The sequence below is a fragment of the Cupressus sempervirens genome, chromosome 4 (assembly GCF_028749045.1).
Source record: "Cupressus sempervirens isolate cs-2001-9-10 chromosome 4, ASM2874904v1, whole genome shotgun sequence".
NCBI classification, from domain to species: domain Eukaryota; kingdom Viridiplantae; phylum Streptophyta; class Pinopsida; order Cupressales; family Cupressaceae; genus Cupressus; species Cupressus sempervirens.
In genome coordinates, this window is record NC_143121.1 from 885,037,693 (window position 1) to 885,181,871 (window position 144,179).

A 144,179-nucleotide genomic window follows, 5' to 3' on the forward strand; every position below is an offset into this window, starting at 1 on the left:
GTTCTATGCATGTTTTCTCCCATTTTCCCTTCCAAGAAGTACTTAGGTGCATCCTAATAGTAAAAGAAAGAGACTCAACCTCATAGTTCAAGTTCCACAGCTTGGAGGTTGTTTCCATATTTCACAAAGTTGTCTTTAGGTAAAAAACTTTTGATAAGGGTATTGTGTGCATAAAAGTGTCACACTTTTATAAACCATTATTCTTGAGAGAACTCATGGAAGAGGGAGTCTCAAGAGCTGGCTTATAGCTCTCTATCTATGATGTGCAAACGCTATGAGATGGTGGCTCTCAAATGAACCAAACTATGTAACCCTTGCAAGGTGCACCATAAAACGAGAGATTCAAAGAGTAGAGGCAAGAGTGCCAATATCCAACAATCTAGAATAAAATGCAATGCAAATGCAAGCTAACAAAGAGAACTAAGCTAAAGCATAAATGAAACTAAGATAAAAAGTATGCCATAATGTAAGTAGAATGAGAGCTAAGCTAAAATGCAAGAATGCTCCCAAGTCTCCAAAGTCACCAAAAAAACCTGCAACATAACAATAACATGAGAGACTAGGATTTTTTGAATGAGGAGAGAGTATGCCCTTTTAAAGAAAAATGGACGGTAGAGATTAAGAGGCAAAAGAGAAATAAGCAAGGGAGGAGAATACATCTTGAGTGATCCATGTACACAACCATCTCAACAAATCACAATTAATGATTGACTCTCGAGAGAGTTTGAAATGTGTGGAGGAGAATTAAAATTATTTTTAAAATAGAAGATTCCTCTCACATAGAAAATTGTGCATTCATGTGTAGACAAAAATGTATTTTCTTTTATTTCTAAAATATAAATAATGCTTTATGTGTGCACACTTAGGATAAGAGATGAGTGGGAAATTTTATTTAATTAAAAGGAGAACATGTTTTTTTAATTAAATATGGAATTGGGATAAAGTAGTCATACCATAGGTTATAATCAAATAAATAGATTTTTGAGGATTTAATCAAAAATAACCATTAGATAAATTATGAAAAAATGCTAAGAAGGGGGCTCAGTCTAGATGACCATTTTTATTTGATTATAGATGCAGGCTTTTTTTACAACAGTAATATCTTCAGTTGGTCCTATAGTATTATTGAAAATTGGTGAAGTCTTAAGGCCGGCTCAATAATTTGTTTTAGGACTTCCTATAAAGGAAATGTTGATTTCTTGGTTGTAGTCATTAGTAAGATAACTTTGTTATGCGAACTTGAAAGTGAGATCTAGTGTGGATATTGTTTATTGTATTGTGTGAGCTTGAATGTGAATATATTTTGAATCAGAGCAGAGATTGGTCCAGTTGAGGCAGGGTGAGCTTACAAGGAGTTGTATTTGGCAAGAGAAGTTGTTGTTGAACAATTGTTGATGTACACTTGTATTATTTAGTGAGGATATTGTTGAAGTTGTTTGGATAATGGTTCCTTATGTCTTTCTTTCAACTCCTAACAGGGTTGGAATCTCCCAACAGAGATTCATATGTATTGAATGTATTTCATTGACTTCTAACATGGTCCATCCTTTTGCAAGGAATATTATATTAATACATCATCTTGTGGGCATCATTCCCACCGAGGTTTTCCCTCTAATCAAGGGTTTCCTAGTTAACAAATTTGGTGTTAATGTGTATGGTTATCTTTCTATTGTTGTTGCATCTACTTTTTACATGTTTCAGAATTAATAAAGGTATTGAGAGTTGTTTTAGTTGCATAACTAATTCACTCTCCCCCTCTTAGTTGTCTAGGTGGACTTTACTTTCTAACACTATATAGTGTTACATGGAGACAATAAGTTTGAGTATTGTTTGATTAAGTGTCTATTACCTCAATGTTATCACAATAATCTAATGGCTTTCAGTAATGAGTTGTGCATTTGATTTACTGATTTTTGTGATTGTTTTTGCTTTGTCTAATACATCTCTATCAATTTTGTAAAATAATTTAGGCTATAGTTTCATATCTCTTTTCAAAATAAGTGTCTTCTTATTTGTTATCATTTGCAATGCCAAACCATTGGATGCTATTTATCAAGTACAAAACATAATTATTATTTTTCGAATTGTTGTTGACCCCCCAACTAATAACAAAGAATTAACATATTGTGCTAAACAACTCAAACCAATTAGTGTGCTACCTTACACCTCATTTCTTAAACTAATTTCAATTAATATACAATTTCTTATATTTCAGCAACTTGTGTTTATTGTAAGCGAGTGAAATATAAGAAATAGGAAAACAAGAATAAATCAATATAAATTATTTTTAAAATAAAAACCCTATCAATCCTTAGAATCTGATTTTTTAAAATTGGACAAATTAATTGGAGTCTACTAAAAATATTAGTGTGTGCATAAAAGTGTCACACTTCTATAAACCATTATTCTTGAGAGAACCCATGGAAGGAGTCTCAAGAGCCGGCTTATAGCTCTCTATCTATGACGTGCAAAGGCTATGAGATAGTGGCTCTCAAATGAACCAAACTATGCAACCCTTGTAAGTTGCACCATAGAACGAGAGATTCAAATAGTAGAGACAAGAGTGTCAATATCCAAGAATTTAGAATAAAATGCAATGCAAATGCAAGCTATTCTAAATGAAATGCAAGCTAACAAAGAGAATTAAGCTAAAGCATAAATGAAACTAAGATAAAAGATATGTCATAATGTAAGTATAATGAGAGCTAAGCTAAAATGCAAAATTGCAAGAATGCTCCAAGTCTCCAAAATCACCAAGAGACCCTGCAGCATAACAATAGCATGAGACTAAGATTTTTTAAATGAGGAAAGAGCCCTCGCTTTTAAAGAAAAATAGACGGTAGAGATTAAGAGGCAAGATGAATGTAATCAAGGGTGGAGTTTGCAAGTGGAAGTGATCCATGTGCACAAGCATTTCAACCAATCACAATTAATGATTGACTTTTGAGAGAGTTTGAAATGTGTTAAGGAGAATTAAAGTTATTTTAAAAATAGAAGATTCCTCTGACATAGGAAATTGTGCATTCATGTATAGATAAAAATATCTTTTTTTTTTTAATTTCTAAAATAGGAATAATGTTTTATGTGTGCACACTTAAGATAAGAGATGAGTGGAGAATTTTATTTAATTAAAAAGGGGACACATTCTTTTAATTAAATATGAACTTGGGATGAAATGGCCATACCATAAGTTATAATCAAATAAATAGATTTTTGAGGATTTGATAAAAAATAACCATTATAAACATTAGATAAATTATGGGAAAAATGGAAGGCTCATACTCTAGATGACCATTTTTAGTTGACTACAATTAATTTCCTCATAGACTAATAAATCATTAATCTCATAAACCCAATAACATTTCACTCTAAACTTTCCAGTTTTTGACTCGTACGAAATGTTCACACAAATTCTCTTTCCGCACGGAATCATTCCATGCAGACTATCCAATTCGTCTTCCACAAGATGGCCCACTAACATGCAAAGATTCAGCTTTTCACGCGAACCTGAACAACATATTATATGAAATTGCACCCAGAATGCTAATAGTCTGAACACCATGTGCAATTTTGACTAAAAACTACGAAACAAATGTCATATAACTGTAACCAGCTGTGCTGACAGCATAAAATCCACCGGCTGCCTCAGATTTTTGTATTGGCGGACAACCACCCCATTATAGTAACAAATGTACGATTGGACATAGAATGTTTTTGTTACGATCTTCAAATAACTGTTGTATTCTGATGCCCTTAATAAGTCCCCGTTTTAAGCCGCTTAGATGTAGTATTTCATGAGGGTACATTGTTACTTGAGGGTCTATTTTTATGGCGTTTATAATTTCATAAAAGTTAAAGAAGTTTGATAGATTTTAAGGTGCAAATTTGAGCTCTTAAAAAAGATGTGCCGGCTAGAAATTTCCAATTCTTATCAATAAAAGATTTCAAAAAAATTTAAAAACATCAGACCAATGGCTTTCATAAATCATAAAGCTCAAATTTATAAGAATCATCAAAATTCTCATAAATAACTTTAAATGGTCTCGCAACAGCTGGCAGGTAACTTTGAGCACTCAAATTCTTTAAAAAGCATCAGAATAAACAATGGCGTTGACTGAACAAACCTTTAAAGAAAGCATCAGAAAGAAGGAAGCGCCAGGTGGCCGGCATGAACGACGTCTAGAAATGAAGCATGATCTGCCGTTTTATATGTGTAATTATCAATTAAATATAAACAGAATTAAATACGAACTTTTAATTGCATTTGCCATACTTAGATAATGATATGATTTAGATTGATTGTGATAAAATTCGAAATTCCTTGCTCTGATACAGAGTTAGGCCTGGGAATTAAAAAAGGGAGCAGAATAGAATTGCTTTATTTTATATATATATATATATGTTCGAAGGCAGTGAACAGCAGTTTGCCTCGTGAAGGAATATAGCCTCAAAATTGAATAGGTTGACCTAATTAATCCATAAAAAACAACATTGATAATGAAATCGGTCATTCATAAAATTATATTGGAACAGAGTCGACGAAAGGTTAGCCCTAGAAATTTAAAGATTTTTGAGAAAATACCAAGTCAAAATCTGTTTTTCCTTAGAGAAGTTTAAAAGCTTTTTGAGAAAATACTATGTCAAGCAACAAAGACTCTTATTCCTAGCACATTTGAAGATTTTTAAGAAAATGCTCTCGACTGACAAAATTGTTATTCCTAGCACATTTAAAAATTTATGAGAAAATGCTATGATGGGTGACAAAATCTTTACTTATCAAATTTAAATTTTATTGAGAGAATACTGTCAGCTATCACAAACTAAGCTATTCCTGGCAGATTTGAATATCTTAAAGAAAATGCTCTTTTGAATGGGGGAAAAACTCGTATTCCTTGCACATTTAAAGACTTCTGAGAAAACGCCATGTCAAAATACATTTTTTGACTTGTCGTGAACAGTAACAATTGAGAAGATAATATTCAGCCTAGATATCTTAAAGAAGCATGACCTTTTTGCATCATGCAATGATTAATTAACTCATCTAAGACAACATTTGTGTGACTTGTGCTTGACATTGCAATGTTGACAATCATGCACCAGAGTCCTCATTACAAATGCATGCAACAGTAAAGCCCATTATGAGGGCATCTACATTGTCAACATTGACTGGGCAATAAAGACCCCAATCCTGGCAGAAGAAGATCATAACCAACCATGGATGAAAAATTATCTCAATGGTTACTTTATCCTCTCTCTGCTTCCTCATTTTCATTTCTTCAATTAATAGCATTATTTTGATAGGTAAGGGGGCATTTATGAAATATAGACTATATGCTTTTAGGAAGTGTGCTGAATTATAGTATACATATGACTATGCATTGTGCTGTACAAAAAATAGTACATAATAACGTGGAATATCTCAAAGCAATCTATAACTCTCCATTCTACAACTCTTCTATCTTCATATCCAATAAGTTGTATTCTAGGGCAGATAAATAATATGGGATACAGGCAACCGTACTTAGATTACCACTCATAGCGGCCGTAAAAGTGGGTAATCTTGCAATAACTCATTTTCCATTAGTGTATCATATTCATTTTGGGGAGTCCATAGTACTTCCACTGCCTGTATTAAGCAACATAAAAGACGATTAAAAACATCAGTGTTGAAAAATAAAGATTTCAACAATAACTGAAACATGTTTGTAAGATTTGAAATGTAAAACATTTTCTTTAATGTAATTACCAATGTTTGGCGTGATGGTATGGAACCCAATTTCTTCAAGGCCTCCTTAAGATCTGCACTACTCTTGATTATTGGTAACTTGTGCTCCCCCTCAGCAGCAACAAGAATAGTGACCTGTGATGTGAAGTCCAGACATAATTTCTCATAGAGTTAACTGATAAATGGTAGAAACCAAAAAACTAAGAACTTATTGTTAGCATACTGGACTTGCCAATTATTGTGCAGGTTCATTATGTGGAAATCTTGAGATACTAATTCAAATTAATGATGCAGATAAGAAACCAGAGAAGGAATATTTGAAATAAGAAAAACAACCAATGGTGCTTCGCTACTCTCTTATGAAATGATAATGTTCTTGAAAGCTCAGACTGCATAAGGACTAAAACTACAAAAAAAGACACCTACAATTTCCTTAAATACTCTCCTCTTCTGTTTGGAAGCAATTGAAGAAAAGCTGCAAGTGTATGTATAGAGCCAGAAAAGGTTACTAGAAATGGATTTGACTCCATTATTATTCTAATTTTCGACCACCATCTTTTATGAGCTTTTAATTTTTCAATAATTATTCTTAACTAATAATAATAATAAATTAATAATATTATTTTTTTCAGAAGTTAAAACAATAATAATATCTAGATATTATTATTTAAAATTTTATTATTAATTATAATTTAAAAATTAATATGTGAAATATAAGTTGCCCATTTTGGTACAGGCTGGGTCACCTAACAGCGTGGCAATTTTTTCCATTCTTGGATACAATACATTCAGTTACGGCTGTATTGTATATATGGTGATCTTATGGATGGAACCATACAAAAAGGATATATAGGATTTCATATAAAGCTTTGTGATCATTCTATGTAAGCGTGAACATCAAAAAAGGGAAAAAATTAAATTCTTTATATAATAAAATTCATTATATATGAAATTATAACAACTTTTGAAGCAAAACATAATGCTAGACTTGAGGATGGGAGGAGATTTAATACAAAGGCTTCCTACATGTTTAAACATCTGTCAAACAGTACTTATCTAACATCACATATTGATATATATATCGATAAAGCAATTAGCTTCTCTATATATCTCCTCAAATTATCAAATGATATAGAATTGGGCTTTCATAACCCCATCACACAAGCCAAAATAAAGAAACCTATTTTCTTAGTGCAAATTGACAAGAGTCAAAGATTGGACAATATTAAATAATATGCCTCCACATCTGAGCAATATAAACCTATTTCATTGTGAGATCATTTACATCATCATTGCTAAAATGATTGTTCATTGACTGTAGCCTATCCTTATTAAACTATCCAAGTTGTCCAAGCAATATTCTTTTTTGTCTCCCTCCATTTTGTTTTCTTAAACAAATAGGGGGAGGGGGGAGGGGGGTGGGGTTTCCTACCCACAAGCTCCATTTCAGAGACATTCCTGATTGAAACCTGGTTAAAGGTGTCTCGATTGCTAATTTGGTCTGTTAAAGAATAAGATTGTCAAGTCAAGTCAGCAGGAAGTCTAGTCAAAACAAAAGATTGCGCCAGATATATTGTCAACACAACATATTTCTTGTCAAATGATAGTCCTTACTCAAAATATTAATAAATAGGATCAAGTGAACACTCGAGCTAATTCAGGAGTGCTTGGAGGCGCCCTATGAGAACATTGGGAGCATCCCAACCATATTGTGTTTTATATGCATATGGCCATTTGCCACTCCCACTCCCAAAGTATTTTGGAGTGGGAACATGACCAGTTTATGAAGAAGCTGATCATATAGGTTGAGATTAGAATTGATAGATAAATTGTGAGCGTTTGGCAATTAACTTTACAAGTTGTGGCTAAGGCCACAATAGGTTACAGAGGTTGAGATTAGAATTGATAGATAAGTTGTGAGCATCTGGCAATTAAATTTACAAGTTGTAGTTAAGGCCAAAATAGGTTATAGACTATAGACCCAATGAGGTTATCAATGTAATTCCCACAAACATTGCTCTATTACCAGTCAGGCATCTATAGGCCCAATAGAGATCCAAATCTCATTATTTTGGCCATTTCTTTTAATCATCAGCTTCCATCTAATAAACATTGAATTTTTTAAACACTCCAACTGCTAAGAATATCTGGATTGCCTCTATCCGGGCAATAGGAGCATAAGTTTCGCCAAAGTCAATACCTTCAATTTGAGTAAACTCTTGCAAACTAGTCTTGCATCGTTCCTTATTACTTTTCTATTTTCATCCAGCTTGCTTCTGAATCCCTCTTTGTACCAATCACGTTAATGTTAGTCAGTCAGGAAGCAAAAGCAAGTTCCCAAGTCTCATTCTTCTCTATCTGATCAAGTTATTCTTCCAATGCTCTTACACGGTACTAATAATTACATGCTTCTTCCACAATTTTCAGTTCAACCTATTGTGAGCTTTTCACATCATCAGTCCACTGCAAATGGGGACCCCTTCTTTTTCTTTAGTAGCAGGAGTAGTAGTCCTAGGTGGTTTTAGTTGGCAACAATTTTCAAAATTCCTAGTTTGGGAAGTGAGTTTGTGTTATTTCGGCCTGCCAGGAAGTAATGTCTATCTGGGGTGTCAGAAAAAGTTTAGTCTATTAGGAATTTAGAGTTGAAACCAAGGGATTCGTGATGAAGTGAGTCAAAACATTTTGAAAATCCTTGCTCCAGCTTCAATTCAATTTAGAAAGTCAAGATAGGTTGAGAGAGGTAACATTATTGAAGGCATGCTCCTGAAGTTTCGGTCAAGAATTTTTTGAAAACCCCCAAAATCTAGAATCACTCTTATGAAACTGAAGCCTATCTCAAACATCCTAATAAGATAAATCTTCCCAACTCCTGAGCTGAAAATGGCTAATAACTCGTGTATACATCCTCCCACATCCTAACCTATCTCAAAGTTTGAGCTTTATCTTTATGCCTTTGATCAGTTGTAGGCGATGTATGTGAAAGCATTAAGTTTGTTTAACAATACGAAAGCAATGTATGTGAAGGCAAGTCAAATAGAGCAGGGAATCTTAAAGGAGTTGGGAGCCATCAAAGAACAGAAAATCTTTTGGAAAGAGATTGTTGGTAACCTTAAGGAAATAAAACAGATGGACAACAATACAGTGAAGTCTCTCAACTTATTCCCAGGTGAAGAAGATGATCAAACCAATATGTGGCTGGAAAACATTGAATGGAAATGCACAAGTATGGATCAGTTGACAAGTGAGCAAGAAAAACTCTTGGAAACTTACAAGCAACTAAAAATCAAAGCCTTGAGAAATCTACCAACGATCATTGAAGACATTCCAATTAACGGGCAAATACAAGATCCAGATGTGTCTGCCATACTAGCAAGTGTGGCAACTAAGATCAATTTAGAATTTAGTGATAAGCAGTTCTCAAGTGTTGATGTTAAGATGGGTCTAAGTGTCACCTCAGTTGCATTAGATTCATGTATTTATTACCTTCCTGGTTATGGCAAGGATCTGGATGGAGCTCAGCGGGATCATGACAAATGTAAATTGAAAATGAAGAGTGTAATCATTAGCAACAATAAGTCCTTGGCTCAAGTTATCAAGTCATTCAGAGCATATAAGGCAAATTCTTCCAGTCAGAAAGCTGCAACAAGAGATATCATTGCAAGCACCTGAAAATTAGCTGTAAAAGATGTTTCTATGCAAGCTGGTCAAAGATGCTATTTTGAGTTATTATGTGTATATGCTGTAAAGGTGTCAACTATGGGCCAAATTTCGGTTTTAGTTAATACGTTGACTTTCTTTAGTAAAGTTAGGATTTGAAGTTGAAGTTTGCACAAGTTAGTTGCAAAAATGTGTTCATAACTTCCAAACTCTAACTTTGTAGTTACTAACCTAGAGTTAGTTGTGATGGAAAAGCCTATAAGTATAAATACAATGGAGTCATGTAAAAGGGAGTTTTGGGCCCTTAATGAATTTGAGATCAGCAATATTATAGCTTCACAAACTAATGCAAAACAATTTTTGAAAGTAAATAAAACTGTCTTGTATTGATGTGATTTCATTGTATTCTTGGTACTAGAATATAATCATCTTCACAAATTTCGCTCTTATTCATTAAGGCAAATTCTCAATATCCTAGCTTATGTTATGGAAAACTTTCTAATGGTATTTTATAGATGTTCACATAATATAAAATCAGATTCACATTAATGGTTGCTTATGAACGTAGCCTTCAGTTTACATAGGTGATATTAAACAAGTTAATCTTCAAAGCTACTGAGAGGTGTTTGTATATTCATTATCAGGAGCTTTCCAATGGATCCTTATGTGAATATGAGTTTTAATCTGTAAAATTCAAATTAAATCGTACAACAGAGCCGTCCCTCTACATGCAGATGAAAGTCATATTCTGCGTGACCTACCAACTGTTGGAAACCAGTTCGTCATAGTTAATTCATTGCGCCAAAATACAAGATTTTGAAAGTGACAAATCTATTTACCAACAGTGCGCAAAGAGGACCACTATACTGATAAAAAATAATGGATCAATGCAAGGCTACAAGATCCTGTCGCAAGCAGAAGAAAGTGCCAAGAATGGCATCGTACTTAGATACAAACCACGAGTTGCATAAAAACATCACTTGAGACATACCATGGGTTGCAGAAATACAGGGCCACAGAGATTAGACACAGAAAAACAGCGAATGGAGAAGAACAACTCCCATTTGAAGCCACAAAAATGAAAACACTCTCGTCATTTTTGTAGAAAATGCCAAGGAAATGGATCAGATCTAAACACATCAAGACTGGAATTTGGATTGCTGAAGCTTGCCAATGGCAACTACAGTGCCACAAAGAAAGAAAAAGGAGTCAAAAATCTGCAAAACAATGGTTGGAAATTATGTGTGTGGGTAGAGACCACACCCATGGAAAAAGGCCACGAAAATCTTCCAGAAAAACCTTAGGTGCTAAGACGGAAGTTTGAAATTTTTTTAAAACTAATAATTTCACAGAGAAATTATAAATTGTTCAAAAAAGATAGTTGACTTAGCTTTGATAACATATTAGACAGACAACAGGTAAAATATTGGATGTTCTATTAACAAAGAAAAAAACGTTCTTATAGAGATTACAGGAGAGATGTTTCTAAAAAGGAGCATACAAATAATAGAAAGAATCTATTATACAAGATATTGATAATATCTAGAAGTGACCATTAAATATAGAAATAATCTAACTTAGGAGATACCATTTTAATCTCCTATAGTTAATCAATATAATAGAGTGATCATATTCATTTGTTCCTTCTAACATAGTGATCGATGTTTAGATCAATATGATCTTTATAATATCAAATCAATACTTGTTTACATCTGCAATTATTGAATAGATCTCTATTCATATTCAGATCAGTATAAGCCATACTATCTCATTATATTCAGATCAATCTTTGTTTCATCAACATTTATCTTGCATAAGCATTTTTAGATATAAGTCAGTCTTTATTGATCAAAGGCAATAAGGCAATCTCCACCATATTGCAATTATACCATCATCAAGAATCCTATAAGAACTAGTATTTGGTAATATAACTCTTGCATAACATCAATAGTGACGGATGTGCAAATCGTAATAAATACATTGTGATATTGCTATCAGGATTTAACTATGTAATTTTGAGTCAAACTCATTGACCCATGTTTCATGAGCAATGATTCAACATGAATCCATCTCTCATGAGAATAAATGGAACACTTAGCACTCATTGGATCTAGGTGATGCTCACAGGGGTGAAGCACCGGGACTTCCTGGGAGGTCACCCATCCCAGTACTACTCCAGCCTGAGCACGCCTAACTATGGAGTTTCCTCCATGGTTAAACCCAAAGCTTGCAACCCCATTTGCAAAACCTTCACCAAGTGTTGTGCCTTATGAACCATTCATTAGAAAGCCCCTTAAGCTCATCAATTGATAAGTAGGAGATAATTTCCACAGCAAGTCAAATTGTGATATTGCTATCAGGATTTAACTGTGTAATTTTGAGTCAAACTCATTGACCCATGTTTCATGAGTAGTGATTCAACATGAATCCATCTCTCATGAGAATAAATGGAACACTTAGCACTCATTGGATCTAGGTGATGCTCACAGGGGTGAAGCACTAGGACTTCCCGGGAGGTCACCCATCCCAGTAATAAATACATGCAATTATAGAAAATAAAAGAATTTTGTGCAAGTCATAAATAGAAAGAAGTCTCTTGCAATTTAAGAAATTAGACAAAACCCTAAGAAATCATATATGGGGGCATTAGAATGTTCAACAATCTCCCCCTTTATCATTGATAGCGAACAATAAAATGTTGCCAACTTGCCACCACAACCCAAACTAGTCTAAAACTCCCCTATGAAATTGTTTCTGTATGAATCTTTTGAGCATTTGACTTCTTTAATCCTCTTGAGATCTACAAAATTTTGGGTCTCTTTGTCCCCCTTTGACATCAATGGCAAAGGAAAAGAATCCAAAAACATCAACTCACTTGTAATTTCTCTAAAACAAACTTTGCAAGACCACCAAGTTTTCTTGCAAAAGGGATTCAAAATTCCCCATCAACCTATGCTTCCCAACTTCTGTCAAAGATTCTCAAAAGTATCCTTTGGAAGGGGTTCTACAAAAATGACCACAATTTGCTCCTTTGTATCAACATATTCTAGCTTCACTTCATTGTTTGCAACCTTCTCTCTTAGGAAATGATGCTTGATGGAGGTATGTTTTGTCCTTAATGCATTACCTAGTCATTGGACATGTTGATGGCACTTGTATTGTCATAAAGAATAGAAATAGGCTTATCAAATATAGCTTCATTTGCTTAAAATTCATTTTTTTGTTGTGCCTAAAGTATCCCTGCGACCCATCCCAGTGCCCGACCCGCCTTATCTTGCTTCAAATTCTATTACATCCATAAGACTTCGGTACAACATGAATCTCTTGCAATTTACTCTTCTTATGTTGTGGATAGGGATATTCCGTCATATTTTTTGCTCAAGCAAGATATGAGATTGTCACAGAGCAAGAAAGCTCCACCACTTGTGCTCTTTTAATCTCTACATTTCTAGTCCAAACTACGTCTGTGTATGCTATCAATGGGAATCTATCATGATTAGGATACCACAAGCCCAAATCCAATATAGCCTTCAAATATCTAAATATTATTTTCACTACCTTGACATGGGTTTCCTAAGGCGCAGCATGAAACCTAGCTACTTCTAGTGAGGTTTTCACCCCATTGTGAATGAGGAACCCCTCTTTTGGCTTGTAGTTGTTAGGTTAGTTTGGTTTTGACTATAAATTTGGTAGTTCAAAGATTTTAAAGACTGGGAAATGGTAGAGAAATCAAGTCATCAAGTCATGTCTTTAAAGTGGGAACGTTGAAATTAAAGCCCTTCTAGATCAAGTTGTAGTGGGTTGAGTCAATAATCCTAAGTGTATTTAAATTTTGGCTAGTCAAATAGTCCAAAATACATTATAGAGGCATATTTTGTGCATAAGGGCCTTCAAATCTTTATAAAAATTGATTTTTCGTACTTTAAATTCCAAAAATCCTAAGAAAAATCATTTTTTCTTTATAAAAGTACACAAAATTTGTACTTACTACAAATTTCCCCACTTTATTTATTCAAAATCGTACTTAGCATGGTTTTTCCCACTTATTTTGATCGAAATCCGGACTTTAAATTTGCCCGCTTAAATTGATCAAAATCTGGACTTACTATAAACTTCCCCACTTTAATTGATCAAATTTCCAAACTCACTATGAATTTCCCCACTTACATTGATCAAAATCCGGAGATAGCATGAAATTCCCCACTTTAAATTACCTTTTCTCTAGAAAATTGGAAGTGTCAAGAGTTTATCCACACATGGGTCAATTTTCCCACCTGGAATCCAAGGATATAAGGTGAGTGAAGAGTCCAAATTTTAGACAATTTTCCCCTTGGGGTTTACATTTAGTCAGATTTTAGGATACAAAGTGTGGATTGTCCCTATGAATGTCTGAATTTATCAAGAGACAAGTTGATTTCTCCCCTTTGGGATGACTAGGAAAGATGAATTTTTTTGTAGGTATGGGAACTAGCTTATCCCTACATGGGTCAAAATTCCCCACTTGTGAAAAAGGAAAGACATAAACTACAATGAATGAAACGTAAGAATTTATCCTTGCATATATTGATTGCACTACTTGAACACCGAGAAAGGGGATGTGGATAAGTACTATGGAAGTGTGGATTCTTCCTTTGGATTGGTGAAAAAGGGACTTAGTTAATTTTCGCATGTCCCTATATAAATCAATTTTTGCTTGGTGGTGTTTTTTGTTATAAATTAACTTAAAAAAAGAAAAACAATATAATAAAGTTTTACAAGCTTCTGGAAGACAAAAGTTTAATCCCGCCTTGCTAGTGTGGGTGAAAGGCCAACCAAGAATCACTTTAAAAGGAAGCTACAGCCACTAGAGAAAATAAAAGAAACAAGCAAGTGGCTCAAGGTGATACAAGAAAGTCTAAGGAGCTGGAAATTAAGCAAAAGGGAGCATCAACAATCATTGGCTAATCTGATCTCAGGTGAAATCAGACTTCAAAGGGAAGAAAATAAGGTGAGTTTGCTGCCATTATCATGTCCTCAAAATCTAAGTCTGAGAATTACAAATGTGAGATGATTTTGGCCAAGGCCCAAAACAATATTGGAATTTTTCCTCGTGCCCAAACTGTTACGGATCACTGTAGGGCAGATTTATGAGGTTTGTAGGATGAAATTGAGGCCAAAGAGGGGCTGATAACAGGGTGTCTCCAGACTAAGTCTGAGATTTGTTTTTCATGAAGGGCAATTTCATTTGAAAAATCATGTGAGAATTCCAGCCTCTCAATTCTATCCAAACATGATTGCAGACAAATGACAAGGCTGAAAGTGGATTTCTGAGACTGACTGGTGGCATCTAGGCACTAATAGATAAGGGTTTTCAACCAAAATCTGAGGATTTCCTCATAAGGGATAATTTTTTTCAAAAATTCATATAAAATACGTAAAGCTACAAACTGCTCCGGATTTGATTGTGGACTAATGGCAAGGTTAAAGCTCATCTTCCTTGATTGCCTGCAAGCGTAAAAGGGGCTGAATATGAGAGTTTTCGGGCTAAGTTTAAAACCCCCACTCCCCCAACTTCCAATAAATTTTTTCTTTCTAAGAAACTTTCTTGAGTTTATCAAGATTCTCAAAGCTAATCTATCTTCATTGTAGACCATTTGAGACTGATTTTACACCCATTTGAGGCCAAATAAGGTCTGATACAACATGGATCTGAAAACACTAAAAATAGGGGCAATTTGGAAAAAAAATCTCATACTTTACCAACTTACCCAATCTTCGAGGCGGCTGTTGCTGAGTCTTTGGGAGGTATTTTGGGGAAGGATCAACAATAGTGCGGACTAAATTCATCCAGAGAGGGTGATTTTCAGACTAGACCTCAGAAAGTCTAAGTTTGTCTTTATGGAGAAAGATGGATTTTGACCATGGTTGGTTGGTGTTTTGATTCATAATTTGCATATAAATCCATGGATCGTGATTTTTAATGAACTTATTGGGAGATTAGGACTGATTTTATGTTGTCCTCAGACTTGCTATGCGCTGTCCTCAGGAAAAATAAGAAGTCTTTGTCTTTAGGATCTGATTTTGGCTATATTTGATCATTTAATGTCCTAAGATTCTCCTCCAGATGCTTATTCAATTCACAAACTTATTGGATACAATTTTGTATTGATTGCATTGAATTCAAGGACTTAAAAGTTTGAAAAATTAATATTAAGTTCTTTTAATAGCTTACTGACTTCAAGTTTTGTACCAGGAAACATGTCCAGATCAAAGGCAAGGATAATTGCATGGAAGTGAATAAAGGAAGGTGGAAGACAAGTTCAAGCTCAAGGCCAAGGAGGGCAATGAAAGAGGACTGACCTGAAGCAGTCAAGATCAAACGATGACAACACTTCAAGATAATGCACTTCAAAGCAAAGATAAAGGAAAGAAAACCAAAGGATCATGCTGAAGGAATTATTCCAAAACCAAACCTTCATCAAGCAGGAGCATGGGACAAGTCTGGATTTAAAGAAATTCATGGACAAAGTTCAAGGATTCAATTCAAGGGCATTCTTGTGTCCCTATGCAACTCAGCTTTCACTTAAATAAATGCTTGAAGAAAAAGGACTATCTTACAGGGAGATCAACGTGCTCCTATTCGAATCAATTTTCCATATGGATCAAACAATTACACCAAGGAATGGTCAAGGATGATCTTAACACCAAATTTAGCCTAGGAGCGTGGACAAGGAGACAAGGACAAGTTTAAGGCCGAGAGCAAGAAAGAATTCAAGACAAGATTCCCATAAAGGGCACGATTGATTCATACAAGTAAATGGATTGAGGAAGATTTAATATGCCAAGGAAGATGTTAATGTGTTGAAGGGATTGCCTAAATGATCAAGTCCAAAGATAAAATTTTGGACAATGAAGGTGGAAATACAAAGGGTTCAAGTATTACAAAGTCGAGACATCCAAGAGAAAGAAGTCCAAGAACAATGAAGAAATCCCAAGGATAAGGAATTGGAATTAAGATAAAGATAGCAAGAGAAAAGAGGCATACATGTTCATAATGATGAGTTATATGATGTTTAGGCAGCTTCCTTGCTTCCTATTAGTCCCCCCAAGCCATTGAGTTTTCTCATTGGCTCATTTTATGGTGCTTCATTTCTATTAATCTGAGCCATTGATTTCAAATCAATCTTGGCTATTCATTGTAACTGGGGCTCCTATATAGACTCCACCCCTCTCATTTGTAAAACAGGACTTGGTGGAGAACTACTGCTAAGATAATGCCAAATTTTCTCTATTTTTCAATGTCGTGTCTTGCATGGCAGATTGTTTTGATCAAGTTTGAATTATTACATGATCCACAATCTTCACTTAGCGTAGGATTCAATTTCATGTTGATTAGAAGTAGTTTAGTTGGATAAAGAATTGTGGATGTTTGCTTGCTTGACTCAGATATAAACTAAGCCACTAGCCACTTGCTTGTGGTAGGAGTGCCTTGCGTGGTGAGCTAGTGAAAGTGCTTAACTTCATTTGATATCCAATTTTTAGTTTCCATCCATTAATAGGATTGAGAAAGGTAGATATTGATTTGAAAACCATGAGTATATCCTTAGAAGCTTGCACTAGCTGTGTGGAGTCATTGATAAAGCTATATATAGTAGAGTCCAAGTTAATTCATACTTCCAGTTCTTTCCATCATGAGTCAAAAGTAGTAGTAGCTGTAGAGGTTAAATTTAAGTTGAAGTCAGGTTGAAAATCAAAGCATATTTTGATTACACATTATGAAGCTAAATGTTTAGAAGTGAAAGCAGTTGACAAGTCTTGAATGAAGTATTGTTAGTCACCTAAGTGATCCAGAAAATCACGTTATTTCCTTGAGCGAGTATCCACAATAGAGGGAACCTTGAAGTCATTTCATAATTTTACCTTGCAACATAGCATAAGAAGTGACCTTATATAAAGAGAGAATTGAATATTTGGTGTTTCACTCGGAAACATTGAGTGTTTGATTTTGTATTTTGTAGTGGAACAAAACTCACATCAACACTACCATGCCTAAAGCTTGCACTATATCTGATCTAGAAGTAGTTACATACAACAAACTACCAATCAGAACCTATACAAGGTCTTATTTGTCAAAGAAAACTCATCATCTTTGCTCAATTTAAACCCAGTAAGCATTGGTGTACTTACCAGATTGCATTCCTCCATCTTGAATTTGTTCAATGTTTATTTTATCTATATATGGTTTGGGATATGAATATTCCCATTTGTAAACCAAAAAAGAAAGACAGCTCAACAAGCATTGACATCTCAAATTCCTTTTGCATTGCATTCTAGAACTCTTGGCACACTGCATCACTACTGTCTTCAAAGATAATTTCACCCACAAAAACATCATGGAACTCTTTGCATTGTCTTTAGGGTGTGGTATCTGGTTTTAGATTCTAAATTCTGTATATTTTGACATAATTTTAAATGAAATTTAAATCTTAGCCAGAAAATAGCACCACCAACTATAGGATGCAACTAATCAAACCACAGAAATTTAGTGATTTCTAATTCAACCTTGAATAATATGTCAGCGTGTAATTGAGACACTTAAGATTACATTAAAATATTTCAGAATTGAAATTACCACAATATACTCATTGGCAAATACATCTGACCCCATCCTAACTCTGCTTGGCTGACGCTTTAACATGCTGTTGACATTGACCATTGTCTCCTCATCGAATTTCCCTCGCTCCTCTATTGAAAGCTGATTGAAGCGCTCCTCACCAGCATCCATATTCCGCTTAATATCTGACTGTAAAAGCAAGAAAATGAATTCAGTATGCAGCTCACCCCACATCAACAAAACTTAATTCTCAAAAAAACAAGAAATAAAATTATGTAAATTCTAAATGCAACCCACAATGATATTTTCTTTCATATTCCTAACATTAATACATTCGTCATTTACTCCAAAATGATGATTGTCAGCATACAGTTCCTTTGTAAGTCATCATTTCTGTATATAAGCTAAAATATTATGCAGGATATTATGTCAAGCTCATATGGTTCCAAGTTCTTCAATAATTTGGAATAAAATAATTGGTCATAAAAGCATTGTCATTTATTTGCAAATATGTGTTGAATAGAAGTTTGGCAAGCTAAATCAGCAAATCTCTTTTATGTTTCAAGTATTGTTATTTTAAATTCCATAAATATCATTCTGGCATTAACACAACTGAAAGAGTCTTTAAATTGCATTACTAATTTAAATCCAATGTTTGTCAGTGTTAGTTCTCCTAGGGATTCTTACAAATTAGGAAGTTGTAAATTCTTCTTGTTTCATTAATATTTTTCAAAGAACATGGGCCTAATGATGCAGCCAACCTTCCAAATACAAGCAAGCACTCTGGCGTCTAATCGAACATGTCATGTCCCCAATTTTTAATAAAAATATTTTAATTAGAATAATTAATTAAGTTGTCCTAAAAATTAAATAATATCACGAGGACTTATTTTATTTATTTATTTAATTAATAAAGGGGCCCAGCTTTTATTAATTATCTGTTGGTATTTGCCATGTCAACATTCTTTGTAAACCCTTGGAAGTTTTCTCCGAAGGGGTATTTATGTGCGATATTTAGGAAGTTGTTAGTATGCGATTTGGATTATTATTATTTTCTACTACAAATTCTTGTTGGAGTTTTCTATTGTTCGCCATTTCCGAAGTGAAAGATCTTCCCTACTTGGCTTTCCGGTTTTGGTGGGATTCAACCCTCACCCTATTCCATTGCCTATAATACTTTGCTCAGATCTGGCAAATCAAAGCACCATCTTTGTCTGTGAGTATTAATTGGAGAATATCGGCATTCAATATCTATTCATGCTTGGCATTTATTTCATGAAGTTGTGTTTTAATATTATTTGTATATAAGTTTGTATTCTCTTTCCAACTTATGTACAACACCCTCTGTAATTCTCCCTCCATCCCTCTGTACTCCTCCCTCCATCCACCTCTCTCCGTACTCCTCCATCCATCCCTTTGTACTCCTCCCTCTATACTTTCCCCTCCATCCCTCTTTACTCCTCCCTCCATCCACCTCCCTCTATACTCCTCCCTCCATCCCTCTATACTTCTCCCTCCATCACCGTACTACCTTCACCTCCATCGTACTCCTCCATACATTACCATATTCCTCCTTCCACATTCGCCATACATCGTCAAACACCGTACACCATCCATAAGGCTATCCCGCACAGACCCCAAGGCATTACCGCATGGACACATCATATCGTACAGCCTCCTTCCGTACGAACATCAAGCAGCCACTGCCTTCTCTATCAAATGTAATTAAGTATAGAATCCAAGTCTCTTCGTACCTCAGGAATATTATAGTTGTATCAAAGCTAGCGATTTCGCTAACCTATTGGGAGAATTGAGAGTTTAGTTTTGGATCACACTATGCAGCCAATGATGCCATAAAGTATCCAGTTGACTGGAAGGCACAATTGTTGGTCGAATACTCCAAAAACACTTTTGCATGCAAATTGATGGATGGCTACATTTTGGATGACAAATACAAGGTAGTCGTTGCCATCATCTACTACAAAGATACAATCTATTTCGTACCTAAGTCCAAGATAAAGGAAAGGCTTCTCGAAGAAGACACTTCACAAATATCATTGAACCAACACTCGATGATCAACTTGATGAAAATATGAGTTCTACAACTGATCCTTCAAACAAGAAGACTCTACAAGTAGTTATTTAACTTCCTAGTGATGCGGACTTGATCAAGGATTATTTGCAAGAGCAATCTTTGCAATTAGTTGAATACAGAGTTTACCCTTTTGCGAGGCATGAGGCATACATATTCTTATGGAAACTTGAGTTATGAGATTCCTAAAGAAATTTATGAGCATAATGATATGAAGGCTATGGATTTGACCATTGAGGCATCTCAATGGTATCCTAATGACTCTGGGCATGAGCATGTTTATATCAAAGTGGCACAGCAAAAGCTTGATGGACATTTACTTTTCTCACCTACATCCAAGTGCGTGTACATGATGCGACATGAAGGCTTCAATAGATACAATTATTTGTACTTGGTTTGGGACCCTAGAGCTGCAGTACGAAAATCATTTGATGATGTATTGCTTGAGGGCAAGCAATCTTTGAGCGGGAAGGATTTGTCATGTCCCCAATTTTTAATATAATATTTTAATTAGGTTAATTAATTAAGTGGTCCTAACAATTAATTTACACCATCCCTCCGTAACTCTTCCTCCATCCCTCTGTACTCCTCCCTCCATCACTGTACTACCTACCCTCCTACATTACCATATTCCATCTTCCACATTCACCATACATCGTCAAACGTCGTACGCCATCCGTAAGGCTATCCCGTACAGACCCCAAGGCATTACCATACAAACACATCATACCATAGGGCCTACTTTCGTATGTTCATCAAGCAGCCACTGCCTCCCTATCAAACGTAATTAAGTATAGAATCTAGGTCTCTCCGTACCTTGGGAACATTATAGAGCATGGATATATCTCTCGAATTGCACTCCATGTGGATTTGTGATGTGTGTCAAGTTGGGGTTATGAGGTCTTAGAAGGCAGTACAGAGCACAAGGGGAGCATGTAGCATTAACGTGCAACTGTAAATTGAAAGCATGGACTAGATGTGGTCAGGCTGCAAAGAAGAGGCACATAAGACCTGCATTTCAATCTAACATTGTATCAAAGCGGCATAGGGCCAGTGCATTCATCCAATCTTACAATGTTGAAGGTGGAAGAAAGAGGGAAGTTATGTTTCGTGTATGAGGAGCATGTAGCACCCACAGAAGTATATTTTTAAAAAAGTAATTTTTTAAAGATTAAACTTAAAATTTCAAGTTCACAAATTTAACTTTAAAAATTGGACTAAAAAAATTTGTTTACATTGGATATGGGCCAAAGTAATTTCATTATTTTGCGTTTAGAAGACAGGCTTTCCTAACAATTGGCAACATTTTGCATACCATTCATATAAAGTAACTTGAATAAGCAGTTTTTTTGATTTAATTGCTTTCATAAACCCACGGTCCAGCGGTGTGTCCTAAAATGGCAACAATCTAGTCTACTCCCAAAGCTTACTGAAAAGAACTACAACATATGAAGTCATAAATAGTATACCATTTCAAATGTCATGATCTTGATCATTGTGTCAACGGAGGAGTAAATACTAGATCATGATTTGCAGAACTATGACAAGGCATGTAGTGCCTCTCCCGTTTGCCTCCTGCATGATATCCCTATGGATGTAGTTTTGGCATTATGTCTATGGTGGTGCCTCTATGAATTTGGATGAGAACTTTGTTATAATGACTTGGTTTGGCCCTAGATGCCTCATTGTGGCTTTATGTGATTGGTGATGCTTACCTTATGCTTGGATGGATGTATCTTTATATTTTATAATCATGTTTGGCCAGTGTGGCATTGGTGCATTTGTGGCGATTTGGATTATGTTGTTTCTTTAACAAGTTGCTTATTTCCTTGTACCTGTTTGTGAGACTAAGAACCATTGTGCAGTTGTTTGTTGTACACTTGATTAGGGATGCTAGACCTTTTGAGATTATTATTATGAGTTTTGTGGACTTACTATGTCCCTGGGTATTTGGATTCGAGCTAGACTCTTTTATGTGATTTTGTGGTTATTTGTGTATTAGGACCTTGTATTGGCATAATGAGATGCACCTGCTTACAATACATTTTATTGTTCTTACTCATATCACTACTGATGTAGATAATAGGCTATGCTTTCAAAGATGATCAGATTTGCATGATGATTCATTCACTAATGTATGTGTTAGTGGTAATGGAGATAATGTTCATTACCATGCTCGGCTATTATGTGGTTCAAAGACTTATTGATATCTACACTTAAATTTAGTGAAATGCTATTTAGATGCTTTGATTAAATGAAGTAATTATTGATGATGTTTATTAAGGATTAAATATGAAAGGAATGGTTTTGTAACATTCAAATACGTAAGAACAATTATGCCACTAAAGTATCCTTTCATTAGTTTAATTTTGGATTTTTATAGATGTGCTTTGGATATTTACCATGTGAGCAGATACAGGATGTGCAAATCTTACAGTGATGAAAAGTACTAGACATTGACTCCACTTGGCTCCAAAAGTTTGACCAACTCTTATAACCAACAATAGCATTAGAGCTAGTTACATTGGTTGTCTATGACATTTAGCCACTATTGTTTCAGTGTGGACAATATATGTGTAGTTGCAACATTGTAACTTTGGTTACCATGTAGGCAAAATCCAGATTGACTTTGCATGTTTTTATTAGACTAGTGATTATTTGTGCATAGAAATAGAAACTTTGATTATTTGTGTTCGATATTGATGATGTTTATTAAGGATTAAATATGAAAGAAATGGTTTCGTAACATTCAAATACGTAAGAACAATTATGCTGGTAAAGTATCCTTTCATTAGTTTAATTTTGGATTATTATATATGTGCTTTGGCTATTTACCATGTGAGTAGATTGTTGATGTGAGTTTTCACACCATTGCCCCAAAAAATTTGGGGACCCCCTTTTTTCCAATCGACTTAGCAAAATTTTTGAAGTTGTCCAAAATTTCCAATTTTAGAAAATTTTACGTCTTGGACACCTTCGGGCCAAGAGAGAATCTCACACTCAAAGTGCAACAACACATACTCAAGGGAGGCCTCCTCCTAACTCGGTACATGTGATCCAAGACATTCCAGGAGGGAATATGACAAACTCATCTCAAGACATCTCATACGGAGAGATAGGAAGCTCTACACAAGAGATTGCATATGGTGATATCAGTGAATTCAACAAACAACCAAGGCCTCAACCAGTTTATGTGGCTCAAAGATCAACGCCGAGAGAACAACAAACTCAAAGGAGTCAAGACCCGGTAAACAATAAGGAAAAGGTGAAGAAAGCAGAGGCTACTCAACCAACAGATTTCAAAGTGAAGTCAAAGCAAGTACATAAGACACCCATGGTGTATTATCAAGGAAAAGATGAGCCAGCCCCATTCTTGCTATCCGTAAGGATATTCAAGAAGTTGCTTCACAATTGCCTGATAGATTCAAGAGCATCAAGTAACGTCATGCCTTTGAACATTTGCAGAAGTTTGGGAATCACACCTTTGGGATCAAACAGAAAGGTTACCAAATTGGATAAAACAGAAGTGTCGGTAGTGGGTGCACTACACAACATACACATGCAATTGGCATCTGATCCGAGGATGGAACACATGGTAGATATTTTAGTAGTAGATGTGGTTGATACCTATCGATTAATCCTAGGTAGAGACTGGGCCAGAAGGTTGAATGGATACATGGCAACTGACTTCTCTCACATGTGGCTCACGTGGAAAGGACTGGCCAACCAAATCAGAATCAATAGCACCCCGAGGTTGAGATTGACAGTTACAGAATATGGAGAACCAAATGAAATATTGTTTGTGGAAACAAATATGAGCACCTATAGACCAAAGAAGGCAAAAGTGTTGACAATGAATATCATAAGTGAAGGAAGGGATTCCACTAAGATCCTAATTGAGTCAGATCCAGACGCTTCATCCGACAAGGGTGAAGACATGTTCGAGAACTTAACAACTTTGTGACTAGAACTGTGCAACAAGGAATAGAGTTGGGTAACCAGACATCAGTGAGGGACTTATTATTACCCAATTGGTGCAAAATTCACAATGCATTCCACTCGGAGTTATCTTGCTCCTTGTGTACAGTGGCCTTAGAACAAGTGGAAAAGAGAATCCCAAGGGCTCTAAAACGAGAAGATCAACATGGCAAGCAAAGGGTTGAGACTCTACAAGTTGATGAAACAGAAAGTAGCATGATGTAATGGACACCCTTGGATGTCCCAAAAAAACTAAACCAAATTGCTGAAAGGAATTATGTCAAACAGTTTGCATTCAACTTCTTATTTCTCCATTTAATGTTTTAAAACCCCTTATAACTCCGGAAATCAAACGTTTATTTGTTTGTTGTGTTTCGTGCATGGAATTGGTATCATACAACATAAACAAGAAAGAAACTACAATGATATGCAAAGTGGAAATGAACTGCTACTAATAAAATGTTATTTTCAAAATTCATAAAACCAAATACACGGCAAATTTATCAACTCACTGATTACTTCAGCAGTATTGACATAATACTCCAGCCCATGCTTTCAAACTTGCTGCTACAATACTTTGTCCTTCAATCAGTCCACTACCTTCATAATACCATTCCCTCAAAGCGGCATAAGCGTCGGACAAATAGTGAAGAAGATATGAGCAAAATACCAAATCTGCCTGTAGCCGGAAATGCAACTAAACTGCCTGATAATGAAGCCAATAACAAAGAATTCCAAAGGCCAAACCCCAAGGGAATGACGTCTAGAATGTTACAAGAGAGGATAGACGTCCTCAAATGCCAAGAATGGAGCTGCAACTCACACACCAATTTCTTCTCATATTCAACCTGTCTAATGAAGCCACAAATGCTTCCTTTTATTCTATTTCCAAGGGTCCGCTCAACTCATATGGGCAATGTGGGATAAAAGATGTGTAATATATAAAACATATATTAAAAGACCCCTTATGTCTCCCTTGGGTACACATCACCATAAAATAAATATTAAAGTAACACTTTAATATTTTACAATTAAATTAGACGTTACTTTAATAAAACTTCAGGCATTAAAATGTATTAGCAATCGGACTCCGAATAATGCAAGTGATAGCTCATCGGAAAGCTCTCACCGAGGAGTATCGAATCGAATCACCAAAATTGACCTACACTGTGTCCTACCGACCTACTAAAAATAGTAAGTATGCCTGAAACTGAGTAAATCAACTTCGTTTTGGCCCAAATTGGAAATGACTAGGCCAAAACACTCCAAGATCCCATTAAACCCTTCGTTAGCCCTCGGGACCATGTAGAACAAGGCTAATGCACACACACTTGGTCAACTGCTAAAATGGGGACATTACAGTCCGCCCCCCTTGAAATTGCTTGTCCTCAAGCAATCTCAGTCTAGCCTGCTGAATAACCTGCTCACTCTCCCATGTAGAATCTTCCTCCGCCAGGTCTTTCCATCTAACCAAATACTCCTTCACTATCCTGTTTCTAAGCTTCCTCTCTCTAGTGTCCAGAATAGCCTCGGGTACTAACACAAGCTTCCCCTCCTCATCCAAAGGGGGTAAATCTGCAGAAGGCACTACACTCTGACCAATGGCTTTCTTAAGCCTAGACACATGAAACACATTGTGCACTCGATTGCCCTCTGGAAGCTCAAGCTCATAGGCGACTTTGCCCATTTTGCGAATCACCCTGTAGGGACCATAAAATCTAGGTTTCAACTTTTCAGCTCCGCTCTTCTTGAGCGATGACTGTCTATATGGTTGTAGCCTCAAGTAAACCATATCCCCTACCTCGAAGCTACGCTCTATTCGATGCTGATCAGCATACAATTTCTGTTGATTCTGGGCCTGTTGTATATTCTCTTTGAGCACTTTCAAGATGTCCTGACTATCCTGCAATAAGTTTTTGGCTTTGGGCACTCTACTGTCCCCCAAAACTAAATCCATGAAGCTAGGTGCTTCATAACCATAGAGTGCCATGAAAGGAGTCATCTTGATGGACATATGATAAGTGGTGTTATAACAATACTCTCCCATATGCAACCATCTGATCCAAGCCTTTTGTTGTGTAGTTACATAGTTCCTCAAATATCCTTCCGCCCATTTATTCACAATCTCTGTTTGCCCATCTGTTTGCGGATGATAACTAGTGTTAGGTGTAAGATCTGTACCACACAACCTAAACAACTCTTGCCAAAAAACACTCATAAACTTACTATCTCGGTCGCTGACAATGAATTTGGGCAGCCCATGTAACCTGAATATCTCTCTAAAGAACAGATCTGCCACCTGTGTTGCTGTGTAAGTGGACGGAATAGCAAAGAAGTGAGCAAACTTCGTCAAGCGGTCCACCACCACATAGATGCAATCCCTTCCCTGCACTCGTGGTAAACCAGTGATGAAGTCCATCGAAATACTTTCCAATTTCCTATCAGGAATGGGCAAGGGCTGTAATAAACCTGCAGGAAATGTGTGCTCTCCCTTATTCTGTTGACAAACCACACACTCCCTGATATACCTTTGAACATCATCTTGAGCCCTTTCCATGAAAATCGCTCTCGGATCTGCCTGTAGGTCTTGAAGACCCCCGGATGTCCAGTTGTGGGTGCATCATGAAATGCCTTCAGTATTGCCTCTCTCAAATGTGATGATGGAATCAAATAAACCCTCTCCTGAACTCTGATCAATCCATCTATCACCTCATAGCGATCATCCTGTATGGTACCTGAAATCAATCCAGAAGCCCAAGCATCTCCGACATACTCTGCTATAATCCGATCTCTCCAATCCCCTAAAATCTCTGCCAGAGCACATAAGTGAGCTCTCCGAGATAAGGCATCAGCCACCACATTTTTCTTACCTTTGACAAACTCTATGTCAAAGTCATAAGCCTGCAATTTAGTCACCCATTTTTGTTGCCGGTCATTAAGATCACGCTGGCTCATGAAGTATTTAATACTGTTGTGATCAGTCTTGATCACAAAACGTCCACCTACCAAATATGATCGAAATTTGGCCAATGCATGCATTATGGCCAACATCTCCCGATCATAGACAGAATAACTTTTCTCAACTCCCCGGAGCTTCCTACTCTCGAATGCAATGGGATGCTTCTCCTGCATCAATATTGCTCCAATCCCATCACCTGATGCATCACAATGAAGCTCAAAAGGCTTCGTGAAATCCGGTAGAGCTAGAACTGGACATGAAGACATTACCTGCTTGAAATGCTCAAAACACCTCTGTGCTGCCCCCGTCCACACGAAGGCTCCTTTCCTGGTAAGATCTGTCAAGGGTGTAGCAATCTGTGAGAATCCCTTAACAAACCTCCTATAAAAACCACATAAACCAAAGAATCCCTTAAGCTGTGTAAGGTTTGTGGGAGCAGGCCACTCTACAATAGCTCTAATCTTTTCGGGATCAACCCGAACGCCATCTGCACTAATGATATGCCCAAGGTAAAGGAGCTCAATCATGTCGAACTCACATTTAGATTCCTTGGCATACAATGACTCTCTCTACAGAATAGATAACACCTCCTCCAGATGATGTAAGTGCTCCTCCCAGGTCTTACTGAAGACCAAGATGTCATCAAAGAAGATCAAGACAAATCTCCTCAGCTGCTTCCTGAATACCTGGTTCATACAACTCTGAAATGTAGCGGGTGCATTGGTTAGACCAAATGGCATAACCATGAACTCAAAGTGGCCATAGTGACATCGGAAGGCTGCTTTCTCAATGTCCTTTGCTCTCATCCTGATCTGATGGTATCCGGATCGCAAATCAATTTTGGTGAAGAAGCATGCCCCATGCAACTCATCAATCAGCTCATCAATCCTAGGAATGGGATACCTGTTTTTAATTGTTTTCTTATTCAGTGCCCTGTAATCGATGCACATGCGCATCGTCCCATCCTTCTTCTTTACCAATACTACTGCTGAAGCAAAGGGGCTCTTACTGGGCCTGATATGCCCCATCTCAAACAAATCCTTAATCGCCTTCTCTATCTCATCCTTGTGTTTCTTAGGATGACGATAGGGAGTAATCATAACTGGTTTGGCTCCCTCCTCGAGCTCAATAACATGTTCCATCCCTCTGTCAGGAGGAACCCCATGAGGAATATCGCTAAATACTTTAGCGTGTCTATCAAGTATCTTCTGGACATCTGGTGGATGACTCTTTTCTTGTGGCTCTGGTGAAGTTGGCATAATGTAGCACTCTGTCGCCCACTCTATGTCATCATGACGAAAAAGTCTCTGCATTCTCCTCAAGGACACTACTCTGCAACCTCCATCTGAAAGTCCTCTAAGTACCACAGTTCTGCCCTCATGCTGGAATCTCATCTCCAATTTCGCTAGGTTGAGTGTGAACTCAACTAGTGAAGCCATCCATGTCATGCCGAGGATGACATCATAATCTCCCATGTCCACAACATAGAACTCATCCTCCAACTCATAGCCATCTCCAAACCTGATGAGAAGATTAGATATCTTCCGAGTGCATAATAATTTATCACCGTTAGCCACCATGACTCTAAACCCATCATGCTCCTGTGTCTGTAACCCTCTCCTGGCTACCAACTGTGCATCTATGAAGTTATGTGTAGCACCAGTGTCAATAAGAGATATCACTTTCTGCCCCTGGATAGGACCCCTGACCTTAAATGTGATTGCCTTTTGGGCCCCTGTCAAGTGTGCCAACGATCTATCATCCTTAGGAATGCTGCTCTCCTCTATAGTGTTACCCTCATCTGAATCGGAGTGCTGATCCTCCTTCTCTGACTCTGACTCTTCTGCTGAAAAATACTCCATTTGATTTGCCTTAGCCTTGAGAGAACATTTATGAGATAAGTCCAAAGGCTCTCTACAATGGAAGCACAACTTCTTCTTTCGAAGTTCATTCAAGGTTTCATCGTCTAGTCCTTTTGATCCTTCTTTGGATTTGCTATACTCTTTCTGAAGTGGTTTTTTGTCTTTGTCCTTGCGGTAGGAAGAATCTGTTGACTGGTTTTTTCCTTTGTATACCGAAGGGGCTAAATCTTGTGCCTTTTTAGATGCTTCAGCTAAGGTGAGTGGATCATGTCCCTTCACCCAACCTCGTAATGGATCAGCAAGACCATCACAAAATAACACCACCAATCTCCTAGGAGAGATATCAGTAACAAGTACAGACAAGCGTTGAAACTCAGCAATGTAAGCATCCACAAAACCTGACAGTTTTAACTGTGCTAGCTCCTTGAAATGTAACTCGAGATCCCTAGTGTCAAATCTTTCAATCAATGTTTCGGTGAATTCCTCATAGGATATAATCTGATTATGCCCCAAAGTCACCATGCCATGATGCCACCATTCATGTGCAACGCCATCCAAGTGCATAGCCGCATACTTGATAGCCTCCTCCTCAGGCATAGGATTGAGCTGCAAGTATGTATCTACCTTCTGCACCCAAGCTCGTGCAGTCATCTTCCCTGAAGCATCATAATAAGGTAAAGAAAGTTTTCCAACTTTCTTTCTCAGCTCAAAGTTTTGATTCCTCCCTCCTGCTCTAGGCATGTGTCTCATCCTCAAGTCCATATAATCTCAGAGGGAAATATCCGCCTGAAACTCTGGTCCACTAGCCTCCCAATCCCTCCTGAACTGATCCTGTAACTCGGTAATCTGCGGGTCATTTACTGGTTGAACCGGATCTCTGGATGGGAAAGTGGGTAGAAGAGGTCTCGAGCTCACAGTCCGCGTTGGGCGTGCAACATGTCTAAAGTTATCAGCCTCATTCCCATTGTTGTCGTGTCCATTATTACCATTAATGTTATTCTCAGGACCATTGTTGTTGCCTTGGCCTCCATGGTTATTGTTTCCCCCATTGTTATTGTTTCCCTCATTGTTATTGTTTCTGTTGTTGGCATCACCTGGATTAATATTGACACCCATCTGTCTAGCCATGAGCTGCAACATCATGTCCATTCGCCTATTCTGCTCCTACTGCATACGCTACCCCTGCTCTAATGTATCCAGTAACTGTCTGAACATTACCTCCCCCTGATCTGGACCGGCATTCCTGCCTCCGCCTAATCCTGTATTCCTGTCATCTCGATCACACATATTGTTGTCCTGATCAAAGAATATCTCCTCTGTGTCTGTATGGTTGGATTCAATGTTCACCTGCAGGGATGTACTAGACTGTTTGCTTTGCAAGTCTGAAATCCTATTTTCTCTTGCTTTGGTATCGCTGAAATTATAAGGCCCCTGTCGCATGCTCAAACATAAATGCTTAGCCTGTGTTTTTTTTATTTATTTCTGATTTGAGTGTTTTGACATTTCGTCAAACACTTTTCCCTCTATCCGGCTGTTCCAAATTCCCTATAAGACCTCCACAGGATGGCAAGACTTATAGCTCTGATACCACTGTAATGAGCACTCCTGAATGTCCAAAAAAACTAAACCAAATTGCTGAAAGGAATTATGTCAAACAGTTTGCATTCAACCTCTTATTTCTCCGTTTAATGTTTTAAACCCCTTATAACTCCAGAAATCAACGTTTATTTGTTTGTTGTGTTTTGTGCATGGAATTGGTATCATACAACATAAACAAGAAAGAAACTACAATAATATGCAAAGTGGAAATGAACTGCTGCCAATAAAATGTTATTTTCAAAATTCATAAAACCAAATACATCACAGATTTATCAACTCACTGATTACTTCAGCATTATTGACATAATACTCCAGCCCATGCTTTCAAACTTGCTGCTACAATGCTTTGTCCTTCAATCAATCCACTACCTTCGTAATATCATTCCCTCAAAGTGGCATAAGTGTCGGACAAGTAGTGAAGAAGATATGGGCAAAATACCAAATCTACTTGTAGCCGGAAATGCAACTAAACTGCCTGATAATGAAGCCGATAACAAAGAATTCCAAAGGCCAAACCCCAAGGGAATGACATCTAGAATGTTACAAGAGAGGATAAACGTCCTCAAATGCCAAGAACGGAGCTGCAACTCACATACCAATTTCTTCTCATATTCAACCTGTCTCATGAAGCCACAAATGCTTCTTTTTTATTCTATTTCCAAGGGTCCGCTCAACTCATATGGGCAATGTGGGATAAAAGATGTGTAATATATAAAACATATATTAAAATACCCCTTATGTCTCCCTTGGGTACACATCCCCATAAAATAAATATTAAAGTAACACTTTAATATTTTACAATTAAATTAGACGTTACTTTAATAAAACTTCAGGTATTAAAATGTATTAGCAATCAGACTCCGAATAATGCGAGTGATAGCTCATCGGAAAGCTCTCACCGAGGAGTATCAAATCCAATCACCAAAATTGACCTGCACTGTGTCCTGCCGACTTACTAAAAATAGTATGCCTGAAACTAAGTAAATCAACTTTGTTTTGGCCCAAATTGGAAATGACTTGGCCAAAACACTCCAGGATCCCATTAAACCCTTCATTAGCCCTCAGGACCATGTAGAACAAGGCTAACGCGCACACACTTGGTCAACTGCTAAAATGGGGACATTATAGAACCAAATCCAGAGTTCGGGAGATGCACCGCACCGTTATGGTTAAGGCAAATTCTTATGCCAAGAGGCAAAGTAGTAACTGCTCGAACAGTTGAAGACATCCAAGGACTAATAGAAAAGGGTGATAGCGAGAACCAGAAACAAATGGAAAAGACGGTGGCAAAGGTAATCAGGAGCGACAATGATGGTCACCAAAAGGTTCAAATTGCTATACCAACAGTCAACAAGGCAATGGATGAGATTGCAGCCCAAGAATATGAGATAGTGGAACATAACTTGGGAAGGAATACAGATGACACAGAATGTGAAGAGATCCAGGAAGGCATAGCTTCAATCAGGGAAAGATTGAGGAAGGCAAATGAAAGGATTACGAAGTTGGAGGCCGAGAACAAATATTGGAGAGATTGCCAACCTATCCAACAGTTGCCCTAGGTAGCCCTTCCTCAAGACAATGGGAGCAATATGGAAGAGATATTAGCTCAGCCACATGATGTCAAGGATTGGATCATCGATACAATCCAAGACAGGCGAAATTTCTTGCCTTCTTTTATCTCAACATTCTGGTCATTAGTAAGTGTTAGAGACAGATTCAAAATATTTGAAGAGGAGTGGAAGGATTTTCTTCTAGTCAAGGATTTAGCTATTCCCAGGCTACAGGTGTTCATTGGGCTACCAGAGGCATATTTGGCAAGGGCCAAGTTGGTTGATGAAAGAGGATTGAGTACAGTTGAATCTTGGTTTGTTGCCTTGACTACCAAATCAAGAACACTTGAAGAGATACAGAAGGCAATTGCACATCACAGCCCAAACATCAACACTTCCATTTCAACCATGATGAGCAACGTTGGGGCAGCACTGGATTTTGAAGACCTTGGAGAAGAGGACATCAATGAGACAAGACTTGGATCAAAATTGGATGAGTTAGGAAAGGTTGCTATCAAGAAGAAACATTTGGGCACCCTTTCCTCCCTCAATGCCTTTATCAGATATACAAAAGAGTATGAGAAGGACCATGAAAAGACACTACAGGCAACAAGCGGCATGATAAAATCTGCTAAGCTCAAGATAAAGCATACACCTTGCCCTCCCACGGAGGAAGTCAACAAAAGGCTAGCTAGGTTCATTGCCTTAGCTAAAAGAATGAAAGAAAAAGGGAGATTTATATTAGAAGATCATTTGATGTAAGCCCATGTGGCAATTTCTCTTTCTTCTAGGGTAGGACAAGTGTCTAATTCTGTTTGACCGCCATTTTGGTGCTTTCTTATTGGTTACTACTTTTTCACTTTTTTCATTGGTCAATTGACGAGGTGGCGTCCTCTCATTGGCCGATGGGGTGGCAACCCTAATTAGGGTTTCCAAGATTCAATCTGGATTGTCGGTTTTGCCTTTTTATCTCTACCGTTGGTTGTACATTTTGGCCTCTATATAAGGCCATTTGCTCTCATTTGTAATGGTCAGAGAAAATTGGTGCAAAGATAATGCCAAAATTTGCTATTTCTTTCTCATTGTTGTGATTTGCATGGTGATTAAGAGCCAGTGTTATTATTGCATGGTTTCTACTTCCAAATAGTTAGAGTAAAATTTCCTTTCAAATTGTTAAAGTTGATTGCATTTCAAGTTGCTAAGTACGAGTAAAGTAGATGGATAGTTGCATGGTAGCATTAGTAGATGTTTGATAGGGATCAATACTAGGCCACTAGCATCCTAGCAGCTTGTTGGGAAGCCTTGTGTGGTAAACTAGTTTATTTTTCCTTTGAATCATTGCATCTATGGAGGTGGAGCTGTTGGTTAACTTTCATTAGATTCAATCCCAGTCCATTTGCTAGTCTTCCATCCATAGGAGTAGTAGGATAGCAAGTAGTTTAGGATTTAGAATTTTGAAGAAGGGAGTTAGAAAGACACCAGTCATAAGAACCATTCATCCTCCACCACCACCACTTTCCCCACGAACATCATCTAGCATTCGCACCGAACCACCATCTCCATCATCCCACCAATGTCCAAGATATCCTCAACAATTAGCGTAAGGCTGCCTACGTGATTACCAGCAAATCACATCGATAAACTAAGCGAGTATCCACAGGTGTAAGGAACATTGGAGTTATTCTCATGTCCCATGAGCATTAACTTTTCAAGAGAGGAATTGAGGACTTGATATTCCATATCAAGTGTTTGATTGCTAATATGTTATGTAGTGGTACAAAAACTCACATCAACATAGATACAAGATGTGCAAATCTTACAATGATGAAAAGTAATAAACATTGACTCCACTTGGCTCCAAAAGTTTGACAGACTCCTATAACCAACAATAGCATTAGAGCTAGTTACACTGGTTGTCTGTGACATTTAGCCAATTAGTTTCGATGTGGACAATATATGTGTAGCTGCCACATTATAACTTTGGTTACCATGTAGGCAAAATCCAAATTGACTTTGCATGTTTTTATTAGACTAGTGATTATCTGTGCATAGAAACAGAAACTTTAATTATTTGTGTTAGATATTGATGATGTTTATTAAGGATTAAATATGAAAGGAATGGTTTCGTAACACTCAAATACGTAAGAACAATTATGCTGGTAAAGTATCCTTTCATTAGTTTAATTTTGGATTATTATAGATGTGCTTTGGCTATTTACCATGTGAGCAGATACAGGATGCACAAATCTTACAATGATGAAAAGTACTAGACATTGACTCCACTTGGCTCCAAAAGTTTGACCGACTCTTATAACCGACAATAGCATTAGAGCTAGTTACATTGGTTGTCTATGACATTTAGCCAATTTTGTTCCGGTGTGGACAATATATGTGTAGTTGCAACATTATAACTTTGGTTACCATGTAGGCAAAATCCATATTGACTTTGCATGTTTTTATTAGACTAGTGATTATTTGTGCATAGAAACAGAAACTTTGATTATTTGTGTTAGTTATTTTGTGAACAAAAACACACCTAGAGTACTTCAATGACTATAATTACTCATTACCTTCAAAATGGTCCCACTTTATTATGAAGTCAATTTATAACTTCATAATATAATTTCAATAATTAAACATCATAAAAGGCCATTAAAATACTAATATCTCATTAAATATTCATTATTTTCACTAGTCATCTGATCTAGGGAGTCAACCACTACATCCACTCTACATCCATCTACCTTACTAAAACTAGTAAGGGTCGATCTCTAGCATCCACAGACTTACTATAAATAGTAAGGCACTCAAAAAGGAACCAAAACCTGTAAATGTAAATGTCTCCAAAAGAAGGATTTGATGACATAAACCCTTACAACGACCACCTTAAGAGCTCCAAAACTCCCAAACTAGACCCTCTAATCCACTATATGTAATGTCCCTTTGTGAAGGCTTTATAAAATCAGGATAGACTTTGACATCTCTTCTGCCCTTTATCTATGTTGAATGTTGAATTGTTGATTGCTCCTTACAAGTGGGGTTTGTGACTTGTATCCAATATGTTTATTAGCAATCATTCTAAGCCTTTCATGCCAATGCCTTTAGTGAGTTTCTTATTTAGTTTAAGGTTTCCCTTATAGCAATATATTCTTGATGAGTATGTGTACGCTCTTATACTATATTCAAAACAATATCACAATTTTTTGGAATTCAGATATTCTAGCATTCCTTGACACGTGCTCTTAGAATGATGTCGTGTTTGTGTAAGAGAGAAATTATTTTAGTTTAACTCCTCAAATCTCTATCCTATTGTACATTCATATTTGATAACCTTATGCAGTCCAGATGTATATGATTTAGCACTAGTATATCTCAATCCTCATTGTAACAGAATGATCATGATGCTTAAGTCTATATTCTTTCTATATTGACTGGTGTTTTATTACTGATTGGACTATGGCCAAAATGCTGATTGACTAGTAATCATTGATTCCTTAACTGAATCACTTGTTCGATGCCTTTGCTCCTAATGATAAGTAGATGCATTTGTGGAAGGACGCACAAGAAATCAATCCATCCATATTTACATGAACAATATAACTATGGACCGCCTTTAATTTGTATTAGTTCTGCTTCAATAGATGTTGTGTCACCCCTTTTTCCCTTCGCTGGTGGTTTCTATCTCTATTTGTGATTACTCTGCATGACAAGTGCTCAATCTTTACCAATGTATGCAAGCGATTTTCACCATCTTGTCTCTATCGCTACTTTTGATTAGACACTTTATTTATAGCCACTATGCTATGGTGTTGACGGACTGTTGGGTCAATTATATACGTGGATGGCAACTCTTCATTGATTGTTAATTCCTAACAGTGACTAGGTATTTCAATGATATTGCTATGATATTTCCATTAATACCAAGTTCATCATATGCTCCCGGCCATGACTCAGACCTGGTTATTCTTGCCACTGTTCGGTGCCATGCTTCTTGTCTTATTCACTAGTGAGCCACCATGCTCTATCCTGACTATATTCTTTTCCTTTCCATTCTATGCTCAGTCAATGTTGTTGAGTCGTCTCCTCGAACTGGTGTCTGCTCTTCCAATGCCGAGCTGGAAAACTCCTTTTCCCTTGCGGTTGCTATATTCTCTTCTTCTTTTCTTATTATTATTTCCTTCTGTACTCTGTCAGGGATCTGATCGTTGTATTCATGTCTTCTTTTCTAATTGATATCTGGCTTTTGCTCTATTCATAGTTCATGTATATCCTTCTTCCCATCCCCATCTTGTCTATTCTCTTTTGTTATATATATGTCTAATTGATGAGATACAACTCTTGAATATTAATTCATTATTAAATTTAGTTATATTTAACATATGAATTATATTGTTAGATTATATTATTATTATATTAATTATAATTAATTTATTATGATTATTAACATATTTATTTTTAAATCATGTCTATTTATAATATATTTTAGTAATATAATATAATATTCAAGACTTATATTATAGTATTGTTTTCCTTATTTAATATTATTTTATATATTATTAATTTATTATTATTAAGTCATTTATAAGCTTTATTATATTGTTTATTAAATTTCATTGTATGAAAGCAGGGGACATGACACTATACTAGCCTATGAGAGTCAATTAATAGGATAATCCCTCAAACTCTGATGCTCAGAAAAATGGGGACATCACACATAATGTTCAAGTGCAGATTAATAAATGATATTCCCCAATTTTATTCAAAAAATCAGTAAAATAAAAAACCCAAATCCCAAGGTCATCACTTAAAAACCAGCTCAATAAATTTTTATGAGTAGAAAACCCTAGTGCTACATGTAACATGGAGAAGGGCTTGTTTTCTAGAAAAATAGCCTAAAATTCGTTCACAACACTAAAGAGTTTTTGGGGAACCCAAAAAGGCAAAAACTGGGACTTACAAAAACCAATTACCAACGAAAACCCTAGTAACCTAAAATCAAAGGAGAATCCTTGCACCAGGTGCACATACGGAACAATGAGCAATTACAGCAAAAAATGCAATGCACTCGCAATTTTCCTTTGCCCAAAAGTGTGATTTGCAATAACTTGTTTCAAAAAAACAAATTGCGGAAAAAATAGGTGCCCACAACCTTGGTGCAGGCTTCAAAGGTGTAGAATATGACATTGCATGGGCCGAAAAATTCAATGTCAAGGTTGGTCACTTTAAAACAGTGTAACACGGGGACTCACACCCACCTCCCAAACCTTGAAGTACCCGTCCCCGAGACATCCCCATACTGGGTACTTGTGCATCCAAGTACCCCCACCTCCGCCATTCCGCAACCATGCTTCTGCTAGAATGGGTACTTGGATTTCTATTTAAATTTTGTTTTTTGAATGTTACTATTGGGTATGTAATATGTTACTATGTTGAATCTTCAATTGTTCAAGTTCATGTTGCAATTTTGATATGTTCAAGTATTTTAATTTTTTATGTTATATTGAAACATCATTTCATAAGAAGCATTTCAAGTTCTACATGTATACTATACAACACCCCTCCTTACCTTGTCATCCCTTGGCCACCATCCCCCACCGTCCCGAAAATGAGGCCCATTTTCTCGCCGTCCCAGCGTCCCCCCATCCTCACGTACTCCAGTACTGGGGTTACATTGCTTTAAAACAAGCCAGAAAAGAGCTAATGTGGGCCAAAACTGCAAACAAAGACCTGCAAAATAAAAAGCGTGCGATGAAGATGCAACCAAACCTAGGCATCATGATTGCTATAGACAATGCAATTTTTTCAACAACGAAAAAATGGCAGCATAAATACTGCTAATACTCCTTGAGCATGCAATTTGTAATTGAAAAATCCTTTGAGTGGTCACTTGAAAAAAAGTTGAACCCACATTTTTTATTAGAAAAATGATTCAAAAAACCTGTACAAAATTTTATATTGCAATTTCTCCCGAATTTGTTGAAAATTTGTTCTTGAAAAAATTATGGCTCTAATAGCATAACATGGTAATCAAATGAATTAGCAAAGGAGATGAAGACTCGTTATAAAGAGATTACAAGATGATGTTTCTGAAACAGAAACAACTGTCAACAGAAACAAAACAAGTTATGAAACTAACCAAACTCTCTAAACAACTAAGATGACCATTAAATATAACTCTAATACTTCTTTTGCACTTAAAAAATCATTAAAAAATCATTTACTTTTCCATCTACATTACTGCAATTTCCCCCATGTGTCATAGTTAAGTCATGATCATATCTACAGAGCTTATTTAAATGAGAGACATAAAAACAATGGAAGAAAGGAAATGCCAGAATAAATTATTGAACAAAGGAGAATAAGCAAATAACATGAATAGGTATTGATCTTTATGGAAACTGTTCATTATTTAATACGTGACATAACACTGATTACTAGTCCATTTAAGTATGATCCAATAAAATCATTAGATTTCTTAAATATTATATTCTAGAAAAATTATCTCCCTTAATACCAAGCTGGGTGAAATCTTAAAGGATACGCTTTCCAATATCACCAAACTATTATTCAGTAATATGAACTATCTTAACATTAACAATTTTGCCTTATATTTGGGTATTTCCTTATAGTCATCACTATTTCCTTTAGTCAAATTCAGAGAAGCTTGAAAGTGTATCCAATTCCGTCATTGAGAGGGTTACTACATGACATAAATTTAGGCAGCACAGGTACTAAATATAGTTGTTTTCTGTTAAATTTTGCTTAATAATAGCAACTTGTTATGCCTAAATCAGTTCTTGGCTGGTATTTTGTGGTATAGTTTTTTGTTCATATTCAGAGAATGCTATTTTATATATAGCAGCATTTTCTCATGTACCATAATGGCCTGTGCTTTCAATCTAATAGAGGTAGGATATAACACAAATAAATATTGCAAAACAAATGCACATCTAGAACATAAATCTTTGCTATTCATGATAGAGAGATTTTATAGATAAAAACTGTTATCACTAGTGTGACTGGCTAAAAATAAGTATAAACATAAAAGGGAGACTAATGTAATCGCTCTGGGTGAAAAAATTGATTTTAGTGTTTATAAAATTTTCATTTTTTATATTTTCAAACACAAAGCGTATGATCATTCAAATTTTCAACAAGGAACAAGCAGTTAATCGTAATTTGCATAAAATACGTACATGAATATAGCATCCAACAAAGTTCAAAAGGTGGGCTCAACCCAATCCTGACTCAATGCAGAGGTAACCAATTGCATTTAAACCTCTTTATGGAAGGGCATACCAATAAATTATTAAGTTTAAAGTCCTTGTATCAAGCATACCAATGAATAACCTGAAATGCAAAAGTCTGGGTGTCGAAGCAAAGCCAGAGAAGTCTCTGCAACCAGATGAAGAATAGCATAAAGGAGGCATTAAAAACTTTGAAATTAAAAAGTACAAAAGAAACACTAGTTAATGAATAGGAAATAACAATAAAATTAAATGAATTAAGCACAACAAATATTGAAAATCACCACATACAATTTCAAAGAATGTAGATTTTGATATATTCTAGAGATGAATTTATAAGTTCAAATTTGTTTTAACTTAATTATTATATTTCACCCTATTAGCTAAAATTTGCTTGAAGTTAATAATTAAAATTTTTCTCTATAAATCAAATTTTGAGTTTGATTAAACTTAAGGCCTATCTGATATTCAAATTCCACTCTATAAGCTAAAATTTGTTTTAACTTAATAACTGAAATTTCACTCTATAAGTTAAATTTCAGATACAATATCTATATATAGATAGATATTGATGCAAAGGTGTGTCTATTTCTATTAATTATATATAATTACACATATTCACAAAATGAAGTAGGACACAAGATAGCTCCTTAGAGTCACTCGTGCCATGCTTGGAAAGCATAGAACCCCATGAGTGGAACCTAGAATGCAAGTACTAGTTATATGGGTATAGCCTGGAAAGCTAATAAACAAAACATCAGCAAGAACAACATCCAATGGAAGCTACTGGAGTTCCCTATCATCTAGATTACTTCATGCATCAACAAGGTCTAGGGTGACATCAAGGAGAGACCACCCAACCTCAACATTAACCTCCTTATCTTAATCATTGCAAGCAGGAAAAATTGCTAAAGCCAATTTGGGAAACCACTTGGAAGAACTAGGCTAACCATTGCCACTTCTAGAGGACGATCCTAACCCCCAAATGTTGAATGGGAGACAAAACCTTAGTGCAGAGGAGAAGCAGAGCACCGCATAGAAGAATCACTCGTAGCACCAAATGGGTGGCAAGGAATCTAGGACCATGGGATCTAAGAGCACCGATCATAAGTACTTGGGCCACACTAGCAACCATGAGGTGAGGAATAGTCGTGGGAGGAAAAGTTGTCCAAAACATTATGGAAACGTTACAAAGGGCATTTTCCCAATGGTCTAAATGCTCTTGGAGGTGGACCACCTATATTGCCACCTTGTAGGCCTGGACCTAGATCTGAAGCATCACATTATTACAAAAATACATTCTTTAGTAAAAAGTGAAACAACAAAATAAATAAAGTTGTGAAAAAATAAAACAATATCCTTATCTTCACATAACGAAAAGAGAATCTCCACCCCAAAAGCATGTCAAATTTGAGTAAATTTGAAAGGGATGTCAATCCCCTGAATGTGTCATATGCCAAGAAAACAATTCTAGCCAAAAGGGCCAAAAGAAATCATGAATCCAACTCCACTAGTTTTGAGTGTGAAAACAGAATGAGAAGAGGTGTTCAAAAGACAAGGTTCTAGTTTGCCAAACAAAGCACTACGAAGCTCTATGGGACCCATATGTTGAAGTTGATAGTCCACAGGTAAGCCTTCAAAAAGAATACACCGCACAATGGACAAGCTTAGGCTTGATGACTGTAGAGAAGATGGTTAAAAACCGTTGTTGCTAGACAAACAGTGTTGAACACAAATGGCACTAAAGCCTTGAAGTAGGCACCATGGGAAGGTGCAAAGAGAGCTAGTGATAACCCAGATGAGGCTTGTAATTACGTAGTGTTGGGAGACCAATGCCAATATTGTGAAGCATATTTAGAGGCAAAGCTAACATAAAGGTGCCAAATGATTGAGTCGAACCTGGACTTCCATAACTTCCCAAGAGCAAAGTTTCATAGTAGTTTTACAAAAATGTAAAGGAAAGAGACAACCAACACAGACAACCAAATGGGGCCCCTAAATATGAATGAGCAGAGACCAACCAATGCTATGTAGGTTGAAAGAAAGATCATCTTGGAAGCTTGAGGCATCCCACCAAAGCCAAGGCTTGATGGCTTCCTAGGCCCACTAAATACTTTTGGCCACAAAAGTGCCTTCATGTGAACAACATCTATCATACCCAAAATGCTTTAAAAGACTATCCCCTTTCAAGCAAGTCGGTTGACTAGATAGCCAAAGGAAATGAATTGCCAAAGGAGAACTTTCCAGAATTCGTCTCCATAAATGGCACAATTAGCACAAAGGCTTAATCAATTTTGTTAATTTAAGAGGCACCTAAGACAATCAAAGTCTCATAAGAAACAATAGAACTCCCAGGTAACCAAATGAAAACCCTTGTGGTCTTCTGAAGAAGCCCACATAAAAATCTCAAAAAAGATTTTTTCAATTTCATTAAAGATGCCTTAGAGAGAGCCCAACAAAAAGAATAATATGCACGGGTGACCACAAGAATTTTAGAGCACACCTAAAATTTGCTAGCCAATTAGAGCGGTTAGGTAACCCAATAGGAAAGCTTCTTCTCAATTTTGGCAAGGACAATATTCCAAAGGTCCATGGGCGAAGCCTGGAAAGCAAAAGGAAAGCCGACAAAAATGAAAGCTTTCCCCGTGCCTAATCCATTTCCACCCATCTTGGTGCATCCAAGACAGAGCTGGGAGAAAGGATTGTCAGTAACACTAAGTTTTATGCCATTGAATATTAAAGCCGAAAGCTAGGCAAAAGGTGTCAAAGCATCGAAGGGCTTCTTTGATGTTTTCCTTCTCTTCGACAAGCATGAGGAAAAAAAGCATTTGCAAAGTGGCTATTAACCAATTGGGATGGTGAATCTGGTAAGGAAATCCCTCTAACCTCACCCAATAGAAATGTAGTTTTCTAAAAGATAGCCAAAGTCCTTAGTTAAAAAACATACAAATGAGCTAGAGGGAAACCCTCATAAATGGAACAATAGTACCCAAAGGTTGGATATTGGTGACCATTAATGGCAATGCACGCTAAGGCTGAATGAAACAAAGGCACAATCCAAGAGCACCCAACATAACCAAGATCAAAGGTCATTTGATACAATCATAGGCTTTAACAAAGTCAATCGTGAGGAAGAGTGCATTCTAACATAAATAAAAAAGCTTGTTCCATTTCTTCCCAAACAGCAACTTTATATAATTGGGGATGGGGCCAAGATAGAGTAAGTATAAAAGCTTCCAAGCTCACTCACGTACGCTTACAGGTTGAGTCTTTGCCCTGACACAATAGTGCCCCCCCACCAAACCCCCACTATAGTGTTAGTTTCCTCCCCAACAGATAGGTAGATAGGGCTCTGACCATCAGGAGTCGATCAAGCTAAGCTATTCATGATGGCACAAAAGAATCCCTCACTAACCTAATGTTATCAAGGGTGAACCTAGATTTAATATAATTAGTTTTCTTTGTACACATGATTTGCAAGAGAGAGTGACAGATTTTCAAAGCCAGGGCATGGCAATGATTTTGTACAAAACATAGAGTAGAATGATCAACTGCCAACTGCGAATATCCTTAGGGTTGTCAGGCTTAGGTATGAATTTAATATTACCATTCTTAATCAACTATCCTAGTGATTGATTGTGGAAAGCCTCAAGGTAGACTTTATGTAAATCTAAGCCTATACAAGACCAGAGGGGTTTCTAAAATTCACAACATAAGTTGCCATACCCAAAGACCTTACCATGAGCCATGGAATTGACAACTTCCTTAAGGTCTTCAAGAGTGAGCAATTGTTCACAAAAGTTGAGTTGCGCTTCAAAAAGCCAAGACAAGACAACCTGGAAGCAATCTTGAATAGTTCTATCTTGCTTTGGGAGAAGCCTCCAACCTCTTGATAATGGCAAACAAATGCTTGGAGAATGTCCAATAACTTAGAAAGCATTGTTTAGCCTTAATTTGTTTAATGCCTAGTGAGGAATAACAAGCATAAAGAGCCAAAAAGAACTCTTTACGAGCTTGATCACCCAACTTCAACTAGTGAAGTTGGGCTTTGACTTGAGCCCCCATGGCAATATAGTTGTTCACGATTTGCTTTTGGTGGTAGAATTGATCTATCCTAGCTTGCAAGTCGAGAGAGAAGGGACTAGTGGCAAGAGCCTTTATGGCATGTTAGAGATCTGAAGATGAAGGATCGTTAATGAAGCATGGTAAGTTGGTTGCCAGAGATGCAATGTGACGCTAGACAAAGTCACAAACAGGCAATAAGATGAGAAAGCACAAAACCAAGTTGTCCTTGTCTCTACTTCATGATATATATATATATATATATAAAATAAATTTCACTATAAATCTTTGTAGGAGCATTACCAAACGTCGATGGCTCATGACTTCTATAAATCCTCTACTAAGTCTTTGCAGGAGCATTATCAAATGTTTGTTGATAAGCTTGAACTTCACCCATCCCTTCCACTAGGACACTATTGTAGAGCGGAGGGAAAACAAACCCATTCCTATGCAATGGTTCATTTGGGGATGCATGTGGAAGTTGATTTCCTAGTGGAACTTGATATCATGGTGTCTCCACGGAACCATTTGCTGACACAAGCAGGAATTTTTATTATATAGTCCTAAGGTTGAGTTAGAGGAAAATTAAAATCGTCAAAAACCAACGCCTAGTCATATCTAGGTGCAAGTGCTAGCTCATACCCCATAGGTGGAGGATTCTCAAGTATTGTAGTGTTTCTTACCTCCCTTTAAAGATATCAGCAACCCTTTGGAGTTCGTGACACTATAACTCAATATGTTGATTCTTCTCATGTATTCTGCACTATCCTGATAATGTTGCTTCTACTAGGAAATCTTTACCGAAAGCTTGACTTTCAAAAGCTGGTGGGTTATCCAATGGTGAGGGTACACCATTGTTGTTTGGATTTGTGTTCCATGATCTTTCCTAGTGTCCTTAATTATTGTTACATACCCACAATTGTTGTCTTGATGTTGTTGATTGTTATTTTGGTAGTCGGGATTGTTGTCTTGATATCCCTGATTGTGTCCTTGATGATTTTCATGATGTGTTGAAGGATTTCCTTGATATCCTTGATATGACTACAAAATTTCTTTGTGAATTTAGCAGCTGATTATTTTTATTTCTAAGGTAAGTAACCTCAATGGACAATTCTTCACTTGTTCTATCAAATCCTTTATCTCATCCCTCTCTTCTTGAGTCCTTGTGCAATGCTTGGCACATAGGAGCTCCTAGATGCAACACCAACTAATTGGCTAGAGGAGAAACGAGATTGATAATAGGAGCATAGTTCAACATTGATTCAATGTGCTACCATTCCTAAAGTAGATAGGTGCTCTAGTAGCAGTTGTTAGTGATTAAAGACTTACTCCCCAGCCTTTGCATATGCTTGCATTAGATTGGTTGGAGCCAAATGTGTCTTTTGAACAAACGTGAAAGTGAAACAATCCAAATTCACATAGTAAATGTGTCTCATCACATCATCATCTTGAATAACCTCTCTAGAATCTATAACTGAAGGCACCAATTGGTTCACGGTCTCATCTCCTTATCTCAATGAATTACCTATAAAATTCAGCTATAGTGATTGGAAGTCTAAACTTTCCAAAGAATGCATCCTTCAATTCTTGCCAAGTTGAGATTGAATTAGCAGGTAAATTAATGTACCAATATAATGCTTTTTCGCCTACTAAATAGGGAAATAGTCTGCAAGCAACATCTTCCTGAATATTTATGTTTTGGAGAGCATCTTTGAAAATCTTGACATGTTCATCTGCAATGTCACTAATAGTATTCACAATGAATCTGGAACAGAAATGTTCAGAATTCTTGTGCATGTTATGATAAGCAATGAATGTTGTAAGAGGTGATGCATTCTACAGATTCCATTGTTGGAACTTCTTGTTTAATGGCTGCAGTCATTGCTACTTGTATAGGTATTTGAACAATTACATGATGAATTTGTGCGGTTGCTTGCTAAAGTCCTCCTTGAGTTAATCCTTGCTACATGTGAGCAATCCGTTGCATTGGATGTTGTAGTCGAGTCTGGAATAATGTTGTAAGGTCTACTACACTTGGTGAATTTTGACTTGTAGATATTCTTTTCTTGCCTCGCCTAAGCTTTGGATCAAACTTTAACTCTTACAGTTCTCTCGCTCCCGATGTGGATATTAAGATTCTTCGGAGTACCTTAGGCAAGAATGAATTCATTATTACGAAGTAATTGCTAAAAATACTTGCTTGTTATTAACCGAGACCTAGAGGTCTATAGATACAAAAGAATAAAGCGATGTTTCCTTAGGAAATGATCGTGAAGAATAGAAACATGAAAAAAAGCTTAAAAAGCTAATAGATAACTACAGCTAACTAAATATCAGAAACATTCTAATATTTACAATAGATTACAAATAGATTAGCATTAACTAATAAAAGACGTTTATCTATTATCATAATACCCCCCCCCTAATGGTTAATATATCTACAACGCCAAGTTGTCCTCTAAATTTGACAAACTTATCAAAACCAAGAGGCTTGGTGAGAATGTCTATAGTTTGATCTATGGTAGGAACATACTGCAAATCTATTGTCTCGTCTTCAACTGTAATGATCCCTACCAATAGGCCACTAAAAATCCTCTAATGGTGAACTGAGAAATTTTGTCAAACACTTGGCATGCAACTGAAGAATACTACTGAAAGTAAATGCTGAACATATGAAATTGCTCAAAACCATATGCTATTCATATATCAACAATTTGCAACAATGCCATACATATTTCAGTCAATAATATGATCATCAAACCCTAGGTTGGCAATATAGATAGTCTAAAAATTACAATACTCTTTCACTTGCAAAATCCTAGCCTTCCTTTGATACCAATAATGCCAAATGGCAAACAAAAACAAGTGCAATGTAAAATAGTAAAGTGCTGAAGCTATATTTTGTACTCAGTTGAAAACAAACATTTCTCAGAAAATATGCCAAATGCCAAATGAGAAGTGAAGAACCTGATTGTAGATGGCTGTAATAATTTTTACCAATGCTGAAGATGCCAACACCCAAGCCAAAGTCACCCTAAATCTGAAAATGTACTTCCTTGCAAATTTTCGAAAATGTCTAAGAGTTTTGAAAATTTTCTTAAAAATAAATCATGGCATTTTGGAACTCCAAAATGCATCTATCTTTATCTCCTCGACGACAGGAATCCGATGCAAAAATACCCAAAATGATATGATGAGTAATGTGGAAGATATGAACAAAAATGTGGTTCCAAAGCCCTATCCTGAAATTCTGCAAATTGGAGCAACCCTGTAGCAAAAACAAACCAGCAGCTATAAATCTTTCCTCCACCACAATTAAGCCTTCTAAAGATGTCTTGCAATCAATCCATGACTGAAAATGAATAGTCCTCAGAAAATGCCCTCCTATAATTTCGAGTCTGCTGAAAAAAACCTCCTAAAATTTTGGATCTGCTAAAAATGGCTTCCTATAATTTCGGACCTACTAAAAATGACCTCCTATAGTTTCAGCCCTGCTAAAAATGCCTACTGAAATGCTGAAATGCTGAAAATGGCCTTAGGCCCAATGATGCCCTAATTAAAGTGACTGTAGTATCACCTCCAAATGTGGAAACCTTCAAAGGATATCTCACCCCCTCAATTATACGAATCCAATGGAGACTCCGTTCCCAAAGACCTAGTGACTCTCTGAAACCACTTGGCTCCATAATAGACTATGTGACTGAATCACAAGCTGATGTCAAGGGAGAAAAATACAAACTGGATGATCAAATGCAGGACCCATAGGGTCTATTTATTCACTTTTCAATAGCTTCCTCTAGAAGTCACTTAAACATTCTAGAAGCATCCAAATATTCTTATGAAATAAAGTGCACTTTTATAAAATATTACTTTATAATAAAAAGTGCATCTCAACATCAAATTATAAAACTAGGCCCGAATAAAGTAACTTTACTTTATAACAAATGTAGACCCAAATCACTAATCAACTGTAAGGACAAAATACTGTCAAATAGTCATTGGTCAACTCTCTCCACATCACCACTAGTCTACGAGAGCCTGTGATAGACTAATACAGCATGCTAAACAATGTCAGCCAAAATGGGGACATGACATCGACCAACTGTCATATGTAGTGACAATGAACATCCACATGCTTGGTCCGTTCATGGAAGACTGAATTTTGGGCTAGCTTGATAACGCCTTCGTTATCAACAAGCAAAGTAGTCGGTCCTACTGATGACATCTCCATATCCCCAAGCATTCGACGAAGCCAAACAACTTCACATCCTGCCTTAACAATCCCTCTATATTCGGCCTCTGTAAAAGAGAGAGAAACTATCTGCTGCTTCTTACTGGTCCATGTGACTTCACTAGATCCTAAACTAAACACAAATCCAAAAGTTGACCTTTTATCGTCAATAGAGCCTATCCCATCTGAATCTATGAACCCACTAAGACTATGATTAAAACTTCGAGTATAGAAGTCCATAATCTGAAGTGCGTTCACATAACAAAGCACATGCTTTGCAACCATCCAATGATCAGCCTTGGGAGTTGTCATAAAGCGTGAGATGTAGCTAATTGCAAAGCTGATATCAAGCCTAGTAGCAAAGAGGTAGATAAGGCTACCTACTTGTTGCTTATATGTAATATTATCAATGGGAGGAGAATCAGACTTGGCTGATAACTTGAGACTTTTCTCCATGAGTGCAGATGTAGGCTTGTAATCTGGCATACGGAATTTTTCTAACAGAGCCCTGGCATATTTGGACTGAGAGATGAATATACCTAAAGACTTTTGTCAAACCTCAATACCTAGGCAATAATGCATGAACCCAAGGTCAGTCATATCAAAAGACAGGCATAAACTCTATTTGATTCCCTGAATCAAAAATGTCGAACTATCAGTGATGATCAAATCATCCACATAAATAACCAGAAGGATGATGTCACTATCAATAGTCTTGATGTACAAATTTGAGTTTGATGAACTCCTCTTGGAGCCTTGATCATTGAGGTACTTGTCAATTTTTATGTACCATGCCCGAGGGGCCTACTTCAAGCCATAGAGAACTTTTACCAATCTGAAAACCTGATGGTCTTTACCAGCAACCTTGAAACCAAGAGCCTGCGTCATGTAGACCTCTTCATGGAGATCACTATTCAGGAAAGCACTCTTGACGTCCATCTGATGGACCTTCCAGCCAAACTGTGTTGTCATGGCTAGGACTAATCTGATAGTGCTCATCTTTGCAGTAGTAGCACAGGTCTCCTCGTAATCAATGCCCTGACGCTGAGAAAAGCCCTTCGCAACTAAATGAGCTTTGTACTTATCCAAAGTACCATCAGATTTGTATTTGATTTTCTAAATCCATTTGCAACCAACAGACTTCTTCCCTGATGGAAGATCAGAAAGGAATCATGTGTTAATGTTCAGAAGGCTCTGGTGTTCAGATGTCATGGCTTGTTCCCACTCTGAATTCCTTTAGCCTCGGAATATGTTTGAGGTTCAAACACACTATGAATGTTGACCATGAGAGCAAAGTTAACAGACTATGTAGGTTTTCTCTTTTTCAGAGCAGTTCTCCCATCAATGAGCTCATCATCACAAAGATTAGCAAGTGCTTAGCCCACCACTTAGGTCGAAGAGGAGAACAACCAACATTAGTATCAGGAGATGCTTGGTGATCAGGTTCCTCATCAAAAGAATCTGGATCAAACTCAGGTGAAGCATCTACAAATCGAGGTGGTCATAGAAGAGAAGCTGCAAGTGTTTGTACAAGGATCACTAGTATAAGTGGAGCTGTAGGAGTGACTAGAGCCCTCCACCAAGTGGACCTAATGGAAGTCAAACTCCCAAATCATGTGCCTTCATAGGCTGGTCTCTTGCATCAGAAACAAGAGAAATAGGCATGAATGGCCCTCGCTGCTCATCAAAGACTACATCACAATTGTACAAGAGATGAGATGTCTCAGTCGATCAAGCGGTAGGCTTTGTGAAGACTATTGTATCCAGCAAGCATGAGTTTCTGAATCTTGGCATCCAACTTGCTGCATGACGCATCAGGGATCCAAACAAAAGCAAGAGAGCCAAAAACCTTCAAGTGACTAATTCTGAGCTTGCGACTTACCAAGCCTCTTCCAGAGTTTTACCTTTGACCGCCACTGTGGGTGACCAATTCAAAAGATAAACTACAGCGTTGTCTGCTTCTTCCCAGAACTTCTTCGAAACATGTCTGTGTTTGAGCACGATCAAAACCATCTCGATGATTGTTTTGTTTTGTCGTTAAACTACACTACTTTGTTGTAATGTGTGGGGTGTGGTTAATTGGCGTTTGATGCCATGAGTATCCAAGAAGCGAGAGAAATCATTAGAACAAAATTCCCCCTATTGTTTGATCTAAGAGTAATAATAGATTTCCCAGACTCTGTTTCAACTAAAGGTTTAAGCTTTTGAAATATAAGAAATGCATATAATTTCTTTTTAAGGAAATACACCCACATTTTTCTACTGAAATCATCAACAAACAATAGAAAATACCTCGACCCAAGAACAGGAGTGGCCATAGGGCCACAAATAACAGCATGAACAAGCTGAAGTACTTGAGAAGCTCGCCATGAATCGCCACTTGTGAAAGGTGAGCAATGTTGCTTCCCAGCCTGGCATGCATCATAAACTCCAAATTGTTGACTCTAAATCTCTAACAATCCAAAGACAGGTTCATACCGAGCAAGCTGAGAGAGATAACGCACATTTAAGTGCCCATATCGTTGATGCCAAAGTGTGCTAATAGAAGACCGTTGAGCATCCATAGCTAAGTCTAGAGAATCACCCAAATCAGTAAGTCGAAAAAGACCATGATCCTCAAGACCTACTGCAATAGTAGATTAAGTCGCCCGATCAATGATGGTACACTGATGTGAACTAAAGATGACATTCAAGTGTGGAGAATATCATAGCAATTGACTGACTAAGAGTAGATTTAGTTCCATCCCTAAAACATAGTACACATCAAGGAAAATAAGATTCCTCCCAACAAACTGTGTGATGGGCACCCTAGAAATGCCTAAAAAACCAAAACTACTAATAGTGATTTTAATGTCTTTGCATAGATTTGAAACCACATAACAAGAACAAGAAGGAATTTATGCAAAACTAAAGATTGAACTACTATTGAAGTTATATTAGTTTTCAAGCTAATAAAATCAAATACATAGCAAACTTCCCAACTCACTAATTACTCCAGCACTATAACATATTATTCCAGTCATGATTTCCCAACTTGCTGCTACAGTAATATGAATAGTACCGCGCTACAGTGCTGGTACAGTAAAAAATGCCTTCAATCAGTCCAAGACCCTCATAAAAACATTCCTCCACAATGGCATAAGTATCGGACAAGGAACGAGAACGGTATGAACAAACACCCAATCCACCTATAGCTGGAAATGTGCCCAAGCTGCCTGTTAATGAAGCTAATAGCAATGAATTCCGAAGGCCAAACCCCAAGGGAATGACGTCTAGAATGTCACAAGAAAGGATAGACGTCCTCTAATGCCAAGAACAGATCTGTAACTCACGCATCCAATTTCTTCTCATATTCAACCTGCCTAACAATAGCCACAAGCTCTCCTTTTATTCCTACTTCAGAGCGTCGACCACTTTTCACAAACAATATGGGATAAATAAAATAAAGTAAAATAAAATAAAAGGTTAACGGTCACACAACGGGACAACTGCTAAAGTGGGGACATTACAGTCTACCTCCCTTGAAATTGCTTGGCCTCAAGCAATCTCAGTCCTATTTGTTGTAACACCTGCTCACTCTCTCAAGTAGCATCTTCCTCTAGCGGATCTCTCCATCTGACTAAATATTCTTTAATCACCATGTTCCGCAGAGTCCTTTCCCTAGTATCCAGAATAGCCTCAGGAAACAATACAAGTTTTCCCTCCTCATCCAATGGTGGCAATTTTGCAGAAGGCACAACTCTCTAACCAATGGCTTTCTCGAGCCTCGACACATGAAACACATTATGCACCCAACTGCCTTTTGGAAGCTCAATCTCGTAGGCAACCTCACCCAACTTGCGAATCACTCTGTAGGGACCATAAAACCTAGGCTTCAACTTCTCTGCTCCGCTCTTGTTGAGTGATGACTGTCTGTATGGTTATAGCCTTAAGTAAACCATATCCCCAACCTCAAAGCTGCACTCTATCCAATGTTGGTCAGCATACAATTTCTGCTGATTTTGGGCTTGCTGTATATTCTCCTTGAGCACCCTCAAAATATCCTAACTATCCTGCAAGAAGTCTTTGGCTTTGGGCACTCTATTATCCCCCAAAACTAGATCCATGAAGCTAGGTGCTTCATAACCATACAATGCCATGAATGGAGTCATCTTGATAGACATATGATAAGTGGTGTTATAACAGTACTCTCCCATATGTAGCCATTTGACCCAAGCTCTTTGTTGTGCAGTCACAATTCCTCAGATATCATTCCACCCATTTATTCACATTCTCTGTCTGCCCGTCTGTGGATGATAACTAGTGCTAGGTGTAAGATCTATACCACATAACCCAAACAATTCTTGCCAAAAAGCACTCATAAATTTACTATCCCGATCACTAACAATGAAACTTGGTTGCCCATGTAACCTGAATATCTCTCTGAAGAAAAGATCAACCACCTATGTTGCTATGTAAGTGGATGGAATAGCAAAGAAGTGAGCAAACTTCGTCAGCCAGTCAACTACCACATAGATGCAATCTCTCCCCTGTACTCATGGTAACCCGGTCATGAAGTCCATAGAAATACTTTTCCATTTCCTATCCGGAATGGATAAAGGCTGTACCAACCCAACAGGATATGTATGCCCTCCCTTATTCTGCTAACAAATTGCACACTCCTTGACTTGCTTCTAAAAATCATCCTTGAGCCCTTTCCATGTGAACCACTCGCGGATCTGCCTATAGGGCTTAAAGACCCCTGGATGTCCAGTTGTATGTGCATCATGCAATGCCTTCATTATTACCTCCCTAAACTTGATGAAGGAATCAAATATATCCTACCCTGGAGCTTGATCAATCCGTCCATCACCACATAGTGATCATCTTATATGGTGCCTGCAATCACTTCAGAAGCCCTAGTGTCCCTTGCATACTTTATCGTAGTCTTATTTCTCCAATCTCCTGTAATCTCAACTAGAGCACAAATATGAGGTTTCCTGGATAAAGCATCTACCACCACATTCTTCTTACTTTTGACCAACTCAATGTCAAAGTCATAAGCCTGCAACTTCATAATCCACTTCTGTTGTCTATTATTCAAATCACGCTGACTCATGAAGTATTTGATGTTGTTGTGATCAATCTTGATAACAAACTTCCCTCCAACTCGGTAGGACCGAAACTTGGCTAATGCATGCATAATAGCCAACATCACCCGATCATAGATGGAATAGCTCCTCTCCACTCCACGGAGCTTCCTACTCTCAAAAGCAATGGGATGCTTCTCTTGCATCAAGACTGCAACAATTCCATCACCTAATGCATCACAATGAAGCTCAAATGGATTCATGAAATCTGGTAGAGCTAATACTGGACATGATGACATCACCTTCTTGAAAAGATCCAAGCATCTCTAAGCAGCCCCTGTTCATGCGAAGGCCCCTTTCCTAGTAAAGTCTATCAAGGGTGCAGCAATCTGTGAAATCCCTTAATAAATCTCCTATAATACCCGCAGAGACCAAAGAACCCCTTACACTGTGTAAGGTTCGTAGGAGTAGGCTAATCAACAATAGCTCTAATCTTTTCAAGATCTACCAAAACTCCATCTGCACTGATGATATGCTCAAGGTATAGTAACTCAGCCAACTCAAACTCGCACTAAGATCATGCAACTCTATAACGTAGCAGGGGCATTAGTTAGCTCAAATGGCATAACCGAAAACTCGAAGTGGCCATAACAACACCAAAAAGTTGTCTTCTCAATGTCCTCCACCCTCATCCTAATCTGATGATACCCTGGCCGTAAATCAATCTTCATAAAAAAGCATGCACCATGTAGCTCATCTATCCATGGGATGGGATATCTGTTCTTTATGGTCTTCTCATTTAATGCCCTATAATTGATGCACGTGTGCATCGTCCCATCCTCCTGCTTTACCAATACTACTACTAAAGCAAAGGGGCTCTTACTAGGCCTGATATGCCCCATCTCCAACAAATCCTTAATCACCTTTTCTATCTCATCCTTTTGTTTCTTAGGATGACAATAGGGAGTAATCATAATTGGTTTGGCTCTCTCCTTGAGTTTAATAACATGCTCAATCCCTCTGTCAGGAGGAACCCAATGCAAAATCTCACAAAAACTTTAGCATGCCTATCAAGTATCTCTTGGATATCTACTGGATGACTCTTCACCTATGGTTCCTATCAGGTTGGCATAGTAAAAAAAATTGTCGCCCACTCTACATCATGCCGAAACAGTCTCTACATTCTGCTCAAGGAGATTACTCTTCAACTCCCATCTAAAAGTCCTCTAAGTACAATAGTTCTGACCTCATGCTGAAACCTCATCTCCAATTTTGCTAGGTTGAGTGTGAACTCGACTAGCGAGGCCATCCATGTCATGCTGAGGATGACATCATAGTCTCCCATGTCTACTACATAGAACTCATCCTCCAACTCCTAGCCATCTCCAAACCTGATGTGAAGATTAGATATCTTCCGAGTGCATAATAATTTGTCACCATTAGCTACCATGACTCTAAACCCGATGTGCTCCTCAGTCTGTAAACCTCTCTTGGCTACCAATCATGCATCTATGAAATCATGTGTAGCCCCAATGTCAATGAGTGAGATCACTTTCTGCCCCTAGATAGTACCCCTAACCTTAAATGTGATTGCCTTCTGAGCCCTCGTTAATCATGCCAATGACTTCTCATCGTCAGGAATGCTGCTCTCCTCTATAGTGCTATCCCCATCTAAATCAGAGTGTTGATCCTCCCTCTCTGACTATGACTCCTATGCTGAAAAATACTCCAATTGATTTGCCTTAGCCTTGAGAGGACACTTATGAGATAAGTCCCAAGGCTCTCTGTAATGAAAACATAGCTTCTTCTTCCTCAACTCATTCAAGGTGTCATTATCCAGCTTATTATCCCTTTTTGGCTAAGCATCCTTGTGAAAAGATTTTTTGTCCTTCTCTTTGTCCTTTTTCATATATGAATCCCTATGCTGAAATCTGCTCCTAAAAGAAGGTGCTAAGTCACAAGCCTTCTTAGTAGCCTCCTGTAATGTAGCTGAGTCATTCCCCTTGACCCAACCCCTCAAAGGATCTGAAAGTCCATCCATAAGCAACACTACTAACCTCCTCTCTCAAATATCTATAACCAACATAGCTAACCTCTGAAATTCACTGATATACATCTCCACTAATCCCCAATGCTTGAGTTGTGCCACCTCCTTAAACTGTAACTCGAGATCTTTGGTATCAAATCTCTCTATGAGTCTCTCAGTGAACTCCTTGTAAGATGTGATCTGGTTATGTCCCAAGGTTACCATGCCATGGTGCCAGCACTCATGCGCTAGACCATCCAAATGAATAGCCGCATACTTGATAGCCTCCTCCTCAGGCATAAATTTCAGCTGGAAGTATGTATCTACCTTCTGCACCCAAGCTCATGCAGTCATCTTCCAGCTAGTGCTCAAAGTTTTGATTTCTCCCTCCTGATCTGGGCATGTGTCTCATCCTCAAGTCCATATAATCTCTGAGGGAAATATCCGCCTAAAACTCTGGTCCACTAGCCTCCTAGTCCCTCCTGAACTGATCCTGTAACTTGATAATCTGCAATTCATTAACTAGTTGAACCGGATCTCTGGGTGGGAAGGTGGTTAGAAGAGGTCTCAAGCTCGCTGTTCGAGCTGGGCATGCAACATGTCTAAAGTTATCAGCCTAATTCCCATTGTTGCCATGTCCATTATTACCATTAATGTTATTCTCAAAACCGTTGTTCTTGCCTGAGCCTCCATTACTATCATTGCCCCTATTGTTATTGTTTTCGCCCATTGTTATTGTTTCCATTGTTGGCATCACTTGGATTAATATTAATGCCCATCTATCTAGCCATAAGCTGCAACATCATATCCATTCGCCTATTTTGCTCCTGTTGCATACGCTGCCCCTCCTCTAATGTTCCCAATAACCGTCTGAACATTAACTCCTCCTGATTTGGACCGATATTCTTGCCTCCACCTAATCCTGTATTCTTGTCATCTTGGTCACCCATAGTGTCGTCTTGTTCAAAGAATATCTCCTCTATGGCTGTATGACTGGATTGTATGTCCCTCTACACAGATGAACTAGACTGTTCACTCTACAAGTCTGAACTCTTACTTTGTCTTGCTCTAGTATTACAGAAATTATAAAGCCCTTGTCGCATGCTCAAACATAAATGCTTAGCCTTTTTAATTTCTAATTTTAGTATTTTGACATTTTGTCAAACATTTTTCCCTCTATCCGGCTGTTCCAAATTCCCTATAAGACCTCCACAAGATGGCAGGATTTATAGCTCTGATACCACTATAATGGACACCCTAGAAATGCCCAAAAAATTGAACCAACTGTTGATAGTGATTTTAATGTCTTTGCATAGATTTGAAACCACATAACATGAACAAAAAGGAATTTATGCAAAACTGAAGATTGAACTACTATTGAAATAATATTAGCTTTCAAGCTAATAAAATCAAATACATAAAAAACTTTCCAACTCACTAATTACTCCAGCATTATAACATGTTATTCCAATCATGATTTCCCAACTTGCTACTACAGTAATACGAATAGTGTCGTGCTACAGTGCTGGTACAATAAAAACTGCCTTCAATCAGTCCAAGACCCTCGTAAAACCATTCCTCCACAATGGCATAAGTATCGAACAAGGAATGAGAATGGTATGAGCAAATACCCAATCTGCCTATAGCTGGAAATGCGCCCAAGATGCCTGTTAATGAAGCTAATAATAATGAATTCCAAAGGCCAAACCTCAAGGGAATGATGTTTAGAATGTCACAAGAAAGGATAGAATCCTCTAATGCCAAGACCAGATCCGTAAATCACGCATCCAATTTCTTCTCATATTCAACCTGCCTAACAATAGCCACAAACTCTCCTTTTATTCCTACTTCATAGAGTCGACCACTTTTCACAAGCAATGTGGGATAAATAAAATAAAGTAAAATAAAATAAAAGGCTAACGGTCACACAACCGAACAACTGCTAAAGTGGGGACATTACAAACTGAATCTGTGTGTTGCCTTTGCCGACAATAGTGTACTCTTCTCCACCACCAAAAATAACAAAATCTTAATAAGGTTGGTAGCCAGTAAACCAATCTCTGCAGTAAGTGAAATGACGAGAGGCACTTGAATCAATGTACCAAGCAGGCAACTTCACATGATCTACAGGTTTTTTTAGCCATTAAGGCGTAAAAGGCAGATTTCATCTTCTCAATGTGGTTTGTATTGTTCGCACCGGGTTGCAAACCTAATTGCTTAGATCGTCCAGCTAAGCATTTCTGACATTCAACCTTCATGCACCCAAACTTATGGCAATAGTTGCATTGAATGTTCTTCTTCTGGGTGATGTTTGAAGTTGGAGCAGAAGACTTCTGCTAAGACCACTACTGAAACTTGCATTTATCATTTTGATAGGTTTTAGCAGCAAACGCTTTCTCTGTGGAATTGGAGTTGGAGCTGCTACCAAACTAGTGTTTCCACCGATCTTGCTGAAGCACAAGTGTTTAGAGATCAATGAACTTCAAATCAACACCAAAAGACGTGATGTTGAGAGTCTTGGTAAAATGCTCATAGGAATTTGGTAAACTCTAGAGAGTGATAACCACAATGTCCTCTTCCTCCATCTTGCAACTGATGGCAAGCAACTGATCACAAATTTCTTGAATCCTATTTAGGTGTGCCTAGAGTGAGGTTCATTATCCATGATAATAGAAAGCAGAGTGCTTTTCAAAAGAAAGCTCTAGTTTTGTTAGATATCTCACGAAGACCTTTGAGATGTGCCCATATCTCAACAGTTGTCTTGTCGGATGGGATCTGAGAAAGTTGATCATCAGCGACGAATAATTTGAGAAGCATCACCACCTCTCGATTGTTTAGATCCCATGTATCCTGATCAGTACCAAGTGTAGTGGGACGCTTCATAACACCCAGAACAATTTGATCGATATTCCAATATTCAAAAATTGATATGATATGTTGTTTCCAAGTGTCATAATTTCGACTATTGAATTTTGGGTTGTGCTCGAGCAAAATGTTTGTCAGAGATGCCACGGCACATTTCTCAATGGAAAAGCATGAAAATCTAGTACCAAAAAAAGTACTTCGAGGCAAAAAATCAAAAGACCTAGAAAATTTGGAGAGTGACTAGGAAGAGAGCTCGAAAAACTCATAAAGAATATGTTGTCAGTTTCTGGATTCAATGGCTTGAAAATTGAGGCACAAAAATCGAGTCACCCAAAAAAAATGGACAACCCAGTTGAGCTCTTGAAAAACCAAGAATCTATAAACAAAAAAAAAATTGAGTTCAAAAATTAGGGTTTCAAAAAAAATGTTAATCAGCAGCCAGCTCAAATTTGCAGAAAATGGAGTTTTGGAGGCCAAAAAAATTATGATCCGATGTTGCAAACAGTCGAGCTAAGGTCATTATTGACATGGGAAAGCAAAAATGAAACCAAAGATGGTGTCTAGGGCACGTGGATGGGAGAAAACAAGTTTCCAGACACACACTCGTGCAAAGATTAGTACAAAAAAAGGTGCCGAGATATGCAACCTCCCAGCATGAGCAGGTATATCAACGAATCCCGTGAATGTTGCATGTTGGAACATTCACTGCTTACAGACTTGATTTGTAGCAGTTTATGAGTAATAGAAAAACAACCCCATGTAAAAAAGACCTCCATTTTTTTCTAATGCCATGATTTCCAGCTCATGATTTTGCTCTTACTTGGAGAAAATTGTGATTTGCAGATCCTCAAACCCTTGCCATGAACCAAGTGAGAATAGAGGAATTTCTCAAAAAGACAAAATCCCTAGACGGCATTAACAAAACTCAAATAATTTCGAAAATTTGTAGCAGAGAATTTTGAAAGAAATTATAAAATTTTCAAAAAAATTAAGTATTGGCTCTGATACCATATTACGAAGAAATTGGTAAAAATACTTGTTTGTTATTAACAGAGACCGATAGGTCTCTGTATACAAAAGAATAAAGCGATGGTTCCTTAGGAAACGATCGTAAAGAATAGAACATTCTATTCTAGCTAAAAGAAAGTTTTAAAAGCTAACAAATAACTAAAGCTAACTAAATATTAGAAACATTCTAATATTTACAATAGATTACAAATAGATTACCATTAACTAATAATAGACGTTTATCTATTATCGTACTATTCATACGCTCAAGTATGTGAAATCTACTTAATTTTGTCTCACAAGACTGGGAGGTAGTTGATTCCTTTGAATGAACAATGATCTTCGAATAGTAGCTTCAATCTTTTAAGCCTACTCTTCAACATCATTAGCTCATGCCATACCTTTTGTCAAAAGCTAACTCCCAACCAAGTCGAGCATATTATCATTCCTTGATAAGATATTTTGGTGGAAGAAGTTTTAAAATTGTTTTATATTAAAACCAAATATTGAATAAATATTTAATTCCTTCAAAGAATTAAAAATAATTCTTGGTGAAAAATAATTTATCCAAATTATCGTGCATAACAAATAAATTAGTTCTTTTCAAAAATTAATTCAAAAAGCTTGTAAAGGGAGATATAAGTGCCTATAAAAATGAATTACATAGTATTATCCCTAGGACAAATTAATTCTATTAAAAATTTAATCATTACAATGTGCAAAATATACTTGTACATAACTATGTAAGATGCTCATGCAAGGGAGTTATAAGTGGGAAAATTGAAATTGAGATGAAACCATTGAAAAGAGGTGTAATAGAGTTGGGTAAGAAGAAGTTATGGGTAGTTACCCGACTACTTATATCGAATTCTTTTAAAGGGGAAAGAGTGGTTGTAAAGGGTCTCCTCTCCTCTTAAGAAAGATTTTGGTAACCAAAGAACGGAATATTTTTCAAAGTTGAAATATTTGATGTGCAATTTGAGATAATAGATTTCCTCATATATTGTCTTTTTCAGTAGTCACTGAGCTATGGTAAAGGGAAGAGATCTGTGTCACATATTTGAGGAATGTTGATGAACCGTGTTTTATTAATATTTGAGGTTATTTTTAAAATTACAAGAATATTTTAAGCATGTGTGCTTTCAATATTCAAATATACATGGTCTTTGCAAGCATTTATTTCAATTCCTTTCATTATTCATACCAAATTTATTAATAATCTTTGTGCCATTAATAAATTTTATACTGGTTTCAGTTATTACTTTTCCAGAGAGGAGTTGAATTAAATATAAAATTGCATTTGAGGGAGCTGCCCCTTTTTAAGCAGAGGAAAATCATTCTTTCCACAATAATTTATCCAAATGTTGCAAGGATTTGTCGTTGTCCATTGGGCAAGTTTGTGAAGAAAAAAGTCATGATTATCTTTGTGAAAGATAATGTGGGTAGAAACAATGTTGACAAAAATTTTGAACCTCTATTTATTTATTCACCCATGTTGCATGAATATTATGATAGTATTGTTTATCTCACAAACTCCCCTTCCATTTTACCAGAAATTGATTCGAAAAGGCTCATATTTCCTTCACCCTGTAAATGGTCACATTTAGCCTTTCTGGTCTTTCCCCGTTTCATCGTAAATAACCATTTCTGTTTTGCAATTTTGGCTTGCCACTCTTTTATTCTGTTTGGTGTTTTTTCCTCTTCAATAAGGTTACACTAGCCTTACAATTTTCCCTCTTAAATTTGGATCATCCTACATTTTGTATATCGTTTCAATTTAACAACTGACCTCTTAATGTAAATGAGTTAGTGATGCAATTATGTGAAGAATAATTTTCTCCTTCGAATCAGTCTATATTGTGGCAAAAATGGTTGTGGGATTATAGTTTCAGAGATTTCATGTCATTCATATTGATGGGAGAAAATATTGAAGACCATCTCTGCGATTGCTTCATATTTGATGGCACGTCATAGGACTCAAGATTGGATCGTTATTTAAGCAAATTTGTGAAGGATGAATTTGGTAAGACTGGAAAAACTAATGGAAACTCGAGGAACTTTATGTGCCATAAGTTTACAATCAATTTGGGGGCTCAAAATATGAAAGAAATGTGTCAAAGAAAAGACAAACTGAAATATCTCTGGACATGGAGTGACTAGTGATTTCATCTAAATAGTCAAAATATTCAATTTCCATACTCCATCTACTACAAGAATTTGCAATTTGATGTTTCATAAAATTTGATACGTCTTATTGAAATTGAGAGATTTCCTTCCTTCAAAATCGTACCATAAACTCTGCATTAGGTTGCACAAGATCAAGTGTGTTTCTCAATACAAGGAAATTCCTTTATTTATTGCAGTCGGTTGTGAACAAAGCAAATTATTTAAATCATCCTATAGCAAGTTTGTAAAGAACTATTACATATAAGTGGAGCACAAGTGTTTGCAATGCCCTTCTAGTCAAGAATAATGAGAAGTGAATACAACACTAGATATTGTTGACAACATCCATGTCCTTTGCTACTATATGCGTTACTGTGGTGTTAGTGTGCTCTTATTGTAGTATTATCTATGCTATCAATTATGATGAACTTTGTTGATGAGGATTTAGAAACTTAAAAAGCATGTACAGTTGGCAAGATCAAAGCATGATTCCAAAAGCATTTAATCCATCTTTCCTGGTGATAGTTGTCGATAGGATAAGCAGAGGAATGGGTATAGATGATACTGCACAACGGATTCACAAGCTTTGCATGCAAGTTTGCATGGTCGGAAATGGAAAGTGGATGAAATTCCGAGTGTAGACTCCCAGCAGAAGGTAGATGCAACACTCCGAGTATGGGAGAATGTATGGTTGGATCTGGGTACTATTTCACATGGATCAGGGTACTATTTCACACCTATCCCCTATGCCTATGCTCTACATCCCAACCGTGCATCCCGTCCTCAGACACCTCACTTGCAGAAAGATTTTTCATGATAGTGTTGATAGTCATAATTGGGAAAAGTGTGTCATTAAGTTACTAATTCCCCTAGTAGTTTCTGCAGGTCCTCCATACAGGAGGTATGAGCACAAAATTGAGGCTAGAGGTGCTCAAAAAGTTGTCAAATGTCCATTTGTTTCCAGCTAGTTGAGGTAAAAACATTAGAGTCTTATCAAAAATTTAAAATTGAGCCTGAATAAATCTGATCTCTGAGAAGTTTTCATAATACAGTTCTTAACTACGAAGAAGGGAAGAGAACACAAATTTTCTAGATATGAGGTCATCTTCTGCATTGATAGAAAAGTTTCCACTGTTTATATCTACAAATACCGATCTTATACAAAAGATTTATTCGAGTGTAGAAGTGAGTTACACAAAACCGGTCTATTAAAGAAAGTTTTGTTTTTCCTTGTGGCCAACATTTTCAGAGTTGTGCATCCATCACAAGCAGTAATGTTTGAGAAGAATGCAAAGGGATTATATGATTATAGATGGAATTCAAACGGGAGCTAATGCCATTAATAAATTGTATAATGGTTTCAGTTATTCATTTCTCAGAGAAGAGTTAAATTAAATATAAAATTGCATTTGAGGGAGCTGCTCCTTTTTAAGCAGAGAAAAATCACTCTTTCCATAATGATTTATCCAAATGTTGCAAGGATTTGTAACTGTCCATTCAGCAAGCTTGTGAAGAAAGCACAGTGACCAATTTGTTTGCTAAACATAACACGAATCTCACTTGCATATGCTCAACAGCACTTCTCAACTTTCCAAGCAAGAGAGTTCAATCCTGCGATGATGTCTTCCTGGTTGTCTCCAAATAGGAGATCTGGTTGCAAGATGGGTACGATGTCTCTATGTGCTAGCACCATCTTGATTCATGATGTGCAATCTTTTTTGGGCAATGGACAATGATGTTGATTTGGAATTCAATCTGATGACTGTTGCAAAAAGAGAAATAAGGAGACATCAAAATATTGAGATTCAGGGTCAAAGAACCAAAACAAAAATGAACTAGGTTAAAAAGGGAACATAGGGGACAAAATACTTTTTTAATACTATTAGATCCAAACGAAGGAGGGGGTTTATTGATAAAATTCAAACTGAAGGTGGGATTGCAAATGACAATTCAACTATCTTGAATACTTTCTATAACTTTTATAAGAAGTTGTTCACTTCAGAACATATGAATAATAACCAAAAGGCCCTAGAAAACAGCCTTAGACTGATTCCTAAGAAGGTTTCATCTGAGGAAGCTAAGATGCTTTGTGACACCACTAAGATTGGTGACATTGAGGATGCTATCAAAAGTATGGCTAATGTCAAATCACCTGTACTTGATAAAATACCTACTGAGTTTTACAAGCAAAACATGCAGTGGATTTATGAGGAATTAATGTCCCTGTATGAGTATGCATTTGAAATGGTTCTTTAGGTGAAAAGATTAATAGAGGGTTGATCAAGCTAGTTCCTAAAAAGGGATTAAAAAACACAAATTAAAAACTGGTACCCAAATACTTTGCTTAACCTCTCATATATAGCTATTGCTAAAGTTTTAGCTAGAAGAATTCTAAATATTCTGAGTAGAATCATCTCAGTTACCCAAACTGGATTTATTAAAGGAAGATACATATCGGAAAACTTGATTACAAGCTGGGAAGCCATGAATCGGGCCAAACATTCTGGACAAGATATTGAGTGATCCTATTGGATTCAGAGAAGGCCTATGACAGAATAGAGTAGCCATTTGTTATCAGTATGTTACAGGTCTTCGATTTTCCCCAATACTTTTGCAGATGGATCTCTATCCTGTTTAAGGAGTCATCCATGGTGGTTGATATCAATGGAGAAATTTCTAAACCTATTCCTCTCTAGAGGCCTATTAGGCAAATACTATCCCTATTTCTAATTGCAGCAGATGCTATATTGTACATCTTAAGAACCACTGAATTGGGCCCCCCTATCAAGGGTCTCTCTTTGATGATAAATTAGTAAATGCACAATTTGTTGATGATAGTACTCTCTATACCTAGAATTGACTAACACAAACTTTGATAATGTGATGACTAGACTCCATATCTTATGCCTTGCCTCTGGTTCCAAAATTGCTCCTCAAAAATCCATTGTGATTGAAGGGTTTGATTCCCCTCTTGATTGACTCTCACAGAAAGGCTGGATCTTAAATGGCCTGAACAATACTGTTTGATATCTCAGTATCCCTTTTGCTATTAATCCCTCGAGTAAAGACATGTGACAATGGATTTATGCAAAATTTGAGAAAAAAACACACCAAATGGCAGACATGTATGCTTTCATTGGCTGGCAGAGCTCAGGTGCTACAACTTATGTCCTCCAATGCGATCTATTATGCTTCTTCATGGTTATTTGCAAATCATTAGGACAATAAGCTTGAGAAGATTCTGAGGGATTTTCTGTGGTCGAATGGAATGGGAAATAGAAAAAGACATTGTGTAAAATGGGAATCGTGTTGTACACCCAAAACCGTGGAGGCATCGGTATAAGAGATCTCAAGACTCATTGGATTGGCTCTTGCTTCCAAATGGATTTTTAACAATCTAAATTTAATGAATATTTGCCCAAAATGGCATGTGTTTCACCTTTTCGTTTGATTGCATAGAATCTTCCTACTACAATCTCCAATTCATCCACACTAACATTTGGCATTAGCTCCCGTTTGAATTCCAGGACTATCATTTCTCGTTCAGATTTGCTCAAGTTGTTCTCTTAATCCAACAACAAGTCTGGGGTTGTTTGCATGACATTTGAGAAAGTGGAGTTCTCAAAGTAGTTCTTCATGAAGCAATTCATTTAAAAGAACTCTTCAAGTCTACCTTTTCGGTTGTTCATTGTTATTTCATTTTCAGCCAATCTCAGTGATAACAATGATGCAGTTGTGTTGAACATCCCTTGCTAAATATTCAATCCAATAGACTCTCTCCTAAAAAATGTTCAAGCTTTTTCTTGGCCATGATTATTGTATTTTACCATCGAGCAAAGTCTTATGCCTCTCCTTCCCTAACCACTCTACCATTAGTCAATATCTCTCAGGGAGTCTCTAAATCCTACAAGTGTGAGATCACCTCATCTTGATAAATACGGTCATCTTCATGACTCATCCATGCAATGTATCCAGGAAAGGACAGTCAGTACCTTGTCGTGAATTGCCCCAAGTCCTCAGCAAGCTTGTATGCCTCATTCTAGATGCCTTCTACCCAAGACTTTGTACTCTAAGACATTCATCCGATCCTTTCTATACCCTACACTGACTTGGTCAGAAGAACTATAAGAGGAATCAAGGTTGGGCCTTCTCTCACTAAATGAGGTATGCAGTTTATATATTCGCACAAGGCCTTGTTCTCACCTTCCACTTTTAGATATTTCCCTTCTACTTTCCTCATCTTATATTTCATTGCCTGTGTAGAATTCTCAAATTCTTCAATAACCTATTCGCAAGAGGCATGGCCTAGATCGAACTTTGTCACATCATACTTATCTGTAGTTATCAGATCCTTATCTTTACGGCCACAACCACTATAAACTGTAGAGTTCCGGCTCCAACTCTCCTCTAATGAACTTTGTAAATTTCTTAGATTTTCCTTTCTCCTCTGGTTGGTTGACTCGGTTCAAGATTTCCTACAACTCAAATGTCAAGTCAACCTCTTTCTCCTGACTTTTCTACAACCTTTGCCTTAACAAGTCTAGAACAACAGCATCCTGATCGTTTTGAACTAACAACTACTCTTGTCTTTGTTCTACCCTTATATTAATCTCTTCCTCGACTACAAGATTTTTTATCGTTGTCTCAGGTGCCACCACCTCTATAGTAGGAATTTGTTGCCCTTACTATAGGAACATTTTCTTCTATTGCAAGAACCTTTGCTCCATAATTTCTCACTCCAAGATAGCACCAAGACTTTCCTCAGTGGAAACACCCTACTCTATGTTTCTTCCCCACTCTAAAACTCCTAATAGGCATTGATGATCTCTTTATCCTACATCAGCCTAGTCATATGATCTTCTTGTTCTTCCTTCTTATGCTTGTTTCTACTTCTTCCATAATGAAAGGACCTATTTCCTACAAACTCAAAGTCTAACTAGGTGAAGCTTGAGTAGTCCTTGTCCTCTGCATCTTCTATTGGGGTCCTTCAATATGAAGGTCAACCCTACCTCATGGTTGTGTTTCCTAAGCAACACAATTTCCTTTTCTTTCCTCAAACTTCCTAATGGAATTTCTCCTTCCATTCTCCCTCCTAAAAGTTTCTTTGGCCTCCCATCCCGCACCAACTAATAGTCCATCACTTTATATGTCAAGCTATCCTTTAGTACCTTCACACCTCGATCTGTTGATCAACCCACCATTTCATGAATTCCAAAATCCAGAATGGGTGTAGATAATGTATCAATGTTTGAAATTTTCCTTAAGTTACCAATTATATAGATGGATGGTATTTTCTTTTTTTGGGTTGTACCCCTTTTGGATTATATTAATATCTATTAGAATATTTTCAATATTTTTTGTCTCTCTATATTTAGCTAGTTCTACTTAGTGGTCATTTAGGATTTTTTTAGTTTGCTCATTTAGTCCTATTTATAAATGTTCTCTTAATTAAGATAAAAAATTTAAAATTCTATTTTGTTCACGCTATTATTAGCGTTTGCAAACCTTATCTAAGAGTTAATTGCTAAAACAATTATTATGCCGTCTTTAACAATTTCATGGTATCAAGTGAATATTCTAAAGGGTTAAAAAAAATTGTCATTCATGTTTTCAAAAACATGTGAAGAAAAATAAGTTAATATTTCTCCTATAATGTTCCCCATCTTTTAGACCCTCAACAGAGTTCTTAGCTTTTCATTCTCCAAAGGCTAAGTGGAGAAATAAATTAAATTAAAGTCAATAAATAAATAAATATAAAGGTGACTTTATATTTAATTAATTTAATTTTCTAGAAGCACAACTAATTATTGTATTGGAAAGGGGGAAGCTTCTAGAGGGTGCATTTTCTAGAAATACAACTAATTATTGTATTGGAAAGGGGGAAACTTCTAGAGAGTACAATTAAATAATATTTTATTTCCTTCTAGAAGGGTGAAGGAAAAGAATAAATAGAGGCGAGAGCTTCATTGTTAGGCATCCAGATTATTGTCAATTGCATTTGATAGGAACTTGGGAGAAGAAACTAAGGGTTTCTGATTTCAGTTAGCCACCAGAAAGCGTCAATTCTTCAATGTTGCAACCATTTGAGAGGGTGAAATATCCACTGAATTTGGCATTCAAAACAGCTTCATTCTGAGTTCTATTTCTGCTTAAAGTTAAGGAATAACCAAAGGGTTTGAAGAGTATTGAAAGACTATAGAGTGCAGACCTGAAGATTCATCTTTGGAAGCCATTAGTAATCGTTTTTTCCTTGCTGCTACAATATGCATGAACAATGTCGCGCTACAATATTTATGCTTGATTCCGATTGGAACTTCCATCTCCATCCTTGGGCATCACTATTATCAGCTTCCTCTTGCAATTATTAGTAGTTAGCATTGTAATCTTAGGCATACAATTTTGCCGTTGTAAGTGATAACTCAGAATCAGATTTGGCATTGTTGTAGTCATTATTGTAAGCCCATTTGTCTTGGCAAAATTCATAGCAACATTGCACATGGAAATGAGTCCAATAAAGGAGATATATGTTGCATACCATTTGTTTGACGAAATGTCCATCTAATAGCATATATGATCAGCATAATAGTTGTATGCCAATTGTTTGTCAAAATGTCAGTTGGCTGTAGGTATACATTCCATATCTAGTTTTCATGTATATGCATTGAAAATACCAAAAAGAACTGCACTTGCATATTAGTTCATTGTAAGAGGTATTGTAATATCATTTGCGAACATTCTAAATTTCTTAGCATCATTCAAACTATATTAAACAATCTGAAACACAAAAAATCAGAAAAGAGAAAGGCAGCATACAAGTGTTTGACAATGTTCCTTGAGCTAAAATCAATCAATTTGGGCAAGGGATACTACAATGGTATCAGAGTTTGCATGCCAAGTGTTTGACAAAATGTCAAACAACTGAATTAGAAAAGAATTTGGTGTTATAACCGGTTAGGGTTATTACATCTCCAATGACCTACAGTATGCCACAAATCAAAATTAGGGCTAAGTTACCATGGTACCCCCACCCACCTCCCCCCACCCCCACTCCAGGAAAAGTTCAAATCGGTTCGCAGTTTTGGTCCAGTTCGGACTTGGTTCGAGCAAGGTACGATTTTTGCCTTGTGGGTTCAAACCCGAGCGAACCAACACCAAAAAGTTCGAACCCACAACGAACTGGGCCCTGCAAACAGCAAAAAAGTGCTTTTTTGGGCAAAAATGAATTATTTTTTGGCACCCACAACCCTAAATGTTATGAATTTCTTTTGGTGGCCTCTCATTATCATTTTATGTTTCCGAATAGGTTATTTTCTATGCTCCACGGGGACGCGTTTCCTGCCTCTGTACCCTAGTACCCGTACCGGGTACGAAACGGGGACGCGGGTACGGATTTTGGCCGTACCCTGCGACGTCCCTTTTTTGAAGAATTCAGAAACGTCCCCGAAACGGCCAATTTTTTTGGGCAAGAAACTTGGGGACGGCCAGCAGTATCGGGGACAGTTTTGCCGTCCCCTATCCGTCCCCGAAACTGCTGGCCGTCCCCTTTTTTCCAGTCAATCTGGTAAAGGCAAACCATCCCCAAAAAAACATTTTTTCCTAATTTTTGTTGTTCGTGTGGCCCCTAGTCATCTTAAAGACATAATAACAATATGCAACCCATATTTGGTCTATTAAAACACTAACTCTTCTACTCATTTTTCGATTTAACATACTTGCTAAGAGGAAGGAAAAAAACATAAGAGCAGTAGCAGCAATGAGCAAAGATTGTGTTTAGTGAGGCAAGACTGCGTTCGGTATTTACTATTTACCAACTATTTTAGTTGGACTTCTCTTTATTTCATTCTGATTTCAGCATGATACTTGAAGCCTTTAGGCATTTTAATTTTTGCTATATATGTATGTGATATTGTTATAATGGAAGCACTTAGTATTTGCCATTTGATAATATTCCATGTATTTATCTTCTAAAATGTCTATGGTGAATGGTTTATCAATGTTATGATATACATATTTGAATTTTGTCTCTATAGTAAAAAAAATCCCCTATGTTTTTAATCGCCGTCCCCTGATGTCCCGTCCCCTAAATTTTGGCTTCGACCCGTACCCGTACCGGAAACACGTCCCCGTCCCCTAAAACGTCCCCGTCCCGGAAACTCCGTGGAACATAGGTTATTTTGCCTTGAGGAAGACCACATAAGTTTTTGAGAAAGCATCTAGTTATCCAAAGGGTTTGAATATCAATAGTTTTTCTGATTTTCATTCCATTAGTTGAACAATGAATGTGAAACAATGATACTTGAACTTGACATTTATAGTGTTTTGAATCTTTAATGTTGAAGTTGATTGAACCATATGATGGTATGATCACTATGATTACAAGTTTAATTGTTTATGGTGTTTTTGTTGTTTAAATGTGTTTATGCTCCTATGCTACATTCTAATTTTAACTCTTGCTTCATAAATATGTATATATAAATATATAAATAGTTTTTATTTTATTTTATTTTTTACATGTTTTTGTACTAATGAACACAAACCCCTTTCCAAAATTTTCACGAACTTGCGAACCATTTCTCAAACTTCGAACTTGAAACCAAACCTGAATCGACCACTTAGAATTAGGGTTTATACTTTATACCGTAAGTTTGTATTTGTTTCAGCAAAGATTAGTGGGTCAAGGTTGCATGATATTTTCTAGCTCAGCCGACAAAACAAGTAATATTGTCTACCCGATCAAATAAGTTGCGTCAAGTTTTTTTTAAGTCTGTGATTTATTGTCTTCAGCACACCCGATTTTCAAAAAAGGCAATAGATAATGTCTTGTTTCCTACCTAGTCACAAAGGAAATATTTTCCTATATGCGCCACCATGTTATCACTCCCTGACAGCCACACGGGCAAATTTTGTGGTGCCTACACAAATGTTTTTGGAGTTTTCTAAACGTTTTTGGTCTCTTGGCCAAGTCAGATGATTTTGTTTTTTGCCAACAAAGAATTATTCCTAGTCATTCTTGAGAAGTCTACATCTTTTTTGGTGCCCTACGCTTTGTTTTCTTCACCACAAGTCATATACTATCAACGTTTTTTGCAAGCAAATATTTGGCCACACACCCATGCCCAGAAGAAGTTTCTTTTCAACATTTTCTTCAGCAGTCAAAGGTCAGAGATTAGAGCCCACCTCAGCGACATTTTTTGGAGTCTATAGATCTTTTTGTCAAATCTTTCCATTAAAACGCTAACCCAAATTTTTTGGTTTCTGTTCAGGTTTTTTGACTTTTTGGTAAAAAAAATATTATAAATAATAAAATCTAACATTTTGTTTGCAGGTTCATCCACTTTCTTTTTTTCAGCGTGTTTTTTCCATCTCGACTTTTGAGCTTTCAACCTCAATTTTAGTGATGGTCAAAGGTTCAATGGCCACAATTACAACACCTAAAAGTAGTGCATAATAATGATTTTTGAATATCATTTTCCTGAGAAGATTGTTTTGGGTATGAAGGAGATTCCTACTCAAGCTGAAACAAATCGAAATAAATGGGATGAACGCAATTAGGAAGTTGTCATGCTACTAAAACTTTCAGTTATAGACGATCAGCTCTTACAGGTGCCTTCCAGTAAAATAGCTAAAGAAACTTGGGAAATCTAGAAGGATCTTTATGAAACGTCAAGAGTCGTGCTTTCTTTTTTTTTTTAAATGTTGTTTTCTATCATGATGGACAAGAAGACAAGTCTCCAGGCACATCTGTTGAAAATCAAGGATCTATGGGAATAGTTAGAAGCTATTAGTCACAAGATGGAGGAGAAAATATGGTAGTGATCAAGTTAAAAAGTTTGCCTCGATCCTATGAGCACTACATAGAGACACTCAATATAACCTCTACTAGTATTGCCCTCACATTCTCTGTTCCCTGCAACAAGCTTCTACAGCAGGATAGATGGAAGCAACAATTTGTAAGTCTTGTCAATTCCTCCTCTTCTAAATAGGTGGCTTTCAAAGTAAAAGCCTCAAATATGCATAAAGGTAAACATTAGTCCACCCTGTAAGAGCCCTACTAGCTAACTCAAGAACTATGCTGAAGAAATTGTTTTGTTTCTTTTGTTTTGGAATGTTTGCAATTTTTTGGTTTTGAAATATATATGCTCTTTTTGTATTTTTTCAGATATATAAAATGCTTGGAAAAAACAAATACAGTACAAAGATATCAATTGCAATTATAGAGTTTGCAATTATTACAAACAATATATAAGCAAATTAATTTCTAAGAAAAACTGGATGTAAATTGGCGTTGGAAATAACTTGCAGCAAGTACCAATTCCCACACTAAAGCTCAAAAACTCTAATCACAGCCTCCAATGGATCTAACGCTTCTGTAGAAGAATGAACGCGGCCCTTAGTAGAAGAACACTGCTCCTAAATCCTTCACGCCACCCTGCTAATTCAAATCGCACCAGCACAATTTCAAATGCTGGCCCAAATGCATAACTCACAGCACATGTAACACCTCCCAAAGACAATATTAATGATGGAATATGCAGGAGAATGAGGTGCCCAAACTCAGGTTCTTTCATAAAATTTGCAGCAGAAGCAAATGTAGTTCCTCTACAAAACCTTTCTCTTTCAAATTCCAAAACGCAAATATGATGATAATTAAATTGGTATACATCAGCACCAATTTAATTGTTGATAAAATTCAGTAGTGAACACAATTCACTAGCAATGAACCATCTCAAAGTGCAATCACAATGGAGAAATCAGACTTTCCCCAACTCTAACGATGAAACCCTTGAAACTTCTTCAAACTCAATAAAAAATGCCAACATAAGAGATGATCAATTTTTGCATAAGGAAGTCCTCTTTATAACATTAAATGGAAGATGGCTTCATTCTCACACTAAATGCCCAAGAGCTTCACCAATACACTTTTCACTTAAGTATCCTCAACAACACGCCATTAAATTAGATTAGAGATGCATAGGTTATTTATTAAGTGGAACTTAATAAACAACCAAAAATGTGCGATCCATAAACAAAGCATCAATCGAACATGAAGTCACGACCTCAGGCCACCATAATTGCACTGCTATAAATAGAAACTCTTTGTAGTCGACGTACTATCATAGTAACACGAGGACGTGTCTCCCCTTTTTTCCCCCACGTCCCAGAGACTTCAATGCACCAGAGAATTGGGGACTCCGTCCCCTGTCCCGAATGGCGCCACCAGATTTCATCACCTCCACCGAGAATGGGGGACATCCCAATAATGACTATATACAAATTCGACTATTTATGTTTAATGTTCGATGTACCAATTCAATGCAATGTTCAAGTATTTACTCTTTTACATCTTTATATCTTATATTGCAATACATATTTTCATAACTAGCATTTTAAGTACCATACGCATATATATATATAACCCCCTTCTTGTCCCCTGATGTCGTCCCCCCGCCATCCCCCTACCATCCCTAAATTAAGGCCCCTTTGTCCCCCCGTCCTAGAAACTTGTCCCCCCATTCCGTCATTCCCCCATCCCCCAAGGTGGTGTAACTATGCTTACTATAAATAGAAAGTCACTCCACTGAGACCCTCAAAATACATTGTCAACTCACAAGGGTCATGATGATGAACTAACATCACCAAACTACTAGAACTTGCTAATTGGGGACATTATAGTCCTCCCTCCCAAAGATTGCTTGTCCCCAAGCAATCACAGTCTAGGGTGTTAATGTATATCCTTAGGCTCCCAAGTGACATCCTCATCTGGTAGATCCTACCTCTTCACCAGAAACTCTTTGATGATTTGCCAACTCAAATGTCTCTTCTCAGTATCCAGTATAGCCTCAAGGGTCAACTCCAATCTCCCCTCATCATCCAGTGGGGGTAAAGTAGAAGATGGAACATGTCTACCTAGCGCCTTCTTGAGGCATGATACATGAAAAACATAATGAACTTTGTTGTCCTCTAGCAAATCAAGCTCATAGGCTACCCCACCCACATGTCTAACCACACGGAAGGGACCATAGTAGCTAGGCTTGAGCTTCTCAGCTCCACTCTTCCTAATGGATGACTGCCTGTAAGGCTACAACATCAAGTATACTATATCAACCACCTAAAAAGAGCAAGAAACCCTCTAAATATTGTCGCTGAGATTCCCCATGACATCCTAATTGTCCGATAGTTTGTATCCTGCATTGGGTACCCTACTATCACTGAATAAAAAATCCATAAAGCTCAAGGGATCATGCTCATACAATGCTCTAAAAGGGGACATCTTAATAGACATGTGGTGAGTGGAATTATAGAAATACTCACATAAGTATATCCACTTCACCCAAGCCCGCTACTATGCCAACACATAATTCCACAGATGCCCTCTACCCATTTATTAACAATCTCAGTCTGACCATCAATTTGAGGGTGGTAACTAGTGCTTGGAGTCAACTCTATCCCACAGAATTTGAACAACTCCTAGAAGTCAGTCATAAAACAGCTATCTCGGTCACACACAATGTTTCGGGTAAACCATACAATCTGAAAATCTCCCAGAAGAACAACTCAACTATTTGCATCATTGATAATATAGTGGTGATGGGAATGAGATGTGTGTATTTGGTTAGGTGATCCACTACTATATAGATGCAGTCTCTACCTTAGGCTTTCAGCAAGCCCATAGTAAAATCCATGGATAAACATTCTCATTTCCTCTCAGGAATGGGAAGTGGTTGCAGCAAAGTGGCTGGATAGGTATGCTCCTATTTGTTCTGCCAATAAACAGAGCACTCTCTGACATACTGCTACACATCCTACTTAAGGCCCTTCCATGTGAACCTCTTTTGGACCTATCTATAGGTCTTAAAGAACCCTGGATGTCCAGCCAATGGAGAATCATGAAAGGCCCGTGACACAATCTGCTTAACACATAATCCTGGGACCAAAAATATACTCCCCTTGTAAATGATCAACTCAATTGCAAGGGTATACCTATTGTCTTGAATTCTGTTGTTGATGTTAGTTTTGTGCCACTACATAACATATAGCAATTGAACACTTGATATGAGATATCAAAAACTCAATTCCTCTCTTGAAAAGTTAATACTCATGAAGACACGAGATAAACTCCAATGCTCCTTACATCTATGGATACTAACTTGGTTATATCGATGTGATTTGTTGGTAATCACATAAGCGGCCTTACGTTGTTCATTCAAGGATGTCTTGGTTTATTGGATGACGGTGATGATTTTGTATGAGTGTCAGATGATGTTGATGGTGGTGATGGCGGTTTTATATCTCCCAATGATGTTTCTCCTTACTTCCTTCCTCAAAGCTCCAAATACTAAACTACTCACTGCCATACTCCTACTCCTATGAATGGAAAGATTAGTAAATGGACGGGGATCGGATCTAATGAAAGCTAACCAGCGGCTTTACCTCCATAGATGCATTGATTCAAGGGAAAAGGACTAGTTTACCACACAAGGCTTCCTAACAAGTTGGTAGAATGCTAGTGGCCTAATTATAGATCCCTATCAAACATCCACTAATATCACCATGCAACTATCCATCTACTCTTACTTAACAACCTTCTTGAAATAAAATCTACTTTAACAACTTCAAAGGAAATCTAATTCTAACTATTGGAAGTAGAAACCATGCAATAACACCAAATGTTCTTAATCACCATGCAAATAACAACAATGATAAAGAGAGGCAATTTTGGTATTATCTTAGCAACAATTTTCTTCGACCTTTTACAAATGAGAGCAAATGGCCTTATATAGAGGCCAAAATTACAACCTACGATAGAGATTAAGAAGCAAAACCAACGATCCAAATTGGGTCCTCGAAACCCTAATTAGGGTTGCCACCCCATCGGCCAATGAGAAGATGCCACCTCATCAATGGACCAATGATAAAAAAAGGAAAAGTGGCAACCAATGAGAAGGCACCAAAATGATAGCCAATCGGAATCAGACACCTATCCTACCCAAGAAGAAGGAGAATTTGCCACTTGGGCTTACATCAAATGATCTTTTGATATAGTTCCACCCCTTTCTTTCATCTTTTTAGCCAAAGCAATGAACTTGGCTAGCTTGTCGTTGACTTACTTCATGGGAGGGCAAGGTGCATGTTTCATCTTGAGCTCAGCGGAATTCATCATTTTGCTCACTGCTTGCATTGTTTTCTCACGATCCTTCTCTTATTCTTTCATGTATCTGATAAAGGCATTGAGGTAGGCAAGGGTGCTCAAATGTTTCTTCTTGATGGCAACCTTCCTCAACTCATCCAATCTTGATCCAAATTTTGTCTCATTGACGTTTTCCTCTTGTCCACTTGAATTATCCCTTTGGTCTCTAGCTTCAAATATTTTCAATTAACTTCCTCCAAATTTGCTCTTCCTTGAAATTCACTCTCCCTTGAGATTCACTTTTCAATTTCACCTCTTCTAAATCAAATAAGAGAGGTAGGACCCCATATAGAATTGCTTTTGATTTTGCACGGTCCTAAGTTGCAACTCTAAATTCTCGCTTATAATCCTAGCCCAATCAAATCTTATTTTTCCATTTTCAATTCCATCAATAAAATAATACATCCAGTTCTCAAATTGCATACCTTGAGCTAAGCCCATGATCCAACTGAGAAGCACAATGAAATCGCCATACTCTGATTTGAAATCTAACTTGGTGAGCTTTGATGACCAAGTTACTCCCTTCTTACATTCGTATAACCAATTTTTCTTTAGGTGAATGAAGAAAGCCTCCTAATTATCCTGGAATGACTTGGCCGCCTAATCCATCATCACCACTGTCATGCCTTTGTAATGGGGGATATTAAATGCTTCTTCAACCACTTGTCCGCTGATGTTGGCTAACACTCTCTTCCCTTCATCAAAAATGATGGACTTGGTAACAATATCAAACTGGGATGCACACTCCATTACCAATCCTAGACAAAGCAAGGTAGGAGGGAAGGCCGCCGCATGTACAATTCCACTTTTGTAGATTTTCTTTACCATGGGGAATTGCCCTTCCTTCAATCTGTCTTTTAACTGTATCATGTTCACTGTACCGATATTGGTGTCACTTATTCACCTCACTTTCGAGAAGAATGCGATCTTAAGCATCATCTCTTCCTTGTCCTTCTTGGTATTCATTCCCTTTGGGTTCTTGCTTGCACTAACATCTACCAAACTAAACACTTATTTATGCCCCTTCATTCTAAATGATATGGACCACACTTATCAATCTCCAAGTCCTATCTCTACACTTATCTCTCCAAACTTCAACCTAAGGGTGGGACTATCACTTATTTCTGCCTCTTCGTTACTTTAGAATGGACTACAATGCGATCTTAAGCATCATCTCTTCCTTGTCCTTCTTGGTATTCATTCCCTTTGGGTTCTTGCTTGCACTAACATCTACCAAACTAAACACTTATTTATGCCCCTTCATTCTAAATGATATGGACTACACTTATCAATCTCCAAGTCCTATCTCTACACTTATCTCTCCAAACTTCAACCTAAGGGTGGGACTATCACTTATTTCTGCCTCTTAGTTACTTTAGAATGGACTACACTTATATCTCCCAACTTCAATCCTAGGGTGGTCTAGCTTATTTCTGCCTCGCCAAGTGTCCTATCATGGAATCTACACTTATCTCTCCAAACTTCAACCTATCAATGGGAGAATGAAGTGGTGGATGATGAATGCAAAAAGAATATAAGGAAAACGAACCAAGCAAGAACAAAGAATAGAATTCACCTTTAAACCAATCTTCACCTCTAAAAATGAATAGAATTGACCTTAAATCTGCCTTTACCAATAATCGAGTCTTTTTCAAATTCGGATCAGATTTTGGAAATTTCAAGCCTCCTTGCAAATAATGATGCCCTAGCATAAATCAGAACTTTGACTTCCTTGAAATTGCCCACATTTGCCAAAATGAAACCCTTGGATCACATAGCCTCCTCACCAACAAAATCATCCAAATCTAGAAATTTAAATCGCAGCCTTTGGCAAGAAATTCAGACCTCAACAAAATCATCCAAGCAAGAAAATTCAGATCTGCCCTCAAAAAAATCGCCTAAGGGAGAAATTCGCCCAAGATGGAATAAGAAAAAATGCCACCAAGCAAGGAAAAATCTGCCTAAAAAAATCGCTTAAATCCACTAGCTGCCCTTCTAGAGAAAAATCGTTCAACACATGAGAAGGAAGATGGAATGAGGAGATGAGAGAGGGGGGGAGCCCCTCTTATACCAAAATTTCCATGTCCTTCAAAGTTGGCCGACTTGCCTTGGAGGAGAACAAAATTAAATCAGCATCTTTATTAACGGCCCAGATTTAAATGTCATGCTAAAATTACTTAGCTCAAAGTGAAATTAGCCCATTTAATTGCCAATTGTGATCAAAAACTGAAAAATAAACAAGAAAACCCTAGGAGATGCCAAAATTTTCATTTAAAAACATTCTAGCAATTAAAATATCATTAAAATCGAATTTAGCAAGCTAGAGTTGATTTTCAATTTTAATTTACCGAATTCTTTCAACATTTAAAAATCTCCTAAACAATATTTCAACCAATTTAATGAAATTTTGCAATTTAATCCACTTTCAATTTTGCAACTCAAGTTTAATTTTTTAACCAAAATAAATCATTTTCCTAGGATCCAAAATCAATTTTCCAATTTTAATTTCACTATCAAAAATTTCCTTTTTCACCGAAAAATTCTAGATTTTTCAAAACAATTAAATCTAAAAAATTTCATTTTGGAAATGCTCAAGTCTATATAATTATATCAAATTTCCAAAATCCGTGTAAGTCCAAAATTTGCAAATTTATCCTGCCGAATATTGTTCCAACCATCGAAAAATGTTGTTTTTGAAATTTGTTTGGCCTAAGAATAAAATTACATGCTCTAGAAAATCAAGTCAACACCGGGTGAAAAAGTAAATCCAACCACATCCCTCCTGGCCCGAAGGCATCCAAAGTGTAAATTTTCAAATTGAAAAATTTTGGGCAATTCCAAAAAATTTGCTAAGGCAGTCGAAAAAATTTCGAAAATTCGCAAAAATTACCAAGGCTTGCCCGAAAAAGGGTGTCCCCAAAAATTTTTGGGGTAATGGTGTGAAAACCTCACAACTGTCATCAACAATACCAGCTAACCACTGATCCTTGGCATACTCTGCAATGACCAAGTGTCTCCAATCCTCAAATATTTTTGTAATCACACACAAGTGGGGTCTTTGTGAAAGCACGGTAAAAATTACATTTTGTGTACCCTTAGTATAGGAAATATCAAAAGTTGAAATGATTTGAATAGAAGATAAGTAACTTTTAAGATAGAGCACTACAAATTCAAAATTTAATGCATAGTAGTTGCTATACCTGAACCTTTCCTTATTATCAGTCTCAACCTCTTTCTCATATAAACCTTCCTTGCTAGTGTTCTCAATTATAAATATTCTTCCACCAGAAAAGGAGTATATTGTAATGTTCCCATTATAAAATAAATAATAAATTAAACTTTGTAATGGGCCAATTGATTTATTTTATCTCGGACCCATTTTTATTTTGTTTTTGTAGTTTGTGTCGCTGTCGGCTATCTTTATACACCCTTGGAAAGGTTTCTTCGATCGGTATTTAAGCATGGCTTGTAGGAAGTCTGTAGGTATGCTTTGGGATTATTTTCTCTGTATTGCAGATTCCTGTTGGAGATCGGAATTGTTCGCCATTTCGGAAGTGAAAGATCTTCCCTATTTGGCTCATGCGGTTTCGGTGGGATTCAACCCTCACCCTATTCCGTCTGTGTACTTGGCTCGGATCGGGACAATCAAAACATCTTTGTATGTGGAATATTATTCAGCACAAGTGTGTATCTGGTTACTTGCAAGTTATTTGTGTTAAATATATTGCAAATGCATTACATTTTGCATCACTGAACTACTCTACATTTTCCCTTGCCGTACTATATCTCCGTGCACCACATCAACCATCTCCATAACAGTCTGTATGGCCTTCTTCTATATCTTGTACAGTTTCCCATACACCGTACAGCCAGGCATCTTCATTATATCTCTTGTCCCATATGGTCACTCCAGTAGCCACCGTACGGTTCCATATTTCCCTTGTTGCACTGACACCTAACCCACCGTACGGCTTTCTCTTCTTGTCATATGGCCTCCACCGTATAACCATCAGCATCCCACATACGGCCTATATCTCGTACGGGCATCCTTTCCATTACGCCATACTGTCAATTCAGACACTGTACAACCTTCATATAGGCATATCCACACCGTTTCACAGCACCAGAATTCGTAGAGAGAGGGAGATAGATTGTTTGAATCGCTGTAGGAACATTACAGTGGTAACAGAGCGCTTCGATCCTGCCAGCCTGTGGACGGTGAATGAGAGTTTATAGCCAGAAGAGGACACATTTCGTTGAGCGAATGGCTGACGAATGGGAACCGACTGGTGCCGAACTTGTGGCACTTCTGAGAGAACTTGCCCAGAATCAGGCACAAATCGCTGATACACAGTGACTCATGGAAGAAACTCTCAAAAAGTTGGCAGAAAACAAAATATCTAGAGAACAAAATGATCACAGTGCGGACTCGATGTCAAGTAAATCACACCCTCAGCCAGCACACTCTCGACCTTCCATGCCGACTTTCCCACCACAGACGGAAGCGCATCACGGAAAGAGACAACCAACTTTCAAAGAGATGAGAGAAGACTCGAAGAATGCAAACCTTGAAGAAGACATATCCTACAAAGATTGTGCAGATCTGAGAATGAGATATTTGGGGGACGGAAACAAAGGAGGCTACTTTAACGATGATCTCAGGAGAAAGTTATATTAGGTGAATCTATCTCCATTTGACGGATCGGGTTCCATATTAGCGCAAGCCTGGGTAATGAAAGCCGATACCTACTTCCAGCTGAATCCTATGCCAGAAGAAGAAGCAATCAAATTTGCCGCATTGCAATTGGAGGGAATTGAGCACGAATGGTGGCATCATGGCACCATCACATTAGGGCATGATCAAATAAAGACTTATGCAAAATTCACGAAGAGATTAATAGAACAAAATGGAAAAGACCCTGAGCTCAATTTCAAAGATCTGGCGCAATTGAGGCAAACTGGATCGGTAGATCAGTTCATTGCAGAGTTTCAGAAACTTTATGTGTTGGTCACGGACATTTCCAAAACAAGGCGAGTCGTGCTCTTCATGGACGAACTAGCAGAACCACTGAAAGGTTGGGTGAAAGGATTCAATCTGTCTACCTTGTCGAAAGCAATCAATAAGGCACGAAGTATGGCATCATCGTCGGCATCATCCTCTCGAAGTCACTCACATTCGAAACCGCCGCCATTTCCAAGGGACAAACCTCTGCCCAAGAAGCCATCATTGGATGAAGCTTCCCGACAGGAACTCTGAAGGAAGAAATTGTGTTTCAATTGCAAGGGGCCTTGGGAGCCTAGCCACCAATGCCTCCGGGAAGGGGAAGATCTATTACATCGAGGTCGTGTCCAATGATGAGAACGAACACGAACAGGAAGAAATGCCAGTCGAAAATAACCAACCTAACAATGACACCAACATGGCCAGTTTAAACCGTAGGGAGAGAATTGCCACCTTGGTACAGCGCAAAGGATCCATTACGTTGGTTGGCAATCCAAGGTGCACAATTTTCCATGTACGGGGTACCCTTCAAGGACAAAAGGTTACGGTGATGTTGGATAGCGGAGCTACTTTGAATTTCATAAACTCATCCTTGGTAAAGCGAAGAAGTCTCCCTACGGAAGCACATGCAAGCTTTCAAGTGAAGGTAGCCGAAGGGACCTTCCTGCCCTGCATGCACCTTGTTCCTCAGCTGAGCATCACAATGGCGAATCACACAGTGACGGAGGACTTCTTCATAGTGGACATTGCTGACATGGAAGTCATTCGTGGCATACAGTGGATGGAGACCCTTGATGAATACACTCAAAGTTTCAAGCAGATGGATTTCACCTTTGTGATTGACGGAAAGAAGGTTGTCCTCTGGGCAATGGTAAATGAAGGTCTGAAGTTTCCGCGCATCCGATGGAGGCAATCTTGCGGCACGATGACGTTGCATGGGTGGTGCATTGTTTTATCTTAGCGGAGCCTATAAAGGGGCATCAAACACCTCCACAGGATAAAGAACTTCAGGATATTTTGAGTAGACATGATAAAGTTTTCATGGATATTCCTCCCCACATACCACCTCATCGTGGGTTTGGGCACACTATTGAGTTGGAATCAGGAGCAAAGCTAGTCATAACCACACCATACCACCACCCCAAGAAATTCAAAGATGAGATCGAAAGGACGATTCAGGAATTGCTTGAGAAAGGATGCATCCGTCCCAGTTCCAGCCCATTCGCATCATCTATGTTGTTGGTCAAAAAGAAGGACGGAACGATGCGCATGTGTGTGGACTACCGCATGTTGAACAAGAAAACAATAAAGAATAGGTATCCCATTCCAAGGATAGATGAGTTGTTGAATGAGCTGCATGGCGCGATCTATTTTTCAAAAATAGATCTCTGTTTCGGATAACATGAGATCCAAATGAGGGAAGATGTGGAGAAAACGGATTTTCGCTGCTACTACGGACATTATGAGTTCCTGGTCATGCCATTCGGATTGACCAATGCACCTACTACATTTCAATCGTGCATGAACCATATCTTCAACAAACAATTACGTAAGTATTTGTTGGTATTCTTTGATGCTCTTATTTATAGCAGGACATGGGAGGAGCACCTGAAGCATTTGAATGAAGTTTTAAGTATCATGGAGGAAAAGTCCTTGTTCGCCAAACAGTCCAAATGTGAGTTTGGTATGACAAAGATATTGTACTCAAGGCATGTTGTCAGTAAATACGGGGTTCAAGTGCATCAGGAGAAGATCCAGGCTATCCTCGACTGGCCTCCCCCAAAATCACTCACGGATTTGCGAGGATTCTTTGCACTGTGCAGTTACTACAGGAGGTTTGTTAAAGGATTCTCTCAGCTCAGTGCACCTTTAACGGATCTGATGAAGAAGGGGTCATTCCAATGGAACGAAAAGGCACAACTCACCTTTGCTAAGCTGAAAGAGGCCATGAGCAGTTGTCCCGTACTTGTATTACCTGACTTCACTCGGTCTTTCATTCTGGAGTGCGACACATCCGGGGAAGGCATTGGAGCAGTACTAATGCAAGATAGACACCCCATCGCTTATGAAAGAAAAACGCTTACACCAAAAAAATGCCTGTTTTCCATCTACAACAAAGAGATGTTGGCCATCGTGCACGCACTAACCAAGTTCTGGCAATATTTGGTAGGTGCCAAGTTTGTCGTCCATACGGATCACAACAGTTTGAGATATTTGTTGGAGCAGCGGGACCTGAACAAACGGCAACAAAAAAGAGTAAGCAAAGTTCAAGCTTTTGATTTTGACATTGAGTATATGAAAGGGAAAAACAATGTTATTACAAATGCCTTGTCCAGAAAACCCACCATCTACTCACTAGACCGGATTTCATTGACTGGAAAGCACATCTGCTAGTGGAATATTCCAAGAATACATTTGCCTGTGAAATAATGGATGGACACACCCACGATGATCGGTACAGAGTGGTGGATGATATCATCTACTATAAAGACCGGATATACCTGGTGCCAGAATCCAAACTGAAGCAGAAGATCTTGAAGGAAGTACATGACTCACCTCTAGCTGGACACCCCGGTTTCCTTAAAACTTACAAAAGTCTTCGAGAGAGGTTTTCATGGAAGGGACTAAAAGGGGACGTGTTGCAATATGTAAGAGAATGTACGGTCTGCCAATAAAACAAGTATGAACACACTCTTCCTGCCGGGCTGCTACAGCCTTTGCCAATTCTCGAACATAAGTGGGAAAGTATATCAATGGACTTCATAACAGGTCTTCCCAAGGTGAACAGAAAGGACTGCATCTTCGTGGTAGTTGACAGGTTGACAAAGTATGCACATTTCTTCGCCATCCCCTCGGACCTTCAGGCTGCACAAGTTGCCAATCTTTTTTTCAGAGAAGTCTTCCGCCTGCATGGGTTACCCCGAAACATCGTCAGTGATCGGGATGGACGATTCGTCAGCATCTTTTGAACAAAGTTGTTTCGAATGGCAGGGACAGAATTATCACCAAGCACGAGTTAGCACCCGCAGACGGACGATCAAACTAAGATTGTGAACAAATGGCTCGAAGGCTACCTTCGAAACTACATCTCGGCACAACAACGAGCATGGGTAAAATGGATCCATCTAGGAGAATATTGCTACAATACCACATATCACATGTCTATCGGGATGGTGCCATTCAAAGCTCTGTACGGGTAGGGGAATATTGCTACAATACCACATATCACATGTTTATCGAGATGGTGCCATTCAAAGCTCTGTACAGGTACGAACCCCTCTCCATCAACACAATTCTGGGTGACAGTTGCACTCCAAGGGCGAGGGACTAGCTCCAGGAGGGGCAAGACATACTAAGGAGTTTGCAAGAAAACCTACAGCAGGCACAAAATCAACAGAAGGTGTACGCTGACAGATGCCGAATAGAGAGGAGTTTTGAAGTGGGGGATCTGGTCTATTTCCAGCTTCAGCCATACCGACAGTCTTCATTAAAAGGCACAAGAAAGGAGAAATTGAAGCCACACTTTTATGGTCCCTATCACGTGATCCATCGCGTTGGTGAGGTAGCGTTTGAATTGGAACTTTCGGAGGGTAGCCGCATTCATAATGTCTTCCATGTTTCTTGTCTGAAGAAAGCTATAGGGCAAAACGTCACTGTCACTACCGACCTTACGCCACTCAATGAGGAAGGGAAGCTCATTTTGGAACCTGTTGATATCCTCAAAATGCGTGAAAAGACCCTACGGAACCATACTGTGAAGGAATACTTGGTGCGCTAGCGACACCTGCCGTTGGATGATGTAACGTGAGAAGGCGAGCACATTCTCTAGCACCTGGCATTGCATTTGCTTGAGGACAAGCAAATTTTGGGACGAGAAGACTGCAATGTTCTCGTTATAAAATAAATAATAAATTAAACTTTGTAATGGGCCGATTGATTTATTTTATCTCAGACCCATTTTTATTTTGTTTTTGTAGTTTGTGTCGCCATCGGCTATCTTTGTACACCCTGGGAAAGTTTTCCCCAACAAGTATTTAAGCATGACTTGTAGGAAGTCTGTGGATATGCTTTGGGATTACTTTCTCTGTACTGCGGATTCCTATTGGAGTTCGGAATTGTTCGCCATTTCGGAAGTGAAAGATCTTCCCTATTTGGCTCGTGCGATTTCGGTGGGATTCAACCATCACCCTATTCCGTCTGTGTACTTGGCTCGGATCGAGACAATCAAAACATCTTTGTATGTGGAATATTATTCGGCACAAGTGTGTATCTAGTTACCTGCAAGTTATTTGTGTTAAATATCTTGCAAATGCATTACATACAGCGTCACTGAACTACTCTGCATTTCCCCTTGCCGTACTATATCTCCATGCACCACATCGACCATCTCCATAACAGTTTGTACGGCCTTCTTCTATATCCTATACGGTTTCCCATACACCGTACAGCTTGGCATCTTCATTATATCTCGTCTCGTATGGCCACTCCAGTAGCCACTGTACGGCTCCATATTTCCCTTGTTGCACTAACACCCAACCCACCGTATGGCCGGCTAGTCATTGTACAACCATCAGCATCCCACGTCCGGCCTATATCTCATATGAGCATCCTCTCCATTATGCCATACTATCAATTTAGATACTATACGGCCTTCATATAGGCATATCCATACCGTTTCACAACACCAGAATTCGCAAAGAGAGGGAGATAGATTGTTTGAATTGCTGTAGGAACATTACATATATTGATTTCATGTGATGTGCTCACATCACTAATTATTTAATCATCATATACACAGCAATTAAGAAATCTTTATTTAACTCTTCCACACCATTATCACTCGTATAATATCTTCAATTTGATAGATATATATATATATGCACACTCTGTTTTCTTTTGATGTTATAATATGCACAGCACAATTTTTGGTACACAATTACTTAATGCATCATGAATTAAACTCTTTCCACGAGCATGAGATTTCTCTCATTCACTCAACACACCGTTTGAACAAAAGCTTTGGCAGAGCTAGAGTCCCTGCCTATTGATTAATTGATTAAGTAAAAGAAACTAAGATAATGCACTTTACCACGAGTTGTATAATTCTCTGAAGGTTGTATATTTTTTAATATTGTTTGAAATATCATAGTTTCAGAGTTCAAATAGCAATAGATCTCAAGGGCATCAATTATATTCTTAATGATATTATTCTTGTGCTGCCCATGGAATAGTTGATAAAATAAGTTTTTTTTTAACAAACAAAATGGTAAAATGGATGAAGATGAATTTTTTTAGAAAATAGATGAAGTAGGTGCAGAATTTACTCGTATAATTAAAAAAAAAAAAATTGTATTTTGAACGTGATGGAAGAGGAAAAGCAATCTGATTATATTTTAAAAATAATTTAGTTTGATTGTTAAGTCATAGTATTAGTTGTTTAGAATTATAATATAACAAATAATATAGGTTTTACATTTGTGTGAAGGTTTTTTTAAGAAATTAAATATATCATTTCTAAATAAAAAAGATTGAACTAATTCTTCATAAGGTTAAACCAAAATAATAATGTCTTAACAATGTAAAATAAAATTGAGAGATTAACTTAACAAATCAATAACAAAAATGAATTAATAATACTTTTTTAAACTATTATTTTTTATAATTTTAAATTTGACTTTTTGTAATCTTTGTTTGCCATAATTTGAATGCTTTTAGATATCTTAATTTGGGAGGTCATTATTAATTTTCTAATTCAAATAATAGCAATAAAAATAATAAGATAGAGATGGATTAAAATATTATAATTACTTTAAAATTCTAAATTGAAAACCTTATTAAAAAAATTAAAACAACAATCACAAATATACAATGGAAATTAGGCAAGAGCCTACAACACAACAGTAAATTGTGAGCCTCTTATCGAAGAGGTCTTGGGTTCGAATCTACCCGTGCTTAATAAAATAATAATTAATAATAATACATAATAATTAATCTTGACTTCGGCGTCTTGCCGATCAAAATATATATATATATCTAAAATGGGCATTATTTATTTAGTAAATATATCAATTTAAGTTTAATCAAAGAGAATAATACAAAATTAAAAAACTCCTTTCAATTCTACCAAATAAGTTTTTACATTTTGCTTTGTATTGTAATGTATTCCTCTAAAAAGTGAAAGATGGTCCAAATTTTAAAGAGGAGAATAAAAGATTAAAGTTATCTTCAAATTTGTTTATTATAGACTATGGAACTAATATCTTTCTTCATTGTATCTTTATTAATCAAGTCGAAATTATAATTTGTTCAATCTTCTCGTCTTTTGTTCTTTTTATTCATTCAATTCATATCCTCCTTGATTGGTGTGGGCGGTGATACTATTTAGAGAAATTGCTTTTCCTACAGAACTTGAATTGTCATAGCTAGTGGGTGTGAACATGTGTGCTGTGAAAAACTGCTTCTCGTGGGCTTCAAATGCCCTAATCCAAAATGCATATTATTTTATTATTTTACCTAGAGAAAAATCCAGAGTCTTGGTTACTATTTGTTGGCAAAAGTAACAAAGAGATCTGCAGTTCTCCACCTTGCATCCCACATCAAGGCAAATGTCGTTTGCTCAGAAACATTCACAATACCAGTATAGCGACACTGCTCCTCTGGCACTGAGATTGTTAATTCCCCTAACCGTGTGGATGGATAAACTATAGTTGGGAAAGCAAATACAACAGAGCAGAGCATTGAATATGTTTCAGCATCAAATATAATTACTGCATGCATTTCTCCTAATTCTGCTGCAAAATCGAACACACGGGCTAGCTTGTATCAACTACTCCAGATGCACCACACAAGAACTCTTCATCTTTTCAACGCTCTCTTCTGTTGATTTTTTTGGCTGGTTCAACAGGGCAAGTGGGGACGGTACCAGAGAAAACTCTGGAAATGGAGCACCACCTTTTATTTTTTAGATTTTTTTCCTACAAAAAAATCAGTATAAACCCAAGAAATTGCTATGGAGCAATGAGAAAATTAGAATTAGTATTTAATAATTGATTTTTTAAATCAGACCTTTAAAAAATTTGGAATATGTGACTCACTTGTTTGACAGGGGGGGGTCAAATGGGAACATTAGTTCCCTGCCTTATATACAAGGCAGGGACTAACAGGGACAACCAATTCATATATAGAGTTGTCAGGTAAGAGTAAGTTGAAATTGGTTCCAACTTCCTACTATCAGGTGTGCAACTAATCCTTAGATTTAAAAATAGTAAACACATGAACCACCTTTACGTGGGATCTCCAGGTGCAAACATACTTAGTGTGTGTAACTGTGCATTCACCGAACACGTGACTTTATAACAATTGTCATTTCCTAGGAGCGTTTTCAAGATCTGGAAGTAGTGTTATATGTTGTGTTTGAACAAATGAATAAACGAAAAATGTTTGCATCTGAACATGAGAGCTCTAACAGCGTGTTCGTATCTCTGCAAGTATTCTAGACAAATTGCTGATATGTTCTGCAGGCTTGACCAACTTCAACAGTAGCATCCTGTTTCGTCTTCTTACCTGAAACAATGCAATGCTACCCAACACGATAGATGGAGTCACTCACTGTAGCTTTTTTGAATGAGAACGTATGCTTTAGCTTTTGCGGGTTCCTCCAATATTTGTGGTGCAACATCTTTGTTCTGTTGCATTACAGTCCTTGTATGCAAGTGTGCCCGTCAGCCTTGTAAGAGATACCGTAAGAGACCTTGTATACTTGACTGCCTGATACCTTCAAATATAAGATATTGTGACTGGAGTTAGTTATATAATCTCTGAACTACATACCGTGAACAAGGAACTAACATACATGTTAATTGTTTGTTGGATATCGAGTGCTTGTGTAAAGGAAAACCTTCTGTAATCTCTGATGAACATATTCATGCTATAGATTTTATCAAGCAAGGTATTCATTAATAAATTCAAAGTCTATGACATCAATGATATTTATTCCAACACTAATCGAAAATCAAGGGAAACAGGATTGTAATACTAAAGTAACATTGAAGAAACAAATTGAGCACTAAAATTCTTGACTATCAAATTAACTCTTTCCTCTCATTTAGAGGGTGATTTTGTTGCTTATTTAGAGAGACTCGACCTCTCCCCTCCTTTTTCAGATACACATATCAGTGATGTCTTGCACGTTATCTTCAAGAGGCCACAAGACTTTGGGATCACACTCTACAGCATCAAATCACTTCGAGACAGGACCCTAATTGGCTCATTGCCTCCTTCACATTGGTCTCCCCTATTTGTGGTACCAAGGGGTCACTTGGTCCCCCATCTGGACATGTCAGCTCCGTGATGCCTCACAGATGTTACATGCGGCAGCAGCCGCCTCCTTCCAGTTAGTCCCCAGAGACAGCTCTGGGCTTCCTCTCCCCTGGAGCATATCCTTTGGTTTTGGATATCTTCCCGCCTTCTTGGAGCAGCTAGCTTGTTGTTTGCTTCTGCTTCTTGTTTTGGGTACTCCGGGCACCATTTAATGGTCCCATTGTTGGCTGGCCTTTTGTTGTTAGTTGGCAGTCCCTTGAACCCTCTTTGACGTCTTTTGTTGGACAATGGAAATTAATAAATTTATCTTATCTTAAGAGTTCACTTTTAATTGTTCATAAAACCATCCAAACAAATAAGAAAAGGTGATTTTTTTCAAATGATCCAAGTGTCCTCAGGAATAAATTAATCCAATTCCAAATCTTCTTCTCATTCAACTGGAGTGATACATAATGCACTTTGATAAATTGCTTAAAGATGCAAATGATTAGAAGTTTGTTACATTTGGAGATTATATTAATCGGACATTCACCTTCAATCATGGTAGAAATTTCAGAAAACATTAAAACAACAGAATTATAAAATTAAAAAAATTGATACCATACCTGTCAGCAGAAGATTAAGGCCTTCTGGTGTAGAGGTGTTTGCATTCTCAGCAATATGATCAAGTTCCTTTTGAAGTGAGCGTGCCATACCTAACAATCCAACCTGAAAACACAATTGGAAAGAGGCAGTCAAATTCCAAAATAGACCAAGTAAATGAATAAAATAAGCCAACAATATAACAATATGCAAGGAAAACCAGTTTAAAACATTAGGCAAAAGGAATAAAGCAATATGACTCATAGAAAGCTTTGTAGTGCACAGAGTTGTGTATGTGTCAGAAGAGAAACACAATATCAAAGGCAATGGACTCTCAGCACTCAAAGTAAAAACAAAGTAGTTTATTATATGAGAACTGCAAACTTTTTGAGCATTGATAACATGGTTTAGATCCATATGAAAATAGGATGTGTGTAATTGCGTAGTATCAGTTTCCAGCATAATGCAAAAAGACAAAAAAGTGCACAAGCCTGCTTGGATGGTTTCCTGAAGTAGTTCCATGCATTGTAGAAAGTGGTACCAGCATTCCTAGAAGCTGATGAAGTCCATTACACCTCACAAACTAATGATACTGGTATCATAGCCAGCATATAATTATAAAACTACACTTTAGCCTCACCTGAAAGGGAAAAACTGTCAACAATAGAGCAGATGAAAAGCCAGGAATAGACCGACTCTGAATCCTAACCTGTTGAAAAATTGTCGGAACCGTATCCATTTTACTTGGTAAAATGGGATATATAATTGGAACATTGAAGCTTGAGAACTCTTTTCTTCTTTAAGGACTTAAGCCATCCTGATTGCTTATGTAGACAACACAAAAAAGACACAAGCCATGCTACATGGCATTTAGAGAGACAAAACCCCCAGAGAAAAGACTGAAAGGGAGAAGTAAGAAACCAGAAGATGCATGACAGGAACAACAAACTAAAACCAATAAGTCTACAAGCAGCATCAGGTATTGAGTAAATGGAGCCATTGCCTGCCTTTCAATTGAGACTGCCAAAGCCTCTCAAGAGTCATGCACTTGAAGAATTCCAGTGAAAATAGCAGTCATCACAGGCCTCCACAGAGCAAAAGCATCCAATTATTTTAGGCATTACCTTATCTTCTAAAAGCTCCTACAAACATTTCAACTAGAAAAGTTTTCTGTCCATGTCCACTTCATTACTCCTGGGGACAATAAATTGAAGAATTATGTAAAGACCCTTACTACTTCCGACCCCAAAATATTTTATCCTTTCAATAATTTGTTTGATATCATGAATGCCCAGTTTCAGTTTTGCAAAACTAATTATATGGTTAGGTTTTTTATGAGCAGATGAAATAACCCACAAAATAAAAGAGCATATGACTTGACAGAACAATAGGATTTACATAGTTCCACGGAGATTCCTCACAGGGGGATGCAGGGACAGGTTATGGGGATGGGGGCACCAAGGACCTAAAATTGGGGGTGGGGAGGAGACAGAGCAGAGACAGTGGCAGAGCAGTGGTGAGGGGCACTAATATACAAACTGAGGTGAATATACAAACTGAGGTGAATTGAGATCTTAATACAAAATCTGAAATAGAACATCTTCGCAAGACCTCAGGAAAAGAAACCTAGTTTTCACAAAGTTAAAAGTTTGTGATTAGTAGGGATGGCATATGTCGTATAGCAAGCAAGCTGGCAGTGCCTCAGTGGGGGTCACAGAGGTGATGGTGTTGTGGGGGGATGTTTCCCCCAAATCCTCAAGTCTTGTCCCTATAACGGGCACACAAGGATTTTTTTTGGGGGGGAGGTGTCCCCATGCAACACTGAAAGTTCATTTCTTTCATATGCGTACAATTCATAATAACAGAGTTCTTACATTTTACAATAGCAGAAAATAAGTTTATTATTGCAGAAGACTAATTCTTCACCTTTTCAGTCCATGCATTAGCCTGAGAGCATTATAGCAGATAGCAAAAATAACACAGCAGAAAAATTATATTTTATGTTGCCTCTGAATACTGCCCAGCACAATAGAAAGCACTTAGCCAAAGCAAATTGCCAATATCTGATTTGCATCAACTAGAAGTATAATGACACCAGCTCCACTATGACACTAGTAGCAGATCCATTTAATGTAGAATGGTGGCATTCGGTAAGAATGGCTAAAAATATGACCACAATCTGCTCAGAACATTCAGCAGCCCACCCTTAGACCTCCACGTCCAGCCATTGTGCATTCCAATCTTCAAATCAACCCTCAACACTAGGTTAAAGCTTTATGTAACTCTCACAAACATCATGTGCCAAAGATAGCTCCCTTTGACCTCACAAGACCTTTATATCTATTTCAGTGTAGCAGACTGAGATGCCCAGCAACAAGCATTGGCTGTGACTGGGAAAATGTAGGAAAACGAACATTTGACCAGGTATTGTTTTTTGTTTTGATCATGACTCCCTTTTAGTATGGCATCTAGACCAAGGCTTCAGTATTGCCCACGGATTGCCAACAAAATGCATCCAGCTTCAAATCTGTTCACCCTTTCGTCAAGATCAATTTCTTATAGCAGCAACACATGTATAAGATAAACATTTGCAATATCTTCAAAAGTTTGTAAATTTGCCGCTGTAAGAGACTTACAAATTTAATGAGCTCTAGTTGTTTGAATTCCCTATAAGACCTCTAAACAAAACCTTCAACCCTCGGATAGTGTAGACTAGTCTCACTACCAAATCCAATTCCCTTAAGTTTCCATCCTAGAGTTTCCATCTCCAAGAAGGGCAATTCTAAATAAGAAAACTAATCCAAGCAACTGAAAATGAGCCTCGAGAAGAACTTTTTGAATTCCTTGTAAGACCTCTAAACGAAACCTTCAACCTCAGCTAGTGTAAACTAGTCTCACTACCAAATCCAATTCCCTTAAGTTTCCATCCTAGAGTTTCCATCTTCAAGAAGGGTAATTCTAAATTTAAAAACTAATCCAAGCAAGTGAAAATGAGCCTCGAAATGTCATTTTTACAACGAACCCTAAAAACCACGAGAAGAACTTTTTGAATTCCCACTCTTTTAATGTTTTTATTAAACTCAGGAAAATAAAGTGACCCTTGTTAATTTACTATAATATTTCATTTAACTCAGTTTATAAAGCTTATTAGATAATTTAATTTTTCAGATAATATTAAATAATTATTTTAATTATTCCCTTTTGTCTGAGTTTAGCCAGTGGGAATTCAATAGTCGTTTTGGACTACTCTGTGGAACGTCCCAAGAATTGCTTGCCTCAAGAAATTGCAAATTAAGATGCTAAATAACTTTGTTCACCCTACCAAGTGGGCATCCTCCATGGGCAAGTCTCTACATCGAACAATATATTCCTTGATTACTTTTCTATTCAATATCCTTTCCTTGGTAGATAAAATCTCATCAAGTATCAAAAACAATCTGCCCTCTACATCCAAGGGTGGAAGCTCCAGTGAAGAAGTAACATGCTGCCCTAGTACCTTCTTGAGGCATGATCCATTAAACACATAATGGATCTTCTTCTTCTCCTGCAGCTCAAGCTCATACGCTTGTAGGAGCCATACAAGTGAGTTAACTTTTTTGCACCACTTTTCTTCAAGGAAGATTTCCTATGTGTTTGTAGGAGCGTGAAAACATGAATCTCCCACCTAAAATCCTTTCTCAATCCTATGTCTATTAGCATAATTTTTTTGCTAGTTTTGGGTACTCCATAGATTATCCTTAAGTGTCTTAAGGATGTCTTGACTTTCTTGGATCAATCCTACTATCACCAAAAAATAGGCCAAAAAATGATGGACCATCATTTCCATATAAGGCTTTGAAAGGAGTTATCCCAATCAACATGCAATAATTGGTATTGAGGATCAATTTGATGCCAACTAACCTAAATAGCTCCAGACAAAAAGCATAGAGTAATCTATTATCCATGTCATTCACTATATTTATTGGTAATCCATGGAGTCTAAACACCTCCTTGAAAAACAACTCTACTACCTATGGTGCCTTATACTCCAGTGAGATAGAAACGAAATGTACAAACTTCGTCCACGGATCAACTACCGCAAAATGCATTCTTTGTCCTACACCTTTAGAAGACTAGTGATGAAGTCCTATAATAAATTCCCATTTATACTTCAAAACAAACAATGGTTGAGGCCAATAGGAAAAGTGTGTTCTGACTTGTGCTGACAAAATCTTGCATTCTCAAAGATACAAAAAGACATCATTCCTTGAGCCCTTCCATGAGAACCTCTCTTTGATCTACCTTTAAGATTTAAAATATCTTGGATGTTGTCCCAAGGGTGTGTTGTAGATGGCTCTCAATTTTTTCTCGTTGTGTTTAAAGTTAAACTCAAGGGCCAAGAAAATTATATCCTTATAATAAATAATGTAATCTACTGACCTATACCTTGTTAGCATAAATGCTGATGATATTCCAATGGGGGAGTACCCTAGTATTGCTAGAGCATTGGGGAGATTGTTAGCATGACTGTGTGTTGCATTCATGGCAGTGTACTTGTAGTTCTATGAAGGATTTGATGTCAACATACTTGCAATTCTATGAAGGATAATAGAGTAGCAGATGCGGATCAAGATCCCGTGGATGGAGGCTTGAAGATGAGATGTTGCGCAGTTAAGGAAGTGTACCCGAGAGTGTCTACATGGCGTGGTTAAGCATGCATGCAATAAATCAAAGATTGGCAACAGTTATTCGAGATTTATTGAAGACAGCATTCAGACAGAGTACCTGAGAAGCAGTTACTGGTAAACTGAGTATATCTCTTAAGAGAGATGGAATCGGGCTAAGCCCAGTTAGACAAAGGAAGAAGACATATTGAAGATGATGTGGCTAAGTAAGCAGAGTCAAAAGTGACATGTGCGAAGAGTTATGAAGACAGAGAGACAACAATGTGTTGTAATTTTGTAATTGATGAAAACATGTAATGTAACGTGTAATGTATTATCTTAATGAGGTCCTATATTGTAATTGTAATTGGGAAAGCCTCAAGGCCGACTCAATAGTTAATATTAGGACTTGGTATAAAGAAAAGATGATTTCCTTGTTTATAATGTAACGATATGGTATGCGAAAGAGAGGATTGTAAGTGGAATGAAAGTGAGCAAACTTGGATACAAGTTCTAGTGAACCCGATATTGAGATCAAAGAAGTTGTTGGTGCAGTTAGCAAGGAAAGTGTTTGGATTTGGCAGAGTGCTAGAGGATAGCTGATTATTCTGAAAAGAATTCTACTGAGGCTATTTGGACAATGAGTTCAGTGATCTTGCCCCAGAAGCTGCTTGGACAGTGGGTCCTTCTGACTTCCACAACTCCTAATAGGGTTGGAGTCTCCTTACAGGGATGCAAAGTCTCCTACTAGGACTTATATGTACTGAATGTAAATTCACTGATTCCTAATAGGGTTCATCCTCTTACAAAGAATTTATATATTAGTACATCATTTTGTGAGTACCATCCCCACCGGGGTATTCCCTCCAATCAAGGGTTTCCCTAGTTAACAAATCTGGAGTTATTGTGTATGAGTATCTTTATGTGGTTATTGCATTCGTTGATTACATGTTTTAGAATTAATAAGGTTGATAAAAGTTGTTTTGATCTAATAATTGATTCACCACAACCCCCCCCCCCCCCCCCCTCTCAATTATCTTGGTGGACTTTACTTTCTAACAATTGGTATCAGAGCATCAGGTCCTTGAAGGAAAAGCTTAACAGCTTAAGGAGATCTATGGTGAATCATTTCAAAAAAGAAAGATCGAAGTTTGATGGAGTTAACTATGACAACTGGAAGGAGAATATGAAGACACATTTGTTATGCATGGGTCCAAGATACCGGTTGATCACTAAGAACAGCAAGAATGTGACTGAAGAAGATAAGCTTGAGGAGTGTATTGAACAACAGGGAGATTTGTGTTAAAGAGTAGCCTTAGTAGAAGTGAAGTACACATTATGCCCGGTATATGAATTTGTGATTCTCCCATTATTTTATATATGGGTGTGTGTGTATTCACTATTATGTATATATTGTGTTGAAGTTATTCATATACACTTTATCTTGTCTCAAAAATATAAATATACATATATATATATATATATATATATATATATCATCATTAATAGTCCTTCGATAAATTCTAATATGTATCGGGCTTGATATGAATCGACAGCAATTATTATTGAAACTGTACCATAGTCCGCGTAGAGTCATGTCCCTACCGGGACATGTACTCACTACCCTCCTATATATATAGTACACAATCATTGAATGAGAGACCATCAATAACAGTGGTAAAGAGTCCTTTCTCAGTAGCGATATAAGTATATTCAATTGCAATTTGTATCAATAGTCAATTCAAAATATATTTACAGTTAGCATTTTCATGTATAATGTGACATATATTCGGACTTACATAACAAATTAGAATCATTATTATTTGTTGAAGATTCGGTACAACTAATCTCTATCAGAGATCCATTTACACTTGCAATTTGTTTGTGTAAAATGCTCGCTAGAGAAGCATTGTTGACAGTTTGTCCTGAAAATGAGTACAATCAGGTAAAATCTTTAAGATTGGCATATGAAATTTGGAAAGCTTTGGAATCTACTTTTTTAGGTGATAAACATGCTAGAAAGGTTAGATTGCAGAATTGGATTTTTTTATTTCAAAAAGCTAAAATGATGGAAGATGAATCTGTGATAAGCTATTTTGGTACAATATCAGAGATTGTTGCAAGAAAAAAAGCTTGTGATGGAAGCAAAGATGAAGATGAAATTGCATGGAAGATCTTGAAAACTTTGACACCAACATACAAGCAGACAACACAGATGATTGAGCAGGTTATACCTTCTACAGAGAATTTCACAAGAGAAACTCTTCTTGGAAGATTGGAGTCAACTGAGATTAGCTTGAGACAGAGTGGAGATATGCCTAGAATGGAGACTACTCTCAACACATTGAGTGTTCGACCTACTTTATAAAGAAGTGCAAGTACTAGTAGAGATTATGCCACCAGCAGCAGAGGAAAATCAAAAGAAGATAAGAAAATTGAAGAAGGAATTGTCTTGCTTGTAAGGAGAAAACCTGAAGGTAAGAAAATCTTTAAATGTTAGACTTGTAATGAATATGGTCATTATGCTTCTAAGAGTCCTAAGAGAGTGAAGTAATCTAGAAAGAACTTTAAGCCTAGGAGGCCTAGAGAATGTCTTTATGCAAATGATGATGATCTAGAAGCTAGTGTGGAAAGATTGTTGAGTGAAAGTGATAATGACAGTGATGAGATAAGCTTTGTTGCAATAATGGAAGAAAGCCCTTAAAAAGAAGAAGTTAAATGAGAAAAGGCATTGGTATCACAAGTTGAAAGAAGAAAACTGATTGGATTATAGACAATGGTTGTTCACTTCATATGATTGGAGATATGAATAAACTTGCTAAGTTTAATAGTTATGATGGAGGAATTGTAAGAGTGGAAACAATGCAACTTGTCACATAAAGGGAATAGAATCTATTATTGTTGATGGAAAGACTTAACACTACTGATGTTTACTTTGTTGATGGTTTGAAACATAATCTTTTAAGTGTTGGACAGCTAGTTGACAAGGGATATTGGTTGCAATTCAAAGAGAAGACATGCATTATCAAGGATAAAGATGGTAAGATGATTGGTTCTGGTACAAGATCTAGAGGTCATGTATTTCAATTGAATCCTATTGAAATGACATGTTTAGTTGCTAAAGTTGATGACAGTTGGTTATGGCATAAAAGGTTTTGTCACATAAACTTTGATAACATTGTGAAAGTGAGTACTACACTTGCGGATAGAGATTTTCCTAAAATTGTAAAGCCTACTAACATGATATGCTAGGAGTGTTATGGCAAAATAGAAGAAATGATCGTTTCCAAGCAAGAAATACACTACATTTGCGAAGTTTGAGATTGTGCACATTGATTTGAGTGGTCCTACAATGACAAGAGCATTCTATGGTAAAAAATATTTTATGATTCTTGTTGATGATTTCACTAGGATGATGTGGGTAGCATTACTTAGAGAAAAATCTGAAGCATTTGAGAAGTTTAAAGTATTTAAGAATCGAATTGAGAAAGAATCTGGATTGAAGATTAAATGTTTGAGAACTAATAGAGATGGAGAGTTTACCTCAAATGACTTTAAAAATTATTGTGAAGTGAATTGTATTGAAAGACAACTTTCAGTCCCTAAAACAAGTGAGCAGAATGGTATAGCAAAGAGAAGGAACAGATCAGTAACAAAGGTAGAACGAGCTATGATATTTGAGAATGATGTATCAGAGATATTTTGGAGATAAGCAATGAACATAGCAGTATACACAATGAACAGAGTAAGGTACTAGTAAGTCACCCTAAGAGCTTTGGTTTGGACAAGCACCCTCAATTAAGTATTTCAAAATTTTTGGAAGTAAGTGTTACATTAAGAGAGAACACGATACTGGTAAGTTTGATTCAAGAAGTGATGAAGGTATGTTTCTTGATCATTCATTGAAAAGCAAAGCATACATATATTTTAATCAAAGAACTAAGACTATTATTGAGAGCACAAATGTTAGTGGATGAGAAGTTTAGAATTCAAGAAAGAATACTTGATTATAATTCTGATGAAGAGACTAATCCGAAGGCTAAACAGGAGAATGTTGAATTGTTTTATGAGACTGACACAGATTTGTAGAATGACATACAAGTTATGGAATAGAGAGAAGAACCAAGAAGTGAACCTAGGGCTCAAGTTAGAGTTGAGACAGTGACACCTAACATAAATTTGTTAAAGAATCACCTTGCTGATCGTATTATTGGAAGTAAGGGCAAAGGAGTGATGACAAGAAACAAGGTACATGCAGAAATATGTTTGATTTCACAAGTAGAACCTAAGACTACTGATGAAGCTAGTAAAGATGATTTTTGGATTAAAGCTATGAGAGAAGAATTAGATCAAATTGAGAAGAATGATACATGTGAATTGGTTCCTAGACCTAAAGACAAAAATGTTATAGGAACTAAGTGGGTTTTCAGAAATAAGATGAATGGACAAGGAGAGGAAAGCAAGATTGACCTATGTAAAAGTTATTCACAGCAAGAAAGAATTGACTATGAAGAAACTTTTGCACCTGTTGCAAGGATAGAGGCAGTTAGGAAGTTTTTGGCATATGCAGCAAACAAGAAATTCAAAGTATATCAGATGGATGTCAAGTCAGCATTTCTAAATGAAGAACTTGAGGAAGAAGTATACATTGAGCAACCTGAAGGTTTCCCTTTGACAGAAGAGAAAGACATGGTTTGTAAGTCAAAAAAAGGCATTGTATGGACTAAAACAAGCGCCTAGAGCTTGGTATGCAAGACCAAACAAGCTTCTTGTAAAGTTGGGATTTGTTAAAGGTAATGCAGACAGTAACTTATATTTGAGAAAAGATGAAAAAGGATTATTGATCATTGTAGTATTTGTTGATGATATAATCTTTGGAGGAAATGATGATGTAAGTGAAGTATTTGCAACAGAAATGAAAAAGAAATTGAAATGAGCATGATTGGTAAGATGAAATATTTCTTGGGTTTGAAGATTGTACAGAACAATGATGACATTTTCTTATCACGAACTAAGTATCCGAAAGATTTGTTGAAAATATTTGGTTTGGAAAGTTATAAATCTGTTGGTACACCTATGGTAATTGGTCACAAGTTATCTAGAAAAAATGAGACACCTATTGTTGAACAAAAGAAGTATAGGTCTATGATTGGAGGTTTGCACTATCTAACACACACAAAACCTGATATAGCTAATGTAGTTGGCATTATTGTGAAATTTCAAGCTGATCCTAAAGAAACATATTATGTAGCAGTGAAAAAAAAATTCAGATATATGAAAGGTACACCTGATTATGGATTATGGTATGACACATCAGGTGATTTTACCTTACGTGCATACATTGATGCAGATTGGACAGGCGGTGTGGACGACAGGAAAAGTACAATTGGTGGAGCATTTTTTCTTGGAGAAAGATTGGTTTCTTGGCTAAGCAAGAAACATGACTGTATTTCACAGAGCACAACAAAAGCAGAGTATGTTGTTGTTGAAGGATACTGGAATTGAGTTTATAGAGCTTGTTATCATTCATTGTGATAACACAAGTACAGTGAGTATGTCTAAGAATCATGTGTTACATTCAAAGACAAAGCAAATATCTATAAAGTATCATTTTCTAAGAGAGAAAGTTGCAGAGAAGGAAATCAGATTGGAATATATCAGTACAAAGGCTTAGATAGCACATGTATTTACAAAGCCATTGTCGAAGGATACATTGGAGTATTTGAGAGGTATGCTTGGGGTTATTCCCCTGCCTACTTCTGAGTAGATGATGCAGAGATTGCATCAATCAAGTGGTAGCAGAACATTATTCTTTATCTGGATTGGATGTTGGATGCTTCCTCTATTGGGGGGTATCTATGTTTGAGCTGAGTCATTAAGGACTCTTGGTAACTGATATTTAAAAGTGTCTTTGGACACTTGAGGTTGTTGAAGATATTATGTAGCAGAATTGGCATTATGATGCCTTTTTCATTGATGTCAGTGGGGGATCCCGTAATGTCCCAAACACTATATAAACTTTGATAACTTTTGTTCAAATAGCTTCTGCTGTCTGGGTATGTGAAAATTACAGGGCAGTTTTGACCGGTATTTGATATAATTTGATTCTTTATAGGAAAAGACTTTGTTTATGAGGCCAACTGCTAATTAAGTTTATAAGGAAATAGAAAAAAAAAATCAGGCAAAAAGATTTAACTGTTTGCAAAATCTCAAATGCATGATAGAAAGATGGGCAAGAAAGAATTTTCTTAAGCTCTGTTCGGAACAGATGGAAATTTATGAAAAAATGACAAATAAACATAGACTATGATGCTCAAAAACTACCTAAAACATTTGACTTCAGCCCTTTATCAATCAAAAATAAAAAATTATTAATCTAGGAATGTTTAAAAAAATGAGTGCAAACGACATTGACTAATACATATCTATAAATCAAAAAGAGACTACTATCTGACAGGCAGAGGATCAGTAATAGGTCCTGAGTTTTCGCAGGCAGGAAGCATTCCAAAGGACACGGTTCTTACCCGGAAGCATTCAAGCATTCCAAAGGACACAGTTCGTACCCAGATTCCCACATGCCTCACAGCATGAAAAACACAGCCCGGACCAGGGCACTGCTAGTGAACATTGTAATCTAAGTTGGACACATATTGTGCACCCCTTCTCCAATGCCTAATGCCCAGCCAATAATTTTAACTATTCCCTCTCGAGTTGCCTCTGTAAATATTATACTTCCTGTACTATTCTCAGTGTCTGTCTGTGTCTCCTATATATATTTACAGGTTTTAATAGTACCCCAAGAATGGTTACGAAAATGAAACCCTTTCATAAATATAATATTTATTCATTTATATGTTCTTCAATTGTAATTTCATTTTATGGGAAAAAGTCCCATAATGAGCACCGATCCCATGACCCAAGTATATAATTTTTACTCACACATGGAAGCCGAAGACTGTGCCACCATGATGCTCAGTACCTCAGCCAAATGTTTTACTTCTGACAGGGATACTAAGTTTATAGGTCATTTTTGTAGGATGTTATAAAAAGGATTGGATACCAAATTAGATTTTAATTCTGTACATTAATCCCAGACTGATGTAGAAGAGGATGCAGTTAATAGGAGCATTGGGAATCTCCTAAGAAATTTAGTTGGAGATAGACCTACTATGGGATATTGGGTCCTTACCTAGGCAGAATCACATACAAGAATTCAATTAATATGTCATTTTGTGCTTCCCTGTTCCATAATGTCCATGTAAGATCTCCGGGAGGGTATCATAGATTTGATAAATGTGGTTGCTGACAAAACTAATGCCCAAGGACTTCACAAAATATATGCAAAAATTGAATGAGAAAATCAGAAAGCAAAAACGAAAGATTAATTTAAAATACAATGAAAAGGCTGTTGAGGAAAGAAGAGAAGAGACACTTGTAGTCAATGATTCAGTTATGGATAATGGTATTTCTGGGGAAGGAGTAAAATGAAACACAAAAAAATTGGAACCTGCAAAAATTCTACCAAATTTCTCTGGTAACGAATATGAGGCTGGTCTTCTACTGGAAAGATATTTCAAGAATCTTTAATGTTGATTATCTACACTCATATATAGGTGATGAGACTGTTGCTACAAATGATGAGGATATGCAGAGATTGCTAATTGGATTGACCATATTCCAGAACGAGGCAGACAAGAGACGAGAGAGACCTCAAAATGCATGCTTTGACTGCAACAAATAAATCTCTGACTGAAAATAACAATGCTTTAAAAGCACAAGTCTTGTTGTTGCAAGAAACACTCTTAGCTGGAAAGCTTGAATGGCAAAACGTGAAGGACAAATGGCAAATAGTGAAGGAAGAATAGCAAAACTCAAAAGTTTCAGTGGCAGCAAACAAAGTGACAGCAAATACTGAGACATCTCACAATAAGGAGAAGCCGATATATCACAATGGTCTGTTGGGCAATAACGAGGTTGAAGACGGCAGAAAGAGTTTCTCTGATGTTACTAAAACATGAGATAAAAATAGCAAATATACAGATTGGGCAGGTGTGGAAGCAAATAATCACACGAATGATGCACATGATAGGGAAGTCAAGGAAAGGCATGTCAGGGCATCCAACATAATCATCAAAGGAGTAAAGGACTATGGTGAGGGGAACACACTTTGGAGTTAACGAGTTGCTTTGGCAAGGCCAAATCTAGCAAGCTTGGAGGGTTGGAAAGTTATCGGATGAAAGAGATAGACCTATTAAGGTGGTTAAGCCTAATATTTATGACAAACAAAATCTTTTGTGTAAAAAACAGCTCTTGAGGGGTTCTCGTTTCTTTCTAGAGGAGGACCTAACTATGAGACAGCAGGAAGAAGAAGGGTGGAAGTAGCAAAAATCAGAACAGCTAGAGATGATGGAAAAGAGCATGGTTGTGCATGGGAAAAGCAGTATTGCTCAATTCAGTCACTTATCTAATGCAGAGCAGCAAGGAGGCAACAAAAACTTGGCAGAAAGCTCCTCACTAGGTAACTATGTGACAAGATCAGCACTCATGTCTAGGGATAAAAACCCAATCTCGAATATGTCATCTCAAAACAAATAGCAATCAAATTCAGCCCAGGCCTCTCTAAGTGTAGTTTGTTGGAGGTGTGGGCCTGGGCTGGGACCTATTGCGGAAGGAAATGATATTATTTGTCTCACAGAGACACATGAACATGAAGGATGTAAGACTCCATTGTTTGCAGGCTACTGGAAGGCGACAGTGTGGAATGAGGCAGCAAGTAAAGGTAAGCGTCATGGAGGCATAATGGTTCTAGTAAAAGAAAAGAAAGGACGTGTCATTCAATTGGAAAAGGAAGACATTAATAAACAGTTTGTATGGTTTAAAATCATGGAAAACAACAGTCTTATTAGGATTGCAGCTTGTTACTTTGCTCCACAGGTTTCTAAAATCTATAAGAAGTGCGGTTTAGATCACAAAGAGCCATATGCTGCTCTAAAGAAGGACGTTGTTGTGTTTTCACAACGTGGGGATATTCTTCTTGTTGGAGATTTCAATGCTAGAACAGCAAATGGGTAAGCTAGCATTTTCAGCCACAATGCAAACAACAATCCTCTTTGGCTCACAGAAAAGAGTAAACACCAATGGGAAAGAGTATCAGATGATGCTAAAGGCTACAATCATTTTTGGGGATAAATTGATTACCTTATGTAGAACTTTTGATTTAATAATTTGCACTGGTGTGGCTAGATGGACAAAATCGGTTAGTTTCACTTGCAATACTTACAATGGTGCACGTGTGGTGGATTATGTAATATGCACAAAATTTGTATGAAAGAATCAAGGAAGTTATGATTAGGGAACACATATGGGATCTTAAATCAGACTATAGATCACTGCACATAAAATTGTTGTGGGCAAAGGATAGTCAGCTTGAGATAGAAGGTCAATGCCCTCAACAACCACTTTCACAAGGCAGAATTTTTTTACTTCAGAAAACAGGGACATCTTCAGGACTACACTTGAGAAACTATATGAGGAGTGTACGCACGTGCACGATGCCAATAGCCATGCATTATCTAATCTCATTCACAAGGCACTTTCGAAGCGCAAAAGATCAAAACATAGAAAATCTGAAACAAATTGTTTTCCAGCTAATGTGATGTTTGATAAGGAGTACAAATTGGCCAAGAGAAAGCTAAGAGAGTCCAATAAAACAAGCCTCGACATTAAAATGTATCAGCAGATCCTAAAGAAGAAAAATCAAATTTTATGATCACAAGGAGGGAAGAACTTATCTCTCTTGGTAAAAATAACCCCAAGCTTTTCTGGAGAGAGCTACAACCACGGAAGAAACAAACTGAAAGTATTATTACAACCACTCAATGGTTCGAGTATGCTAGAAAACTTTATGAAAAAGAAGAGGAGATGGATCCACCACCCTTGGTCAACAATATGAAAGATCTTTTCATGGTGCAAGAGGTTGAGATGGGTATTAGAAAGTTGGGTATCAGCGAGGCAAAAGACTTGGTGGAACTTAAGCAAAGTATCATAAGTAGGGCATGAAAACCCTCGCACCACTCAAACAGAAATATTCAATAATATCAGCCAAAACGGGTTCCCTAGAGATTGGACTATTAGTCTTGCTATACCCCTTTATAAGAGCAGTGATGTCAATAACCCCACCAACTACAGGACTATAATGATTAATTCTCTGTTAGCAAAACTTTTTGGTAGCATGATAGAAAACAAAATCAGCAAATGTGCTGAGGAAAATCATGAGCGTGCAAAAGGTCAAGCTGGTTTTAGGCCAAAACACTCGATTGTTGACCATTTTATCACCCTGAGGTACATTATTGAAAAAGCGTGGGAGAGAAATGATGAGGTTTTTTGTTGCTTTGCTGATTTTAAAAAAGCTTTCGACACTGTACCTAGAGAGAACCTTTGGCTCAGGACGGAAGAATTGGGGATCCCTACAAATCTCAGAGCTGCTGTCCATAGGATGTATGAGGAGGTGAAAGTCAAAATCAAAACTTCAGATGGCATTTTAGAATGTTTTAAGATTGACATAGGGGTTAAACAGGGCTGTCCTCTTTCTCCTACCCTATTTGGCATATATATCAACAAACTTGAAAAATGGTTAGATGTGCAAAATGGTGAGGGTATCCAGTTAGGTGAATTTCTAACTAGGCTGCTTCTGTATGCGTATGATCTCATTTTGATTGCCCAATCTGCCTATGGACTGCAGGAACATCTACTCTTACTTGAGTGTTTTTGCAAAATGGTAGGGATGCAAGTCAATATAAGACTAAAATCATGATTTTTTCTAAAAGCAAAAAACAACATCAGCATAAGTTCTATTTTAAGAGCAACATTCTTGAGGAAGTTGTGGAGTATAAATACCTTGGGATTGACTTTAACAAAAGTCTAAACTGGGAAGGTTATAGAAAGAAAAGAGTTTTAGGAGGGTGGAAGGCTCTTTATGCACTCCAAAACAGGTGTCGTGATGCGGAGGTTTGGGATTGGAAAACTACTCAAACTTTGTTTGGGCTTCTTGTGCTACCGGTGGTTCTCTATGGATGTGAAATATGGGCCAACAGCACTTCAGCCTTAAAATGGAAACAAATTGAGGGGATCCAAAAACATTGGATCACAAGCAAGTTCAAGATCAAAAACATTGTCTCATATTCTATCATGCTTAGTGAAGTGAGAGTTGCCCCTATCAAGGCTCTTGCTATGGTTCACCTCATTAGCTATCGTAAAAGAATTGAAAATATGTATGCGAGTAGGTGGCCTAAAGTGGTCTTTGATGATATTTTGTGCAAATGCAAAAAGACATGGATGCAACAAAACATCAAGTGAATGAAGAAATGGAATATTCTTTTCAATATGTGACCCACCAACAATAAAGAAATTAAGACCTTTGTTATGGAAAAATTCTATAAGAGTAATTGGGGAAAGTTGGAAGGAAAAAGACCTTTGTCAATGAGTCTGACTCAAAAACTACACAATTAAAGCCTGATAGCAACATCACAATTTCACTTGCCGTGGAAATATCTCCTACTTATCACTTGAAGAGCTTAAGGGGCTTTCTAATGAATGGTTCACAAGGCACAACACTCGGTAAAGGTTTCGCAAATTGGGTTGCAAGCAAAGTGAGTTTAACCATGGAGGAAACTTTGTAGTTAAGTGTGCTCGAGCTGGAGTAGTACTGGAATGGGTGACCTCCCGGGAAGTCTCAGTGCTTCAGCTCTGTGAGCATCACCTAGATCCAATGAGTGCTAAGTGTTCCATTTATTCTCATGAGATGGATTCATGTTTGAATCACTACTAATGAAACATGGGTCAATGAGTTTGACTCAAAAACTACACAGTTAAATCCTGATAGCAATTGTAATATCCTCCCCTGATTTGAACTTTGACTTGTAGAAATTTAACTTAAGGAATATTGTCAAACACTTTGTATGCAAACTCATAAAGCTGATTTCCTCAATAAATTGCTTTCCAATGAGTAGATTTACGAACAACTATGAAGTGACATTAAAATGCATAATACACATCATAACATTTTCACAAACACTTGGCACACATTCAACAATATATGAAAAATCTAGAAACTCTTTCAATCTACTGATAAAGGGTGATTTTTAAATGTAGATGTGCACTTACAGCTGCCTTAAAGGCTGCAACAACTATTCAGACTTGTATTCAACAATTATTATGCAAAGTATCAAAATTTGACAGAAAAAACCTGGAATTAGTTGCCGTAGTATTTTGCAGATGTAGTCGGCAGCCTTCCAAACTTCTAATCAGCCGGAAAAACAAGTAAACTTGATACCAACACTGTTCACGACGTACTGTAGCAAAATACTGTTCATGCCAACTGTAGCAAAATACTGTTCATGCGGCACTATAGCAATAACTAACTTCAGATCTGCACCTCAAACCCTTGTAAATTTCTTTATGCGAACGCCCCAAATGAAACCCAGTGTGTTTCCTGAAGTGAAAACACCATTGATCCTCCTGACTGTGTCTTCCAACAACGAAGAGAATGCTAGCAAAGAGGGATTCCGTCCTCCAAGCCCGATAATCAGATATCCAACAACATAACATTAATCTTCATCCAAGCATACAAAAAAGAAGCTCTTCCATTTCTTTTATAGTGTTCTCACAAGAGCTCAATCCTTCGTTTTCTCAATGTGGGATAAAACATAACTCCCTTTATGTACCTTATGTCTCCAATGTGTTATAAAAATAAAGGGAACTCTTTTAATTTAAATATTTCCCACAAACTATAGTCTATGCATTAATAAAGTTAAATATTTAAATTTAACTTTATAAAATGGCTTTATCAATGCATAACAAATCTTATCAATGATAAATAAGTCTTCCTGTCGATTTTAAACAATTACCATCGACATACCACTGTGACTGAATGTCCGGCCATGTCCAAGATGACTTACTATAAATAGTAAGTATGCCCAAAGTTGCCTCAGAACCCCTCAGAAAGACCTGCAACTGAAACTATCTAGGCCAAATGGCCTCTAAGCCCCTTTAATGTCCTAGTTAGCCTACGGGACTGTGGGGAAATAGGCTAACGACAACATCATGCTATGAATGCTGGAAAGGGGACATTACAGCAATATCACAGCAAGACTTATTACATCAGCACGTTCAACCCTACATACAATCAGCTCCAAAAGGCATACATAGAGGCTAACATTTCTTCGAGAGCTAAAACTCTTATTGCTCAGCTTAGAACCAACTCTCATCAGCTCCGATGTGAGACCGGACGGTGGAAGAGGCAAAAAGAGCGTTGGGAAGAGAGAGTTTGCACGTTTTGCAATTCTAGGAAAATGGAAACCGAACAACACTTTATTTCAGAATGCGATGTATATAGGGACAGCAGGGTCGAATTTGCAGATATTATATCTAACAGCTCTTGGCACAACTTATTCAGCAAGGAGAACCTTGAACAATTGGGTGGGCTCATCATCAACTTGCACAGAAAAAGAACCAAATTACTTAAGTTGGTTTATTAGTGGGAAGGCTGTCCCATAGGCTATGCTTAGCCTCGTGGACGTTAAAATTTCATCTATCTATCTTCTGTCCTATCTGTTGTCTATAAGTATCTGACATGAGGCAGTACATTCCAAGTTTCTATCTGAACAAATGGTGCAATAAACTTTCTTGTTGGGTGTCTGATGTCAAGATCCTTCTCATTGGATGACTGTCAAAGCAATCACATTTTATTTAGTCCTCATGATTTCAAAAAGTTTCCAAAAGGTGTAAACAGGACCCGTTAAAAAAGACAACCAACCGCGTAACATTTGGCACAGCTTTGTCTGCCTGCAATTAGGGACCGCCTTACTCTGTCTGTAACAAAGATATTTTTATTGGCTGCTTATTGATATCTGAAGTTATAGGTCAGAGTGACCAAACTTTAAGGCAAAGCATTTGTGATATCAGCAGAAGTGTCTGAGTATTGCTGCGAGCCAAGGTGGTTGATGTTTTTTTCCCAGTAGAGTTTTGTTTTGAATACGTAGTGACTTATTGTCACTGCCTGTGTAGCTTAATTTGGACTAAGACTGCCTTATCTTGAGGCACAATCTCATTGGCTATTGAATTGTTTTCTGCCTTGTGTAAGTTTGGTCTGCGTGTTTGGGGTCTGTTGGTATTTTGACCGACCCGCTCCAACATCTACACCAACTTAACCATGGTTTCTCCACCTCAATTGAATATGAGTTTATACATTGACTCAAATTGTGGCTCAATCCCGAAATACAAATAATGAATGAAGTTTATCATCATTCTATCATGAATATAGATACAGAGGTTGAGATAACTGGAGCACTACAATACAGATATGCCAATCATCATACTACGCGTCAACATACATACAAAAATTGGGCGTACCTGAAGCTTGAGAACACTCGTCTTTTGCGATGACACAAACAATCCTGAATTCCCGCTGTCAGACAGAAACCCAGTAACAGAAACAACTGCAAGCAAACCCATCAAGATAACGAACAGACCAGACCCAGCGCCAAACCCAATACCATAACTGGGCCCGACAAAGAAACCACCACCGAAGCCAAATGGCGAAGGAGCGGCATACGGTGTAGAATATGAAAATTTAGGACCTGAATAGGTCCTAGATGAATAATCTCTACTTCCGCGGCCAGAAGAAAATGCACTTCCACCCATCCTTCCTCCCGAGGCAGCCATAGCTGATGCAGGGTCATGTGCAAGGAGAATCCCTACCAAAATCGCAACCATTACTGGTCCTTGCAGGGCCTTCAAAGCATCCAAAACTTGTGAGGCTGAGAACCTGAACACGCATTTCTGCTCCAGCCATTTCCTGCCTTCCTCCGTCTTAGGAAAAATTAACTGCATGCTTACTTTGCACACGCCAGTATTTCTTCTGCTCTCCTTAAGTGCAGGTCTGCCATTTATTTGTAATCTCGCCCCGAAAGGACAGCACGATTTAAATGGGTTGGCTGGTAAGCCTGAACTTTTATTTGTATACTTACATGTGTTAAGTTTTACCCTTCCGTTCCCTGCAACTCCTGTAATTGCTTCCAAATTGCACAAAATTGCTGCTCCGGCCATACTCAAAAAGAACCTTTTCCAATTTTTTAAAATTCTGAAAAGCAGTTGCAAATTTTCGTTTGTATCGAACTCGGAGCAGCAAAATTTAATTTTGTCACAGGATTAACAAGCACAGTGTGCTTCCAATTCTAATCTTGCCTTTATTCATTTCCCTCCACTAAATTGAGATTACATTGGAACCATGATAATTTAAGAACCCACGTTTTTAATTTTTATTTTATTTCGTCCATCTGGCAGATGGAACTCGTCCACGTAAGTATTTATCAGCCCCAGATCTCTTTCCGGTTATAGGACGAGTACAGTAAACTCAAAGGAAACTCAGTGGGGCATTAGAAACCAAAATTGAGCAATCAATTTGAGAAGTTTCGGATTTCATTTGTTTTCTTATAGTTTCTTACTTATTTTTAAGATATTTTAAAAAATTCAATAATTAATAAATTAATTCTTCAACACAGAATATTGGCATTAAGAATATTATAAATTAGTATTTATCTTTTTCATTGAAAAAAATTAAAAAATAAAATAAAGTAATTTCTTAAAGTGTAAGTTTTAAATAAATAAAGTCTAATTTTTTCATAAAAAACAAGTATACACAGCGAAAAATAGTAATTATAATTATGTGCACTCCTTTCATTATCACTAATCTTTAGAATAAGCTTAATTTTATTTGTATTATAATTTTATCAAGCGAACAAATATATTGTGAATTCATAATATTCATAGCATGTTGTAAGAATTTGCCTTAGGGCAGAATTCACCCAAGACCAAGGAATTCAAACACAAGCACAACAATAGACCAAGGAGAGTATGATCAGAATGACGATATATTCATTCAATATTATTTCGAAAGTACACTAGGAGTGCCTGTATATAAAGGCCTCTGGAATGCTTTTAGAATGCATAGAAGTCAGCAACATAATAAGTCATACAACCAAACACATGTCCACCAGATATGGGTTATCTTCCATTAAGCACAGGAGTAAGTGCGATGATGAAAGGATAAGCCTACAAAAGTGTAGCATGCAAAATAGTGTTCTAGACAACATGTGATGAAATGGGAGTGTGAATAACTATGTTGTCTACATGACAATTCAGTTAATGATGCAAACTCCAGCGTTGTAGACACCATGTGTTGAATTAGAGTTGCTTACTCCAATGTTGTCAACATGACAACTCGTGAGAGTATGCAAACTCCTAAGTGTCTCACCTAAATAAATAATAAAATAATACATTAACCTAAGTAAACTCAAGTTAAGTGTAAATAGTAAATACTTATTTACACCAGCACCCCCCCTTAAGTGCAACTTAGGGGAATGCACTTAAGCTCACGAAAGCTAGGATGAAATGCAAGATGGGTCCCGGCTACTAGGCCATGTTAGGTACCCATGTACATAATGAAATGCAATCTCCCACAAAGCGAAGAAAGAGGGAAAACCTCATGGGAAAAACCCTCCCCCAAAAAGAGAGATGAAAAGACAAGATGCATGGATGGATGGAGTAATCAAGACCCCGTCACCCCCACCTCCACATTACGACATACATCAAGTGTATAAAATAGAGAAATATGAGAAACACACTATCCCAAAAGTGGTAAATGTCCCCCCCACAAGAGAGAAGAAGAAGAGAGACAAGGTAGTCCCCCCCCCCCAAATGAAGAGTGTCGATCAGTAATAGCTGCTCTGATGTAGAAGTTGATCCAAGACTATTGAATAGTGTTCCTCCCCTTTGGAAGAAATAATACCATAAGTACAAATGAGATGTTGTTGTGTGTGGAAAGAATCTCAATGATTGATGATGTCTCTGAAACCTACTCAACTGTCAAGGATGAATGTAGAACTTGTCCTAGAGAATCTACTGTCTCCTCAACTAATAAAGAGACCTACTGCAACTATTGTACATAAATATCCATAATCGCATCAACCTGTGAAGATCAATCATGTAGAGAATGGACATGAGGGTCAAAGTGAGCCCTTGCAACAACTGAAAAAGGATCTTCTCATGAAAGAGAAGATGTATATCATCAATGATGTTTTCCAAATTTGCTATGTATGACTCCATGAACAAACCTGAAATATCTACTATGTAGTCATCCTCTGATGTTGGAACTGGAAGACTAGGTTTACCCTATTGTGTTGGACCTATCACTATGGCAATATATGCATGTGGAATATGTTGATGTCGTGACCTCTCACTACAACTATTGATAGAACCCCACATATCTGAATCTGTTGAAGCACCATCACTAGTATCACTATCAATTTGCACTATGTATGAAGTGTGAAGAGGATTAGAGGATAAGCTTGGTGAACTTTCCTCAAAGCGTACATCCTTCTCCACAAAGATCTCATGTGTCTTAGGATCCATAAGTTTGTATGCCTTCACACCATCTTCATATTTGATGAAAGTACAAGGCCGAGGTGGTGGTGCCTTGCATCCCCTGGAAGATTTATTTGCCCATGCTAGACAATCAAAGACTTTGAAGTGTGTTACTACTAGTTTTCTACCACACCATGCCTCAAAAGGAGTCTTGCCATGTAAGGCAGAATGAGTATGTGATTGGCAATGTTGATTGCTTCGACTTCAAGTGATGGATCTACAGACTTGGCTTGTATCATGCAACTCTCCATAGACTTAAGAGTGTGTATCATCAATGTTGCAACATCTGTCTTGTGCGGACTGAATGCTAGTGGATTCTAAAGATCAATACCCTTAAGTTTGTAAAAGTCTTTAAGTCTTTTGTTTGCATATCTGCTTTCATTGTCCATCCTTAGAACTTTGATGGCTTTCCTTGATTTCTATTCAACATGAGTCTTGAAGGCTAGAAACTTGTCCAACACTTCATTCTTGTGATGAAGAAAGCAGACCCAAGTATGCCATGAAAAGTCATCAATGAAAGTAAGTATGTAGCGACCCTAGCTGACTAATGTCATTGCAAAAGCACCTACTAGTACCATATGAAACAACTGATGCTCTTGAAGACTTCCCTTTATGTAACTTCTCCTCTAGATGCATATCCACTAAATATGTAGAACATTTACCTATGGAAAAGTTGATTGTAGGTAGACCTTTGACCATTTTGATTTGTGAGCAAAGTTGTTGAAGATAGTAGAAGACAAGATGTCCAAACCGCTCATGCCATAATTGGATGTGTGAATTGGATTGAGTCAACAAGGCTTGTGAAGGAGACTTGGGCACAAAGTGGGAGAAAGAATACAACCTTTTGTCATAATTAACTTTCCCACTGCAACCAATGAGTCATCTTTTAGATTGTGCACCTTTACTAAGTCAGGAAGGAACTCAACTTTATGACTTAGGTTTGGAACATAGACAACATCTTTGAATTCTCCATTTTCCATCTCCACATTTCCTTTTCCTTTAACTGCCATTTTTGTATCATCTCCCACAAAGATGTGTGGTACCTTTAACTACTTCAATGAAGAAAAATCTTCTTTTGAAGAACCCATATGAAATGAGGCACTTGAGTTGTAATGTCCTCTTTTTTTAGCATTCATAGCATGATGTTATCGTTAGCCTATTTCCCCAAGGTCCCGTAGGCTAACCAGGACATTAAAGGGACTTAGAGGCCATTTGGCCTAGATAGTTTCAGTTGCAAGTCTTTCTTAGGGGTTTTGAGGCAACTTTGGGCATACTTACTATTTATAGTAAGTTATCTTGGGCATGGGCAGACATCCAGTGGCAGCGGTATGTCGATGGTAATTGTTTAAAATCGGCAAGAAGACTTGTTTATCATTGATAAGATTTGTTTTGCATTGATAAAGCTATTTTATAAAGTTAAATTTAAATATTTAACTTTATTAATGCATAGACTATAGTTTGTGGAAAATATTTAAATTAAAAGAGTCCCCTTTATTTTATAACATTGGAGACATAAGTTACATAAAGGGAGTGATGTTTTATCCCACATCGAGAAAATGAAAGATTGAACTCTTGTGAGAACACTGTAAAAGAAAGGGAAGAGCTTCTTTTAAGTATGCTTGGAAATATCAAAAAAATTGGAAAATTTTCTAGAGATTATGTCTCAATAGTTTGAAGGACAAAATCCCTTCAAGCTAAAAATCTTGACGCCATTGAAAGATATGGTCTTGAGATTCAACATGGTAGCAGTCCAAAAAAGCAAATACGAAAAAGCAGTTTGAAAAGCAAGCCAAAAAAGTAGAACCAAAAAAGCAGGCCAAAAAAGCAATATGAAAAAGCAGTTTTGAAAAAAGCAATCCGAAAAAGCAGTTTGAAAAAGCAGATCCGAAAAAGCAGTTCGAAAAAAAGTAGATCTAAAAAAAGCAAAGTAGAAGGGGTAGCATTGAAGAAAATTATTACAGCCATCTACAACCAGGTTCCTTTGTTAGTATTGTTTTTTTTAGGGTATTATAAGTTTTAGCTGTAAGTGTGCATTATACCAGCATTGTCATTTTGTAATCCATGTAAATGCCAAAGTCTTGGCCATATTTCATGAGCATTGTATTAGAAATTTCATTGCAATTAAGAAGATAATAGTTGCTAGTGTCATTTAAGCAATTCAATATCATTATTTATCAGCTAGTTAGTTTGCATACCAACTATTTGTAAAAATGCCAGTTGGTTGTAGGTGTTCATTTCTCATGCTTAGATCATATATATGCACTGAATATTGTCAAAATTAGTAGCACACTCATGTTAGGTCATTGTGTAATCCATTTTGAGTCTTCTAGCACAAGATTCTCATTGATGCAAATTGAAGAAAGGGTCATTTAAAGCAAGCTGAAATACTATATCAGTCATATGTCCCTTGCATGTGAATTGTTTGACAAAATTCTTTGAGCCTTCAATCAGCATCTTTGAGAGCAGATTTGAGGAGGATTATTACATGAGTCAAGAATCCATTCCTTTGAAGAACTTGAATTTGTCATGAGTGCTTGTCCTTTGCCCATTGAATCTAAAGAAGATCCTTTCTCCTTGTAAGCATTAGGCAGTGGAATATTATGTTTCGTCATGATGGTCATTAACTTATCAATCTTTTTATGATAACACTCATTTTCTTCATGACCCAATTTCTTGCAATAAGCACACTTTTTCTTGTCCTTATTATTGTCTCCCTTCTTGTTTGAATTCGACGAAGACTTGCCTTGTTGATTTGATTGTGGTGTTATCTTTTTTGCATCCTCTGATTTGTTATTCTTCCAGTTCTTATTCTTGCCCTTTCCTTTATTTGAAGATTGACTAGCTGAATTTTGAGAACCCTCATTATTGGCCACCAGTGCCTTAAACTTTGGCGAATTGAGAATCCCCATTGATTTCAATTTATTTTCTTCCTTATCTAGTAGTTAAACATAATGATCAAAAGAGACTTTCTGATAGACAGACACTAATGTAGTCTTTGAGGTGTTATAAGTAGAAATAAATGTGGAGTACTCAAATGGCATCTTATTATGAATGAGATAGATTAACTTGTCATCTTTAATAGGACTCCCACAATCATCTAGCTTCATTCTTAATTCATTCACCTTTATGATAAAATCCTGTATGGAATCAAATGCCTTGGGATCTAAGGAGACAAGCTCATCTTCAATTTTGAAACATCTTCCTCGGACACTTTACCATACAGGTTTTGGAGGGCATCCCAAGCTTCCTTGGATGTACGAGACTTCTAGATCTGATATATGAACTTGTCTTCAACCTCCAAAAAAATATCACCTAGGGCTTTCCTATCCATTATTTTCCAATCAGTGATTTCACTGGTAGATACTTGATCACCTATTGGTTTAGGAAGGGTACCATCTACATATTAAGAAACTCCTTTATGCATTAAATGACACCACATTTTAATAGACCATATAACATAGTTATGTGGAGTTAATTCTGGAAACTTAAAATCTCTCATGATGCAAAAAATGAAAGAAAAATAGTAGAAAAAGAGGAAAACAACACCAAGAACACCCCCCCTTTTCACTCAATCAAGAAACCCCCCCAAAAAAGATGCTTTTGGCACTTTATATGTAGTGTGTTTACAATGGCTAATTGCCAATTTTGGCCTTAGTGGACTTCTAATTTTTCTTTTTACAACCTCCTTATGGAGTTCAAAAATAGAACATTACAATGTATCTCAGATATAGAACAATTCTAAAGATATATTAAAGTATTACAATGCAGAAAAGGACCTAGTTCTAAAAGTGACACTTTTGTCCACACAACCCATAATCTGATTGTAGATCTAGAAAGTAGATGAAAAATAATGCACTTTCAAAAAACATGGAACTTGTTTTTGTGTCCAGATGAGCTCGTACGAAGCATTTTGAGTTCTAAAATGCAAGATTGGATAGGTACAATTGCCAAAAGATGCAATTTACGACAAATTCATGCACCAAAACCAAAAAAGAACTGCACCATTATAAAGTTTAGGAAATTCTACCCAAAATAATAAAAAAATCGCACCTTATTTGGAGTCTGGATGATTGAGATATGGCCTACCAAAGTCAGACTGCAAACGTAAAAACCGATCAGGAGAGGGGTTGTATCAGAAAAAGATGGGGTTAAATTTGACGGTCAAATGACCATCATAGTAGTTCTATTTTGCCCTTGGATGACTGTTAGACGGCCATCAAAATTAGGCTCGTGAACTTGATGTTAGTGAACTCAGGCCTTTTAATGACGTCAATGTGACGTCAACTTGTACAAAATCGTATGAAATTGTATGGAAAATCTGATGTGGCTGATTGCATGGTCTGTTGAGTGGGTATATTGTTTTTCTGGGTGGATAGTACAGTGTCCACGTAGAGCTATCTAGGATTTGTTTGGACTGGTAGCTGACATGTTGTTGACAGTTGTCATCTTCGTGTCTGGATGTCATAGGATATGTCCCATGTCATGATAGGATTAGTCTGTAAGGCTTGTGTGGCACTGTGACTGGTGACGTTGGAGATTGGCATTGGCAGTGCCAAAGGCTACCACGTGGTTGTTCGACGTGCCTAGCTGGAGGAGATTCATAGATGTCGAACTAAACTATAGGCATCACCGAAAGATGGAGTGCGGTGATGGAAAAGTTATTTGCCACCAGAGTTTGGAAATTTAATCCCACGTTGGTGGGAAAATGAACTTCGATAGTAGATAAAAACCAAAGGTTGCGGGGCTTAAAACAAATAAGCCCGCCGGAGTGTCGGAGTTGCCCTTGCCAAGACTTGCAAGCTAGTGAATGTTGTGGGTGTTGTCGGATTTATGGTGTGGTCAGTGTGATTTGTTCTGCTGGAATTGGTGAATGAGGTGTTGGATTTAAATGCAGATGCTCGCCGAATCAATAAAGCCTGCAATTAATGCCAACATAATATTCCTTGTAGGGTTGGGGTGTCACTTCTCGGTTCTGCAAAAAAAAATCTCTATAGAAAATTTTCTCTAGAGGGATGAATTTTTTTTTGAAAATACCCTATTCGAAAAATAATGAAGAGAATAAATAAAATTTAGATCTAAAAATACAATGTGCAGATCAAATTAATGACCATACCCAAGTTGTAAATTGGGGGCTTCGAGTGTCGGGTTGCAAAAAAAAATTCCTCATGATTGACTTTGGCCTAGCATAGGCAAATTTATAGCTAATTTTCATCGAATCGATGTTCTAGATGCAATGGCGAGGTCTGATTTGGCTCTAGACGCTCCCAATTTTTGTAGATTTTGCAAATTCAGGTCGAAGTGCTGAAGTAAGAATGGTCTCGAATAGCTATGTGAAGAGAATGTCCTCAAGCTCTGATACCATGTAAGAATTTTCCTTAGGGCAGAATTCACCCAAGACCAAGGAACTCAAACACAAGCACAACAATAGACCAAAGAGAGTATGATCAGAATGACAATATATTCATTCAATATTGGTTCGAAAGTACACTAGGAGTGCCTATATATAAAGGCCTCTGGAATGCTTCTAGAATGCATAGAAGTTAGCAACATGATAAGTCATATAACCAAGCACATGTCCACCAGATATGGGTTATCCTCCATTAAGCACACGAATAAATGCGATGATGAGAGGATAAGCCTACAAAGGTGTAGCACGCAAAATAGTGTTGTAGAAAACATGTGCTAAAATGAGAGTGCGAATAACTGTGTTGTCTACATGACAACTTAGTCAATGATGCAAACTTCAGTGTTGTAGAGACCATGTGTTGAACCAGAGTTGCTTACTCCAATGTTGTCAACATGACAACTCATGAGAGTACGCAAACTCATAAGTGTCTCACCTAAATAAATAATAAAATAATGCATTAACCTAAGTAAACTTAAGTAAAGTGTAAATAGTAAATACGTATTTACACCAACACATGTGAATGGAGTGAAGGAGTAGACTAGGATTTCTAGTGAATGATGGAGGCGGTGACAAGAAGAATTCATTTGCAGGTAAGGTGGAAAGAGAAAGGAATGGGTCTCCCATGGTGGCCTCTTGGACGGGCTTGGGAGTATCCAAAAAGGTGTGGTATTTTTTTTCCAAAGGATGCGCAGGGGGGAGGTTAATTAGACAAGAGCATTAACAAAAATCATTAGGGCTATTTTAGAATTGTTAGGGATTTGAAGGATGACTTTAAATCAATAGAGAATAAACAATGAAAACCTAATGATATGTTCCTCCTAACCTATAAGATGAAGGAAAAGTTTGTGATTGTTGACAATAGGGTTGTTTTGGTGATGATAGAGTCGATTGAGTAGCAAGATTCTATTTAGGAACTAAAGAAAAAAGGTTTCTTCATGAAGTGGGGCAGAGGATTCAGCATTCTTATCCTTGCATTCATAGGTGGCTATACAATAACTGGGGGAAACACTTCTCTATATAGTCCATTTTGAATGGTTTTTCCTTGGTTATCACAAGAAATGTATGGGAGAAACAATGGGTAACGTACAATGATCCTTTCATGATGAGTGAGATTGGCCTTTTTTTATCAATAATTGAGTTCTAAATTTCAATACCAAATAAGTTTCCATTGAAGAGGTACCTATTTGGATTCGCTTATATAATATCCTGCATAAATACTAGAATGAGGAGATAGTAGACATCCTACGAAACAAATTGGGCAAATACAGAAAAGCAAATAAAGTAATAGAAATAAAGGATTTTAGTATGTGCATGAGGATTTGAATTTCTTGGAGACCCATCCTCCCCTACCACACATGATATAGATCAATATTGGCGATGCATTGAAAGAGATTAAAGTGGAAGAGATTATGGAGAAATGTAGTATATGTAAAGAATGGTGTCATCAATCAGTGGAATTTCTTATTAACAAGTAAGGGAAAGGGTTGGTGATGCAGGAGCATCCTAGGTGTAAGGGCAATCTTGCATCATTGAAAAATATTTATTTATCTATCTTTTCAATAAGGGATGCTTCAATGCAGAGTTCTTATTTGTAAAAGCTTTCTATTTTTAGTAAGTTAGTTATATGAGCTAGGAATGTTCTAATTTCACAAGTGGAGATTTATCAACCCTCCAGATGAGTTTCATTGCCTTATCTTACGTATTGGTGAAGCTATTGCAAATTTTTGATATGAATTTTTAGTATAAAGAATTTGAGCTTAGTTTGAGGGCCTTAGAGGCTCCAAAGCAAGGTCAAACCTTGGCTAACGAATGATTGTGTGGTTGGGTATTGTAGAACAAAAGCTACCATTCAGAAAATGGGTTATAATATCCAATTGGGTTAATGGTTTGTAAGTTATGGTCTCTGGAAGTTGGGGGTACCCAAGAATCCTGAAAATACAAATTTTATTTGTTTTGAGCCGATTGCATATAATAAAATAATATAAGTTTAGGGTTGGTCAACCTTAAGAGTTAGGGCTAAATGTCAAGAACATTCCCAAGTAGTGAAAAAATGGTTTTTAGGAATGACACCTCCTGAACCACAATGTCTAACCCTGCATAAGTAGCGGCAACCAAGGTTCATGTTAGCATGAGTGTTGATGGTATTCCTTTGGGGGAGTATCCTAAGCACTAGCAGAGAATGTGGAGATTGTTGGAATGATTAACATATTGCATTCATGACTATGTTTGTCATTGATGACAACATAGTATGGTTTTTGTGAAAACTGGTAGAATAGTAGACATAGATCGAGGTTGTACAAACAGAGAGTTAATGTTCAATTCAAGTGTAGTTGAAGACATGTTCTACATTGTGCCCTAATAATGAGGTTAAGTGTGCATGAAGTAAGTCGAAGACATACTGAAGATATGCTTGATTTACAAAGAGTAGTATACAGACAAAGTTTTTTAGAAGTAATTTCTTATGGTTGATTTGTATCTCCTTACAGAGATAGAATCATGATATATGAATTTATAAAGTGATAGAGGACATTTTGATGATGACGTCAAAGAGAGTGCGCAAGGTTTGGAATCACAAATGTAAAAATTTGTAAAGATTATGAGCCGACAGTGTTGTGTAGTTGTGAAATAATTAATTATCTTAATATGGTCCTATTATAATTGATTGGGAAAGCCTCAAGGCCGCCTCAAGGAATTATTTTGAGGACATGGTATAAAGGAAAGTATTTTCCTTAATTGTAAGTATTATTGTGATCAAGATAGTGTGAACAAGAGTAGAGTGTTTGGTAAATGTGTGTAAGCAATCCAAAGGATTATAGGATGCAAAGTTGGTGATTTGGCATCGAGATCAGAAGAAGAAGAAGAGTTGTCTAGTTGACAAGACAGATGAAGAGGAAGTACAAGTACATATCATTTCTATTATTCTACAAGGAATAATATAGAGACCTATTGGACACTGAGTTCAGTGGTCTTGCCCCTGAAGTTGTTTGGACAGTGGGTCCATTTTCCTTCTACAACTTCAGATAGGGTTGGCACAACTCCTAACAGGGTTGGAATCTCATAACAAGGATTCAAAATCTCTTAACAGGGATTGATATGTAATTAAAGTTTTTATTGACTCCTAATAAGGTTCATCCTCTAAGAAGGAGTATTTATATTGGTACATCATTTTGTGGGTACCATCCCCACCTTAGTCCTCCATCTAATCAATGGTTTCCCTAGTTAACGTATCTAGTGTTATTGTGTATGAGTATTTTTTTATGGTTGTTGATTATATTACTCATGTGGTTAAGTACTAAAAAGGTTGATAGTTGTTATAATAGTTGGATAACTAGTTCACCCACTTTCCCCCAACCCTCTCAGTTATATTGGTGGATTTTACATTCTAACAATTCAACCTTATTTTGGAGCCTCTAAGGCTTTCAAAATTGAGTTAAAAAAATTTGTACCAAAAAATCTCAATAACTTCACCAATACACTTGGAACTACAATAAATTTCAACTGCTAGGCTAATATATCTAAGCTGAATCTCTACGTATGAAATCATAACATTCTAAGCTCAAATGACCAAATTACTAAAAATGGTAAATTCCCACAAATAAAAACTTTGCACTGAAACACCCTTATTAAAAAAAGACAAAATAGAAATATTTTTGGGTCATGCAAGATTTCCCTTACACCCAGAATGCTCTTGCATCAAACACCCAGAGTAATATAAGATGACCCTATCATATCTTAAGTGTTCAAAGGGATGCCAAAATGGTTAACCTACTCCCTTTTCAACCATGATGAATCTTCTATAGGTCATCCTTTCTATTTCACCAGATATTCTTCATATGTTATTTTCCTTGTACTTCTACCAACATAATTGTCCAATATATTTTTGATCTCTTTTGTGGATAAAGTAGTTATTGGAATACCCCCATGTGCTTCTATGGCCACATCTTCAACACCTCCTTCATAATACTATACCAAATCTAAAATGTTAAATATTGGTGAAATAATAGCTCACTAGACAACTCTACTTCATAAGCATTAAATGAATCATACTTCTTTAGTATTATGCATGGTCTAAACTCACTTATCTTCAACTTATTTTATGTTCCTATTAGAAATTGTTCCTTTCCCAAACAAACCATGACTTCATCTCCAATTTGAAATATCTTATGCCTCCTTTTCTCATCTATCTTAGCCCTATACTATGCATTAATTTTAGTGATACACTTCCTCACCTCCTCTTGAACATTCTTCAAGTGCTTTGCAAAATCTTTAGTTTCATCACTACTTGTCTCATCTTTACCCAACCTACTCAATTTAGAAGCATTTATGGGACCACTTCCATACACTATCTAGAATGGTGATTTACCAATGCTACTATTAACATAATTATTATATGCAAAATTTTCCTATGATAAAATCAAATCTCATCCCTTTGTCTTATCCCCAATCAATTATCTAAACAAATTTTCCAAACTCCTATTCACTACTTTTGTCTATCCATTAGTTCGTGGATGAAATATTTGTTGGTATCTCTAACCATTGTTGTCTATTAGTGTCAACCACTTAGTCATTTACAAGGAAAAGTCAAATTGTCATCAATGCGATCAAGTTACTCTACACAGGTTGAGTCATGTATATAAGATAATTGTTGGAAATGTATGATAGGCTAAGTTATTGAGAGGAGAGGGGTGAATCAGTAACCTATAAAGCTTAATCTTTACTTACCAATTAATCCTTCATGTGTATTCTGATCTAATTGCATGCATGAAAAATTAAAAGTGTTAAAACATTCATAACACTTTGACACACAATATGGTGACCTGGAAACCTTCCAAATAGGAAGTAAAACTGGGGTGGGGATGATACCCACAAGCTTTAGTACTACAATATAAAGTTGGCCTGTTAAGGCTTACAATGATCACTTCTGATGATCTGTCCTATTAGGAGCAATAAGGACTATTAGGTTCACCTTGAAAAAGGATTTACAAACACACAATGAAGTATGCACTTGGTAAAGAGATTTATAAAAGACTATTAATTCTACCTTGTGAAAGGATTTGATTGTTCCACCAATTAGGATAAATCAATGGTTGATCTCTAATCTACAAATTGGTTTGTTGAATGAGATTCCTTTGAGTGTAATGATCACCTTGCTATGATAGATAGATCTTTGCTGCTACTTATATTGTTGTAGCCTTTTACTTCACACTTCTGCTCTTTATATATCTTCTTAATATTCCATATGATAATTTTGATATGATACAATACATTACATATTTACCAATCCAATTTACAAATTAACAAAGTTGACTGCAATACAAATTTCATCAAAATACACAAAGTCGGCCCAATTGTAGGAAATAAGGTTATGAAAACAAACTCTGTGAGGTTCTAATACTTGACATCATCATGCACTCAATAGACATAGATGCTTGATCCATACTAATTACTTCCAAGTAGTTTGAACTTGGTCTACACTGGTGACTTGATGAATACTATGAAACTTGACATATAAACTGAATCACTTTATTCATACTGCATAGCTCTGTCAATGCTATCACTACAAGCTCAGTATAAACTAAATCACTTGGTTGACATTGTGTGGCTTGGTCAACACTGGATTCACATTGTTGAATCTGCGAACTGGGTAACCACTGTAGAAATCAGTTTGCACTAAGAGACTAGATAAACATTATGAAGCTCAGTTTATACTGACAATCACCAACCTAGTACAAAATGCTCGGTGGAAACTAAATGATGTTCCTGAAACTCAGTAGCAATTGTAGAACTCAATAGAGCCTAAATTACTTGGTTAACACTATTAATTGTACAATAAGCTTGGTAGATACTAACCATCTAAATAAGTATGTGCCACTAATAAAAAAAATTGTCTGAAATGTCAACAATCTCTCCCTTTGGCATTAGTGACAAAAACACTTATCAGTCAAAACTGAATTCTCAGAAAAAAAATCTGAAGTCTTCATCATGTGTCTTCAACTCAGTAATGTACTCTATTTTTTAAATTTTTTTTGAAATTACTTTTTTAAGAGATGTTTATCTAAATATTTGTACATGTCTAATATTATGACGACGCTCCCCCATACATATATATTCAATATCCTTTACATATTATCTATATCTTCTCATCTTCTCGCCTTTATTGCATCTTATATTACATCTTCTCCCCTTTATACAATATGTTATATACATCTCCCCCTTTTTGACATAAATGCCAAAGGTGTATTCTATATAGTTATGCCAAAATATGACAAGAAATTAGAATGTACCTTGAGAATTAGTGACATTGTGTTGTCCCAATTTTCTTGCAACACTTTGCTTGTATGCAATGTAATCTGCATTTCTGCTGATAATTCTATCATGTGATCAACAATGAAGAAGTTGTTATCATGGATGAGGGTTTTAGCATGTACAATATGTTTCTGTAATGCATCCATGTTTGGGAGAATCATGCCTTGTATATCTACAAGTGTAGCTCTTATCTTGGCTTATTATCTTAGTAATTCTACTAACATATCAGTTAAAAATCTGATCTTTGTGTAGTGAGAAAAATTGTAGCTCGGGTCAAGTGACAATTGTTGTGCACTTGCCTTCAGATCTTCATCTATCTTAGAGAGTTTTTCTTTAATTTATTGTGTGAAGATGGATGTATCATAGAGTTTACTGAATAGAGAAGTCACATTGTTGGCAGAGGTTTCCAGTGAGCTAAGAATAGTAGACAAGTCTACTTGTTGTATGCCAATTTTTTGTACTACTAGCTCCAATATTTTATTTTCAAATTTCTTCTCTGCTCTTTGCAACAATTTCTCTTGTCTATTCAAATCTTCATTGAATTTGTGGACCACTTCTACTAGTTGTGCCAAAATAGGTTGAGAAGTGTCAACCTCAATGTTGAGTGCCTCTACAAGAATGTTCCTAACATCTTCAAGCACTTGAAATTCTCTATTCCTTTCTTCTCTAAGCCTCTGTTGCTTAGATTTCTTCTATAGTAGCTCTCCTACTATATGCATTTGATTAGGATTTAGATTTAAGATATCCCAATTCGAGATAACTATTTCCTCATCAAGATCAATGTCTCCTTCATTATCTTTTCCTTTACTAGGAACTTTTGTACTCGGTTGAGGCTTTCTCTCAACTATCTTAATACTTATTATTTGCATGCTCAAAATAGAAACAATGGTAGAAATAGAAGGACTGATAGAAAAAGTAGATATAACACTGATTGAAGGAATGCCTTGTTGCTGAGTGACCAAAATTGATGAAGGAGGAATCACTGACTACTCGGTAGATGAAGTACTAAGATGAATAGGTACAAATATTAGTTGAGTGCTTCGATTAGCAGTGTTTGACACAACCAACTCAGCAGTAGCTTTCTCTAGGTTTGATGGCTTTGAAGCTTTGCTCAGAGAATGAGGAAGTGAGGCTATAATTTATGTTGCAATCTTCTTAGGGTTGGTCTCCTCAATGCTATGAATCTAAGGGAGATTCTCCTTAGTGGCTTCATATTCTTGTTCCTCATCATCTTTATTCTCATCATTGGTTTCTTCTTCATCATCTTTTTCTTCTTCCTTATCATCTTCATCATCATCATCCTTGTCACTGACATTGACAACAAAATCACTCTGCTTATGAAGATTATAGATGTTCTTCCATGTGTTGGTGGCATTCCTTACCACATGTTCAATGTTATTGATCAATATTAGACAAGTGTTAAACTTCAAAGTAAGGTTCTCTTCATTCTTCTTGATGGATTCTTTCACTTCTTTATCACTTGGACTTAGCATGAGTTGCCTCAGAGTTTGCTCAGATATGTCTTTTGCAGTTTTCTTTGCATGCTCCCATCTTGGCCTAATTTTCTCCATTAGTTCATTGGGAATCTATTGTGCAAGTTGGTCTAGAGAGTATTTCCATTTACCTAGTTTAGACACAACCATGTCTTCAACTTGTTGCTTCTCTTCTACATTTCTGATTTCATATTTTAATGATTTGGAATTTGTTATGCCGACACTAGAATCAATTTCTTTCAATCTTTCTTGAAATGTGGGTGGAGGCCATTTAAAAATCACATCCCCTACTTCTTCACCCAATTTCAATTTCTCCTTAGATGCCCTTCTTGTAAACATTGTAGTAGATGTCTTGGTAGGTTTGGTTATAATAACCTTACCTTTCTTCTTGACTAGCTCTTCTTCTTCTGATTTTTCTTCATCTTCTGCATCATCTTCTTCTATGTCATGTCCTTTACCTTTTATCAATGGGAGAGTAGAACTTGTTTGTTTAAATTTAGCTATTCTTTTCTTCCCTTTGTTGACTGATTAAGGGAATTTTATCCCTAGTCTATTTTGGTTTTAGCTTTATCATATGTACCAAAATATGTGGCCTTTGGATCCACAAGTTCATTTAACAATGCTTCAATGACGTCCTTGGTTTTATCAATATTAACTTCATAACCTAGAGGCTTGACCCATACAATTCTCGGTCTGACTGCTTGTATATACACTTTATCACAATCAACCATAAAAAAAATATCATCCTTGTAGTCTTCTACAAGTTTCTTAAGTATCCTGAATCTATTATTCATCTTATCTTTGAGTGCATCAAAATAGTTTTCCATGATACTAACATAATTTTCTCCTATTTCTGCTATGTACTCATTAATTTGATAAAGAACAGGTACATCTTTTCTCCATAAAACTATACCATTTGATGGGAAGAACTTTTGCACAAAGAAAAATAAACAAGTTAAGAATGAACCGAACTTACAAGGGTTATTCTTTGATGTCCTAATGCTTTCCATATTTTTGTTGAATTGGTTCAACAACAACTCAGCAAGGTCAAAGGACATGTTGTTCTTGACCACTTTGAAAGCGAGATCCATAGCTTCACATGATACACTATTGAGACAGTTGGAGCTATATATCTTATGTGCAATTAGATATATTCCAAACTTTAGCTCCATATCAGTAACACAATTGATCTTCACACCCCTTCCATCTTATTCAGCAAGGGTTTTCTTCTCCAGTTCCACCTGACTTAGGGTTTTCGTGGTTTTAAAATTCACCAACATTGGAAGTCCTATAATCCAATGGATCATTTTCTTTGTTATCAAAACAGGTTGCTCCAACCATAACTATCTGTTATGCACACGGCTAAGGATAAATCTTATCCACTTTATCTGAATATCTCAGGGCATGTGTGGAATGTGAGGTTTACCCTTCACTTCCAAGTGTTGATGCTTTGGTTTTAACACACCATTCACACACAACTTTTCGAATATTTCATCCATTTCTAGGGTTCTTATATATTGAAAAGAACATAAAAAATGTAAACAAATATCCTTTACCAGAAGCAACTTAGCTAGGATTTGAAATAAAGCTCCAGTTCTATCTAGGGTTTCTACAATTGCAAGACTAAGCTTGAAATCAGGTGATTTCCATTCAATGCCTTGAACCAACATTTTAGACCCTTTCTTTGTCTTGTTGGTGGAGGATGACATCGCTCGATAGGGTTTGAGAAAACATAGAAAACTTCAACAATAACTTGCATAGATTGCTCAAATGCATAGGAATCGCTCTTCACAAATAGCTCTTGAAAATTCATAGTGACAAATGAATTCAATTTTGCCCCTTTTATCAAATTTTGCCTTTCTATTGCCATAAATTCCTAGTACGATCTCTTTTTTGATGTGAAATTGTCTTCCACCTAGCTTGAATTAAATGCTTGGTAGGAACATTTATGACTCAGTGTCCACATAAAGCTTAGTTACTCCTGACCTTGCTTGGTAGGGTCTTGCAACCTGACCTAGCTCAATAAGGTCCAAAATTCTTCGGACGCTGGGTAATCCTTTGCATCTTGAATGCTAAAATGGATCTTTCTTGCTGGTTGATTGGAATTGATGTAGGATGTCTACTTCAGAATCTTAGTTCTAGTTCTCCTTGTGGAAGATCAAGTAGAAATACTTGAGTGACATGTGCTTCATTGCTAGGACTTGCATTCTCAAAAGATTTTGGAATCCATTGTTGGCTCATTTCCTTTTTGATGTTGTCAGCCTTGGCCTTCTTTTCATCTTCAATTCTTCCAGTATTCATATAGTTTTTGGCAAGATGACCAAGTTCTGTACAAATGAAACATCTTCAAGTGGTGTCTCTTGTCCTCATGTGATTTTTTACATAGTTTATTCCAATGTGTCCAAATTCTCCACAGTAGTGACATCTGCACCAAGTGTTGTAGTCCCAACCAAATATAGCTTTTATAATCTATTCTGCTGGATTTAATATCTTAGTTTTGTGTTCAGAAGATTTGTGCCCATGCTTCTTGCATTTGTGACATTTGCCATCAAATTTAGGTTTCTAGTTGCATTCATTGGCTCCATAACCATGTTGATTACAATTGTAGAATTTTTCATTGAATTTAGCTTTACTATTGCTCCAACAGTTGTTTGATGTATGACCTAACTTACCACAGTGACTGCAAGTAGGTTTTTGATTCTTTTGAGCTCCTTGCTTGGATGATTCACCTTCTTATGCATATCCAATTCGTGCTTTGCCTTTCTGTCTATACTGACTTTGCTCATTCAATTGATTCATGTCTGCTTGAGATTTCATCATCTTTTCATTGGTTTTCTTTTTAGTGTTTAGATCATGTGTTGCATAAAAATGTAATAAAAGAAATAACATCAAGCAACTAATGCACATTCCTACATTATCATGCAAAATCTCAAAATATGAAAGAAGACATATAAATGAACAACAAAATAGCACTATGCAAACCTCATGAAACCATCAAGTCTAGATGATTTCATTGCTCATGGGATGTGGTTGCTCACAAGTCCAGCAACATAACAATAAGGTAGATAGTGCTTCTTGTGAAAATGAAGAGAGGGCTCTCCATTTATAGGGAAATGGATGCAATGGATGGTTGAGATTGAATGAAAGATGGAGGGCTAAGATCTCTCAGGATTGATGAGGTGTCAATGAGGTGGAGGACAAGTAGACTCCACATGGATTAGGGTTTTGACCATTCAAAGGGGGCAATATGCTCACACATGTGTGAGCAACCTTTGATGGTGACATGATCAATGAGGTGTGAGAAGCATGGCTTCTCACACATGTGTGAGACAACTTGATTCTCATGCAAGAGGACAAGTGTGCAAGGGGTGTGAGAAGGCATGGCTTCTCACACATGTGTGAGACACCTTGACTCTCATGCAAGAGGAAAAGTGTGCAAGAGACATGCAAGACATGAAGGATGAGGAAAGTGTGAGCATCTCTCACACATGTGTGAGGATACCTCACACATGTGTGAGAACACACTTAGGCTTAAGAGGTGATTAGCTAGGATGATTATGCAAAGAAAGCATGATTAGGAAGTGGGTTGGTTTAGCATGATGGGTTAGGTAGGCTAGTGAGGTTAGGTGAGGGTTAAATGTAGGAGCCATGTGCTCAAATAGGATTAAATGTAATATTTAATTCCTAGTGGGATTAGGAGGGAATTAATTAAGTAAACAAATTACTTAATTAGAGGGAATGGGTTAGGATGCAAGTGGGAAGGCTAGGATTTAAATAAACCTTAGTTTATTTAAATTATGGTAATGCAAATGTAATTAAATAAATGCAAATTTTATTTAATTAAGGTAGGGGAATTAAATAAATAATGAATATTTATTTAATTGGATAGGAACGGGTTTTGGACAAATTTAAGTGTCTACATTTTTCCCCTCTTTGATATAGCATTAGTAATGTTATATCAAAGAAGAATAAAATATAGTGGCTGAAAGGATATGACTAGTAGCATGATGCCCTAGTCATGGAAGGATGAGGAAGGATGACGAGGGTGAAAGGGTATGCCCCCTCGAGAGGACATGCGGGTTAGAAGAACACAGATGTTCTCTCGAAATGGATGGGAGAATGGAAGAGAGTTATGCTGCAATGGTGTGAACAACCTAAGTTTGATATTGTATTCGACACTATGCACCAAGGTATGAGGAACCAAGATGACCATGTGTCAAGTACGTGATAAAAAGGGGTCTAATACAACCATATGCCTTATGAAACCATGATATGGAAGATCATGATTCCTGGGACAATAGGATGCAAAGACCATGATACATGCAAAAAATGCTAATGCATACAAGTAATCAAGCAATCATGCACAAAAGACCGAAAGCAAACCACCATTTTGCCCCTAGTCAAGCTGAAAACCCATTAATGGATTGATTGATAATGATTGATTAAGGATGGAAAAGCTAATGCTAAGCATGATGCACATCCAAGGATTGGGAAGGATTCATCCCATGATAATGATGTTTGAATATAATAAATGGATTATCAGCTGATTGGGTCAAAGTGATGAATTGATTAAGGATTGATGTTTAAGATTGGAGGATTAGATTGATTGAATTAGTATTGATTGCATAGTTGATATGTTTTTTTGATTTTTTGATTTTATGACCGATAGAAGAATGAACATGGATGAAAGTGGAAAAATGATGTCGATAGGATGAAGAATGATGAGAATAGAATAGATATTGATGTGAAAGAATTAGAAGAATTGAAAATTGATTGAATGAGAGGATGAATGAAGTTGATTGAAGTGATTGGAAGAATTAGATTGAATGTGATATGAATGTGGAATAGAATGGATAGAAATGAATTGATTAGATGAATGATGGGATAGAATGGATGGGACCAATGACAAGGGAGAGTCAAGGTAGGGTAAATGGAGGAAAAGCAATGTGATGTTGGTGGATGCAAGGAATAGTAAAAGGATACGAGGGGCCAAATGATATGGTAGTGGAAAATGCAGAGCCAAGAGCCGAGGACCATGTTTCAAAGGAGTCCAGATGCCCCATACTAAGGATGGGAAAATGGAAGGAAATGTGGTGGGAAAGGATGCATGAAAATGGATAGATGGCATGAAGGCTAGCGTGTGGAGGAAGAGAAGGATTGTGCTCTTCCAAGGCATGTATGAACATGTTGTTATTGTGCCTCTAATATGGATCACGAGCATGGGTATGAAAGGGGAATGAAGAGGGGAGATGTGAGGGAGGGTATGAAAAAGGGATAATGATATGAATAAAATGTGGGATATGAAGTGGATGAAATGAAAGGGATAACCAAGATCAAGGACACATGAAAGAAGGATGGAAGTACACATGAGTATGGATGGAAAAATGGATGACATGAGAAGGACTTTGGAATGCAAGATATGGATAGCATGTCAAGATCAAATATATAGAAGAATTATGGAAGTATATAGGATAATGGATGGATAATGAGAAAGGGATATGGAAAGCGCATATGGATGGATGAATGGAAAGTGAAAGTCAACATCAAAGATGGAAAAGGATAATGAATGGTAGATGGAACCATGGAAGGTATGTATGTAAGTGTAGTATGGATGGAGCTTGCCCCCAGTGTAGAGTGCAAGTGGAAGAGGAAAAGTGAATGGATGGATAAGTGGAATGGGAAGGCAATAAATACATGATAGGAAAATGAAGGGAGGACTCAAGCATCTATATACGTGGATGGTATCCCTTGATATATTTTTCCTTTTCTTTGTTATTTTAAAGGAATTTTTACTATTTGCTCATAGATGTTGATAGGATAGGGAAAAGAAGGATGAGGTGGATTGGGGAATGGAGGACAATGACTTATGAAAAGGGTTGGATTAAGGGATTGGAGTGGGTGGGAGGAAGACATGGTTGATGGATGCTAGGTTGGAAGACGTGTGAATGAGTGGATGAAGGAAGTGGAAAGATCATCATTGGCACACACCTTGAAGGGTGATGGAAAGGAGGAAATTGTGGGGGATATGTAGGGGAAAGTGTGGATTTGGGGATATAGGGACCCAAAATAGATGAAGGAGATGATGGATTTAGGATGGTGGATTTGGGTACATAAGGACCCAAAATGGATGTGGAAGCCTTTGGATTAGCGGAATTGGATGTCATTTGGAATCTTTCTTTGAGATTCATTGCTACATTAAGTAGCTTTGGGATCCACAAAATTTTTGCATTTTTGGTTTTTAGCCTTTGTGGCCTTTTGATTTTGCTTTGGATCAGATTTGTCTTTTCTTGAACATGTCTTTTAGAGGTGACATGTTGATCCTTATGTTTTTGTGGATTTTTAACTTTATTCACTTTTTCTTTAGCATGCAATTTGCTTCCATTGGCTATGGTAGGGGTGCATGAAGGTAAATGAGATGGAGAGCTTATGGATTGTGAATGTTGGAAGGAAGTCAAGGATGTGTGCCTTTGTTGATCTTGACTAGGGCCATGAGGGGATGAAGTGGAAAACATGGATATGGTGGATGGATGTATGTAAGGACCTAAAATGGAAGGAAGGGAGGAAGGATTTGGATGTGGAACATAAAAACCTAGAATGGATGGAAGTGAGGAAGGAATGGGAATATGAATATAAGGTCCCAAAATGGACTTGGAAGATGAATGATGGAAATGCTTAGGTTTGGAAGGAGGAATTGTAGAAGGTGTACCAACATTGTGAGACATTATTTCTTCAATGGGATGCTTATCCATTTCAACACAAGATACGAGTCCATGTGCATGGGGTTCATGAGTGGTAGGATCATGTGGAAGATGAGGATCATGAAAGGAAAATGAAGGGGTACTTTGATCTTGACTTAGAAGAGGATCATGAAGTGGAATGAGTGGGTCATGAGATGGAATAGGATCACATAATGGAGGGGAGGGAATGAGATTATGAGGTGGAACATTTTGATCTTGACGTGGAGGAGTATTAGTGGATAGAGTGGAAGGAATCTCTTCGTGAAGTGGAGGATCTATGGAGGCTAACTCTTGAAGTGGAATGGAAGCAATAATGTGCATGGTACATGGAATGTATTGATCTTGGTTAGGAATGGAATCATGAGATGGACTAGGGGGGATAAATGGATCTTGAGGGGTAGGGGAACAAGGGGATGGAGAAATGCTCGGATCTAGAGGGGAAGAGGCATCTATAGTGACATGCTTTGGAGGAAGAACTTTGGGTGATTGGATTTCTTCATTTTGTATTTTACACTTAGCCAAGAGTGATGTGAAAAACCCCTTACGAGGTGGGGATGAGGTTTTTGGAGGACTAGAATTGTGTGAAGGTGTAACTATGGGTGGGGGATTGCATGGAGGGTTGGGGTTGGATGGGACATGAGGACTAGGATCTTCGAAACATGGAGGAAGAGGACACATGGCATGGAAGGTGGCCTCTTGCTGTTGGCTTGCTAAGAGATAATTCTTTAGTTGCTCCATATTCATGGCAAGGGTATTTGTGTTGGAGGAAGTGTGTGGGCTAGGAATGGAATTGTATGGAGTTAAAGGATAATGAGGTGGATTTCCCTTGTCAAAGGTAGAAGAATAAGGATTAGAGTTGGATATGAAGTATTGAGGATGGATTTGATATGTAGGTTGAACAGGAGGTATAACTCCATATTGTCTTTGAAGATTGTCAACCATTTGATTAAGAAAATTCAAATCCATGGATGTTAGAAGAAGAGGGATGAAAGATTTGATGATGAAGGAAATATGAACTTAGGACTAGGAGCTTTGGACTTTGACTTGATTCAAATTGGATTTGACTTGATATGATTTGATTGAATTTGATTGGATTTGATTTGATATTGATTGGATTGGATGAGGGTTTGATTTGATTTGATAAAAACCCTATGATATTGCAAACAAGTGCATGTGAAATTTGAATTAAAGTCCAATGTTTATGAAAATGCTCCTATGACCAAAGTAGAATATTTGATGAAAAGTTGAATTAGAGGAAGACGAATGAAATTAGGAAGATGGATTATGGAGGAATATGTAAATGGATTAAATTAGAAATTGATTAGAAATGAATGAATTTGACAAGGGATTGGATTAGAAGAATGATGATGTGGAGGATTGAATTAAGAATGCATTATGAGATTGGCAGAGGAAATTGAAGCTGAATGATGATGAAGCATGACTAGGATGAAGATGAGGAATGAGATTGAATGACGAGGAAATGATGTGGATGAATAGAGATGATGAAGATGCCAAGGAATGCTGTGAATGATGAAGACAAGAGATGTATGAGTGTGATGACTTGGATGGAAAGAAGATGTGACGTGGAAGTGATGTGGACAACTTGACTAAGAGGTCTTAAACCACGACTTTTTTTTGTTGTTTTTGAAATTGTTTTGATTTTTTGGATTTTTGAAGTTTTATGATTTTTATGGGTTTTTATGTTTTATGATTTTTTTGGATTTTTAGGTTTAAGATGCAAAATATATACAATGAAATATGTACAAGGCAAGTGTGTTTCAAACACTCAAGAATGTCAAACACACCAACAAACCTATAAGGTTGCAACTAGGCTGTACAAGGATCAACTAGAGGGTGTCCTCGATATACGCAAGGTACGTGAGGCCCAAATCTGTAGATGAAAGAAAATACTGCCACACAGTCGGGGGGAGACGGTAACCAAAATCTCCTCCTTCACTTCCCAAAGGTATAAAGTTCTTTGGGGCTTAGCCAAGAGTGACAATATTTTGCTTCCAAGAGAGGTGTCTTTCGATTCACCTCCTGATTTTTATACTCTGCCAGAACACTGGAGTTGAGGTTGTCCGAAGGGGTGATGAAATTCCCAAGCAGGCCTCCTAAAAAAAAGAAAAACAAGACCACTTATTTCTTGTGCACCCAAGATCACCCGAAGGCGCAAGGGGAGAGAATACATAAGTGGCCTCGGGGTTCAAAAAGACACGCGTTCGTTCACAATGAAACTTTAGGTTTTTTAATCTACTTGAAGACACACGTGTTTAAAGCATACAATGTTCTTTCCAATTTGAAATAGTGCCAACGTAAATGAAAAGCGCGGATTCATTAACAAGAAAGTAAATAGAGCATGTGCATAAGCAAAATTGTTGAAAATGAAAGATGCTAAAAATAAAATTAATTTACTTTAGGGCATTCAAGAGTGTGTGACTTCATTTTAAGCACCAAACCTAAATGTGATCTAGCTTAGGCATACATGTCTATTATCCCTTAATGCATTCAAGATAGTGTGAGTTCTTTTTATGCACCAAATCCAAATATTTGCTACCCTAAACCTGTATGTCAATTTTAAACACCAAGTCCAAATATTTTCTATGCTAAGATTCATCCATTCAAATGAAAGTGAATAAGCATTAACTTTTGAGTCCAAGTGATAAAAATCACTACAAATTCCCTTAGTGATGAAAATCACTATTGTTTGTTTTAAGTCTTTCAAGCTTAATTTTCAAGAGTAATAAACATTAAGAAAAACCTGCAAGAAAATATGGTTAGATGTTTAAAATGCTCCCATCTACAATGCTACAATAAACAAGTTAATTAGCTTCAACAAAATCTCAAAAATGAAGGCTAACTATGGAAAAAATTTATTTTAACTTTTTTTGTAATTTTTTCTATACATGAATATGCTTAAAATGACCTAATTCCTATAGAACCACCAAAAGTCAAAATTTGATTTATACTTACAAAAAAAAAAAAAAAAAAAAAAAAGAGATCGTAGACGACAGAACGTGTAGACGCTAAAACACGTAGATGCCAGAATGCGGAGATGACAGAATGCGCAGACGTTAAAATTCGAAGACGACAATACAGACTTTGGAGACGCGCCGCCAAAATGCAGATGATGATATGGACCGTCAAAGATGACAGAATGGTTTAAGTGGGTAATCGGAGGAGACGCTAGTAAGTGAAGATGACATTCGGAGACGCTAGTATACGGAGACGACATGCAGAGACGCTAGTATACGGAGATGACGTGCGGAGACGCTGATATACGGAGATGACATGCGAAGACGCTAGTATACAGAGATGACATGCAAAGATGCTGGTCTACGAAGACACTGATCTACACAGATGCTGGTCTGCAGAGATGCTAGTCTGCGCAGACGACAAACGTAGACAACACTGCAACCTACGGAGATGACAATGCGATGTTTTACGACTGAACCAAAGTCGTTTGCAAAATTTTTGGGTGTGCCAAAAATGTGTTGCATAAAAATGTAATAAAAGAAATAACATCAAGCAACTAATGCACATTCCTACATTATCATGCAAAACCTCAAAATATGAAAGAAGACATATAAATGAACAACAAAATAGCACTATAAAAACTTCATGAAACCATCAAGTCTAGATGATTTTATTGCTCATGGGATGTGGTTGCTCACAAGTCCAGCAACATAACAATAAGGTAGATAGTGCTTCTTGTGAAAATGAAGAGAGGGCTCTCCATTTATAGGAAAATGGATGCAACGATGGTTGAGATTGAATGAAAGATGGAGGGCTAAGATCTCTCAGGATTGATGAGGTGTCAATGAGGTGGAGGACAAGTAGACTCCACATGGATTAGGGTTTTGACCATTCAAAGGGGGCAATATGCTCACACATGTGTGAGCAACCTTGATGGTGACATGATCAATGAGGTGTGAGAAGCATGGCTTCTCACACATGTGTGAGACAACTTGATTCTCATGCAAGAGGACAAGTGTGCAAGGGGTGTGAGAAGGCATGGCTTCTCACATATGTGTGAGACACCTTGACTCTTATGCAAGAGAAAAAGTGTGCAAGAGACATGCAAAACATGAAGGATGAGAAAAGTGTGAACATCTCTCACACATGTGTGAGGATACCTTATACCTCACACATGTGTGAGAACACACTTAGAATTAAGAGGTGATTAGCTAGGATGATTATGTAAAGCAAGCATGATTAGGAAGTGGGTTGGTTTAGCATGATGGGTTAGGTAGGCTAGTGAGGTTAGGTGAGGGTTAAATGTAGGAGCCATGTGCTCAAATAGGATTAAATGTAATATTTAATTCCTAGTGGGATTAGGAGGGAATTAATTAAGTAAACAAATTACTTAATTAAAGGGAATGGGTTAGGATGCAAGTGGGAAGGCTAGGATTTAAATAAACCTTAGTTTATTTAAATTATGGTAATGCAAATGTAATTAAATAAGTGAAAATTTTATTTAATTAAGGTAGGGGAATTAAATAAATAATGAATATTTATTTAATTGACTAGGAACGGGTTTTGGACAAATTTAAGTGTCTACAGATCATTCTGCAATATTTCATTCCTAGATCTTAGATTCATGATCTCTTCATTTGCATTAGTAAGTTGATCAATGAAGTCTATTTTTTGAAGGGATAGATGTTGAATTTCATTGTCCTTTTCTTCTAACTCTTCTTTTATCTTATTTTTCTCTTCCATGATTTCACATAGTCTTACTGACTGAATTTCTTGTTCTCTTTTCAATTTTCTAACTTCTTCTTGAAGTGTACCATTTTTTTCTAATAGTTCTCTGATTGCTTCATTAGCTTCATCTGAATTACTTTCTGAATGGATGTCTTCAATTCTTTCTTCAATGTAAAGTTTGTCATTCATCTGTACTGCTAGATCTTTTCTTCTTTTTAAGGACTGAGAGAGTTGCTCCTTTGCTTTCTTAAGTTTCCCAATAGTCAATTCCAAATCTAGCTTTTCATTATCAATAGCCTTATCAAGTTTGAATACCTCCATAGCTTCTGATCTTTGCTCAAGCTATTAAAATTCTTCTCTAAGAACCACAAAACTCTGATACCAATTGTTCGAAATATATATGATAGGCTAAGTTACTGAGAGGGGAGGGGTGAATCATTAACCAATAACACTTTATCTTTATTTACCAATCAATTCTTAATGTGTATTCTAATCTTAATTTCATGCATGAAAAATTGAAAGCATTAAAATATTCATAACACTTTGACACACAATATGGTGACCCAAAAACTTTCCAAATAGAAAGTAAAACTAGGGTGGGGATGATACCCACAAGATTTAGTAATGCAATATAAATTTGGCCTATTAAGGCTTACAATGATTGCTTCTAATGATCTGCCCTATTAGGAGCAATAAGGACTACTAAGTTCACCTTGCAAAAGGATTTACAAACACATAATGAAGTATGCACTTGGTAAAGAGATTTACAAAATATTGTTAAGTCTACCTTGTGAAAGGATTTAACTGTTTCACCTATTAGGATGAATTAGTGGCTGATCTTTGATCTGCAGCTTGATTTGTTGAATGAGATTCCTTTGAGTATAATGATCACCTTGTTGTGATAGATAGATCTTTACTACTCCTTATACTGTTGTCGCCTTTTACTTCGCACTTTTTCTCTTTATATATCTTCTTAATATTCCATATAATGATTTTGATATGATACAATATATTACATATATACCAATCTAATTTACAAATTAAAAAAGTTGACTACAATACAAGTTTCATCAAAATACACAAAGTCAGCCCAATTGCAGGAACTAAGGTTTTGAAGACAAACTCGGTGAGGTTTTGATACTTGACATCCATTGTTAATGCTCGACATCATCATGCACTTGGTAGGCATAGAAGCTCAGTCCATACTAATCACTTCCAAGAAGTCTGAACTCGGTTTGCACTGGCGACTCAGTGAATACTACAAAACTTGGCACATAAACTAAATCACTTGATTCACATTGCATAGCTTAGTCAATGCTATCACTATGAGCTTGGTATAAACTGAATCACTTGATTGACACTGTGTGGCTTGGTCAACACTAGATTCATATTGTTGAATCTGTGAACTTGGTAACCACTATAGAACTCAGGTTGCACTGAGAGACTTGGTAAACATTACAAAGCTCAATTTACATTGACAATCACCAACCTAGTACAAACTGCTTGTCACAAACTGAATGATGTTCTTGAAACTCGATAGCAACTGTAGAACTTGATAGAGCCTGAATTACTTGTTTAACACTATTAACTATACAATAAGCTCGGTAGATAGTAACCATCTCAATAGGTGTCTGTCACTAATAAACAAACTTGAATGAAATGTTAACATATAGTATCTACTAAGTAGTCCTACAAAAGCCGAGTAAGTGTATAGTCATAGAGTAATCTTCTATATGTACCGAGATCATCATGGATCAAGCAAGTTATCAGTGACTGAGTAAATTCCAAGAATAGAAGAACCAAGTGATATGGTATGTGTTGAGCATTAGAAGGTTAACAAAGGCCGAACAACAACAATGTTAACATCCGAAACAATAAAGACCAAGCAATGTAGAGTTTACATAAAAGCCTAAAATGAAATAGAATTTGAGGTAAAATGTTTATCAGGCTACCTTGGAAGGTTTATTTAAGTTTTGAAGAGGTTGTTATAGAACATTTAATACATGAAGAGGTTGTTACAAAACATTTACATGATGTGGATCACATATCCCTATGTGTATGTTCAATGATTAGGATGAAGAGGCAAAACATGGAACCATCTAGAAAACTCTTTATGGAAATCTTTAAATAGCAATGGTCTTAACCTAGATCATATGTTTAGAGAAGAGAAGAGTATGTGTGTGAACATGGAGCAATATACTATGAAGGATTGAGAAGATCAGAAGTCATTCAAAGGTTCTGTTATCATCTAATAAAGCAAGTGACCTATTCACAAGCAATGAAAGTGAAAGGGAAAGACAAGTTTATCAAGTCAGAGAAAAGAATCAATTAGTAAGGAGAAGACTCAAAATCAGCTTGCAGAGCAAACCGAGAGTCAGGTACTGAGTCAATTTTAACAGACTTGAATCAGGATAAATATCTTAACAGAATGGTCTTAACATATTTTGTAAATATCCTAACAAAGTCCTTAGTTGTAAGTGGAAAATCCTTTAACAAGGTGAAACCTAACAATTTCTTTAGTCTTTAACATGACAAACTCAACACAAGGTAGATCATATGTTATGGTCAAACATTGTAACCTTAACTAGTTAACTTTACTACTACAATAGTGAAGATTTGTGGGTGTCATCCCTACCCTAGTTTTACCTTCATCTTGGAGGATTTCTAGGTAACAAATATTATGTTATGTGTTTTTACTTTGATGCATGTGATTTAACTAATTTGCATGTTACAAGAAGTTTACATTAATAGTTTTACATGCACAAGTTATTATTAAATGTGGATGAATCTAAGAAAAGTAAAAAGTGTTATAGATTCTGATTCAACACCCCCCCCCAAGTATCTAGTTTACACCTCCATAAATCAACAATGTTGAGCTAAATTTCAAATCTATCTTTGACTTCTTCCACAATGTCCACCAAAAGTACATAACAAACTTGGTTTCAACTTGAAACTATTCTCTTTGGTAGACCATGTAATCTCATCCTAAATTATTATTATTTTCCATATTTTATTACATTAGGCTCATCCCAAATAATTATATTTTTATATTTTTAGGTAGCCCATTTTCTAGAGACCATAACGTTTTTAATCATAGCTTCAATTGACTATTATAAACATTTTTTTAGAAATGACACCTCCTAAATTACAACTGTTGTAGCTTTGATTGATTATTATAACCAATTTTTGTAAATGATACCTCCCAAACTACAACTCCTTTACCATGTAATCACTGTTAGTTGAAGTTTGCCTCTGAGGCTTTCAAAATTGAGTTTAATTTTTTTGTACAAAAAAATCTCAATAACTTCACCAATACACTTAGCACTATAATGAAACTCAACTAGTACGTTGATATATTCAAGATGAATCTCCACCTATGAAATTAGAACATTATGAGTTGGAATGACCAACTTACTAAAGATAATAAATTTTGACAAATAGAAACTCTATAGTGAAACACCCTTATTTTAAAAAAAGAAAGACAAAATACAAATATTTTTGGGTCATACAAGATTTCCCTTACACCTAGGATGCTCTTGCATTAGACACCTAGAGCCTAAAGTAATTTGAAATGTGACCCTACCATATCTCATGCACTCAGAGGGAAACCAAGATGGTTAACCTTCTCCCTTTTTAGCCATAATGAATCTTCTATAGGTTGTCCTTTCCACTTGACCAAATATTCTTCATATGTCATGTTCCTTATGCTTATGTTGTCACAACTGTCTAGTATATATTTGATCTCTTTTGCAACTAAAGTAGTTATTGGAATACTCCTATGTGCTTATGTGACCTCATCTTCAACACCCCCTTCATGATACTCTACTAGATCTGAAATGTTAAGTATAGTTATGTAAATCAGTTTCTGGATTAGACTGTGTGGAGATTTTTACCATCAACATTTTGAATCACACTACGTGATCCATCATCAGGATGAGAGAGCAAGAGATGTCAAATAAAGTAAGTAGCAGATTTAGCAAAGACTCACCATATAAAGGAGAATAGGAAAAAGGAATGCACAAACCCCGAAGCTAAACCAAATAATAATAAAAAAATAAAAAAATAAAAATAAAAACAAAACAAGACAATAGGGGTGAATGACTAAAACAAAAGGACATCACACAAGAATAAGGTAAACAAGAATACAAATTAATTTAAAAAAATTAAAAAGATGACCAAGAATATCAATAGCTACATAAGTATATATATATCCAAGCAACTATGTAATACACCTAAAAACTCTAAAACATAAAAATGAGCAAATATCATAATTTATAATATATACTTAGTGTATATATGTAATACACGTATTACATATATAAATAAGCATATATATATGTGTGTGTGTGTGTGTGTGTGTGTGTGTTAATATTACATATATAAATAAGAACTAATTACATATATGTAGTATAGGCTTATATGCTAACTTGATAAATATAAATACAAATCTACCTATCTAAATAACAAAAAATAAAAATAATGAAATGTATGAGGAATAAACTTATATATGTAATACACTTAACACATATAACTAAGCATCTAATATATTTATAATATATACTAGATGTATATATGTAAAGCACAAATTACACACACACACACACACACACACACAACAAATATATGTCTATATTACCTATCTATAAGAATTTGTTATATATATATATATGTGGTATAGACATATATTTTAACAAGATATATATATATATATATATATATATATATATATATATATATATATATATATATATATACTAAACAACTAATCTATAATACAAATAAATAATATTTTTATGATATATAGTTAAATGTATTAAGCAAAAATAAGTATATGTTAAACATATAAGTAGTAAGAATAATATCTACATGAATAAGAATGAAAAATTGAAGCAAGAAAAAATAAATAAATCTTAAAAATATGCTACGGAAACAATAAAGATATAGAAAGGAAACAAAAGCGAAAAGACACAAGAAGGAAAGGAAGAACACTAAAAGGAGAACCTAGGACAAAAGAGCAATGAAGAGAATGAAAGAGTGAGGCGGCGAGTGCAACACACCTGACAAGAGGAGGAGGGGAGAAGAGACCAAAAACAAGGCATGGGAGAGCAACCAAGACGGATGAAAAAGAGGGAAGATGACAAGAAACAAGGCGGGGGAGAGCAACCAAGCAAGAGGGAAGGAGGGAAAGGGGAACTAACCCACACAGCGAGGGTGTCTGTCCCTGGAGAACAACATGGGAAGCCAAGAGGGGTTGAGGATCCAACCATCATCCCGATTAAGGTTGATGGGGTGGTTGTTGATTTTGATGGCTTCTTTAAGCTTTCTTTTGAAATAGTTGTCCTCATTGGAAATGATTTTCATATTCTCCAAACATATGTGATGTTTGGTGGACAAAGAGTGTTCGACTAATGCTAATTTGTGAACCCTATCATGCCTGATGTCTGCCACATACTCTTTGATACGAGTGTGGAAGGAGCGACCCATTTCCCCTATATAGGGTGTGCCACAAGAGCATACCACCTTGTAGACCCCTGAGTTGGAATACATATCTCTAGGGTCTTTGATAGGTGGAACATGATTCCTAATCTTGGAGAGGGGTCTAAAGGCAACACATTGACCATTTTTAGATAGGATCTTGGCATTTTTTTGGGAGATGCCTTCCACAAAAGGGAGGGAGGCATGCAAGATACGAGGGGGGAGAAGCAAAGGGGAAGGATTCGAGGGGGCAAGGTGGAGGGACCTAGCTTGCTTGAGGGCTCTAGAAATTTTCCTTGAAGAATAGCCATTAAGCCTAAAGACCTGGCGGAGATGGTTGAGCTCAAGGTTTAAGTGATCATCATCACAGATCCTATGGGCCCTCAAAGCTAGGGTCTTAAGAATACCCAATTTATGGCTAGAATGATGGTGGGAGGATGAGTGAATGTATAGGTCGGTATGGGTGGCCTTTCTAAACACACAGTGACCAAGGGAGCCATTTGGCTTCTTGATGAGTAGAACATAAAGGAACGGTAATTGGTTGTCAGATTCAAGCTCCTTGGTGAAAGAAATAGAAGGTGCTATGTTGTTGATGTGTTGGTGGAACTCTTCTAGTTTGTCCAACCCATGAGGCCAACAAACATTAGTGTCATTAATGTATCTTTTCCACCACTTAGGCTGAAGAGGGAATGAACGTAGGGCCACCTCTTCAAAATGCTCCATGTAAAGGTTGGCAATGATAGGGGAGAGAGGGGAGCCCATGGCCACTCCATCAACTTGCTCATAGATGATCCCTTGGAAGGAGAAAAAGGTTGATCTGAGGCATAACTCAACCAAACTAGCAATCTCTACATTGGTCTTGTGCTTAACAAGCTCAATGGAATCGAGAATAGGGACCTTGGTGAAGAGTGAGACCATGTCAAAGCTTACTAGGACATCATTGTTATCCACATGGGTGTCCTTAATGAAATGGACGAAGTGGGTTGAGTCTTTAATAAAGGAGTCTGAGTTACCTACCAACGGGGAGATACTTGGCTAGATGAGCAACCAAGGGGTAGGTAGGGGAGCCTATAGTGTCAAGTATAGGTCTAAGCGGGATTCCCCTCTTGTGGATTTTTGGGACCCCATAGATACGGGGAGTGACTTCCTTGGAAGGGACCAACCTTTTCTTGATGACATCATCAAAGGATGAGGTCAAGACACTTGCTTTGAATTTTTTCAAGATTTTTCCACAAGGGTTACGAGATAAGGATCAATAACTATGCGAGTCAGAGAGAAGGTCTAGCATCTTGGAGACATAGTCTTGTTGATTCATAATGATAGTAGCATTGTCCTTGTTCGCTTTGATGATTGCTAGGTCATTGTGATGCATCAAATTGTTAGAGTAAAGTGTTGATTTAATTTCATTTATTAAATTCGCTTTACTCCCTTCTTAAGATTTTACTTTATGCACCTTTTGCATCTCTATTTAATAATTAATTAGTAATTATTAAATAGCTTTTCCTTTTTAGGTTACCCTTTTTAGGGTTTTGATCTCCTTTTATAAGGATTGATCTCCTTTGTATTTGGTTATCTTTTCCATTTCTGAAAATAAATTAGCATATTTTTTAGAGCAAAACCCTTTGCCTCCTCTTGTCTTTTTCTTCTGTGACAAGTTTTTGAATGTAGGTATTCGAAGGCTTTGTGGACTTTTATTGATCAAATCCTTCATGGTATTAGAGCTAGATATGCTACAGCTTGTTCGTTATTTGGAGAAAAAGGAGAATGAGGGTTTGATATAATAGATTTGTAATTTTTTGGGTATTTTTTGAGAAAACAAGGGGGTCACTAATTTTTGGAGTAGATTGAGGGAAAATAGACATCACAGATGGATCCAGAAGGTGTCAAAACCCTTGTTTCCATATAAAGTTTGTCCGATTTGGACAACGTTGCTCCGGGAGGCAAAATGTTTTTGCCTAGCAGGGTCGTACAGCCTGTTGCATGCAATTCTAGGCAATATTTAAAAAAAAAACAAAAAAATGACCACAAGCCATTTTTTGGCCCGTAGACCCATTTTTCGACGGGGGAAGCCTTTTCTCGATGCGGTGATCTATTTTTTGGGGAGTACCCGGCGACATCCTTTTACTGGCATCATTTTTTGTTTTTTGGCGGCCGCTCTCCACCACCTTCGCTCAACTCAGGGCTGAGCTCTGCTCTGCCATAGCATTGAGCCACCCGAGCTCCGCTCCACCGCCACCAGTGGTGGCATGTTTTAAAAAAAAATTATTTAAAAAAAATAAAATAATAATAATAATTTTTATTGCCAATGGGGGGCCTTGCCTTGTTTTACGATAACTCTTGCATATAGGGGTCTTTTTCAATTTCAAAAAAAGTGTCGAAAAGCTAATTCTGAGACGAACATGATGCAAAAGGAATTTTTGGATTTTTTTTTCCAGATTGATACTTGTTTTGGTGTTTGAAGTCTGTTGATGACTTCTATCTTCTAGGGGGCATAACTTCTTCATTATAGCTCTGTTTTTCGATCCAAAAAAAGTGCCAGAAAGCTCTTTTTGAGCACTTTCCAGATTCTTAGTCTTTTCACCAATATTTTGTACCAGGTATTTTTAATTTTTATTTGAAGCCTTTTTGCTCTTATCTCATTTACGCAATCTATTTGTAAGTTGGGGTTCAGTTTATTGCATTGTGGGGGGCATTTTTATATTTATTTCTGTTATTATATCAGTATATCAAAAAACACAAAAAACCCTTTCTAAAACAATGGCCGAGACCACTTCTTCTCTAGAACTTCTGACCCCTCATAATTATCACACCTGGAAGACCTCAATGACTCGGCTTCTCCGGTCAAAGGGGTTGTCGTCATGTTTAGATGTTGTTCACCCTATTCTTTAGAGGCCTTTTGAGGTCATGCATCATCAAAACAAAATGAATGAGGCAATCAGATTGATTGCATTACAGGTATCAGATAGTTTACAGTTTCATTTGGATGGGTGTAATACTCCTTTGGCTATGTGGACCAAGCTTGAAGGCTTGTTTGGTACTGTGAATGAGTTCAGTGAACTTCAGATAGAGATAGAGCTTACAACACTTGCATCGGATTCCTTTTCGACTATTAATGACTTCTTGATGAAGTTTACTCAATAGAGATCCTTGTTG

General features: G+C 37.0%; 1 protein-coding gene across 2 annotated transcripts; it reads right to left on the reverse strand.

Annotated features, from left to right (window-relative positions):
• Positions 1-4,768: 4,768 nt before the first annotated feature.
• On the reverse strand, positions 4,769-108,641 carry LOC149564226 (myelin-associated oligodendrocyte basic protein). 2 transcript variants are annotated; one of them, XM_089827296.1, is made up of 6 exons: positions 107,833-108,641; positions 88,804-88,906; positions 37,582-37,742; positions 17,994-18,164; positions 5,747-5,860; positions 4,769-5,626 (listed from the first exon to the last, which is right to left on the reverse strand). In XM_089827296.1, the coding sequence occupies exons 1-6, from the start codon at positions 108,526-108,528 to the stop codon at positions 5,534-5,536; spliced, it is 1,338 nt and encodes a 445-aa protein (XP_089683422.1). In that variant the 5' UTR covers positions 108,529-108,641; the 3' UTR covers positions 4,769-5,533. The 2 variants fall into 2 exon arrangements, with proteins under 2 accessions (XP_089683422.1, XP_089683423.1); XM_089827297.1 differs by lacking the exon at positions 37,582-37,742 and adding an exon at positions 39,355-39,410.
• Positions 108,642-144,179: the final 35,538 nt, after the last annotated feature.

What these genes read in the sequence shown, in the direction of transcription:
- LOC149564226 (XM_089827296.1), bottom strand. Translation starts at nt 108,528, where the DNA reads ATGGCCGGAGCAGCAATTTTGTGCAATTTGGAAGCAATTACAGGAGTT. An exon ending in GGTGGCCAAGGGATGACAAG is followed by an intron (nt 18,165 to 37,581) that starts GTAAGGAGGGGT and finishes TTGCTTTTACAG; the next exon opens with TCAGATATTAAGCGGAATAT. An exon ending in TTGCCAATGAGTATATTGTG is followed by an intron (nt 5,861 to 17,993) that starts GTAATTTCAATT and finishes TTCACATCACAG; the next exon opens with GTCACTATTCTTGTTGCTGC.